Source organism: Periplaneta americana, chromosome 14 (assembly GCF_040183065.1).
Source record: "Periplaneta americana isolate PAMFEO1 chromosome 14, P.americana_PAMFEO1_priV1, whole genome shotgun sequence".
NCBI lineage: Eukaryota > Metazoa > Arthropoda > Insecta > Blattodea > Blattidae > Periplaneta > Periplaneta americana.
Window position 1 is genome coordinate 63,122,498 of NC_091130.1, and position 144,179 is coordinate 63,266,676.

Here is a 144,179-nt window from a genome sequence, read left to right on the forward strand (position 1 = left end):
TTACTTTATGTTTTTATATGTTCTTAGTTTCATCTTATATGCTGTTGTCCTAGGTCAGAAATACAGCGTAACGAATTAAACTTGAATACTATTCTCATAGCTGAGAATATGGGTAATAACAACAAAAATGTTAGGAAATCATTTCATAAAATATTAAGGTATTCAAAGATCATTTTTCTGTAGTAGTAGTAGTAGTAGTAGTAGTAGTAGTAGCAGCAGCAGAAGTAGTAGCAGCAGAAGTAGCAGTAGTAGTAGCAGCAGCAGTAGTAGTAGTAGTAGTAGTACAGTAGTACTAGTAGCAGTAGTAATTTAGTAGTAGTAGCAGAGTAACAAATATAAATGACACTCGGGAGGAAATTAAACGCAGAATAAATATGGGAAATGCGTGTTATTATTCGGTTGAGAAGCTCTTATCATCCAGTCTGCTGTCCAAAAATCTGAAAGTTAGAATTTATAAAACAGTTATATTACCGGTTCTTCTATATGGTTGTGAAACTTGGACTCTCACTCTGAGAGAGGAACATAGGTTAAGGGTGTTTGAGAATAAGGTGCTTAGGAAAATATTTGGGGCTAAGCGGGATGAAGTTACAGGAGAATGGAGAAAGTTACACAACACAAAATTGCACGCATTGTATTCTTCACCTGACATAATTAGGAACATTAAATCCAGACGTTTGAGATGGGCAGGGCATGTAGCACGTATGGGCGAATCCAGAAATGCATATAGAGTGTTAGTTGGGAGATCGGAGGGAAAAAGACCTTTAGAGAGGCCGAGACGTAGGTGGGAGGATAATATTAAATGGATTTGAGGAAGGTGGGGTATGATAATAGAGACTGGATTAATCTTGCACAGGATAGGGACCAATGGCGGGCTTATGTGAGGGCTGCAATGAACCTTCGGGTTCCTTAAGAGCCATTTGTAAGTAAGTAAGCAGTAGTAATTTAGTAGTAGTAGCAGTAGTAGTAACAGCAGCATTAGTAGTAGTAGTAGTAGTAGTACAGTAGTACTAGTAGCAGTAGTAATTTAGTAGTAGTAGCAGTAGTAGTAACAGCAGCATTAGTAGTAGTAGTACAGTAGTACTAGTAGCAGTAGTAATTTAGTAGTAGTAGCAGTAGTAGTAACAGCAGCATTAGTAATAATGTAGTAGTAATACAGCAGTAGTAGTAGTAGCAGTAGTAGTAAAAGCAGCATTAGTAGTAGTAGTACAGTAGTACTAGTAGCAGTAGTAGTAACAGCAGCATTAGTAGTAGTAGTAGTAGTAGTTTTAGTACAGTAGTAGTAATAGTAGCCGTAGTAGTAGTAGTAATGTAGTAGTACAGTAGTAGCCTAGTAGTGGCAGTAGTACAATAGTACTGTATAGCAGAAATAATAATACAGTAGTACAGTATAGCAGAAGTACTAATACAGTAGTAGTAGTAGCAGCAACAGCAGCAGCAGTAGTAGTAATTGTTTCAGTAGTAGTGCAGTAGTAACAGTAGTAGTAGCAGTACAGTAGTAGTAGTAGTAGTAGTACTAGTTGTTGTAGTAGTAGTAGTAGAAGTAGAAGTAAAAATACGCGTAATAGTAACGCCTAACAGTAGTAATGGTGGTATTAGTAGCAGTGTAACTAGGAGGCTTCGGGTCGATTCTCAACTCTGGCAAGGGATTTTTGGTTGATTAGGAATTATCACTGATATGTATGGCCTGGATATTTCTGTTACCCTTAGATTGGAGGAGTAATAGGGGGGGGGGGACTGAAGCACCCTGCCAAAAATCCGCTGCAAATATTCCCTTAAGGGGTAATCGGGGTACGCTCGCGATCCAATGTACAGCTGTCAAAAGAAAAAGTGGCCGCTCTCCTGGAACAAAGTTCCCTTCGGGTATCTTCGCTACAATTCGGAGACAGGCGATGTTACATGTTGTTGGACCACGTTGCCTGATATCTACAGTTATAATAGAAGTGTTCTGTGTGTTATTGATAGCATAATGGTAGCGTCCAGGCCTCTTGCCTCTTATTCATGAGGTCCTGCGTTCGACTACAACCACGTGCTTTTTATGTTCTTTTTTGTTCTGTTTTTGAGAGAGACAAACTATACATAATGGCTCCTTTCTCTTTTACGATTATTTTAGTAATTAACATCAGGTTCATTAATATATTATGCCATGACTTTATCATTATGATATTGTGGCTGCAAATGGAAAGAAAAAAGATTTTATTCTCAATAAAATATCTTTCGTGGCATAAACAAAACAAATTTACTGGCGTTGGCCTTAAAACATTCGAACAATTAAGCGTTCAAAAAACAAAACAAAAAGCCACAATTCAATATTTAGTCTATCTTCCTCTTATCTCGATCATCTTGCAGTCGAGCGGGCATGGAATTGACTAGTCTTTGCAAATAGCGACTGTTTTTAGACACGATATTCCAGGCATTCTGAACATACATACATAAGTATTCTGTCCATGGGCAGGTCTTTCATTGCAAACCCAGCAATCTCCAATCTTTCCTATTTTCTGCCTTCCTCTTAGTCTCCGCATATGATCCACATATCCTAATGTCGTCTATTATTCTTTTCAACCAGAGACCCAACCAGTTACTTTTTATCTTTCTAATCAGTTTCAGCATCATTCTTTCTTCACTCACTTTTTCAAACACAATTTTATTTCTTATTTTGTCTGTCCACTTCACACGCACCGTTCTTCTCCACATCCACATTTCAAATGCTTCAATTCGTTTCTCTTCATTTCGTCGTAATGTCCATGTTCCTTCCCCATACAATGCCATACTCCACACAAAGCACTTCACTAGTCTCTTCCTTAGTTCTTTTTCCAGAGGTCCGCAGAAGATCCTTCTTCTTCTATTTAAAGCTTCCTTTGTCCATGTTTGCAGTTTTTCTTGGGAAGGATAGGCCTAAATGCGGTAACATCCCGTTGCTTTCCGCATACCACTATCTCTTTCGGATCTTATTAAATTCCAGGGGACCCAAGCGTGGAGATGAGGAGAGTGGATTTGACTAATTGGGCCCTCCGGACTTCACCGAAAGTCACGGCAAGGGTTAAATATTAATTCTATCAGGATGTTTGACCCGATCAGAGACCGGGAAATCTCAATTAGCCTTTGCCCCCCGCATCCTGGACTAGCTTCTACGAATCATCAGAAAATCTTAGAGTGTGATTGGGCCAATTTTTCCGAAAATGTTTCCACACTTTTGCCCTCGTAGCTCAGCGGACGAACGTCGGAATTTAGATGTCAACGTCTCAGGTTCAATTCCTCATTACTCCTTTTCATTTTATTGTGGTTCAAGATAGTATAATAATACAAAAAGAAAAATTAATAGCAGTATTATGCAACTGGATTTTTCCAAACCTAATATTAAATTTATGTTATTTATATCGCTAAAGAACGATTACAATATAAATAAGTTGAATATTATTTATACAGTATCACTAAAGAACGATAACACAATATAAATGATAAATATCGGTTTGTTTAATTAATATAAGATATTATATAATACGTATTTAATTATCTAAATAAAATAACCTATTTTACAAAGAAAGATGGTTATTTGTGTTATAATAATTACCTACATAAAATACAGATTATTTATATTGCGAAAGAACAATAACAATATAAATAACTTGAATATTATTTTATAATGCTAATGAAGGAAAACAATATAAATGATAACTTGAATATTATGTATATCGCTAAAGAACGATAACAATATAAAAAAACGTGAATATTATTCCTATCGGAATTTCGCAGATTTATTACAGATGTATTTAAGAAATTGTACAAGAATAGTAATTAGTAACAGTGTCCTATTTATTATTCTTGGAGCCAAATTTGTAACTTTTAAAAGTGTGGTTACTATGTTGAAGTGTATGTGTTGCAACGGATGCTTGATTTGTTATGTATGTGAGTCAGTTATGGGATGCTTGATGTCGTCGCAATGTCGTAATTATAGTTTGATTGTGTTTGTGTGACTATTGTGTATTAATTTATGATGTATGGTACGGGAAGCTGCATATTTGTGTTATAGAAGTGTTACGTATGTGTGTTGTTAATGTTTTTGTATGTTTCAAATTGATAACTGATATTTGTTTTGCAATCGCAATGCCTAATTTACAGATTGTTTATGTTTTGTTTACATCGCGTAAGCTAATTTAATTTTCTTTTCCATTTCTCTTTATGCTTATCTTTTTTGTGTATAAAACTATAGCCCTAACATACATATGTAAAATTGGGCTAACCCCCATTGGAGATACTGTAGCTACAATAGTAATAATTATTATTCATATCGTTATAAAACGATAACAGAATACAAATGATGACTTGAATTTTATTCATATCTCTAAAGAACGATAACAAAATATAAATAACGTGATATCCATCAAGAACGATAACTGGATATAAATGATAATTTGAATATCATTTACATCGCTAAAGAACAATTAAAAAATAAAATGAAAACTTGAAGAAGGCGCGAACCCAGAACCTTTGAATCATTAAACAAGCACTCTACCGCTGGTCTGCGAGGAGCAGATATGGAACACTTTCATAGTTCCGGAACTGCTTGTACAAGCACATGCATCGTGTAACATCGCCGCGACCCGAAGGGGACTTTGAAAATATTCGCTGTTCACGAGTGCGGCCACTTTTTTTTTGACAGCTGTACATTCATCATCATCATCATCATCAATGATAATAAAGAACGTCAAATTCGGCTTCCAGTCGAGAATGAGTGCGCGAGCTGTTTATGCGAATATATTTATGTAACCTATTCCCTTATATAATGTGAAGTTTGGACCATTAAAGAACAAGCTAAAACACGCATAAAAAACAGTAGAGTCGAAATTAAAAAAAGGACCGAAATATAGTTGGCAGGATTAGATGTATAACAGTAGAGAGAAAATTAAATCTGACTGAATTTCAACCCAACACCAGACAAAATTGAAACGTAGAGAGAAAAAGAGATGCAACATGATGACAATTAGTACTACCAAATTTATTTGTGAAATACAGGCTAAAGTCTATTTCTACAGATAAATACATTCTACTTCAAATATATTACATTATTACAGAAAGGAGTAGATCAGAAACTTAGTACTGAGTATTGATTGCTACATAAAATACAAAATAAGTACATATTATTGATAATATAGCTTTCACCCGTTTTAGCAAGCTCGCGTTCGGGCGCGGTTCCTGTAAATAACTATTTTGTACTAAAGAAATAGCAAAGATTCAATAAAAATACAAAACCAATACAATTACTCCAAACAGGAATAATTACGAAGACTATTAAACTTTTACTACCTCATACTGCGTTTGACCAATAAAACTGTATGGAACGACGTGTTTCAACCAAACATGTCTGCTTATCCTACAATTTTTATCACCTCCCTAGCATTTGTTTCTATCACTTTCAATAGTTCTACCTTTAAAATGATTCACGTTTATTTCATCATCCTTAAGTAAAGCTTTTCTATCATTTATCTTCTTTATATTATTTAGGTTATGTTGTAGCTTCTGCTTTATGAGATTTTGGATAGCCACGTATCAGAGATTGTTTAATGAAATACGTTGATAACTGAAGTGGAATCCAACTGTTTTAATAAAAATTAAACAATCAACAAATCCTTCTTGACTAGTAATCGTCCACAGAGTTTAACGATGATTGTATAATTGGCAGATCTGCCAACAAGAGAACAGCTCATCACAATACACTACTGCCATCTAGCGGAATATTTTTAATGATGAGATGGTACAACAATACATTTTCAAGACAGTTGGAAGGCATAAGAGAACGAGCTGTTTTGTTCGCCACTACATAGCTGGCTTCCTTGCATTTTATGTGTGTCATTTTTCTCTTCATGACGATGATTTAAGGCTCATTTCAGTTCTTGGAATTTGATAACTCGTTTCATTACTACACTAGCACGTAATATTCAATCAGTTTCTCTATATTATTATTATTATTATTATTATTATTATTAGTATTATTATTATTATTATTATTATTATTATTAAATCAATAACTAGTAAGTAACGGATAATATTCATCAAAAGATTAAAAAAGAAATTAAAATGGAGATATGGCGTAGTAATTATTTTGTCGTTCAAGGGAAGATGTAGGCCTATATATTGAGGCGCGTATATAAGAATTATGGTAAGACTTGCTGATAAATAATAATAATAATAATAATAATAATAATAATAATAATAATAATAATACTGTAATACCAGTTATATGGCTGTGTATTCAGCATAATGTCACGTAATGTCCCTTCTATATACTACTACTAATTGAGCCGTTGAACAAAGCAACATATTACATTTTCTCCAACAAAACAGCAAATAAATTCCTCTTCCCACTCTGTACGAAACCTTCTGTCCCTGCTCGTAGACACAGAGGGTTTGTAGAGCGACATGGTACAGACACTGCTTACCTTTAGTACGTGAGCGAGATAGAGAGCAATGTACGGGATACTCCCGTTACCAGTATGAATATCTTTGATTACACTATGTAATCACGATACCCAGTTTGGTCACCGCAGGTGTACACATACAGGCGGATTGATGAAATGCCGGAAACGGCTTGTTATATAATCAGATATGTTAAGAATAGTATTTCTGTGAAAATCAAAAAATATTTTTAACAAATCATTAATTTCAATTCATAACTATAGGCCTACTTCGTCCCATAACGTTTGACAGGAGAAGTAAACATTGCCGGGAGATGAGGAGAGAAGTATAATTGACGGAAGTCTCATTCCACGCGTATCTTGAAGTTGGTTGGGATAGAACGTTTCAGACCCCCAAACTTCAAGACAAACGTGGAATGAGACCTCTGCCATTGGTTGAATAGCAATTTATATGTACTTCTTTTCTCATTTGCCGGCAATGTTTACATCTCCTGTCAGACATTGGAACGAAGTAGGCCTACAGAACAACAAGACAGTAATAGAAGTCACTTTCTTCTGACGTTCTGTTCATACTCTATAGTAACACTTCACAGTCAATTAAATTCCAGCTCCTTGACAGACAACATTAACAATAATTGCGCTTCATTGTGACGATGCAATACAATAGAGTGCAATGCTATAATACATCATTCACGAATACTCAATATGTTTGGATATTGATTGCATAAACGCCAATGCAGATTTTACTTTATGGCTTGGCGCAGCTCCAGAACGTTTTCAACATTTTGACATATATCAGATATAAAGAAGTCCAGCGCCACGTTTTCGCTCGCGGTCCAACAAGCTAAGAATGTCGTCGCCTGGAAGTGTGATGCTGCGGATTCCAGACAAAGAGTCTGGCGGAGGTGCGGAGCCCTGTGATGAAGCCCAGCTCGGATATCGGAATCAATGCGAAAAACTGTGCAATTATTGTATCTTTGAGGTCAACGTGCCAGATACGTCATGAAAGAGAAGTACTACCTGTGTAAGCCAGCCCTGGGTATAAATACAGTGGAGTCCCTCCGTTTTCTGTGCGTAAGGATCTGTTTTAATCCTATCGTAGAGATTCACTCTGGAGTTACCGTAATGATATATAGACTGTGTTCATGTAGACGAGCTACGCTTTCCCATGGTAGAAGAATTACCTAAATCGGTTAAGGTGATGCGCTACTGAAAAATGACAGTTTTTGAAGAAATTTCATGTTTTTTTTATTGTACTCTAAAAATATTTTACATACAAGCCATGCAAATATAATATATGTGAAATAAATCAAATTCTGATTTTTGAGTTCCAAAAAACGAAATTTTGAACATTACCCTTGCTTCATATGCTAAATTCCAATGCTCCATTACAACAACCTGTGTTTCAGCTATAATATGCACTATAAAAAACATAGAGCACTCTTGTTTTAGATTCCAAAAAACCGGTTTCCAAAAATAAACGTGTTATTTTCAAATTTTATTTTTTTAAAGAGTTAATTCTTGACTTAGATCATTGAAATTTTCCTGATTAATTCATAATCATGATCATAATATGCTGTTAAAATTTCAATACATTATCTCTTAAAATGTAGAAATTAGAAAATTCAGTAGCGCATCCCTTTAAGTATCTTCTGAGATTACGTCACACAAACACACACTCTTTACATATTAATATTGATAAATATTTATGTGCATATAGATTACAATGTTATCCATAGTGTTAATTGAGCATCTTCCGTTTGTTGTGCAAGACCGTCTTAAATAATTCAGAGACATTTGTTTTCACTTCATTGTATTAGTCTGATTGAGGTGGCACTGATACAAAATGCATTGTTATTGTAAAACTAATATACCTCGTTAAATATAAATCCTATCAAAATGTTGCATAGAATGAAATTTGCAGAAACATTTTTAAAATACATTTTTTGTAACGTAACAGTTTCTAAAAAAAAAAATCAATAATAAGCGCGATATTTCGATTTATTGACTTCAGATCTCTTTATAATCCCCTTTTAAAGAAAGTATTTTGAATGCCGTACAGCTTAAATTTTAAGTGGGATGCAACGTAATAATATACCAATTTTCATAGAAATCGGTTCGACCAGTATCGTATGAAAAGGTAACAAACATACAGACAGGCAGACAAACAGACAGACATTACTTACTTAATTACAAATGGCTTTTAAGGAACCCACAGGTTCATTGCCGCCCTCACATAAGCCCGCCATCGGTCCCTACCTTGTGCAATATTAATCCAGTCTCTATCATCATATCCCACCTCCTTCAAACCCATTTTAATATTATCCTCCCATCTACGTCTCGGCCTCCCCAAAGGTCTTTTTCCATCCGGCCTCCCAACTAACACTCTATATGCATTTCTGGATCCGCCCATACGTGCTACATGCCCTGCCCATCTCAAACGTCTGGATTTAATGTTCCTAATTATGTCAGGTGAAGAATACAATGCATGCAATTCTGCGTTGTGTAACTTTCTCCATTCTCCTGTAACTTCATCCCTTTTAGTCCCAAATATTTTCCTAAGAACCTTATTCTCAAAGACCCTTAATCCCTGTTCCTCTCTCAAAGTTAGAGTCCAAGTTTCACAATCATACAGAACAACCGGTAATATAACTGTTTTATAAATTCTAACTTTGAGATTTTTTGACAGCAGACTGGATGACAAAAGCTTCTCAACCGAATAATAACAGGCATTTCCCATATTTATTCCGAGTTTAATTTCCTCCCGAGTGTAATTTCTATTTGTTACTGTTGCACCAAGATATTTGAATTTTTCCACCTCTTCGAAAGATAAATCTCCTATTTTTATATTTTCATTTCGTAGAATATTCTGGTCACGAGACATAATCCTAGAGACAGACAGACATACAGACAAACAAAAATTTCAAACATGCGATTTTTGGTCTCAGGAGATCCAATTGGGCCTATATATGTTTTCACCGATTATTATTGCAAAAGGGAAAATTACCAGAAAAATTTCGGTTAAAGTTTTATTATTAGTATAGATTTCGTTTTGTTGTTATTAAAGTGGAATAAAGTCTTCCCTATTCACCACATTTTCTAGTGTTTGTTACAATGTTATATTTCACGCATGTTTCATATTGTCTCGTTTTATCTACTAAGCCACACCGGATTCAAATTCCAACATCGGATTGAATCCTTCTCAGTTTAAGTTCTACCTCTCTGTTCCCCTTCGGTGGCCTACCTCATGTACTGTGTCACAAAATACAGTGTGACAGTGGCACAATGTCCAACACTATGTACAGAGGTGCACTCATTATGAGTGACTAAGTGGCCGGAATCCGTTCTACCAATTCTCCACCACATGGTAATGCAGAATTCCTGCAGAGAAATATCATGTGTTCTTCGTTACATCACAGAAATAAAATAGATTAGATTAGATAGGATAAACTGGATTAGATAAGATAGATTTGATTAAATAGGACAGATACGATTAGACAGATTAGATTACATCAGATTTCACAGATAGATAGATAGATAGATAGATAGATAGATAGATAGATAGATAGATAGATAGATAGATAGATAGATAGATAGATAGATAGATAGATAGATAGATAGATAGATAGATAGATAGATAGATAGATAGGCAGCAGGCAGGCAGACAGACAGACAGACAGACAGACAGACAGATAGATAGATAGATAGATAGATAGATAGATAGATAGATAGATAGATAGATAGATAGATAGATAGATAGATAGATAGATAGATAGATAGGCAGCAGGCAGGCAGGCAGACAGACAGACAGACAGACAGACAGACAGACAGACAGACAGACAGACAGACAGATAGATAGATAGATAGATAGATAGATAGATAGATAGATAGATAGATAGATAGATAGATAGATAGATAGATAGATAGATAGATAGATAGATAGATAGATAGATAGGCAGGCAGGCAGACAGATAATGAAATGACACAGATACTAATTCAATAACACATAGGCTAAACTTAGTGTTTTCAAATGAAAACTCTTCGGTCTAACAGCTGTCGAGTTTAAATATCGCACACACATATACTGTAAGTAAACCTAGTGGACGTAACAAAAAGGAAACAATAAAAAGTGTTAAAGTAGGAAGAAAGTGATGAAATGAATGGGTTACAAATAAAAGGAATTATAAAAACAGAGCAAAAAGTAAACAGAAATGAAAAGAAAAACAAAGTGACAAGCACTGTAGTAAAGCAAATAGAAGCCAGTAAGGAACCTATGCGAAGAAGAAGAAAAAAACGAATCGTATAAAAAACGACTAGAATTATTATTTTCTTTTTATTGAAAAAAAATCGGGGAAGGAAAAAAAAAGAGGAGGAATGAATAAGAGAAAATAAAAGGAAAACTAACAGAAAGGAAGTGTGAAAGAAAACAAAGAAGAAATAGAAAAGAGACGAAAAGAAAAAAGAAAGCAAATAGCAGTGCTGTAGTACGGCAGGCAACGCGAGGCAGCTCACGACGTGGATTTCGTCCAGCAGCAGCTTGGTCCAGCCTCGCTTCAGAGAACGGCCTTGGATCTCGGCCGCTTGGCTGCTGCTGCCGCTGGAGGTTTTCAAGTCGGTCGTGGAGTCGGTTGGTACAGGTCTACGCAAATTTATAGCGAGCGTCAGGCAGGAGCGGAGATCAAGGCGAGGGCCACACTACATAGACTTTCAATATGCAGATGGATTTCGTGTGCTCAGAGATCAAGGTCAGGTTCGCACTGGCCTTCATCCCAACACATCACTCACTCACTCACTAACTTCGCAAGTGCAGATAACATTCATCATGCACTTTCAAGAGACTACAAATTGATAAACCTTAATAACGTTGTGTGAGAATTATTTTTCTCATGCTTTTATAAATTGTGTTAACTTTAGAATGTATCCAACGTCTAACGTAATGTTTATACAAGGTGGAAGTGATATAATAGCGCAGATTGAAGGGGACCATAGAATCCATTAAAATAAATCGAAAACGTATTATGTGTTTTGTAATGAAGTGGTTGGTTAATTAGAAAATTGCGCTGAAAGTTTGCACAGCTTGGCAACAGCGCTTCGCCGGCTCACCTACGAATACACATTCCAACTCAGGTCTGTATAGCAGTATTCCGTCCCTTAGACATTACAGTAGGTTGCCAGTCTTCGTAATGGCAGAAAAGAACGATGCGTATTAATATTTTTATTTAATTTGCAAGAAAAGCGTCCATTTTATTGAAAAACTGCAAACGGATAAACCTTTCTAATGATAACAGAATAAATCAGAATTGTACGGATAATACAGTTTTAACCATTGTTTTATTTTATTTTATTATACAGCATATATTTAAGTGATGTGTCTCAGAGAAACTTACAGCAGAGTCCGTATAGGCCAGTTACTATCCGATGCTTTTCCAATTCACTGCGGGCTAAAGTAGGGAGATGCACTATACATTCATTCATTTATAACTTCTTCATAAACAACACATTGCAAAGGAAAGGCGTACAATTTAAAATTAAATTTAGATATCAGTAACAAAATTTAGACACCAGTCATGGATATAATATTGTATAGCACACGAGAGTAAACAGATTTTTCACGGATAAAATTAATTTTATTCCCTTGTGCTATAAATTAAATATCTACTATTATGCCTTGTTACTGTAAAAACCGTTGTTGTAGATCAGTGTTTTCGGTATCTTGTAGGCTTGGAAAAGATTCGAAGGAAACGTAATATTTTTAGTAAATAGGAGCTTAACGGAATAATAAACTTAATTTTAATTTAATCGAATTATTATTCATTCACGAATTGATGTCACTCAATAAACTGATGGCATCCTAAAGAAAATTGGCGTGGATTGGAAAGAGAGAAGACTGTTCAGTAATCTTTATATGAAACAACGAATCAATGTCAGGATAGGAGAAGAAATGTCAGAAGGAACTGAAATTGGGAGAGGAGTACGTCAAGGATCCTTTATCACCTACCCTATTCAACATCTACTTGGAGGATTTTGTAAAGAACTTTTTTCAGAACATGGGAGGAGTGATAGTAGGAGGAAGAAGAATAAAGTGCATAGAATTTGCTGATGATATGGCGTTGTTAGCAGAAGAGGAAATGATACTAAAGAAAATGCTACTGGAGCTATATGACAACTGTGAGCAGTGTGGAATGAAGGTAAATGTAAATAAGACGAAAACCATGGTCATAGGAAGAAAAATGCAGGAGATAAATTTGCGAATTCTAAATGAGGCAGTAGAGCAAGTGGATAGGTTCAAATACTTGGGGTGTACTATAAGCAGTAACATGAGTTGCTGCCAGGAAGTCAAAAGGAGGATAGCAATGGCAAAGGAAGCTTTTAATAGAAAAAAGAGCATCTTCTGCGGACCTCTGGAGAAAGAACTAAGGAAGAGACTAGTGAAGTGCTTTGTATGGAGTGTGGCATTGTATGGGCCAGAAACATGGTCATTACGACGAAGTGAAGAGAAGCGAATAGAAGCATTTGAAATGTGGATATGGAGAATGGAACATGTGAAATGGACAGACAGAATAAGAAATGAATGAAGTTGTGTTGGAAAGAGTGGGTGAAGAAAGAATGATGCTGAAAGTGATCAGGAAGAAGAAAAGGAATTGATTGGGTCACTAGCTGAAAAGAAACTGCCTACTGAAGGATACATTGGAAGGAATGGTGAACGGAAGAAGAGTTCGGGGTAGAAGAAGATATCAGATGATATACGACATTAAGATATATGGATCATATGAGGAGACAAAGAGGAAGGCAGAAAATATGAAAGACTGGAGAAAGCTGAGTTTGCAGTGAAAGACCTGCCCTTGGGCAGAACACTAAATAATATAATAAAATAAATGCGGAGACTATTAAGAAAGATTTAGATTGTCTGTTAATGTTTATGATATTGGTGATTATGGCGGTGGTGAATCATGGTATATAAATTTCCTATCCGGCATTTGACTTTGTAACTAAATGAAATCACGAGAAACGCCAGATTGGCCTGGCACGGGGTATGAACCCGGGACTTCCCGAATGCGAGTCTAAACCTTACCGTCTATGACACCTCGCTCGGTAATACAGAACTATATAACGTTGTTGAAAGGCAAATTTAACAGCAATTGAATTTTAGAATTTTAATTTGTCTGAACCTATTAAGAACATAAAATATCTGTTACTGCATTTCGATGTATTTCTAGTCTCTTAACAATTTTCCTTATAAACTTTTGCTGTGAAACATATAGGGAAGATAATATTTCAGAAATAATTGATTTCTCATGTAAATCCACATGTCCACTACTTTGATTTCCACACCTATGAGCTCGTTGACAAAAGACAGCTCACTTAAATCAAGTGATATATTTCAAACCGCAGTTTTAACATAGCGATTTTAAAGCGAACTGGTACACTTTGTATCCCGCGTAGACAACTACGGTTAAACTCAAGGTCAACTCATTACCATGATCACAAGAGACCGCAGTTGGAGTCCACAACAGTCGCCAACAAGCCAGCTCTTATCCGTACGTAACGAGGCTTTATACACGTCCAGCGACACCAACAGAGAATTTAACATAAATCCGAACAACATAAGGTGATAAACGTTTTATGAGAGTTAGTAGAGGGAAAATATAACGATTCTTTGTGTGAGAAAAAGAGAGAAAGAGGGGAGAAAGGGACAGGGATTAAGAGAAGCAGGGTCAGAGTGAGACAGAGACTAGTACCTACAGACAGAGAATCTGACAACTTCAGTTTGAACCAATTTTAACGTAACGTTGTGCATGCATAGTTCCTTCAAGGTCATGCTCGTAAAGGAAAGACGAATACAGAAAGCTTCGCTTAGCACGACTTAAAGAAATATTGTAGGAACTTCAAACTCCCGATTACCTGCTTATTGAAGGGGAGACACTGCACTGATTTTAGTAAAAGAAACACGAATAATTCAAGGGAAATGCGTTAAAATCTAGGGAAATGCGTTAAAATCTTCCTTCAATCCCTAAAGGCTGCTCCACAATAAACCGGGAACGGAAACGACAACGAGAACGAAAACGGAAATATTGTTAAAATAAATGTAGGTATGTAAATGGGCGCATTCACAATTAATTTTCACGTTCCCGTTTCCGGGCTCCGGTAAGCTTCTCGTGAATTGCGAATGTTCACAATTAAATACGTTTCTTTTAACAATATTTACGTTCTCGTTCTCGTTTCCGTTCCCGGTTTATTGTGGACCAGCCGTAAGTCTCGTGCACAATTCAGAACTTAGTGTGCTTTTTCACTTACTGAGAATCTGACAACATGTCGGAAGCTGAATTTACCTACATCAGTCACGTCGATTTATCTATAGTAATGTCACAAGAGGTCTGAGATTTCCCAATCGGCAAATCTCAGACCTCGAGTGACATTCATTAGGACTATTTCGTGAATAAAATAAAAATGTAAATCATATATCCCTAAAAATCGTTCACAAAATGTTAATAATTATATATTTATCAATACTTAACCTACCCTACTCAGACAATATAAAGTTGAAATAGATGAATAACGACTACTGCAATAAAGAAATTAAATGTTATTCAGTAATGTCAATTGAGAAAAGCGAAATACAGGTTTAAAAATGATAATTACATGTACTGCGTTTTTCTCTTGTTATTGTAACAGAAATATGTTTTTCATTATCTGCTGAAATCATAATTTAATTTAAACATTTTCTAGTATAATTACAAATAACCTGTTTAATACATTAATTAAATGAACAATTGTTATGAGGGAGTGTCATTTTCTTTAGATACAATGGACATGGAATCAGAAGATGAAGATATAGATGTGGAAATGTTAATAATTGAGGGGCGTTTTCACAAAACTCGTTATCTACAAATCTTTTTTCTTTCAAGACAAATCTTTTCTAAAATACACAACTGTAGATACCGAGTTTTGAAAAATCTCTTTTATTTCAAGATAAATTTACTGATATACTTACCAACTTTAGCTTAATTCTGATAGTACCATTGGATTCTCCTGACCCAAAAACATAAGGATACGCTAAAACCTCAAAATCGAAAAAAATGTAGATAACTTAACGAGTTTTGTGAAAACGCCCCTCAATTGTATATTTATGAATACTTAACCTACTAAGACATTATGAAGTCGAAATAGATGAATAACGATTACTGAAATAAAGAAATTGAATGCTATTCAGTAATGCCAATTGAGAAAAGAGAAATACAGGTTTAAAAATGTTAATTACATGTACTGCGCTTTTCTTTTCTTATTCTAACAGAAATACGTGTTCATTAGCTGCTGAAATCATTTTAATTTAAACATTTTCTAGTATAATTACAGTAATTAAATGAACAATTGTTATGACGGATTGTCATTTTCTTCAGAAATAATGACCTGGAATTAGAAGATGAAGATGTAGATGTGGAAGTAGGATTTCGCACTTTATTAAATACAAAGAATTCATGCTCATCGATTAACGTGGGAACAGTTGGCAACACTGATTAAACAAAAAAACGACCATACGATAAATTGATAGTGATAAATCGAGCTGCAGAAACGATCGCGATGTATGACTGTGATTGGTTGAAATTCAAAATTTCATTACACTTCAGTGGCCGAAAATGGAATGACGTCATATAAACGAAATAATCATCTGTAACGATCCCAATGAGTAGGAGAGAGATTTTCTGAGCTAGCCCTACTAGGAGGTAGGAAGCCCTTGCCTTAAAGGAATTATAGTGCTTATCTTATTTTATCATTTCTTTCATTTTTACTTTCGCATCAGAGAAAATGTTGCGATGGTGTAAAAAAATGAATTTCGAGATTTTCGCAGAAATTCACCTTTTCAGAACCACCGATACCGAAAAATCATCATCATCATCATCATCATCATCATCATCATCATCATCATCATCATCATCATCATCATCATGGGTTCCTATCACCACGGCATGGCGCGTCCTCACATTGCGGATAGAAGACACGGCCTCCAGATATTGAGGGTACCTACAAATATATTGAATAAGCAGTCGCAGACAGCCGATAAGGGGTGGTCCTCCAGCTTGGGAGTTGGGCAAAGTGCTAACAACCCATCACCGTAAAAAAATAGCTTGTTATGCAACTCCAATATCAACCTCGGAAACGCAGAGTAAATATGGGAAATGCCTGTTATAATTATTCGGTTGAGAAGCTTTTGTCATCTAGTCTGCTGTCAAAAAATCTGAAAGTTAGAATTTATAAAACAGTTATATTACCGGTTCTTCTGCATGGTTATGAAACTTGGACTCTTACTTTGGGAGAGGAACAGAGGCTAAGAGTGTTCGCGAATAAGGTGCTTAGGAAAATATTTGGGGCTAAGAGAGATGAAGTTACAGAAGAATGGATAAAGTTACACAACGCAGAACTGTAGGCATTGTATTCTTCACCTGACATAAAATTAGGAATATTAAATCCAGACGTTTGAGATGGGCAGGGCATGTAGCTGGAAGGATAATATTAAAATTAATTTGAGAGAGGTGGGATATGATGGTAGAGACTGGATTAATCTTGCACAGGATAGGGACCAATGGCGGGTTATGTGAGGGCGGCAATGAACCTCCGGGTCCTCTAAAAGCCATTTGTAAGAAGTAAGTAAGGATCATTACTCGTATTATTGGTATTATTGTTTACTTATACGGCTGATTAAAGACTAACTCTAAGCCTCGAGATTGCATACATCTTCTAAGAGGAACCATAAACTTATTCAGAAACAAGAAAAGATTATGTTATCTTCATAGAAATTTCTGTTTCAATTGTTTCAACATTAATGGTATGGCAACTTCAGGTTGGGGCACCAATTATGTCGGATTCTGTTAGCTCCGTATGATAGAATGAAGATGAAGGTGATAGGCTTAATGACGGAGAAATGAACCCAGGGTCCGACGCCGAAAATTACCCAGCAACTTTGTTCAATGTAATCATAAAATAATGATTTTGCCTCTACAAATGCGAAGTGGCATTATTCAGTGTTATTATGAATATAATAGAGGCTGTTCCAGCGCACTGAGGACTCTAACTCAATTGAGATATAGGTCCTGCAATTGGTCGTCATTGTGGAAACTTGTAAGAAAAAATTGAAAATATTCCGCAAGGTTTTGTTCTATTCATTCCCTAGTAGAGAGGCTACTAATGATAGAGGAGAAAAATGCTTTTAAATTGTTTTATACTGTAATAAACCTCATTTTCTTTTAAATCGGTCAATTTATGAGTAGGACTAAGAATTGTATGCCGTTGCATTGCGCTTCAAACGCATCTGACTTAGGTACCAGTACGTAATTGCGTTGAGGTGGGAGGGTTCAGTGTGTTTCGTTCAGCAGTGAACTTCAGTTGATCGGTTACATTACGACCGAATACTGTTATTCGTAACAGGCAACATTCAACGTCCTGTAAAGAAGAATAATAGCAAGATGCCGAGGACGAAATTTGTGACTTGATTTCAAATGAGTAAAGTTGCAATAATGATACAGATTTTGAGATAAATAATGCTTGTGTAAAATATTTCAAATATATCCTCATTGTTTCTCCAGAAGTGAAACGAAGTTTCTCTAGATATAAGGCTGTGTTTTCTAGCAACAGGCAATCATTCTCCTTTTAAAATTTGAAAAGTGGTTTGTTATTCACTGCAACAATATATGAAATGAAAAATTATGTAAACCAAAAACGTAATACACTATCATATTAACATAGTGAAATAATAAGACTGATACTTGTAAATGTCATATTAGGTATATTTTCTACAGACAGAAAATAACATGTACCGGTAGTCAATGATATAGTGACGAAACTGAATACGAGTAGTTTGGAACACGAAACAGGAAAAAATGTAAAGCAAGATGAAAAAATACTGGATAAACATTATGGATATTTAGCGCTATGTAAAATTTGTGACAATTGCAAATGAGAAAATTCATAATAATGATATAGATTTTGAGATAACGCTTGTGTAAAATATTTCAAACATGTTCTAATTTTTTCTGCAGGAGTGGAACGAAGTTTTTCTATATGTAAGATTGTGTTTTCTAGCAACTGGTAATCATTCTCCTCTGATAATTTGGAAATGTGGTTTGTTATTCACTGCAACAATAAATGAAATGAAAAATCATGTAAAACAAAAACGTAATACACCATCATATTAACATAGTGAAGTAAAAAGGCTGATACTTGTCAATGTTATATTAGGTGTATTTTCTGCAGACAGAAAATAAAATGTCTTTAAAAATAGTGCAATTTTTCTTTAACAAAGAAAATTATGTCTTTAAATTTTTCTTTAGCAGATAGTTGTTTTTCGATGTCAAAGGAGTGGCTCTCAACCACCCAAATGCTGAGGACTAATTTACCGTGATGATAAGCATGAGTTCAAACGAACGAAAGACACTGCGTTAACTCACCCCAACTCTGAGACGTACTCAAAGTTAGAGGCGGACGAAGCGCATAGTTATGATTATATAGCGTCTGAATGAGATGAAGGCGATAATGCCAGCGAAATGAGTCCAGGATCCAGCGCCGAAAGTTACCCAGGACTTGCTCTTAATGGGTTGAGGGAAAACCCCGGAAAAAACCTCAACGAAGTAACTTATCTGAACCAGGATTCGAACCCGGGCCCTCTCATTTCATGTTCAGTAATCCTGACAGTTACTCCACAGCTTTTCATGAACAAGAAGTATGTTACTATTTTTCCAATAAACTTACTTTTTTAACAAATTTAGTGGATTTTCAAATCTTTCCTCACTTTGAATAGCCATATCCTATATTTAATCAGATTCCACTAAATTACATCTAATTGTAAGAATGAAAATTCAATAACCATTCGCGTGCCGACCATGGAGATACTATAGGATTGTGATCATGCGTGAGAATGCATTTTCACGTGGCCTGGATCCGTCACAATATGACAAACAACTAGTAGTAACCATGGAAACGGACACTGCTTTTGTGTCGTAAAAATATATATATAGGAAACACGTTGTCGGCAGTGTATATTCGATAAATGTCAGATTATCTAATCATTAAAGACATTATGGAATTGAATGTGAGGCTATATTACCCATCAGAAAGCATGCGATGTGGCTATGTTTACACAAATAATCTTTCTTATTCTCCTTTTCTTCACTATTTCTTTCTATGCAATAAATTTGGCATAAATTGAGAATTATTGAGTAATTTAATTTAGAGGTTAAAACCCACATCGTTTGTCAACTATTAAACAGTTAAAAGTTGTTTATTTTTAACACTAGAACTAAAAGTACAGCAGTTACGTTTAACACGCTTGCCAATAAAACGTCCACTTTTAATAGGATCATCAGGACTTCCTTTTAGGAATGGCTGTCAAAATAGTACACCGTGTCCTGCTTAGAGGGATCGAGAAATAAATGCTCACCATTTAAAATCGGTTGAAGATATTGTTTTGATTTACATCTGACAAGATGCAGAAACTATCCAAGTTTATGCACCAATGGTTTAAAAACAGTTGCATGTTCATGCGCATGCGCACTAACGTTTATCGTGGAAACAAGCTTGGAGCCATTCAGTAGAACATTCGGTCATTGGACCATTCTCTTTCATCGAGGCGACAATCAAAGGGAATGTGTATCTGGACATAATGCAGAACTTTTGTTTTGCAATTCATTATGATTAATTTTGAGAAAAGTCTATGATATGTAATACAAAATGTTTATTTTCAGTCAATGACTTAACTTTTTATATATGTGAGGTGTGAGTCCTTACTTACTGGCTTTTAAGGAACCCGTAGGTTCATTGCCGCCCTCACATAAGCCCGCCATTGGTCCCTATCCTGAGCAAGATTAATCCAGTCTCTATCATCATATCCTACCTCCCTCAAATCCATTTTAATATTATCTTCCCATCTACGTCTCGGCCTCCCCAAAGGTCTTTTTCCCTCCGGCCTCCCAACTAACACTCTATATGCATTTCTGGATTCGCCCATACGTGCTACATGTCCTGCCCATCTCAAACGTCTGGATTTAATGTTCCTAATTATGTCAGGTGAAGTATACAATACGTGCAGCTCTGCGTTGTGTAACTTTCTCTATTCTCCTGTAACTTCATCCCTCTTAGCCCCAAATATTTTCCTAATAACCTTATTTTCAAACACCCTTAATCTCCGTTCCTCTCTCAAAGTGAGAATCCAAGTTTCACAACCATACAGAACAACCGGTAATATAACTGTTTCATAAATGCGAGTCCTTACATTACATAATTTTAATATTGTATGAACGTTTTCGTCGGTTTCATACCAACATCATCAGATACAACATTTTATATAGCAATATCATCTCTTCGTTGTAGAGACATATGTACTTATTAGAGATGATATTGCTATTTAAAATGTTGTATCTGATGATGTTGGTATGAAACCGACGAAAACGTTCATACAATATTAAAATAATGTAATGTAAGGACTCGCACCTCACATATATAGAAAGTTAAGTCATTGACTGAAAATAAACATTTTGTATTATAGAACTTTTGTTGTTGATCAACTCCCCCAGCGGGTTTTCAGCAACAAGGAGAACCCTTCTCTGGCCACCTAGGTCACGCCCATTGACCTCTTTCTGGGGCTTTATGACGAATTCTGTGTACCAACGTGGTACAGTTGACACTTTGGAAAAACTAAGACAACGCATTATAAATGCAGCTGCGCTAATCACCCCACAAATGTTATGGAACACTTGGCAGAAGGTTGGTACCTTTTGGATGTCTTCAGGTTAGCTCAATGCGCACACATCGAGTTGCACTGAGCGTTCTCCGAACCTCTGAGAGTTTTTACACCAAGTTGTACAAAAAGTTATGTTATAAAACCATTATTTATACTCTAAATTAGTACTTATTTCTCGAGCCCTCTAAGCGGGACACGGTGTATTTTAATCTGATACCTAATCTACGCCTGCTAAAACTTAACTCTGTTATCCTATATAGGCTATTATTTTATGCTCGACCATGCCGAAATATAGTAATTATACACCTGGTAGCAGTCCTTTAATGCATGTCATTAAATTACACCCACTCATTAAAGTTCAGGTGTTTTCAACCAATGACAACTCAGCTTACAGGTGTTCAGCCAATAACGAGTCAGCTTTGTACCGTTATAAAACCGCAAGTATCGATTATTCTCGGATATGCAATCGAAAGAGAATTAGTGAAAAGTCACGGAGGCTGGGAATCCAATACTGTCGCAGAAGGTTATGTTCTGTTACTATAATAATTAGCGTTAATTGTAAATAATATTCAAATAAATTCAATTTGTCATCTCGTTTTTCAATGTCGAATTCACTAATCAAAGTTATACCAAGTTTAACGGGATTACACAAGGTCAATGACATTATTGTTCCTAAAAAAAAATCAATACTTTCGCGTCTGCGCACATCTCACAATTCACGACCTAGAACAAGGTCACTTTCGATCTTGTCAGATACAAATAAAATGTATACATCTGAATACTGTAATTTCAAGTTAGAAATAAGGTCGAGCATAAAAAGTCGTATGAAACTCGCCTATAATGGTAATTAAGAAGCTCGTATGAAAATTATGGAACTCGCTTGCGCTCGTTTCATAAACATCCATACTCGCTTCTTAATTACTATTATTATAGGCTCGTTGCATAATGTACTATTAATGTACCGAAGTATGTATGATATTTCCATGCAGATATTCTGCGTCATCATACGATGAAAGAGTAATGGAACGGAGAAAAATTCTCTCCGGCGCCCGGATTTGAATCCGGGTTTTCAGCTCTACGTGCTGATGCTTTATCCACTAAGCCACACCGGATACCCACCCCGATGTCGGACAGAATCGTCTCAGATGAAGTTCCAACTCTTGGATTCCCTCTAGTGGCCGCCCACTAGAGGCCGCCCGTTCCATTACTCTTTCATCGTCTGTTATCCTAGTTCATTCGACAAGTATTTCATTCGGTTACAAGACAAAAAGCTTAGTGACACGAACTTTGCATGTGTTTGAGACTGGGAGAGGGATGGAGACGGAAGAACAAACTAACTGGGGAGAGAGACACGGAGACACTATACCAGCTTTTCGAATTAATTATTCGATTCCTGGAAACAACTTAAAAGCTAATGCAATTTGAATTCCTCTTACAGAATGACAGATACTGTCGAGCAAGAAAATATTGGCGCTTTTTCAATCAAAAATATACAGTAAAACCTGAGTTGTACATAAATGAAGGTGAATGACTTAAATCACATACAAGTCACAAGTACGTATAGATTTCAATATAAAATCATTTTCGAATGACTAGGAGTTCATTTTACAGAACACAGAGACATATAAGTACTTGAAGATTATTTTAACTTGTCCAAATGTGTTTAGTAGCTTTTTCAAATGAGTTTTAATCAATTGAAAGTGATTAGGATTTTAATGTTTGATATAAAATGCATTGCATATTATATAGGGTGCGGCAGTGGGATATGACTTTTTATAGCCCTGTTGTGGGACCCTCAGGACGAATTAGAAGAAAAAACATATAGGCCTACTGGAAGTAATCTAGTACAATGCAATTTATTAATGTCTGATTACTTTCTAAAACTACATTTCGTAAGTAACCTCCATAGCAACAAATACATTCCTGCAATCTGCTATGGAAGTTCTGCATAACTCGTCCCAACAAAACAGATTCGATGACACTAATTTCGCTCCTTATGTTTTGTTTCAGCTGGATGATGGTGCGAGGCTTGTTGTGATAAACGCCCTACTTTTGAGGAAGCAATCAGCTGCAGTCAGGTCAGGAGATCTTGGCGGTCAGGCAATGTCTTCAAATTATGAAATTATTCATCCTGGAAAATGTTTCGCAGACAGTTCATTGAGCAGTGTGCGCTGTGGCGACATCTTGCTGGAACCATAATTCGCCATCAAAATTAATTTCATCAGGAATTTCAAACATTGTGAACATTTGTTGATACCGTTCTGAGTTTACGGTTACAGTACCAGTGATCGATTTCAACTCCAAATAAGCTTCTACTGCGAACACACGTTCTGCCGTAGACCATATTGTCTTTCACATCAATGAGAAATAATTGCATAGCTTCGGGATCACATTACCAACACTGCTGATTCCTTCACTCAAAACCGTTAGCAACGAGCGCGTTCTAAAAAACCGTCATATCCCACTGCCGCACCCTATATGTACCATAAAATTTTTCCTTCAATCATAATTCAGACTTTAAGATATCTTAAAAAATTATTAATTTCTATATTATACATAAGTTTGTTTATAACAAACCTCTTGCAATTTTAATTTTTGTTCTGTTGGGATTTGCCTGGACTTCTTTTTTAAGCCTAACTTTGTGTTCTAGCGAGTAGTTCTTTCTTTTACGTCACACATGATTTTTAGACAGATATTGAGCGACCTGCAACTATTTTCAAGTTTTTTGAATATGTCCTGTAAGAAAGAAGCTATCATGTAAAGACGGAGTATGCCGGTTCTGTGAGCTATGTGAGTTTGCTGTCTTATAGGTACGACTCTTCGAGCTTATTGATGTACAGAGGCAGCGGTCTTCACTATCACATGGCTTAATGTTCCTCATATCCCGCAGCTCACCTTGACTATTATAGGCAATTATTAAATTTATTCAAACTCACACCGCGCGATTTTTTTCTTTGCGGATTGTGAAAGACAAGGTTTACTTTCCCCCACTTCCTAATGATTTACATGAATTTAAATAACGCATCAGGTGAGCTATGACAAGTGTTAATGAAAATATGTTACATCGGGTGCGGGAAGAACTAGATTATCGTCTTGATAATATGTCATGTGACTCAAGGAGTTTTCAAATTAAACTTTAAGAATTACTTTATAAAACAGTGTTAACTCGTGTTTTGGTGTAGTTCCATCTACACACAATAATACAAAAGTTAGTATACACAGAAATATATACAGGATGAACCGTAAGTAATGTCATTAATTTCAGGTGGTTATTCTTTGAGTTATTTAACACAAAAAAGTTCAATACAATTTTGCTCGTTTTTGCTCCCTTTTCGAGATAAAAATTGTTTTATATTAACCATTTCATAGCGTGTTTTGGGAAAACCATTGATTTAATTCCCAATATTCTCAGTCAGTTAAAGAGAGCAGGGTATTTGGATAATAAATTATTGAAATAATTTTAATTTTGTCATTTAAATGTGCAGAAATTTGATCAGAACAAAGGTAATATTTTTAAATTCCTTTTCAGAAAGAATACTTTTTGAAAGAATATCATATGAATTTAGATCCAGGATTTGCATGGAAATGCATTTTTATTGATAGGTAATATTTAAAAAAAAAAAAACAATCATATGTCATTGCGTTTCAATCAAAGTATAATCCAGGGATGCAGAACTCTGCTACAATTGAAGCACGCGTCATACCTCGGAACACGTAACTCATCCCTTCCCTTCAACTCTCGCGTCATTGTACCGTAGAGGGAGAGGAAAAAAGAGAACAGTCTGTTATATACCTAACGTCACACAAACGCCATTGAAGGTTCCGGCTTTGTGGATGGAGTAACGACCTCTTTCCCCATGTTTCCATTCCTCTCTTCCCAGCTCTGCAATCCTGGTATAATCGAATAAGACCAATTTTATTTTGCATATTGTGCATATTTCAACAGTTTTAGTAAAAATACATATTTTAATTCCATATTGTATTTAATTGCCTTATTTACATTTATTTCACGTTTCCCACACATTTTACGATGAAAATTTAAAAAGCTCCTTGAACTGAGAGGAATAATTGCCACAAACATGCTTAAGGAATTCGTGACTCTTGGGGATGGCCAAACATTCCAATATGCTTGGTTGTTAATGCGCTTGGTTTGAGCGTTTTAGCATACATACATACATAAATACATATATACACACATACATGCATGCATGCGTATATACATACATACATACATACATACATACATACATACATACATACATACATACATACATACATACATACATAGGGGAGAGTCGAGTAGTATCGGACATCGGGTAGTATCGGACATCAGGTAGTATCGGACAGTGCGTTTCTTTCATCTACCACCATATGGTAGTACCTGAATGACATGGTTACGTTTCTCTATGCGACATCACAGAAACGTAACCATGTCAATCAGGTACTATCATCGTGTGGTAGATAAAAGAAACTCACTGTCCGATATTACCCGATGTCCGATACTACCCGACTCTCCCCTACATACATACAACGTACGTACATACATACATACATACATACATACATACATACATACATACATACATACATACATATATTACATACTAACTGAAAAAGACGTTCGTTCAGAAAAGAAAACGGTGAAAGAAACCTTTATAATTTATTGCCATTTAAACTATAGCAAAAGAAATTGCATAAACACAAAATAAATTATTTGTTATTTGTTATCAGGATTTCTTTAAAGTAAAAATATAGTTAGAATTTATATAAGACTCATTAAAAGTGTACTAAAGCGTTCTACAGTCAGCTAATTTTTTAATTGTTTGTGCGTATTTAGGTGCATATTGCTAAGGTTTTCAATGCATGTAAATTCTCGGTCTAATTATCATTAACCGTATCAAAAACTTTATGCAGATCAAAGAAAAATTCCTAAGCATTTGGTTCTACGTTGAATTCCTTAATTATCTTGCTGGTAAGTGCATCTTCCGTAGATATATTACTGTATTTTGGGAACCAAATTGATGTAAAAGTTTCCTCATTAAGAAGGAAAACGGTCATTCACTCCAAACCGACCGACCATCTGCAGCAAAGCTGAGAGAAGAACGGAACTCCTGACTGTCCTTCCTAAAACGATTCACGTAGAATGCCTAAGTGATGCGGGGCGCGTTTCCGAGATGAATAATGGGTTGCACCGCGGCCAGTGGGAGGTGAAGTTAATATCGAAGTCTGCTGTAATGAATGCATCGCAGCGTGCTGCAAGGTCGTTCCAAGAAGGGCGGCGAGACTGGAGCAGGCTGCTGTAAAACAGGAACGAGAGAGCCCCAATAAAAGGTACCGCGTGAGCTGCAGGACTATCTTCAATGTATCCAGGACACTGTGCAGTTTAGGCATTGTCCTCCAGGTGGAAAAGCTAAATCGATTGATTGGCAGCTATAAAGCTCGAATCTTCTGCACGTCAAGGAAAACGCACACCGACTGTTCGACTTCACAGTATTTAGGGAGGAAATAATATAACTGTGCAGTTATTAAGGGGTTAGTTACAGCTTACAGCAGTACAATGTTTGGAAATATTCAACATTTTTTTCCTCCATTACTGTAGTTTTTTAGTAGTTTATTTTACGACGCTTTATCAACATCTCAGGTTATTTAGCGTCTGAATGATATGAAGGTAATAATGTCGGTGAAATGAATCCGGGGTCCAGCACCGAAAGTTACCCAGCATTTGACCATATTGAGTTGAGGGAAAACCCCGGAAAAAACCTCAACCAGGTAACTTGCCCCGACCGGGATTCGAACCCGGGCCACCTGGTTTCGCGGCCAGACGCTGAAAGTTTTAAAAGTCATACATATCCCTTTAAATGATTGACCCCAAAAATTATGATGGCTCTCAATATCTTAATTTAATCAATTTGTTTCTTTTTCGTGTTACGTGCATCTCACAAATCACTCTAAGAAAACTCATTACATGTCATAATCACGACTGGAGAGTAAAAACTACATTTTCACAATCACACAATCAATATACTGTATTTCAATCAATATTGCCATTATTATTTTTTCAACAAATACTCGAAAGTACTTAGAGATCACACACATCGAGCAGGTATACCCTATTAGTTTCTCCTAACCAATGAAGTGAAGTATTTATATAATAAATAATTGCTTTTAACAATAAAATGGTTTACATAAATTAACTTTTCCTATTTCTCTTTTTGTTCCTAAAAAACCCTTCTCTTTGCAATTTGTTTATATATGTGCATGCATATTAAATAACTTAGTAATTAACTCTATTACATAGTCAGAAATTTAGTAACGCAAGTTATTGTAATAATTGCTGCCTTTATTCGATGTGCTGTACTTATATGCATGTACATCCCTGTTGTCTGCGTTACGACGCTACGTAGTGGATGCACTATGCGCTAGTGATCAAGGTCGAGCTCTTCTACCATGATTGGGAGCTAATATCATCTCATCCCTGGCTTAAAAAGACATGTGAACTGATCAATCCAAAAAATATATGTGAGGAAATATCTAAATTCTACAAAAGAATAATATATCATCATTTATTTTCAATTTAATTACTCTTCTATGAATTAAGTTAATGGTACTATGTTAGGCGCGAACGCACCTTGTTAACATTCATTACAGATTTCATGATCTGTCCCGGATTTATTCAGTCTGCTTGTGGCAAATCTACCTTGGTGACATTCGTGAATCCGTTGCTGAGAGAGGGGTCATCTTGCCCTGGCTTTCACAGAGCTAGGTCGCATGTCCAGACGAGTACATAATAAACCCCAGGAGTAGGAGACAAACCCTTAAATTTTAGTCACTGTAGATGACAGATGAATTCTGTGTTGGTGGAATGAAAAAGAAAAATGGGATACCCCAATAAAAACTCTCTGCAACATCATCTTTGTCCACCACATTTCATGCGAACAGAGTGGAGACTGAATCCTGAACACCAAGACATAACACCTGCGCACTATCGCTGAGCCACAAGCGTGTCCTATTAAAAGATGACTCCTTTACTCATCTTTCTTCTCCTCTTGAGTTTCAATTTCTCTCACAGTTGTAGTACAGTAGAAGTTTACATTAATATTCAGTATTGATAATGAAACTATGATGCAGAAAATAAACCACTATGAATTATTTCGTATATAAATAAAACGGAAGTTATAATTCAGCTGATATCTGCGCTGGAAAGTTTTTAAGAAGTATGAGAAAGGATGTTTCCGTAGTTTTGATTTATTTTTTGTTTCAAGGTCGAATTATTATATTTATATTTGCTACATAGTAACATATTTCCTTAAAAAAATGGTCTTATCTCTTGAAGGCACTGTACAGTTTCAAGGTAAAACTTTAACCTTTCCAAATTCTGGTGAGCATTCAATTAAGGTTCCAAGTAACACATAAAAATATAGCTACAGACTTGAACAAATAATTCTGTCAAAAGTACGAGAAGATAACATAAAAGACTGAAAATACGGTTGGTCATGAAATCCGTTGCCACCTGTGTCGGGCTACAGATTTTCAACTGGCCCTAGTGCTTTAAGTTTGTAAACTATATTATTATAAAACTTCATAGATTTTAATACTTGTAACATAAACATAGCCTTGAAGCTCTGTTTCAAATTGTTTCGGAACCAGATAGTCTAGAGTGAAATTTACTGTGAAAGTGGACCTATTATTTAATCCTGAAAACAGGTATACAAGAAAATTGATTCCGTAAATTGTGTTATAAATCTTACAACTACAGCCAAAATTAGTTTACCTCCTTTAAATACAAAAAGTGCCGCCTCTGCTATGCACAGAGCATAAAGATATTTCCAACTATATCTTCCAAGTCGCTTTCCTTATGCTGGGCGATTATTCAATAGAAACTGTAATGGGAAAACATAGCATTCCACAACGCTAGCGTCGGGAGTTCTATATTTAGTCCGACCCACAGCACTCAGGTGCATGATCAGTGGCCTACAGAGCACGGCGCGTCTAGACTCCGCTTCTCCGCCCCTGTTAGTACCTCCCTGCTTGGCAGTCGTCGTCTGGACCGAGTACGTAGAGTTCATTGAACTATTTGATTTCGTTAATGATGTGCCCTTTAACGTCTGTGCTAATAAAGTTGACAATCGATTATATGGAAGTTGACGGTTGTGAGCCAGTCATTCCTCATACTCGCTCTTCACTAGGAATGCGGCTACTATAATGCCCGTATTAGGGTTCATAGGATGCCTAACGTAGGGACTACACATTGTGTAAGCGTCGGGTATTACAAAATATGGGGCAATATGGTCACTCGTGTGATTGTGTGGATTTATTTCACATCAATAACCATGGAATTAAAATAAAATATAGCCTACATATTTCTTTACTGTCCATAAGTCACCCTCTGTGGTCTAGACTCTAGGGCAGTGGACGTCAGCACTCGCTGAAATGAGTAGAGTGCATGCAGAGTAAGGAAATATGCTCCGTCGTGCACAAGGGATAGTGAGACAGCATACCCGCCAGCACCCACGAATACACGCTAGGGCAATGTCTTGTCCGCGGGTAAGAGACGCTAGCCCGAGGGTGCAGTGTTCTGATGACCACTGCTATAAAGGATACTACGCTAGCCGTAGGATCTGAATTTCGTGAGTTCAAAACCAGCCGGTGGTGATGGATTTTAAAGGACGAATAATTTCATAAAATGCGGTTTTATCAGGGAAGAGTAAAGCTCGGATGACCGTAGCCCGTAGTGTGGATTTTTGGCACGTGAAAAACTACCACTAGCAAAATTTTGTTCACCACTTCTCGCTCACGTTGAATTTCGAAGCTGAAAAACCTCTGAAGTTGAAAGCGTTGCTAAATAAACTACCGTCACTACTACTACCACCACCACCACCACCATCACCACCACCACCACCACTATTATAGGTCTCGCAAGCAGGAATTACCGACGATAGGAATGCGAACGAAACAATTCGATAAGGAAGAGCGAGCGACAGGAAAGGTCACGAGATAACTTGAATGATATTCAAGGGTACAGTCAGAAGAGAAACGACATCGATAGAATCAGTCTTGCATTGTGATAGTTACATTACGGTTTTAGTTTCAGTTCCACTGCATGTGAATACGTGTCTTATTCCAAGTGCGTTTATTTTATTATGTATTGATGGAGCATTCCCCTCGCAGAGTATCATTATTTTATTCGTAAACTTAATGTTGTGCGTTTAATTCGCTTTGGATTTTTCTCTTGCTACGCTCTACATTTCCACAGGCGATGTCCCCATCTGTTCATCTTCTTGAAAGAGCCAGTACTTCCATCGGCCCTCATCTCTCGCTCCCTCGGCGTGCCTACATACATACGTCAAAACAGACAATAACGCCACCACTGTTTTTCGGAAATCATTCCTTGCGCGAGCTATACCACTACTATCGCCACCACCACCATGAACACCACAACCACCATCACTGATACTAGTACCTTTCCAGTAAGAAAGTTCAATGAGAAGGTATTGTGCTGCTGTAAAAAAAAAAAAACTAACGGCAGTGGTTCACTAGTGAAATGAGTCGGAGAGTTGGACGTAGAACTGGGTTTGTCAGCTAGGATCTCTGTAAAGTCTCGGACCGACAAGTAGCAACAGTGTTCACAAGCTGTAAAATCTCCATGGGCATCACTGGTACCTAGTGACCATCTTGACCCGTCTTTTGTTGTACAGTATCCGGATTCACTGTTTGAGTCGATGTAGACGGCTGCGGTGACACGTCTCACCATTCTACAGCCACAGAGTTCACGGAGATCGCATGTATCGACGCTCTCTTGCGCTCTCTTGCGCTCTCTTGCGCTCTCTCTGCCGTATCCTGCAATCCTCAGCGGTGGTCTTGGGCTTGTTTGGTTCATATTGGGATGCCCTTTTCTCCTGTTGCTCTCATCTCCACTTTAGTATTCTCTCAATCTTGAATTTCAAAGTATTTTGAAAGTTCACAGAATTTCAAGATAACTTTTTGAAACTTGAGTGTTCAATTTACCCCGATTTTTTTTTTCGATTTTATTTAGTCGATCTCGTCGCGCTCGATCGATCGATACCTTAAACGTTTGGATCGGTTGAAATCTTACGCTGTTAAGTTGCCGCGGTAACGCAGTTCTGAGGCAAGTTTCGCACCACCTGCCTTGCCGGCCTTAAGGGTCCGATCGTTTTCGTAATTATGTTTAAGGTAACGGAACTTCTTTTTCTACAAGGGGGTATAGGCTACTTTTCGTTTCGCTATATTTGTTCAAAAGTTCGGATTTTTAGGGGCAACGTTTATAGGGAAAAAGTGAAAAGGTGTTAAAATAAGACAAAAAGGGACAAAAAAATTATATTTCGCTCAACTATTTGGGAAAATGCTCTTTCTCATATCATATCTTATTGAAATCAATCGAAACCACGTACATCTCTATAATATAAGCTACATTCATTACTTAGATTACACAACAGTATCATTCTCCAGCGGAAATTGCATTGTGTAATAGTTCCATCAGCTTCAATGAAATCATGCTTCCATTCCTGAGCCAGGATAAAATATCGACATGACTTGTATTAAACTTACAACAAATTTAAATTCACTAACAGGAGACTACTACTTCCAGTGAAATTAAAAAATAAATCGTTTTAAACACACTGTTGCTTTACCGATTGATCTAGTGGAGGCAACATACTTAACGGTCAGCAAGTGAATTTTTTTTTACTGTTGCAAGTGTGCTTTGCCTTCAGTGCCATGTTCACTACCATGATACGTATTACAAATTGCAGTGCAATGATATTCAAAAGTAAATTCAATGATAAAATGTACTGTGCAAAATATTAAAAACAGCAGTAAAAGGGTAAAAAAAGAAGGGATTACAGACAGAACGAAGTAGAAAAGGAATAAAGGTTAAAAAAAGGGGGGGATGAAAAGGTGCTAGAAAATTATCTCTATTTTCATCTGGAGGGAACATGTCACACACTGAATTCTTTTAGAGAGCTCTAATTTACCCTACAAAAAGGGTGCGTGATTAAAAATCCTAACCCTGGTTATAAGCGATTCCAATGTAACAACGATCTAAGCGCAGTCCACCTCACACCAGCTGACTACTCTAAGGTTCGCTAAGTATCCAGGTTTCGAAAGGGAAATCCCGCTCATTCCTAGACCAGCCTAATCCGTGCGTTCCTAGTCGGCGATCGAGAAATGCTATGGTATGATAATGCAATAGAGGTCAGATGGAATCAAGTTGATGCCTAATGTGGAAAAATGAGAAGATTCCGAGCAAAACCTTATCCGCCACAAATGCCACTACGTATTTTTCAATGTAAAATTCCAGCCTTCAATGGGATTCGAAACCGGACCACTTACGTTACATCCTGATGGTCTAGATCACACAACAGCAGCAAAACTGACTGGAATAATATTTGTGCTGAAAAACTCCTCACATTTCATTCCATCAACATTCTAAATTTCACATCTCTCACCTACTCATTTTAAGCTTATATTACTTCATATCATACGAAATAATTAAAGTAAGAAGTACGAGAATTGGTGATCAAATAGAGATGGCCACCAATTACTTCTCTATGTGAAGTGCTCAAGCTCTGCCTCGACGTAAGTCAGAGTCGCCCTATTTCCAAGACCTATGAAAATGTTTCCTGTGATAGTAAGCGGATGCCCAGTGGCGAGACTCGAGAGAACAGGCATTGTACAGTCGAAGAATGTCTATATAATGAAACCCTATAATACAGGATAAGTTTAGTCATATCTCGTGAGCGGTAGGAAGCTTAGTCATGTTTTTGTATATCCGGTATTGAAAACCAAACCATAGATATTTCATTTATTTCATTCCTATCACTTAGGAATTCATGCATAATGAATGAAACATGATCTGAATGCGTCTCGTTCGTGGCCGCGTGGTCTAAGGCGTCAAGTTACGTAAAGAGCGCTGGTTAATGAGGAAGAAGTTTTCTCGTGAAGTTTCTGCTAGTATATGGGGCAATTGCCCACCTAGCATGGTTAAAAATAATATGGCGAGCTACATTAAGTATTGTAACTGGATATGATTTCGTACACCAGCTATAAAGGTTGGGAAAATTACCGTATTAAGCATACGTTATGGTCGTTGGGTGATCATTCACCTCGACTGAGGCATGTGAACGTGAGACCAGTATTAGCTGGTCGTTCGTAGACCTCGATTGGCTGTCGAACCATGAATAATAATAGTAATAATAATAATAATAATAATAATAATAATAATAATAATAATAATAATAATAATAATAATAATAAAACTTTTGTCATTTCCTTCTCAAGAAAAATTACTGTTTCAAAATTTAATTACTCTCTTAATAATATCAGCATAATTAGGAAAGACTGTATTAGAGACCTTGGAGTTCTACTTGATTCCAAATTACATTTTCATAATCATGTTCAACATATACAGGGTATTTCCGGGCTAGTGTTACAAACTTTCAGGAAGGGCACATGTATCAATTTTAGATAAGGAACCCTGGTCCGGAAATGACTGAGTCTAAAGTTACAAGCAAAAATAGTTGTGTAGAAATGAAATAATTTTATTCCTCTGTACACCTTATTTATGTGTATTTATATGTACATTTTACACATACTGTATTCATCTGCCGTTGTTTATGTTGTCTACTTACAGTATTCCATTCAGTGCGCTGTCTGAGGGGTGGGGACAGGAAACTACACTAAAGCAATGCAGATAGCGTAATGTGTAACGGACATGGTCGGTCCTGATATGCACGTCTGTAGACAGCAGTGTATGTGTACAAGTTGCAGTGTCCAGTCGATCAGTCCTAGTGAAATGGAGGAGTACACTAGAGCGGAATATGTAGACCTGATTTTCGAATACGGATGAGCCAATGGGAACAGTAGACAAGCTCACAGATTGCATCGGGTTCAAGTAGCCACGTAGGAGACATCCGGACCATACCATCTTACCACGACTGTTCCAAAGGTTAAGGGAAGGAGGGAACGTAGTGTCAAATTACAATTCCATTTCCACACAACTATTTTTGCTTATAACTTTCGACTCAGTCATTTCCGGACCAGGGTTCCTTATCTCAAATTCATACATGTCCCTTCCTCATCATCTCTTAAAGTTTGTAACACCAGCCCGGAAACATCCTGTATATAATTATTCCATAACAATGTTTGGACTTATAAGGTCTATAATTTATTCTTTTTCTTCTCCTGCTACTCTATTAGTTTCATACAATACAATAGTCAGATCCAGATTTGAATATGCATCTGTTGTTTGGAATTCTATTACTTCTACTGATTCGGTTAAATTGGAAAATATTCAAAGAATTTTTTTTTTTTTTTTTTTTTTTTTTTTTTTTTTTTTTTTTTTTTTCCTACCAACTTTCTCTGTTTTCAATTATGAAGTAACCTGTAATTATTTTGACTGTTCTAGTGTTTATGCCAGACGTCTTGATCTTGATTGCTTATTCTTTTTTAAGGCTATAAAGGCTGACATTCTTTGTGAATCCATCATAAGTAGTATCTCTACCTTCGGATTCCTTCTAAAGGATTAAGATTTCAAAACTTTTTATACCAGTAAGTCTAAATCTCTTTCACCGGCTGCCTGATGTAAAAAACTTGTCAATTTGTATGGTACGAAATTGGATCATTTTAATGTATAGTTTGAATATTTTATTGTTGTTGTTTTAATATTGGATTCCAATTCAACTCTAACACATGTTTTGTTATTATTGTTTCAATTGAGTTATTCCTCATTTTCACATCTATCCATGAACGTCTATTCATGTACATTTATTGCAGTTATTATCATTATTTGTAGTTATTATTATTCTTTTTTTAATTATTGTCGTTATTTGTAATTTTTGTCACTTGTGCTGAACAATTAATGGCCTCTGGCTGTTGTACAGCACATTAAATATTAGTAAATAAATAAATAAATAAATAAATCATCATCATCATCATCATCGTTTAAATGCGGAAGATATTTCGTCAGTTCTTGAGTATAGCTATACATATACACGCAACTTTTATAGTATCGTACATTGATACCAACTCTGTTTACAATCGACTCGCACTTTTATTGCAACTCCATCATAATATCAGTAATACCAGTTTCTATTTCACATACAAGCTTACGATCACTAGCATGTAGCTTATATTGTATCGTTTCTTCGGGCTGAATCTTTTTTCTTCTGACGCTTTCAAACCTAGTAAGCCACGAAATGCATTTCGCTCGTTTCTGTGCAGTACTAGCCGTTTTGTTTTTTGCTCATTACTACGGAAGTTTTCTTATGTTTCTAATAACATGCATGAGCGACACCTGTTGTCAAGTATTACGATATAAGGGTCCCTTGTGTTAAGATCGCATTGCAACTAAATTGACTTTCTTTCCACTTCTGACATAATACTTGAAACAATTCTATTTTTTCAATAGTCATACGAGTCGTTCTGTACATTGACTAGTATTGTATAATACCATTCAAAAGTCACATTAAACTTTAAACATCTGACTAACGTTAATACATCAATAATAATAATAATAATAATAATAATAATAATAATAATAATAATAATAATAATAATAATAATAATAAATTTTATTATTATTATTATTGTTATTATTATTATTATTCATAGTTTTCTGTCCAAAGGGCAAGTCTTTCATTGCAAACCCAGCATTCTCCAATCTTTTCTATTTTCTGCCTTCCTCTTGGTCTCACATATGATCCATATATCTTGATGTCGTTTATCATCTGATATTTTCTTCTGTCTATAACTTTTCTCCCGTTCACCATTCCTTCCAGTGCATCCTTCAGTCCGCAGCTTCTTTTCAGCCAGTGACCCAGCCAATTCCTTTTTTTCCCTTCTGATCAGTTTCAGTATTATTCTTACTGCACCCACTCTTTCTAGGACAGCTTCATTTCTTATTCTATCTGTTCATTTCACGCTCTCCATTCTTCTCCATAGCCACATTTCAAATGCTTCTAGTCACTTCACTTCGTCGTAATGTTCATTGATGATGATGGTATGATGATGATGATGATGATTATTATTATTATTATATATTGAGACAAAATATATAAATTACATCATTCAATTTGCACCAAAAGAACCTATTAAGATTCTTATTTTAGTTTACCTACAAATGGCAGTCTATAATATGATCTTAATTGTTATTGTTTTTGATGCTCTCTTATTTTACATTTCCCTGTGTTCTGTTTGTTTTTTTTTCTGTATTGATGTTCCGTTTCTCTTTGCTGAAGGTATTTTGTGCTGCGAAACATTGTGGGAATGTGTTGTGTAATATTTCGAAGTGTTTAAATGTTTCGCAAGTTTTAAAATTGATTACGATTATTTTATGTAAGCGTTACAAGTGTCATGTAAGCTTTTAGTACTTTCTCTAGCTGAATGCTAAGGGTGATTTAGTATATTCTCAAGTGTTCATTTATGTCGTATTTTTGCATTCGCGTTGTGAATCGTATGCATGTTGTGAGTTTTTGTATTTGTGTTACTGTTTTGTAACTATTATTATTTTGTAATTTTGTCATGTTCCTTTAATTTATTTGTATTGGCGTGTTATTTTGTATTTTGTTACTTTCTGTGTGTTATGTTTTGTATTTGTTATTGTTTTTGTGTAAATCGTATTTGTGCATTTTTGTACTGTGCCAACATTACCACAGGGTATCTGTCCAAGCTTACATGAATCTATACTAATAATAAATCTGTAGCCAAAATTGTTCTGGTAATTTTCGATTTTCCAAAAATAATTGGTGTTAACATGTATAATTAATCATCCTGGAACCGAAAAACGCTTTTTTGAAATTTTTGTTTGTATGTCTGTCTGTCTGTCTGTCTGAATGGATGTTTGTTACCTTTTCACGCGATAATGGCTGAACCGATGTATATGAAAATTGAAAAACAAATTAAGTTCGTTATAACTTAGATTTTAGGCTATATGGCATTCAAAATACTTCATTTAAAAGGGGGGTTATAAGGGGGCTTGAATTAAATAAATCGAGATATATCCCTTATTATTAATTTTCATGAAAAATGTTACATAACAAAAGTTTTTTTAAAGGTGATTTCCGATAACTTTTATTCTACGCAAAATTTTGATGGGACCAAATTGCACCAAAAACGGATGTTCTCTGAACCAAATGATCATATTTTAATTATTTGCATGCAATAACAATTAAGAAATATGTTAAAGGAATTATCATTGCACTAAATGAGTGGTCTCTGGACCAAAATGATCGCATTTTAATTATTTAAATACAATTTAAATTAAGTGACATATTAAACGATTTATCCTTCTATCAAACACGAATGTTCCCTGGACCAGATGTCCTATTTTAATTATGTAATTACTTTATATTTATTTCTAACAAGTGCAGCGGAGCGCACGGGTACAGCTAGTATAAATAAATAAATAAATAAATAAATAAATAAATAAATAAATAAATAAATAAATAAATAAATAAATAAATAACTATATAAATAACTATATAAATAAGTACGTAAATAAATAAGCAAATAAATAAATAAGTAGATAAATAAATAAATAAGTAGATAAGTAAATAAACAAACAAACAAATAAATAAATTCATCTAATTCATTCACAGAAAGGAAATAAAAATCGAGAAAATTTTGCGAATAAAAAGCCAGAGCTCGTAGATCTCAGTAAAATTGCAGGACCAATGAGTGGAGGTTGATGTCCATTAAATGTCGTGGAAATCAACATTATCGATGAGATATCAGCGAGTCCTCTAGGCTATAAAGCACCTCCCTATAAGGTATAAGGCATCCTTCCACCAAGATACCGGATTGTTTGCTAACTAACGGGTGCCAACATCACCTACATGTACCCTGACAATGTTCGATCCATTTTCCTCTCCCCTTGTCGAAGCCACATAAAACATTCCTGCTATGTCCAGCACGAACAAGCCTGATGAGCAGGTCGATCTGCTGATGAATCTATCGATAAGAAATAATTCATTTAGCTGCAACGGAATATAGGTGGTGATTAGACGCACTGCCAAAAACAGGTTCTCGGTTTTTTATGGCTGCAGCAGAAGGCAATGGGTCTAATAGGCTATAAGAAATAAAATCCTGAGTGAAGCGGTCAGAGAGTGCAATTGCCACTGGTCTAAGTTATCGAACATCATCTAGCTCCTGCTCATCATCTTGGGTTCGTTCTCTGCTCCTGCTGGTCTCTGTTGTTCGGCGAACTCACGACCCGGTCATTTGTTCATTCTACTGTTTTCATCTGCTCGAACAGGGCATAGCTGATGTACAGTACATCAAGTCAACTCAAGTACAGATAGAATTTTAAGAGCAATGCAGTTTCAGTTACAAAAAAAAAAAAAAAAAAAAAAAACATTCTTGTCATTAAATTCTTCCCAGATTTTTATGAGATTCGAACATTATAACAGAATTTTGCAAGCTTCTATGGATTTTTTGCACGATCATATTTTGATGTGTTTATGCGAGCCAAGTTCCGATTACCGACGGCAGGAGTCCGAACTACTGAGCTCGTTGCATGTTTCCTGTTTATAGCGATAGCAGCGACCTCATTTCCAATCGGTAATAAGAAATTGGTGGACCTATATTCCACCCACATTACTAGAAAATATGAAAAGGTTTTGTGGAACGGAAGTTCAATTTCTGTTGCCATCATACAGATCACATCAGATAAACTGAACAAAGTAAAAGAGTCCATTCCTATAAGCAGAGAAGTCCGTGCACGCACGCACACACACATATACATAACCTACTTGGGAGAGTTTATTATAATTCTTGGGAGGGTAGTAATATACTATGAGACATGGTATTCAGTTGTGCTTTGTCATGGACGCGAAACAGACGCGTGAACAACACATGCGCAAGTATTTAATACAATCTTAGCATTACTCACATACAGATGGATAAAAAAACAACATTTACGGGATACTCTCATGTCCTTTTATACAGTACATCAGTTAATTGTCTCTGGCTCAAAAGCAGTTCTTTATTAGTCCTTTTATTATCTATTAGCTCAGTGGTCTTCAGCACTCCCTGAAATGTGCAAAGGGTAAGCGGAGCCGTTCCGTGTGGCCCATCGTGCAGCAGGAAGAGGTAGAGAGCACACCCGCTAGCAGCTACGAATGCACCATAGTGCACTGTGTTTTCCGCGGGTAAGAGATGCCAGCCCCAGCGTGCTCTGTGCTGACGACCGCTGTATTAGCTATTGTTATTATTATTATTATTATTATTATTATTATTATTATTATTACCACTATCACCTTTACTTTTTAACTTTGCTCTAGAGTATGTCATTAGGAAAGTCCAGGATAACAGAGAGGGTTTGGAATTGAACGGGTTACATCAGCTGCTTGTCTATGCGGATGAAGTGAATATGTTAGGAGAAAATCCACAAACGATTAGGGAAAACACGGGAATTTTACTGGAAGCAAGTAAAGAGATAGGTTTGGAAGTAAATCCCGAAAAGACAAAGTATATGATTATGTCTCGTGACGAGAATATTGTACGAAATGGAAATATAAAAATTGGAAATTTATCTTTTGAAGAGGTGGAGAAGTTCAAATATCTTGGAGCAACAGTGACAAATATAAATAATACTCGGGAGGAAATTAAACACATAATAAATATGGGAAATGCCTATTATTATTATTCGGTTGAGAAGCTTTTATCATCCAGTCTGCTTTCAAAAAATCTGAAAGTTAGAATTTATAAAGCAGTTATATTACCGGTTGTTCTTTATGATTGTGAAACTTGGTCTCTCACTTTGAGAGAGGAATTATATGTTAAAGGTGTTTGAGAATAAGGTGCTTAGGAAAACATTTGGGGCTAAGAGGGATGCAGTTACAGGAGAATGGAGAAAGTTACACAACACAGAACTGCACGCATTGTATTCTTCACCTGACATAATTAGGAACATTAAATCGAGAAGTCTGAGATAGGCAGGGTATCTAGCACATATGGGCAAATCCAGAAATGCATATAGAGTGGTAGTTGGGAGGCCAGAGGGAAAAAGACCTTTAGGGAGGCTGAGACGTAGATGGGAAGATAATATTAAAATGGATTTGAGGGAGGTGGGATATGATGATAGAGAATGGATTAATCTTGCTCAGGATAGGGACCAATGGCGGGCTTATGTGAGGACGGCAATGAATCTCCGAGTTCCTTAAAAGCCAGTAAGTAAGTAAGTAAGTAAGTAAGTAAGTAAGTAAGTAAGTAAGTATTATTATTATTATTATTATTATTATTATTATTATTATTATTATTGGTTAGTCAACTTTCCGAAAACAGGTCTGAACCTCATAAGTGATACCAATAAGACATGACTCATTTGAAGCAACTAAGCCGGGAAAGTGGGGTAGAATGGTCTATTATTATTATTATTATTATTATTATTATTATTATTATTAGTATTATTAGTTGGTGTTGTTGAAAGAAGAATTGTGGAGAGCGTTGATAGAATGAAGAGTGAAAACCGGAAGAACCCAAAGAAAAACTCTGACAAATTTAGTTTTATCCACTCTACCATCCCCGAGATTTGAATTCTGGTTGACAATCGTCGTAAGCCAGCGCTCCACCAACTGAGGTACAAAGTTGTCCTTTTAATGCATATTGTTCAACTACACCTTGGTGTGGACTGACTATAAAGTATAAATGTTTCTCAAGAGGTCCTCTTTCTCTCTCACTGAATCACTCATTTGTGCTATGATGAAATACATAGTATCCTTCCTTGCAAAGTTCTTAACACATTTCTATTATTATGCTATGTTACAAGAACCTAATATGTGCAATTAGATTTAACATTAAGTTCCATATCGCAAGTTTTATTATAGTTTTAATTCACAGGATAACAATTGTTAATGTATATGTCAACAAATTCCAATTTCACGCCACTTTAAGGACATATTGACCACCGTTGCGTGCACACTGATGTGTATCGTAGTACAGATTGTAGATATTAAAGTTTTTGTGTACATAAAAATCAATTTCGTGCTTCATTAAAGACGATTTAAATTGGAGTGATTTCAATTTGTTGCATTGTCTCTCGACCCGACTCTATTCCTTGTATGCATACAAGGTTTGCCTATTATATTGCTGCATAAAACAAGTTTGCAATTACTATTATACAATACGTATTTATGGCTCACTAATATTTCTATGGAAAACGTCACTTTGTACGTTTGATAGCTACATTACAAATTACGGCTTGATAAAGTTGCGACAGGCTGTAAGGTAAGCAGAAAGTATGAATGATGATGCATTTTATATTTTTAATTGACCATTAGATGAATATAGAAATAGATAGAAAAAATACATATACTCTAAGAACAGATACCTCAAGAATCCCATGCCAGATTTTGAATTACTATTCTAAAGGGAGAGTATGAGGGTTGCCAACCTCCTAGATTTTAGTGGAAAATTCCTATTTTCATGTTTGTTTTCCTCTTTTTCTTCTCGTACAATTGCGGCAGGGTATTTTTCCCCAACATTAAACCAATATCAAAACTTTTATATTCTTGAAATGTTCAAATCTTAAGCTTAAAATTAATGGGAAATTAATTGGTTCAAATAGAAGCAACAATTTGAAAACGCTATTGCCGAGAGACAATATTACATTTTTAACTATTTATTAAAATTCTACCAAAATATGTTGAATTATTTAGAAAGCATTTTGCTTCAAAACTTATTCTGGTCATCCTTATTGCATTTTTATGGCATGAAATACGCGGCATAGGTGTTCAAGATTGTTGATTCTTATAAACTTTTTTGAAGTACAGTAAGTAAGTAAGTAGTTCAGGAAGTGACAGTATGAATACTCTGAGTAAAAAGTTCATATAAACATGTGTCCAATTTCCAATGGAGATAAGGTGTCTTAATGCTAACGTATAAGAAGTGTTACAAGTAGCAGAAGAAAAGGCAATTGACTTAATGGTTACATGTATTGCTTATTTAGGTCTATATAATATCAACACATTTCAACAGTTGAAAATGGTTTAAAATTAGACTACCGGCTTCAATACACTTTACCGCTCTGTTGATAACAGTTAAATATTCCTCTTCTGATCTCCTCTTATTATTTCTTTCATGAAGGTAACAGTATTCATAATGCAAGCGACCAATTCGTCCCTTGTGTATACTTCGTTTCTGTACACTTCACCCACAAAAATCGTCAAGAGTAAGGTCTGGGAACCTTGGTGGCTAATGCACTTGACCACAGCAGTCACATGTTATTCAATATGCTGAGTGCTTGTCATCTGTTTCAGACTTGCGCGCGCATCGAATCTGTATAGACTAACTACAAACAGCTGTTTCTCTACAGTCTACACCCATTATGAACAGGCTGCCCTCAGATGATCTCAGAAGAGCGACACGTACTATTCTTTTCTTTGTGCGTATCAATATTTCGTAGTCATTTGTAATTACTCATACCATTTGTAAGGCTTGTTATACGTAACATTAAAACAGATGTATTTCCACACCCACTGAAATTAGACCAATTTTGATATGAACTTTTTACTCAGAATAGTCCATACTACTACCCCCTAAATATTTACTATTCCTGCTGACTCACTCTGTATATTACAAATGTTTTACATTAAGATAGTACTTTATTCAGAACGAAATGTCAATTCAAAGGCAATGCCGATGACAGATAGGTGCAAGCAACAAAAGTTTATAATCCTCAGGAAATGTAAACGTTCCAAGAACTTTTTCTGTTTAATTGAAGTTTTTCATACAACATTGTAATCAATATTACTTTGAATTATCACGTCAATGATTGGTATAACATTAAACATATACATACACTGTAAGTATTTGAATTATTTTGCATAAGAATACATCTTATCTAATAACTTCAAATGAGCATCTTTTACCTGATAGTCAATGCAATTACTCTGAGTAGTTCAGTTTGCAAAGTGCTCCTGATAACACACATTGCATTGACAGATTCAGCTTCAAGTTTTTTTTCTTTTTTGACCTTGACATCAGTGACAATTGAAAAAATTTCAAAGGTTGGGTTTTCATATTTCCTATTTCCCACCACATTTCCTCAATTGGTAACTTTTTATTTTATCAGAAATGTAATTCTCATCTTTCTCCATTCAATTTCTACCTTCTCTACATCTCCACAACTTTCTTCGTTCTTTTTCCAGAAGTCAGCAGAAGATGATCCTTTTCTATTAAAAGCTTCCTTTGCCATTGCTCTCCTCCTTTTGACTTCCTGGCTGCAGCTCAGGTTACTGCTTACAGTACAACCCAAGAATTTGAAGCTGTCCACTTGGTCTACTGCCTCAATTAGAATTCGCAAGTTTACCTTCTTCATTTTTCTTCCAACAACCATGGTCTTCGTCTTATTTGCATTTATCTTCATCCCATACTTCTCACAGATTCATTTAGCTCCAGTAGCATATCCCTTAGTATCGTCTCCTCTTCTGCTCTGCGTTATTCGAAAATTTTAATTGGCGATATGGATATAATTTTCAGTGTCCCCGTCCGTTACTAAGAAGTAACATCTCAATTTGGCGGCACGTATTTCTGACAGAGAATTTTATTTTAAAATGTCCGTTATTTAGAACTGTCCGTTAGGAGAGGTTTTACTGGTAATGTACTTACTTCCTTTATTTCACACTTCATTACTAACTACTTAGCAATCTCTCTAGCCCCCAACAGTAGGCCTATGTACCTATTTTCAAGTTCTGCCACAACTGCATTTTCGCGTGCAACAGGTTGCGAACATTGCTGAAGTCTGAACTCAATGGCCCACTAAGGAATTTTGCGTGTCACAACAACCTAGCAAAACATTTCTATTATCGACTCTCTGCTTCGACCAGGACGAGTCCAATACAGTTCACTTAATGGAAAGTTTGTCTTTTCCTGGGCGAATGTGGGATAAGCAATTTAAAGCAGACTACGACCTCGTCCAAACAAATGCCTCAAGTTTCACTTCGAACTAGCCTTTTTTTTATTCATCAGACGTCCAATTGGAAATAAGAGTACAATCAGAAAACGGATCATGTTATTGAAACTAAAAGACATCAATATTTTCTTTCTGACGTATTAATGGAATTGAAAACTTTTGTTGAGTGCTTCATTATGACAGGGTTTAATAATAATAATAATAATAATAATAATAATAATAATAATAATAATAATAATAGTAATAATAGTAAGTCCATAATTGCACTTATTTTTAAGAAGGGGGACAAGACTAACTGTGTAACTTTCGAGAAATATAATTTTTCCTGACGTCGTACAAAATGGTGTCCAATATTCTTTTGAGAAGATTAACTCCGTACGTAAATGAAAATATTGGGGATCATCAGTGCGGTTTTAGGCGTAATAGTTCAACTATTGATCAAATTTTTTTTATTCGACAGACATTGGAGAAAAAATGGGAGTATATCAGTTATTCAGAGATTTCAAAAAGGCATATGACTCGGTCAAGAGAGAAGTTCGATTAATTAAAATGTGTCTCAGTGAAACTTACAGCAGAATCCGTATAGGCCAGTTTCTATCTGATGCTTTACCAATTCACTGCGAGCTAAAGCAAGGAGATGCACTGTCACCTTCACTTTTTAACTTCGCTCTAAAATATGCCATTAGGAAAGTTCTGGATAACAGACAGGGTTTGGAATTGAACGGTTTACATCAGCTTCTTGTCTATGTGGATGATGTGAATATGTTAGGAGAAAATCCACAAACAATTAGGGGAAACACGGAAATTTTACTTGAAGCAAGTAAAGCAATTGGTTTGGAAGTAATCCCGAAAAGACAAAGTATATGATTATGTCTCGTGACCGGAATATGGTACGAAATGTAAACATAAAAATTGCAGATTTATCCTTCCAAGAGGTGGACAAATTAATGTATCTTGAAGCAACAGTAACAAATATAATTGACACTCGTGATGAAATTAAACGCAAAATAAATGTGGGAAATGCCTGTTATTACTCGGTTACGAAGCTTTTCTTATCTGCTCTGCCATCAGAAAATGTGAAAGTTAGAATTTATAAAACAGTTATATTACTGGTTGTTCTGTCGGTTGTGAAACTTGGACTCTCACTTTGAGAGAGGAACAGAGATTAAGGGTGTTTGAGAATAAGGTTCTTAGGAAATATTTGGCGCTAAGACGGATGAAGTTACAGGAGAATGGAGAAAGTTACACAACGCAGAATTGCACGCATTGTATTCTTCATCTAACATAATTAGGAACATTAAATCCAGACGTTTGAGATGGGCAGGGCATGTAGCACGTATGGATGAATACAGAAATGCATATAGAGTGTTAGTTGGGAGACTGGAGGGAAAAGACCTTTGGGAAGGCCAAGACGTAGATGGAAGGATAATATTAAAATGAATTTGAGGGAGGTGGGATATGATGACAGAGACTGGATTAATCTTGCTCAGGATAGGGACCGATGGCGGGCTTATGTGATGGCGGCAATGAACCTGCGGGTTCCTTAAAAGCCATTTGTAAGCAAGTAAATAATAATAATAATAATTATAATAATAATAATAATAATAATAATAATAATACATTTAATCTGGCAGAGCTAAGGCCAGAAGGCCTTCTCTTCCGTCCAGCCAGACTCTATTGAATACAATAAACTTACAGTAATAATTACATTAATATCTAAACCGTACAACAGTAACTTGAAAATGATTAAGAATCGCATGCAGCATAAAAGATATTCTACGTCAGTTTGAAGGCTAGATCCGCCCCGGTTATACATGCCTGGTCTAGATAGTTTGAAATGTTTTCAGTTTAATTGTTTTAAAGTGTTTTATGTGTCTTTGTATCGAATTCTCACGTTCACCTGCTTTATTATTACTCACTTACAAATGATTTACAGTGACCCGGAGGTTCATTGCCGCCCTCACATAAGCCCACCGTCGGTCCCTATCCTGATCAAGATTAATCCAGTCTCTATCATCATATCCCACCTCCCTCAAATCCATTTTAATATTATCTTTCCATCTACGTCTCGGTCTCCCCAAAGGTCTTTTCCCCTGAGGTCTTCCAACTAATACTCTATATATATTTTTGGATTCACCACACGTGCTACATGCCTTGTCCATCTAAAACGTCTGGATTTAATCTTCCTAAATATGTTAAATGTAAAACATAATATGTGCAGTTCTGCATTGTGTAACTTTCTCCATTCTCCTGTAACTTCATTCTTATTAGTCCCAAATATTTTTCTAAGCACCTTATTCTCAAACACTCTTAACCTCTGTTCCTCAAAGTGAGAGTCCAAGTTTCACAATGATACAGAACAGCCGGTAATATAATTGTTTTATAAATTATAAATTTAAGCTTTTCTTTTTCGAGAGCAGACCGGATGATAAAAGTTTCTCAACTGAATAATAACGGGCATTTCCCATATTTACTCTGCGTTTAGTGTCATTTAGGCCTATATTTTTTGCTGTTGCTCCAAGGTACTTGAACTTTTCTAACTTTTGAAAGGATAAATTTCCAACTTTTATATTTGCATTTCGTACTATGTTCTGGTCACGAGACATAACATTATACTTTGTGTTTTTGAAGTTTACTTCCAAACCTATCTCCTTACTTAGTTCAAGTAAAATTCTCGTGTTTTCCCTAATCGTTTTGTGGATTTTCTCCTAACATACTCACGTCATCCTCATGAACAAGCAGCAGATGTAACCTCTTCAATTTAAAACCCTCTCTGTTTCCTGAACTTTCCTAATGTGCTTTAGTATTATTATTATTATTGTTGTTGTTCTTGTTGTTATTATTATTATTATTATTATTATTATTATTATTATTATTATTGGTGTTGTTGTTGCTGTTGTTGTTGTTGATGAGAAGAGGTTTTACAAGCATAATAATATTGAGTTTACAATGTTGAATCAATCTTTTCCATAATATGAGTTTGTGTTCTGTAGTGATTGTGTTCTGTTGCAGGGTTTTTTGGTGTGTCATGTCCTGAAACGTAACATACCCAGTTGTGTCAAGAAGCTAGACATACATATCTAGCCTAACAGAGTAGGAGTCTCCTCACTTTATACGTCTTTGCTCTAACGATGAAACTGTATGTAGTTCCGGAACGTTGGTCGTGTTGAGTTCCAGGACACGGTGGAGTAGGCCTACCCAAGAGTCTACTCCTCAGTCTTAGTGATTTTACCAGATACTCAGTCCGAATGTTGATTATGTATATGTTGTCAAAGTATAATTCTCCTCTTTATGGCATTTCTTGTACAATCTTTTAATGTGAAATATCTGTACTCGACCAACAATGGCTTCCAGGTTATAATGTCCATAATAAAATGTCCACAAGAAAATGTCCATAAACTAAATAGTCCAACATTTAAAGTCCTACATACAATATGTCCATGGAGTAAAAAAGCCCAACTTCTATGTGGTACACCATATTATAAAGCCCATCATACGAAATCAATATTCTTTGAACTTTTCACAGTGCATGGGATTGTTTGAGGTTTTTATATTTTCTTCAGTATATTGCCTAACTGCAAATAAGACAAACTATTTACCGCACTACCTATATCTAATGAGATAAAAAATATTCAGCACATTTAAATCTCATTTGTAATCCTACCTATACAATGTGTGATTTTAAAATCACCAATATGAATGCTTGTCGACTGGCATTCCATTAGGCAATAGTAAGTGGTTGTGTTTTCCACTTGAATCAAGCAATATGGAGAAATGTATTCAATAGGGGTCTGAGGGCACAATATTTGGATATTGAGAACCCTGAAGTATGAAACCAAATACAGGAAATTATGGGACTGCCGTTTATTCCGCTGAATGACTTGCAATTTGTTTGGGATTTATTAAATGAAATATTTATGGACGATATCTTGGACTTAGCATCTTACCACAGTCTACTATATACAGTCGCGAAGCTCAATATGTAGTAAAAATGCAAACATGAATAGTTGCCCACCACTAGGATCGCTACTATCGTCTCATCATCGCAGATCTCTCTCCTAGCAGCCGACAAAATATGTTATACTTTCGTTGTCGTGTTATTTTGGAAAAATTAACACCTTCCTTCCATTATTGAAATATTAAATGCATAAAGTTAATTTATTATTTTAATGAAGTATATTAAATTTCACCATAAACTTGAAGATACCTGCAAGAAATAGGTTAATATTATTTTTGTTTGTGCAAAACGAACTGAAATTTACTATAATCGCTTCACTCATTCAAGATTATAGCGATAATTAACTATGAAACCAATAAATATTAATTGGCATTTCCCTTTACAACAATAATAATGGAAATATGAATTAATGGATTAACTTATGTACTGTACCGGTACTTGTAGTGTAGGCTTACGTAGTTGAGGTTAAGCAATAATAATCACACCAGAATTGGAAATAAATCGTGATTAATAAATTTTATTGTAACACACTTTTTCTACGTCTCTAATAAGGTAACAAATAAAAATAACAACAAAATTAACAGCTATAATTAACAACATATCCTTTGAAAAAAAATAGGCCTAAGCAATTATAATCTCACCGGAATTGAAAATAAAACGTGATCAATAAATTTGATTAAAACAAACTTAATTTTTCTACGTCTCTAGTAAAATAGTATTATTCCAATTATTGTATTTTAGCCATTAACATTTTCATTACAACCAATAACGAACATTTCACAAGCATCAATGTGAAATACGCAACGAGCTAGCACTCGATGGAAATACGATTCAGTCCAAAGTCGACCGTGGACAGTCTATTGTTTCTAGTTGCTAACCGCTTGGAGCGCTTTATCACGAGATTTGCAAAAAATCACCTCAAGCTTCGCGACTGTATATAGTAGACTGTGATCTTACATTGAAATTACATATATTACTGTCTTCCGGCAAGAAAGAGAAGGCGAGCAGTTGCCCATGGATTTTCTCCTGAGACATGGAACGTCTATGAATTAATAATTAATGGCAGACAGCGTACGAATAATGTGGTTGAAGGATTCCACTCTCAATTCCAACAACTTGTGGTAGCACATCACGTGAACATTAGGAGATTCATTAGCAATTTGCAACAACAGCAAGCGGAAGCAGAACATTTAGTAACCAGGTTCTTGGTGAGCATACAAATATTAAGCGGCCAGTAAATAAACGGTATATCAATATCAAACGAGAATTTTCAACACTGTTAGTAATTACCATGATTACAAAGATAGGAATGAATTTTTTCGATATCTTAGAGTGATATCATACCATTTGAAATTATATAGTGACCCTCAAGATGAACAATAGATGTATCTTTTGTATTAAATATTTAATATGTATAACATAATTGAAATGACAATAAATTTCTCGGCACATTCTTTGCAGTTTTCCTTTTCGGACATTTTAGGGAAATTGACGAATTTATTTGTGGACATTTTAGAACGTAGGACATTTTTAAGAAGAGGACTTGCTGACAGTGGACCTTTTCAGGTAAGGACATTTTTATGGCATGGACGAATTTTCTGTATGGACATTTCTAAACGTTGGACATCTTCGTAGAGAGGACCTATTGGAAAGTGGACCGTATCTCACTTAATCCTACAATGAGAAAAATTTGTAGCATTTTGACATGTAAGATTTACTCTAACGTCACTTCTGGTACCACGTTAACAGAACTGTAAGATGAACTTTGTGCCCACGTGGTCCGTTTCGCTCCATTCTCTATTTAATGTGCCTCTTCCTGTCTCACGTGGTAGCTACAAGGTTATATTTATTGTTTGCTTTCCCCTTCAAAATTCTCGTTAAGTTCGGTAACGGTAAAAAGCAAAGTAACAGAAGTGGTCAACAGACTTGGAATTCACAAGGATTCTTCCTCACAGGTCCAAATTCCCTTGTAAGAACGAGTGATCGTGTATCTTTCAATTATTTCTCCACCTATTTTTCTTTCTTTCATTACATCATTGCATCAACCCACACGGTCCGTCGTTCAATTATGTAATAAAATTATTGGATAGGATGTACTTATCATGCCCGTGGTAGTATTTAACCCTTAAACCCATCCTTAGCTAACCGAAAAATTACGTACTGTGCTAAACATCAAGCTATTTCACGCAATTCAGCGACTTTTTAGTTTCTATCATAGCAGAAGCATTTTTAAACAATGGTGTCATATGAACGTTTCGTATTATACTAAGCTTATCGTACTTTCACTCATGTCCTTGTAACTTCAGTATCTCATAAATTACAGGTATTTCCTACACATTTTTTGGTGTAACCTAGTTTTAACAAGCTGTACTAATAACAATAATTATATACAAAACTTCCCTCATCTGTATTTAAATTCGCGTATTGCATTAAATACATAAGCAAGGTCCTCCTCTTCTGCATTACAATTATGCATTTTGTAGTGTTTGGACACAGTAATGTAGTTGCTAATTGATATGGACATTAACAAAGGTATTTTGCATATCCTTTTCTTAAATTACGGTTACATAGAATTAAGGAGTGACCGAAATTCATTAAATATTTCCTGAGGAAACCGACCTCAATAGATTAAGATCTGTTGTTTCTTACAAGTTGTTTCTTCTCTATAACTCACTGAGTAACGGTAGTGAAATTGTCACATAACAAGCCAGAGATGAAAGTAAAGAAAATGAGGCTATTAACTCAAATGCTTTCCAGAATGAATACAGCGACAAGTTTTTATTAATTAGAATTGAACCAACATTGTGCTTTCAATGGATTATAGTAATACACTAAGGTCTTGATAGTCTTTGACTTCGTTATAAGCAAAAACGAAAGCCGTTATCATGAAAAAGATTGTGTAGTTTGATGAAATAGTTATTCCTTGTTTGGTAATAAAACGTTTAGCTGATCCTACAAGTATATTGTGTGTTTCTTTAAAGAAATTACGTCGAATAAAGAATTCAGTTTTGATAAAATTGGCTATGGCTACCGGACGGTGACAAATTTTTGAAAGGGTTGTTGGCAAGGAAATTTATGTGAATACATACATACATACATACATACATACATACATACATACATACATACATACATACATACATACATACATACACGTTCTGCCCATGGCCAGGTCCTTTACTGCAAACTCAGCATTCTCCAATCTTTCCTATTTTCTGCCTTCCTCTTAGACTTCGCACATGATCCACATATCCTAATATCGTCTAACATCTGATATCTTCTTCTGCCTCGAATTCTTCTCTCGTTCACCATTCCTTCCAGTGTATTCTTCAGTAGGCAGTTTCTTCTCAGCCAGTGACCCAACCAATTCCTTTTTCTCTTTCCGATCAGTTTCAGCATCATTCTTTCTTCACCCACTCTTTCCAACACAATTTCACTTCTTATTCTGTCCACTTCACACGCTCCATTCTTCTCTATATCCACATTTCAAATGCTTCTATTCATTTCTCTTCATTTCGTCGTATTGTCCAGGTTTCTGCTCCATAGAATGCCACACTCCATAGAAAGCACTTCTCTAGTTTCTTCCTCAGTTGTTCTTCCAGAGATTCGCAGATGATGTTCTTTTTTTCTATTAAAAGCTTCTTTGGTCATTGCTACCCTTCTTTTGACTTCCTGGCAGCAGCTCATGTTACTGCTTATAGTACATCCCAAGTATTTGAAGCTGTTCACTTGTTCTATTGCCTCATTTAGAATTCGCAAGTTTACCCTCTTTACTTTTCTTGGGTCAACCATGGCCTTCGTCTTGTGGATATGGTGGATAAATTGAGTGATCATTATTCTTCGTACGCCACCATAAATATTGGGTTGCATAATTTAAGAGAGAAAGAACGGAGACCAGAAATGAATATCGTGTTGGAAGACCTAATTCTGTGGCCGCTCCAGAAAATTTCGATGAGATGCATACTGTTATGCTTTAACATTATGTCAAAGACTTTGAACTTTTCCTGTGAACGAGTTTTCCATATCGTACATCACGATTTGTGTATGAGAAAATGATCTGTTAAATGGATCCCTAAGTGTCTGAACGCTGATCAGAAACAACTCAGAGTGACAATTTTCATGTCGTTTTGCCATCGTTTTGAAGTGGATTCTTCTAATTTTTAGGACCGTATTGTAGCTATGGGTGAAACATGGCTCCGTCATTACGATCCACAAACAAAATAACAATCAACACAATGTAAATACTCTGGTTCTTTCATCCAAAGAGATTTGACTTCAAAAACTGGCAGAAAAGGTTCTCTTATCAGTTATTTTTTGGAGAAGGAGGGACAAGTACGGAATAGTTATCACTGACTACTTTGAAGAATTTCATTTTATATGGTTTCTCCGATAAGCAAGTTGTAATACTATATTAAATGAAATTACTAAACGCTAGTCAAGCTAAACTACTCAATTCTTTTGTGAATACAAAAGTGAAAATACTCAAAACCAACGCCAACATTTGGTTTAATACACAATGCCTAACAAATAGAGTCACACCAAAATACGCTATGATAAAGAACAAGCACTATTCATATCCAGGCCGGAAATCTAACATGCAATACCAACAATTACGTGTGCGTAATGAAATTAAGTTCTTACACAGAAAGAAAGAATACCTAAATAAGAAACTATACGACATACACTTACAATTGGCAACTTACTTCAATCAAACCTGGAACCTAACGGAGAAAATTAGTAACATAATGAAACTTAAATATGAAACACTAAAATGCCCTGATAAGTAGTCAATCACAACAGCAAACCAATAATAATAGTACAACGCAAGACAACAAAATAATAAATTTAACAAACCTCCAATTAAATAATCAAGAAATAGACATACTTAAAAATGGTTACAAACACAACTTCCCCCCCAAGCAACATAAGATAATAATGTAACACACATATAGGTTTTAATCGTTAGTAATAATTGAGTGTTTTAATTATCAATATAAAAAAGTGTTTTACATGTTATGTCCAAATCATCAAGGGTACACATTATATGTCTCACTTACACAGTTCATGTGCATCTATTTGAAAATGTAATTAGGCAAACTTTCATACATTTGAAAATGGCACATTAGTGCCGAAAACGTTCATGTTATAATCAATTTATATAAAATTAGATAAGTACAGACGGCCCATGTTAATTTAATATAGCATTACTTTGAAGAAGATAGAACTGCGACGGGAGCGTATTATTTTCCATTCTTGAATAGTTTTGGGGAGAAAACTGTCAGCAGTAATCTCACTAGAAGTTTTCATTTATCAAAACTCGAGTGGGATTTAATTGACTGTTACACGATTAGAAGAAAGTATATAAAGGTTAGAAGAAATAAAGTACTCTAATACATTAAAATATTAATTGAATTACTAAAATTCTATTTCACTAATATTAGCTTCACCAAAACGTTTGGATTGAGACGCCATTTTCAGTTGACTATGCGAGAAATAAATGACGATCGCAAAGAATGTTTTATAGTACCGTACAGAATTTGCATTTTGAAATGTTGGTAAACTAAGAAACAAATGCTAGAGAAGTGATAAAAACAAATGCTAGGGAACTGATAAAAATAAACAAATGTTATGGAAGCGATAAAATTGTAACGATAAACAGCCATGATTGGTTGAAAGACGTCCTTTCGCACCGTTTTATTGCTCATAAGTAGTATGACGTAGTAAAATCATAGTAAAATCTCGAAAATTGTGCTCTCCTTACAAGGCAATGCACGCGCACAAGAGTTCTTGTTTGCGTTCCATAAAATTGATAAAGTTCTCTTTGAATTGACTGAGCTTCACCTATATTCAGACGATTTAGCCTACTCTCAAAATATCACCTATTTCCGAAACTAAAAACATAAAAGGAAAGAAGTTTTCGTCCAATGATACAGTAATAAGCATTTTGGAAGAATGATTTACAGACCTAGGCAAACAATTTTTAAAGGCATTGTTTTATGATTGTTTTATGGGTTTAAACTATGATTATGTTGAATAAATAAAATATCACTGATGAACTGTTAAGTTATTTGAATAAATAATAACTACTCCACTGTGTTAACATTATAAATTTTGGTGTTATGTCACCTGATTGACTAGTTTCGATGTTATTTGCATCATCCTCTGAATCCCAGTCAGTTTCAGCGCAATCTTCTGGTTTCTTATTGTGGTGGGGTGTGTTCATGATTGTATCGAAAAGGGGGTGTGTTCTGAAATTCAGTTGAGTGTTCAGGATGTGTTGTGGGTGTTTTTGTGTGTGTTTGTAAATTTCATATCGTTCAAGAGCAGCAGTTCTCAACCAATAGTATTTAATACGCGTACCACTGGTAGTATGCGAGCCAATGCTTATATAACAGATCACATATATAACAGATTACTCATTCCTATGTCAAAATCGGTAGCACCTTGAAGAGAACAACAGCCAGGATCGCCACCGGTCCGCCGTAAACGAACACGAGATGGCAATACAGTCGCTAATGCAATTCAAATGGGAGTTATGACGTGACTCCTTATGTAACAACTAGATGGCAGCATAATAAACCTGACAAAAATTGTTACCGTCAAAGCCTATGAGGCCGAACAATCTATATATATATATATATATATATATATATATATATATATATATAATGATCTAGGGTGGTACTTAATATTTTAAATAAAAATTTGAATTATCATAAATATAAAAATACACTATCTACCAGAAAGTAATTGGGCATGTTTTTTTACCCCTTTAGAACCTCGTGGTACCACCTCTTGTTGCTATAACAGCAGCCACACCGTCAGGCATGTTCTCCACTAGTTTGTGTAGGATATCCACTGGAATGCGTCGCTATTCCTCTTGCAATATGGCACTCAGTTGGACAATGGAAGTTGGACGAATTTCCCGAAACCTCAATCGCCGCGCCGGTCCAATTCGTCTCAAAGATGCTCAATGTGATTGAGACCAGGACTCTGTGCAGGCCAGTCCAACCGGTGAATATTGTTGTCTGCATACCACTGCATAGTAGCCACCGAAACATGGCATCTAGCACGTAAAATCCTGGGTGCCCAATTACTTTTTGGTAGATAGTGTATATAGAGGCTGTCTGTAAATTTTATGGAACACTCCATTGAATACATTCAAACAATAACTGTTTCTTAATTAAACATTTTTAAATAGAGCATCAGTTATTTACATTGGAGTACAGTAACATTTATTCTGATCCTGGGACGTTTTGCCATAATACATTTGGTTAGTGGTACAGCAAATTTTCTAAGTTAAAATAGTGGTACGCCATTAAAAGAAGGTTGAGAACCACTGTTCCAGAGTGTCAAGTTTCTGTTTTTTGGCTTGGTGTGTAGTATTTTAATGTCAGTTTCTATGTTGCTGTAGTTATGGTTGGGTTAGTGATGTATTCTGCTAGTCAATCAGGTAACATAACACCAAAATTCATAGTGTTAACACAGTGAAGCAATAATTATTTATTCAAATAACTTAACAGTTCACCATTGATTATATAAGAGTTAAAAGAGTGCATACAAGAATGAAGAATTTAGGTACAGTAACTTTTTCCATGTCAAGCTGAGAACTTAACAATATCTCCTCGTGTTTTGTAGGATACACCTTAAAATTACAATCACTGCATTACTACTCGAATCATTTAACGAGAACGCAGTGCATATAATGCTCAGTTATCTTCCAAAATGATAAAGACAACTTCTGAGAATGTAACATGGACCTTCAAAGCGTAAATTCAGTCTTTTACCTCCGTCAGATTTATGTTGTTGTAGGTCGCGAGAATCTCGTAATGTACTTAAGTTTCCGCGTTGTTAAAACTGAAATCAATATTAAATTACTGGAGCCATTCCGACGAGGTTAACTGAGTTACTCGCGCTTGAATTAACATTTTTGTGAACAGAGTTACGCCACTTTATTGCTTTCCCTCTACCTGCACGAGCAAGTGAAGGAATAGTGTAAATGTTAACGTCGGAATTTCATTTCAGACTACTTTATTACTAAGCCTCAGATTCTTAAGTTCGAATCTTTTTATTCCTATTTGCATGTTTTAAACTCAAAATTTGTAATTTATTTTACGATTGACGTTCTCGTGAACAAGATATCAGAATTTGGTAGTATTCAAGATAATGTTGCTTCTTGGGATAATTTTGGAGTACAACTTACTTCGAAACTATTTTGGATTGTCGAACTGCTGATGCGGAACTGTATTTTCAATGACTGCGTCGTTTTGCATAATCGTTAACCGTCTTTAGTCAACAGATAGCTTCTTACCGGCATGACAAAGCTTCAGCCTATGGATCATGTTTGATACAAACCAAGATGCAACAACCGAGAACTGTATTCTCAACAAATGGATATTGTATAATATGGTTCACACCGAGTTAGTTGGTTCAGATGGTAACGTTTGAGACTCGCATTCAGGAGGTCCCGGGTTCAAACCACGTGATCGACCAATCTGACTAAGATTTTTCATGGTTTCCCTCAGTTACAAAGGGAAATGCAGGATCGGAAATTTACATATCATGATTCATCGTTGTCTCACTAATATCATAAATATATAATAAACATTAATCAAAATCTGAAATTAGTTACATAAACACAAGCCATTTACAACACACAATAGAAACAGGAACTCAACAATAGTAACAGCCTACTGCTATGTCCACATGTTCTAAACACACGATATGACCACAGATGTTAAACTTAACAAAATAAAAGACATTCTTAAATGAATATTATATTCTTTTCCGGTAACTTTTGAATTTACTTAAGTTAAGTTGACATTTTTAATTTCTTTCTTTTTCGTCCTGTCATCTGGTGTATAACCAATAGAAGGGTGAACACGAAAATTGTTGGATACATAATTTATAATATAAGATACTGGAAGTCACAGAATATGACACCACTTCCCAATGTATAATTTACTTTATCCCAATTCGTAAATCCTTGTATTTCTCATGTCGATATGTACGAGGACTGGTTTTTTATAACCTCCGATCTTGCCGGTAAACAGCCAATAGAGTGGTAGAATGCCGGGATGCTCGGAGGATGACTGCGCATTTCCCCCACTATTACTTCTGCCACTTCCAACGTCATTACGCCATTTTGAGCTGAGTTGCAGGCACGTAAACATGGCCACTACGATTGATTCTCCCGCCAAGTGCGAGTTTCGTAGTGTATTTCGATTTCTTCAAGCAGAAAGGAATAGTGCAGCGAAAATTCATCCAAGAATGAGCTGTGTATACTGTGAAAACTTTATGAGTGATGGTATTGTGCGTGAATAGTTTAGAGAATTTAAAGAACGCCGAACCGATGTTCACGATGAAGAGGGACAAGTAAGCAAGTCTGTCGTTCGAGAAAAACGAAGGTTTACCATAAGTGCGTTGTGTGGAATTTCCTGAAGTTTCAACATCATCTGTTTACACGATCGTAATAGAACACCTAGGCTACAAAAATTGTGCGCTCGATGGGTTCCAAAGATGTTGTCTGATGAAAACTGAATGGCAACAGCGCTGACGTTCCTCACATGGTATGAGGTTGAAGGTGAATATTTTTTTAAATCAATTGTGACTGGAGATGAGACCTGAATTCAATATGTCATCTTCGAAACAAAACAATCACAGCAATGGATGCACTCAAACTTTCCAAACAAATCTCCAACAACAGGAAAGTTATGGCTACCGTGTTTTGGGATCAAAAAGTTGTGTTGTTTATTGAGTTTCTGGAACCGGAGACTACGATCAATGCAGCTGTTTATTGTCAGACTTTACGGCGATTGCTGAGAGCCAGTCAAAACAAAATAAGAGGCATGCTGACTTTTGGAGCTCTTCTGATTCATGACAAGCCCGCCCTCACAGTGCTGATGTAACCCAACAGTATCTTCAGCAATTTCGATGGAAAGTGTTTCAACACCCGGCCTATACCCTCGACTTAGCGCCTACCATCTTCCACTTCTTCACTGAATTGAAAAAGTGGCTGAGAGGGCAGGTTCCAGACTGAGGAGCTTCAAAACAACGTTAAGGCCCATCTCAATTCACTGCTGGCAACTTTCTATGAAGAGGGGATTGGAAAGCTAGTCCACAAATACGACAAATGCCTCAATCTTAATGGTGATTATGCCGAAAATTAACCATGTTTGTACATAACTTTTGATAATAAATTCATTTTGTTATTTACACTTGTCTTTTTTTATGGACCATCGGAAGTTGAAAAGAAAACAGCCCTTGTAATATAGCCCTATGTATTCCTTTGTTTTATAATTATATGTACTCTCTGTTCCCCTTCCTTTATAGTGCAATACTCTCTTGGCTGTGTTTTCATTATTATACAGCCTTACTTTGTTCATACCTGAGCGTCGCTTTCCTTCTTTTCAGGAAGGTTGGCGTGTTTAACTTTCTTGAATTAGTTGAACCAAATTGCAGTGTTATTGCCCAATTGCATCGTTGGTTAAGGCATGTAAGCAGAATATTACGTATGTAGTAAAACTCATGTACACAGTTCGTGAACAACGGCATGGCAAGAAATTAAGTGAAGAGAACTGGTTAAAGAAAAATGTAGAAGCCACTGGGACCATTCAACACGTGCGAGTAGATGTTATAAAGAGAATCTGTTCAATAACTATTGAATATATTGGTAAAACATCGCTCTATTATCTGTTCAAGTGAGCCGGGTTCAGTTATTTCCCACGGATAAGTTAAATATTTGATACGAAACGGTGAAAGCGAAGATTTCGATTTTCCAAATTATATTAGTTTTCAAATACTGTACCACCACTACACTGCATTAAATTTAAATAACCAGTATCACTATAAAATATCATCGTTCCTTGAAATTTCTGATGCCGACACCACTGCACAGCGACAAAATATAGGCTGAAATGTGGGGTCTATGTATTTGATTTATTACTTAAGATGAACACAAATTTAAAGAAATAAAGATGTACTGCATATGACCTAATTAATTAATTAATGGGGAACAACGCAAACAGAGACAAATAAAGATGCAGAAAATATAGCGAAATTGGCTACTTTTTAAGCTCAACGCAGTTTCGTAAAAACAAATATGAAATAATACACACTTCAAAATTGATAATCTATCTCAGAGGCGGGAAAAATGTAAGAAGTAGTTGCTGCAGCCTGCATGACAACCAAAAATACAGCACGAGGGTTCAGAATGACAAGGTTCTGTCTAGTGTTTAGTAAATTTTACAGAAGAACATTTTAAAAGTTTGGTTGCTAATAAAATCAATGCAGAAAAGAACCTTTTCAAACTAACTTTATCACGACATATAATTGAGATATCAATATAATAATATTATGTTGATATCTCAATTATTATAATTTATATGGTAGGTAGCTGTAAAGTAACAGAATTTAATGCAACGAAAATCTCAATTTTGCTTATAATTGTCAGATATAACCTTGTCATTCTGAGACCGCGAGCACTGATATCTACGGTTGGTTTTGTTGTTGTTTTTTTTTTTTTTAAGATAGAGGTTAGCATGACTTCACGGCGATCACAGAGTTTCTTTTATGTTGCAACACACATTTTGCCCGCCTGTGCTACCTGAACTAAACACAGATGCATAGAAATAAAGACTGAATGAATATATCAAAATTGACCATTTATTTGGGCTTAACACACATGTAGAAAAATTATAGGAGTAAATACATGTAGTTAAGGTCATCTATTTGAGTTCAACACAGACGAGGAGAAATAAAGTTGGAGTGAATACATAGAAACTGGCCATTTACTTCAACTCTACGCAGAACCAGACAAAGATGAAATCGAAATTCACCATTTATTTGATCTCAACGCAGAAGCAGACAAATAAATATGGAATTAGTATCGGTGTACCGATACATTGAAATTAACCATCTATTTCAAATCAACAATAAAGAGGCGAAATAAAGATGAAATGAGTACATCAAAATTGCCATCTAATTCTGAGCTCAGGACAGATGCAGAGAAATAAGGATAGAATTAGTACATAGACATTGATCGTTTATTTGTTTCGAGAGCTCTGTGAGCTGGCGCATTGTCGTCATGGATTTGGATGTGGACGTGAGGATCATTTGAACCTCTCCAAATGACATGTTGACGATGTCAGCAATTTCTCTGATGGTGATGCGTCGATCATCATGCACAATTTGTCGAATTTTTTCGACATTATCGACAGTGTTGCACGTGTGTGGTCAACGTCCTCCAGCGATATTCTGCCATTTCTGAAACGCGAATGCCACTCATAAAACCTCGTCCGACTCACTGCTTCATTCCCGTAGGTTTGCTTCAACATTCCATGGGTTTTGGTTGCCGATTTCCCGAAGAATTTGATGTTGTCTCTTCTCACCGTTTCGAGTCTACCGTGATTTCGCAAATGCGCTGATGCAAGTGCTAACAAAAACCTTATGTAACACAGGCTTCAATGAAGACAGCGCTTTGAAAGTTTGTGTCGCGTCTCTTCAAGGTCGTCTAGCGTCACTGCTGCGCGCGCGTATCAATCACATAATCCCTTCTCCCACAACAGACACAGTCTCGAAATTTAATGATCACATCTCGTATAACACTTTGGCAATCCCCAGGTTAAAAACGTAACATGTGGAACAGAACAATCAACAGATGGCCACCGTCGATTGAGAACGACTGCTAGATGGAAGTACAGTTGCTCCATACAATTGAAATGAGAGTTATAACGTGCCTTCTTATGCAGTAGCTAGATGACAGAATAGTGAAAATGATAAAATTTGTTGCCGTCAAAGTCTATAAGGCTGAATAATCTGTTATATGAGTCATTCTACGTGAAATGGAACACTTAAAAAACACTACGTTTTTGTAAAAAGTTCAAACTTGTTTTACACATTTCCTACGTCAAAGGAAGTAACCTCACGGTGTTAATTTTGATGTAACATAACTTCTTACAAAATTATTCGCAGTCACATTTATAGACATTGGCCGGTTACGGTGTTCTACAAACACATGTGTCTCCGAATCTGTAAATTATACAGGTTTAATTCATAGCTCATTTTAAAGCTTGAAATATGAGCTTTCAAACTATATGATTTCAAATGTAATTGAAGTTAGATAACTGAATTTAACATGATTTTAACACTAATTCAGGAAATATTAAGTTAACCTAATATGTTAAAAATGTGTGAAAAATGCTAGCATATTTGTTGATATATGTTCTAATGGTTACTCAAGTTTAAAAGTGGGGTTTCTTTTACAAGTATGTGAAATAAATGTTTGTAAAATAGGTCTTAATTTCACTTTTATATTGACATATTTACTACTTACTTATTTACTGGCTTTTAAGGAACCCGGAGGTTCATTGCCGCCCTCACATAAGCCCGCCATAGATCCTTATCCTGAGCAAGATTAATCCAGTCTCTACCATCATATACCACCTCCCTCAAATTCATTTTAATATTATCTTCCCATCTACGTCTCGGCCTCCCCAAAAGTCTTTTTCCCTCTGGCCTCCCAACTAACACTCTATATGCATTTCTGGATTCGCCCATACGTGCTACATTCCCTGCCCATCACTTTTATATTGATAGAGACGGTAATTCTCTACGATGAATATAACCGGAGATAAACTTAGTTTTAAGTGAAGAGATGCGCGAAATGTTGATAAATTTGATAATTAATAATGACTGAAATATATTTTTCTCTGACAAACAAAACTATGCATGCCTTATATTTTATCCATTAGAATACACTGATAGAGTTTGAGAAACATCAGAGACCCGATGGTAAATTATCACCTGATTTTGTTCGATTTGACATGGATTGACTCATATACGATGGTTTAGTGCACACGTGTGTTAAGTACATATTCCGGTCAAATTGAGTTAAGTAAAAAATCGCAGTCCTGTGAGGTGTATCTTTACTGTGCACAAATGTGGGAAGTGAATACTAAGAGTTTCCTGTTTTATGTTTACTTTTTGAGAATAGATGTTAACTGAAGTGTAATTAAATATTTAAAATTAAAACTTGTTTTCCCCAAAATTAAGAAATTAGCACTTACAACTTGTGTGCACTAAGCCATTGTGATCTGGGCTTTTACCTTAAAAGCAATTATACCGGCGACATATTGACGCATAAAACAAGCGACTGTCTCTCCGATATAGTATACCCCGTTTCTTTTCTTCCGTGTATGGTGTGGAGAGACATCGAAGTTTCAACCGAATTTTCACGAAACGGATAAAAAATTCAAGGAAATAAACGAAAGAGGTAAACAAGGCAACAATGAGTTAAAATACGTTGAAGTGACAAATTCCATCTGAAACGGATCATTTTTATCAAACCTCTGAACTGCCGCTGCTAATAGTGACAATTTCGAATATTATATCCTTGCATTTACGTTCTTCTGTTTCGGAGAATTCTTGATCTGAAAGCCTGTCAAGCGCAATACTTCGCTTCTCAGAGTGGCCGCGATCATGTCACGGAACGTGGAGCCGGCCGTGCCGATAGTGGTCAGTGGAAACGATACGATGACATGCAATCCGAACATTTAAAGTCTAAATCCACGTGATGCAATATTTTTGTTAGGCTGTACTTCGGCGAGCAGGGTGGCCTCGCACTTGCGTGTCTAGTTTGTAATCAGGATATCCAGGGTTCATGTCGTGAGGTCACATATTCGTCATTCTATGTACGGTATTACATTATAATCCAGAATGTTCCTATCCGATCTTCTTTCTCTCACTGACACATCTGCCGTTCAATCTTTTACGCCAAAATGGCTTTGCTGTGTACCGCATTTTTCTTGAAGTCAATAAACCTATTTTTCTAACAAATACCATTAGAATTGTTCTATAATTACTAGGGCGCGGATTTTGAAGACGTAAAAATTAAAAATGACAGTGAATATATACGAGTATATATATATATATACTCGTATATATTCACTGTATATATATATATGTATATATAATTAGTTGTGTGTTAGAATATGTAAGGTAAACGTCTGGTTTACACTTCTTTGGAATTCAGGGAGTCTTTGCTCAACACATGGCATTTCAAATGAAAAGAACGTTTCTTGTGTAAACCACCCCACAGATTTCGGAGTCGATGTTCACCAGGCGTAACAAAGTACCTAGTGATAACGAGGATTCTACCTGAGATAGAGGGAATGTTTGCTAAGCTTGAACTATACTACGTTGCAATACTAACTTTTAGGTCTTCAAATTCCGAGCCTTAATAATTGCATAATGATTTTATGTACGTACTTTGAAAGTATTTAAACTTATTTCATTAGAAGTTTACAAGGAATTGCAATACCAAACAAGGATAGTCTGCAGTGATGTCAAATTCCAGAAATGTTCCTTCCAAGAGGAAATTTTTAATATCTGTAGGAAGAGAGAACATTGTACTTATAGGGAATGTTCAAATTTCAACAAGAGGACAAAATAATTTACTTTGTTATTTTTTTGTCGGTTTAACCTTCCTTTTCTCCGTCTTACACGCCACTGCGGGTAGGGATGGGAGAATCACTGAATCACACCCTAACAGCTCAAAAGTTTGGGCCTTTCTGGTAATGTAATTAGCATAGCACAGGGCAAACGCAGAGACATCAAAGGACAATCACAAGATAACTGACAAATACCCAGTCCTGTGGACAGAAGATAAATTTCTTCCATTTCCCACGCCGGGAATCGGACCTCGGTTCGTTTGGACGGTTACCGCACGCCGCGTTATCCACATAGCTACAGCGGCGAACTTCTTGCTACGTACTAATTTTTTTTAAATATATTTTTAAACATAACGGGTTACATCAGCTTCTCGTCTAAGCGGATGACGTGAATATGTTAGGAGAAAATCCACGAAAGATTAGGGAAAACACGGAAATTTTACTTGAAGCAAATAAAGCGATAGGTTTGAAACAGAACCCCGAAAAGACAAAGTATATGATTATGTCTCGTGACCAGAATATTGTACGAAATGGAAATATAGAAATTGGAGATTTATCCTTCGAAGGTGTGAAAAAATTCAAATATCTTGGAACAACAGAACAAATATAAATTACGCTCGAGAGGAAATTAAACGCAGAATAAATATGGGAAATGCCTATTATTATTCGGTTGAGAAGCTTTTGCTATCTACTCTGCTGTCAAAAAATTTGAAAGTTAGAATTTATAAAACAGTTATATTACCGGTTGTTCTGTATGGTTTGAAACTTGGACTTTCACTTTGAGGAACAGAGATTAAGGGTGTTTGAGAATAAGATGCTTAGGAAAATATTTGGGGCTAAGAGAGATGAAGTTACAGGAGAATAGAGAAAGTTACACAAAGCTGAACTACACGCTTTGTATTCTTCACCTGACATAATTAGGAACATTAAATCCAGACGTTTGAGATGGGCAGAGCACGTAGCACGTATGGGAGAATCCAGAAATGCATATAGAGTGTTGGTTGGGATGCCGCAGGGAAAAACGACCTTTCGGGAGGTCAAGTCGTAGATTGGAGGGTAATATTAAAATGGATTTGAGGGAGGTGAGATATGATGATAGAGACTGGATTAATCTTGCACAGGATAGGGACCGATGGCGGATTTATGTAAGGGCGGCAATGAACCTGCGGATTCCTTAAAAGTCATTTGTAAGTAAGTATAATTTCACAAACGCTGTTATCAATGTGTTTTTTCCTACAATTTAAATATGAAAGCTACAATCAATGTATTTAAGAATTAAATCTCGTATACGTACACAGAGTTCTAGATTAGTTCGTTAGACGACTCAGTGATGACGGATGACGTAAAAAGAAAGATTTTTCGTATGTGACAATAGTTCGGATAGAGACGCCTATATGTAGTCTAAATAAACATGCTTGGTCCGTGCGTTTTGTTTACAAACATTAACTGCCAGGAAGAACGCTCTCTACCTCCTAGCTAAAACATCAGTGGATGGACAATGCAGCTCTAGTTAATGTTATTGATATCCATTTCATACCATTTCACCATTTCGCTTCGTAGTAGTATACCCGATCGAACGAGACCACATTTATTTCAATCGTGATATTAGTCACGAAGTTACGTACAGTGTCGGAATGGATCATCCTGCAAACGTAACATCACCGTTTCCGTCCTGGCACCCATGTACTGTATCGGTCTGATTTTAAAGACGCAGTCGCACCAAAAAAAGATAGGCCTACAGGGCAAATTTCTTACAATACGACAAGCCTGACAAACGTCTTAATATAGACGCTTTAGCAATAAGTAATTGTTACTGGATTACAGTGTTTATTACCAAGTCACTCGGAATGGCACTGCAATGCAGTGGTGACTCGTGATATTTTTTGTATGTAGGATATGAGATTGATGACTGATGGCTAGACAGCGGAAAAAGGCAAATAAAAGTCATATTTACGGTTTAAAAGTACTGTACGCATAGACTATGGCATGAGGTGTGCATGCATCCCAAGTATAGCTACAACACGGTACCGTCCGCAGAGAGCACCACGTGAGCATCGAAAACAACTGCCACTCTGCGTTCTCAGCCAGTGCTCGTCCGTACGTGAACAGAGACCACTGAGATGCGTAAACATATTCTTCATTTGTGTTCGGTGAAGTGATCATAATGCCGAAGACGATGTTAAAAACATAGGACGTATTCTTTAAAACAAGAATATGGTGTCTACATTTTTAGTAGTGATACTGGTGAAACAATTAAATGTGGATTATGTAGGCCTATGTGTGCATTAAGAAAGATAACAAAACAATCGATAGAACATCAATGTAATACACAGAAACATATGAAAAATGTTGTTCGTATGTTAGAAGAAAATAAGGGTTCAAGTTCAAATTCCGCCTCAAATATGAAATATGACTTTTGCCAGGATTTGTGTCGAATGATGATGTTGCAATATTCCATTCAACATGTTGAACAATCCTCACTTTAAAGGGTTTATAGAAAAGTACACAAAATATCAGGCAGCTTCTGAATCATCGATTCGAAAACAGTTCATACCTACACGCGCCTCTAGTATGCCTACTGTGCTTACGTAAACAACAACCCTCTGACGAGATAAACTACTCGCGTTGTAGTTACCTTCACATCCGAATGACTTTTTTCCACTGTCTACTGATGACCAAGAGAGACAATAATAATAATAATAATAATAATAATAATAATAATAATAATAATAATAATAATAATAATAATAATAATAGAGCATACACAATTAATTTCTTCCTACAGTTAAATTCTTCTAAATGATCAAATACAACTTGAGATATTCTTTTGGCAGTCCTGTTAATTCTTGTGTTTTATTATAGCTTATTTGATTTATTTTCACGTAATTTTTGGTTTTTATTCATTTTATTTTTTATATTATATAATTTTAAATTATTTATTATTTCGTTTATTCTCATCTTTTAAAATGACCAATAAACTGCATTTAAGGAGGCTGAAAGGGTAGGTACTTGAAAATTAGTATTGTAGTCTCTGACAGGGTCTCCACCACCCAGAAAGAAGGGTCGTAGTATTAGAATATACGGTCACATCCTCAAACGCGGTTAAAGTTAAGCCATACCCCACCCTCCGCACACTCCCCTGTCCATAACTTCAGTGCTAGAAAAAAAATTGCTGTAAGATATTAGGATGATTCCTTGGAAAGTATTTCTAAGGTCTGAGATGTGCAGTGGCGACAACTCACGACAGAATGTGGAAGTTTGAAGAAAATTATTACGTCGGGATGCATTAAAAATAAAAATCTGCAATTAAAATGTTTTCTATTCTCAGAGGCACAAAATTAAACTGTAGGATCATCCTCATATCCTTCATGGAGGAATCGCTACTGCAGCAATGTGAAAGTTGTAAATAAATCAAAAGTGCAATAATTCGGGCAGCGAATCCAGACACTCTGGTGAAAGGTTACGGACATACGTGACTAATCTATTAAGATTTCATATGCTCAAGGGGATAAAGTGTAGAAACGAGGATTGAATTCGTTACTCTTTGTTTTGCAAAGTTCTAAGAGTGTAGCCTCACAAGAAGAAGAGAGAGAAGGTCGGGGAGAAGAGAAAAACAAGAGCAATACATAACCGAGCGCCAAAAATGTGCAGTCGGACTGCAGGCACGCACGCGATGGTAGTATAAAACAGGCCCCACAACATTTCTACTGCACCAGCAGCAAAAAAGAGAAATATCCCGTCAAGTGATGCCGGCTGGCCGGCAAGTCTTGTTCATTTGCCGCCAGAGGCTCACACAGGATTGAAAGAAATAATTGGACATAGCCGCGCCAGCGCTAATGACAGCCCAAAGAGATGCAGAGGACAGTGAGCACACAGATGAATCAAGACTTGTACTTACGAGCCGTAAATAACAATGCCCAAAGACGCCCGCCGCGCCGCCTTGGTTTAAATGGATTTCAAGTCTAAGTTCTTGAGCTTAGTATCTCATCAATTCCCTCAATTATTTCCATCGATCAAGCTGAGAAGGCGAGACGTCCGATTTGCGTTGCGAAAGTTCTTGGTTCAAACTGCCAAATTTTCTAACGAAGACGTAGCACTGAGCGTTGCCTACAGAACCACTGTTGTTTAGCCAACTGTCCGAAGACAGGTCTGAACCTCATAAGTGACACCAATACGGCATCATTCATGAGGAAACTAAGCCAGGAGATAATATGGTGTACCCGATTTTTTCACGAAGATTCATTTATGTATTTTAATCCGAAATTTAATGACACTATATCAACTGCGAGATGAATCCGAGGTTTCACCATGAGGCTCATAAAGGTACACATACTAAATATTTTAATACTAATGATGTCCAAGGATCAGAAGATAGCGGAAGGCCAATGATTAATCATACAGCGTCCTACCGGAAGGACAAGATGTCCTCATCGCCTACCAAGTTCAAGTGATATGTAGGATTTCCAGTCCTGCCGAGAGAAGGTTCACGTAGACCACTGACAAGAGCGTTTCTTTCTCTATTAGCGCAAAAAAAAAATAATAAGTTGGTACGACATATTTTTGCTGCGATATGGTGAATTCTTTCAGTAACAGTGCGCGAGTTTTCGCTAAAGCAATTCTCTTTGATGTACATGAAAATAACACTTGGAGTAAGTCTGTTTTTGGTGATACTGTACATGGTCTGAAAGAGTTTGTGAATGAATTGTATTGAAGGTACGTGGGAAACTTGTTAAAGTAAAATGGAATATTGATAACAGAATAACGTGGATTCGTGCCTCAGACATAACTAACATAGCCAACAATGGCACTTCTTCTAACTCCAATAATTCTTCAAATTCTGACAAGAAACAATAAAAATCCAGAGAAAATGTATTGTTTGCTCCAGAATCAGAAAGAAAAGCTAGTTACTTTTGTGTTGCTTGTGGCCCAAGAGCAGTTATGTTTAGTCCCCAAACTAAAAGTGACTGGTTTGCATTTCACATTCAGAATGGAATTCCTGCATAATTCATGAAAGTTAGTATTCATTGGACTTAGTTAAATCATATAAATGACATTTTTAAATTATTACCGGTACTTTCCAATTTCTTTAAATAATCTCGAGTAATATCTGGCTAGTATTCTATTTCACAATCAAGTATTATAAACAATATGTTTAAAAAATAAAATAAGAAAATGTTTGATTCGCACATGTGTGTACATTATTTACTTTCCTAATACGTTTTGAATAAAATTTTATTTAGTCAGTTATCATCCTAATGTTACATATAAAACTAATGTAAATTGTATTGAAAGTAATAAATAGAATTATTAATTTACTACTTTTCTCTTTCTATTTACAAAGTCAATAAAACTGATGTAAACTGTATTGAAAATAATAAATAGAATAAATTAATAAACAAACAAAACAAAAAACAAAATAAATAATACGTCCTTCTGACAGGACAACAGGGTACTATCGGCAGGACTCATAACGTATGTAGGCCTACTGCCGATAGGACGTTACAGAAATACGTCCTGCTAGGTCAGCATATGGAAAATATTGTTTAAGAATCTGTCCTACCGGAAGGAAAAATTGCTATGTACAAAAGTCCTTCTGGAAGCGCTTCGGGAAGGGCATGATTTTGTACGATTAACCATTAAGGCTCTCCTCCTTTAAACACATTTTTCTTGTTAATATCAATGTCAATGGGGAAATGAGAGGAGAAAATTTGCGAAAATGCGTCTTGCAAGTGGATTTGGAGCTAATAAAACTGAATATATGACTTCCAAGCCTGTTAGCCACTTGTCCCACTCCAATTTTCGACGTTGCACTGAAGGAACTCAAGAGAATTTTGAAGAAGGTAAGTCGAAAATGGACGTAACCTAACAGCTACTGAAAGCGGGGAGGGGGGGGCGGAGTGAGAATCATGATAGAACAGCAACAGGGCAGTATCGCCGAATATGTTAAAAGCTTGCACATCGAGTGGGAAGCCTCAGTCCTTGCAAGAGAAGGGATCAGAGCTCTTACACTGTGCGAGTGACAGTCGAGTAAACTCGTCCCAAGTACCGAAGACAACATGTGTATAGTACGTCCGCTCAAATGAGAGCCACTTGGAACGTGCGATTGGACACACTTACCGCAGGGAGCAAGTAGGCACGCGACTCTGAACAGGCCCCATGTAAACAACGCTGCGTTGCCATCTCTCCCTTCTGAAAACTGAAGTGAATCTTCGTGTGCGTCTTGCAAATAGAGAACTAAAACACGAATATCTCCTATTCATAGTCCGTTGAGTCACCATTTAAATCAATTACACAAGATTCCAGCTTTTTAAGGAGCGATAATCACTTTCTTCTGCCTTTATATGTTCGATATACCCGTACTTTACCCAGTGATTTTTATTATTAATGTCATCCATCTGTTTTTTTCCGGGGTTTTCCCTCAACCCAATACGAGCAAGTGCTGGGTAACTTTCGGTGCTGGACCCCGGATTCATTTCACCGGCATTATCACCTTCATATTATTCAGACGCTAAATAACCTAGATGTTGATACAGCGTCGTAAAATAACTCAATAAAATAAAAGTCATCCATCACATTCACTATTAAATCACGTACTTCTTCAACAGATTTATTTCCCAATGTATTTTCTGACCGGATATTTCTCTTCATTTCCGACCAAACGAATTCTATGGCTTTGAGACAACAATGGTGGGGGGAGGGGCAGTCGTAGTACAACATTTTGATGATAGTTCGTCAATTACATACATCTTTTTTCTATGCTGGCTACGTTTTATCTCTTGTAGCAGATGAACTTTGTTGTTGGGTCTGGCGTGGGCAACGGGATGTTATTTTCACGTATAAATGTTTTAATGACATCTATTGTTGATCTAGTGGTAGATAGGGGATTCACAATACGGGAATGGTATGGGACATTATCCATAATGATGATGATGCATTGAGAAGTTTATTTAACGTTGGAGCTATTTTATTTTGATAAAACTCATACACGGTTCATTGTAGTAGCCTAAGTCCGTTACGAAACCATCGATTTTACGAAATTCTTCTTTCATATTTCGATCGACGTTTTCTTTTGTTGATTTACCTTTTAGAGAGATAATTCTGTTTATTGTTGAGCGAGACACTTCTGTAGCAGCACTGGTATTTTCAGTGGTGTACGGCACTTACCTGCACAGTCTTTGAAATACGTATAAATATTAATAATAATTAACACAGTTCTTGTACAATCTTACCACGTTCTAATGGCAATTGTGTGGGATTGCGTCTACGACTATTGTTATTATCCGTTTCCCAAGGACGTCACATTATAAATACAATCACAATGTATGGAACACAAAAACCACAATATACACTTACGATCTTCTGCCTTGTTCTCAGCTAACTGTATTATACTTGCGTGCTCGTCTGAAACCAAATACTATATGAACTTGATCTCGGAGCACCGACTTAGATCTGTCAACAGCGCTGGCGTACCAACAACCAGCCGCGTGCTTCAAGACTGAAACACCTGACGCCTCCCGCTCAAGGTAGGTGCAAGTGGCTATCATTTGAGCGGACGTACTATAACCAAGACTCCTATTCCGAAGACTTTAATTTGGAAAAATGCCGAAATTTGTGTGAGGAAATATATAGGTCCATGGCCTGTTTCTTTTAAGGTTAATATCGATCTTTGTCTTAACGCCTTAGGAAATCCAGGAAAAACCACAGGCAGGATGAGTAGTCTCAATTTACGAGACAAGCGAATTCCGTCTGAGGTGACTTTAATAAAATATAATTCGGTCGACCTTGAGTGCATGTTGTTGGGAAGGTGTGAGTTCTTAATAGTTCGAATTCTATTTCACCACGAGTATACTGGGTATTTCTGGCATAAGATGAGCTGGGGATAGACTTAATCCTGAGCCCCCGTCAGGAAATAAAGTTGTTTCCTGCTTCACAGTTTGCTCCCGATGCTTATTCCGGATCGCCAGAGATCTAGTTGGCTTCGTCAGCATAAATAGGGTAAGGGGATGAGTATCAATAGGGGTGGATGTCGGTCCTACGTACTTGCCATATTTACTCTCGAAGAAAACTATTGAAAGTTCAGAATAAAAATTTTGCACATCCATAGTTTCACTCTCTTTACCTTTGCTGAGAATGTTTCTTTTAATTAGCTTAAATAATTTTAATACTAAAATCTATCGTGTGAAGAATACAACTAAGCATTTTAAGTACTAATTTCATATCTGAATAAATATTTACATTATATTAATGGAAGCTCATTCACATATATTATATGTACAGTATGTGCTACAGTACTTAGGAGAAGAATTTGAGAGCTGTAACTTAAACCATTTTTGTTTCTAAAAATATTAAGTAAAAATGTGATGTACAATTTCTTATGGTACGAAGATTGGCAAATAAATATAAAAGAAAGAAAAGAAAGCCTAAAATAAAAAAATATAGAATTAATATCACTGGGACATGTTATGGAAAAATTTTTTGTGAGAATTTCGGCGCTGTTTGAAATGTTTAAATATGCAAATGAAAGGGCAGATTATGCGTACTAACTAGTAGGGTAGAGATCAAAATCCATAAACGACACAGCATCATGCTACTCATGTTTACGCGATAACTGGAATAGGATTACAGCACACACACCCACCCTAAAAGTTCATCGGATCACATTCATTTTGCGCGGCGGTCGACTCATAACTGTACTACGTATTACGAATAACAACGCTCTTTGTGCGATCCCGTAGTGATAAGACAACATTCTCCTACTACGGATTCATGACACGGCGCACAGTGTGCAATTTTTCCAAATCTAGGTGGACAAAAATCAAATTTCGTCTTCTATAGTTAGGCATAGGTGAATATTAATCCATGTTCCTTAACATTTGGAGAATGCTATGGGGAATAACTTTTACTGTTTTATCAGCGGCAAGTTATTTTTTGAAGGGTATATTGTTTCCAACATTTCTCGCTTCAGTTCCATTGTAGACAGAGAGGCTTACTATGCGGGTCAAAACGAGCCAATTGTTAGTGATTTATCGTGTTGTGAGACATGGAATCTGTTCAGATAGGTACGTTCTTACTAATGTACCTTCAATTTCAAGTCTGTAAAGTATTTTTCTTCGCACAGTACAGTTTAAATATTACAGTGGAAAAAATATATATATATTTTTAAAGTTTTTCAAATATGATGTAAGTTTTAGTATAGCCGGACATGTCCGGTTACAACAATTACCATTTAATACAGCATCATTTAGAGCAGCGTTTCTCAAACTATGGTCCGCGGACCACCTCTGGTCCTCGAGTTCTGTCCTTGTGGTCCTTCAAAAAAGACAGAAGAAAAAATAAAATTCAAACGAATTGCATATCACACTATAACTGAAAATCTCAGACTTTGGAAATTACACATGACAATCGCCTTTCACTTTTTATCCCAGTACTAATATTATGAAAATTCTTACCCTACTCGTCTACCCACTTCCCACTCTACTCTCAACAACAAAAGAAGGATTTAAAGCACTATGAATGTGGCGTTTCTCGCCATCTTTTCCCTGCACATCTGGCGCCGAGCCTGTAACCCAGCTAGGGACCACCCGAATTCATAACAGAGGACTAAAGTACCGAACCTTTTTATATATTGATGACTTTCTTAATAGTTTTGCCGACACCCAGTCTGCACATTGAAATGGGCACGTACTGTACGTCGTACACCAATAATAGAACATGCCAAATTGGATCTTTACTTGTTGAAAATCGGGCATGTTTCTGCATTAATTTTTTTATTTGTCTTTCCAGATGAGGATATAAAAAATGTTAGACTCCGCATATTTTAAAATCCGACAAGTTTACTTTTACACTTGCGTGCTTCGTCTCTAAGTGCCGTTTCAATTTCGCAGGTTTCATAAACTCGCTTGAAAGCTCTTCGTAACAAACAACGCACCGAGGTTTTGATTCACTCTCATTGCCACACCAAGTAAATCCAAGTTCCAAATAACGTTCGTCATATTTACGAAAGTATTTTTTTCTTAGAATAGCTACTAGTAGGACTAGATATTTCTTTAATGGCACTATAATTAATATATTTCTTCACACACAGCTAATTTTAAAGTTTGCGCGTTCTTGCACATTTATCAGTAATTAATTTTTTTCAGTGGTGGGGCATACGTTATCGAAGAGGCAGCTGTCCCACGTTTGGCTCAACAGCAGAAAAAATCATGGAATAAGGAAGTTTCTAATCACTGTGTAAGTGTTTTAGACCTGCAAAATATTATTCCCATGACATCGAACATCAGGTTAAAAATATACTGGACACATTTTTATTTAACCTTAACAAACATACCGTGGATCAGAAAACAAATCTAGTAGCTGGACAACATCAATAACTTCTCTGCATTCTAACGGATTGTTATGAAACTTTGTACAGGCCTTACAGGCGACACACATTGTTTGTGTACAAACTCTGATTACGTTTGCACAAGAAAAACGACCCCTTTATAGCGGGTGTATTTAGACAAAATGTAATAACTTCTCTCCTACCTAACAATTTTTTTTTTTTGAAAAATTGTACGAAAGTTAGAGGTAAAATATATTTTTGTCTACAAAGTCTGATTATGTTTCTATGAGAGCAATTGCCCATTTAGGAGTGGTGTATTTAGACAAAATTAATAACACCTCTCAAACTTTGTACATACAATTAGCCTCAGGTATCATACAGTGTAATCAGAGTTTTTTACACAAAACATATAAGATACTACCTTTAATTCCTGTACAAAGTTTCATAAAAATCTATTACGTAGGAGGGAAGTTAATTTTTTGTAAATATACCTCCTACAAATGGGTAGTTCCTCTTATGGAACCGTAAATATAGTTTGTACCTGTAACTTTTGTACAATGTTTAATTACAATCTGTTAGATGGGAGAGAAGTTATTAATTTTGTCTGAAATTACCTCCTGTAACAAACGTAACTAGAGTCTGTACACAAAAAATATGTGCTACCTATAAGGTCTGTACAAAGTTTCATAACAATCTGTTAAAATGCAGAGAAGTTATTAATTTTGCCCAGCTAGATTTGCGTTTTTGCACACTGTGCGGAGGTCGACTCACACCTGAATTCACATTGCTATCTCTGCGATAACCATACATCACTCTGTCATCTAGTGATTTGGATGCCATACGAGTATGTCTCATGATATCATCGTTTAACTTTGAAAACAAAAATAGTTGCCATCAATTATGTCCCAACCCTTGTATTTCAATGGGCACGCGTCTTACTATAAAGACAATTTTAAGACCTAAAAACTCGTAAAAATACAAATCAATGTATTTGAAAATTGTAAAAAAATTTTAATTTGTAAAGCCAAAAACCGAAAATATGCTTCTTCATTATCTACACTACTCAGTTGTCTTAAGATCCACTCTGAAAATATGGTACGGTGATGGAATTATAGCAATTTAAGAAGATTTTATAAAATCCAAGCGCGGTCGAGTGCTCAATGGACATCCTGGAGTAGCTGTACAAACAACACGCGGCGGTGCATGAGTCAAGACTGGTTTACAGCACAGTAAGCTCACGCTCGGATCAAGGTCAGACTTCCAAGTATCAAATTATTCACTCTCTCCCCCTCCTACTACTTCACATATATCAGGCTCTCATGAACCTGTAACGTCTCCAAAGTCCTTCCGTCCTTAAACGTTTTCGAGGTCCGTAAATATGTTTGTGTGTGATACCAAGAAAATCAAGAAGAAACAAAACGCTCAACTTACATTTCCAAACCTTTAAAATATTTTAGGAAAGCTTTTGAGAAGATTAACCATAGACTACTTCTGAACAAATTATATGTTATAGGAGTTACAAATATTCCTCTTAATTTATCCCAATCATACTTAACACTTAATTACTTACAAATGGCTTTTAAGGAACCCGCAGGTTCATTGCCGCCCTCACATAAGTCCGCCATCGTTCCCTATCCTGTGCAAGATTAATCCACTCTCTATCATCATATCTCACCTTCCTCAAATCCATTTTAATATTATCCTCCCATCTACGTCTCGGCCTCCCGAAAGGTCTTTTTCCCTCCGGCCTCCCAACTATCACTCTATATGCATTTCTGGATTCGCCCATACGTACTACATACCTTGCCCATCTCAAACATCTCGATTTAATGTTCCTAATTATGTCAGGTGAAGAATACAATGCGTGCAGTTCTATGTTGTGTAACTTTCTCCTTTCTCTATTCTCCTGTAACTTCATCTCTATTAGCCCCAAATATTTTTCTAAGAACCTTATTCTCAAACACCCTTAATCTCTGTTCCTCTCTCAAAGTGAGAGTCCAAGTTTCACAACCATACAGAACAACCGGTAATATAACTGTTTTATAAATTCTAACTTTCAGATTCTTTGACAGCAGACTAGATGACAAAAGCTTCTCAGCCGAATAATAACACGCATTTCCCATATTTATTCTGCGTTTAATTTCCTCCCGAGTATCATTTATATTTGTTACTGTTGCTCCAAGATACTTGAATTTTTCCACCTCTTCGAAGGATAAATCTCCAATTTTTATGTTTCCATTTCGTACAATATTCTGGTCACGAGACATTATCATGTACTTTGTCTTTTCGGGATTTACTTCCAAATCTATCGCTTTACTTGCTTCAGTAAAATTTCCATGTTTTCCCTAATCATTTGTGGATTTTTGCCTAACATATTCACGTCATCCGCATAGACAAGAAGCTGATGTAGCCCGTTCAATTCCAAACCCTGTCTGTTATCCTGAACTTTCCTAATAACATATTCTAGAGTGAAGTTAAAAAGTAAAGGTGATAGTGCATCTTCTTGCTTTAGCCCACAGTGAATTGGAAAAGCATCATATAGAAACTGGCCTATACGCACTCTGCAGTAAGTTTCTGAGACACATTCCCTAAACACAAGAAATCAGGTAATCAAAATTGATGATAATTTTAGTGAAAACTTAAATATTGATATAGGTATTGCCTCAGGGAACAAATTTAGACCCTATTTAAGATTTATTAAACATTGATTTGAAAATACTTAATGGCTCCTCCTATTCTTACGCTCATGATTTTCAGTGGTTTAACTTTGAGAATGCTTTAGAAATATGTTAATAGAGGTATACATTTGATTTAAAATGGCTTTATGCTAATTTACTATCTATAAATGTAACTGAAACTAGTTTAGAACCTTTTTGCTTAACATTTAGATTGCAACAATTAAAATCACTTTCGCATTTAAAATTAATAATCCATAACTCAAATTGTAGACACTCTACGACTTATAAATGCCCCTGCCTGATAAAGTCTGTAGCCTCTATGTGAAATGCTTGGGAATTATTGGTGATCACCACTTGAAATGAAATAAACATAACTGCAAAAGCGCTTACCTGTCGATCCGGTGTTTTTCTCGGGCGCGTGTTCGATTCCCGCTTGGGCTGATTACCTGGTTGGGTTTTTTTCCGAGGTTTCCCCAATCGTAAGGCGAATTCCAGGTAATCTATAGCGAATTCCCGGCCTCATCTCGCTATCACCAATATCATCGACGCAAAATAACAGCTCACATATTATATATATACTAGTTCAGTATTATCATCGATCTAATTATATTTCTTGTCATATGTAGCACTAATATTTTGTAGAGCGCTAGTTTCTCAATGTTAGTGCGTTTATATGGTTAAAAAGTAGCTGGACAGACCATTTCAATTTAGTAGCAACCCCACTTACAGTTGTTATGCTCCATTATTATTATTATTATTATTATTATTATTATTATTATTATTATTATTATTATTACGTACCGAACTAGGTTCTACCTTTCGTAGCGTACTGACTTAAGCATTTAGGGTTAGAGTTTGAAGACTGAAACTCTAGGACAGTCGTGGCGAAAATGTGACTCGCGAGCACATTGTGGCTCGCAATGATAGCTGTCCATTTCTCTTGCTTCCTACCTTCCCCAACCCTCACCCTCTCACTCACTGGAGTCAAACTCCGTTCCATTTGTATTTGTCTCTGACCTGCGAGTGGCGTATCGTCGCAATGTCTCTCTCGAAACCATGTACCTCTACAAAATCTAAAGTTTCAAGTAGGATGGGAAGACGCATTTTTTTTGCTGCCAATGTGATGAGAATATTAAATGAATGATTTGTTCACTAAGTATTACGAGGAAAACGGTTGTATAACACAAAACGGCATTATACTGCAGGTTACTCATGAAACATTAAAAGGTAAAATATTATTATTATTATTATTATTATTATTATATTATTATTATTATTATTATTATCTCTGTACGTCGATCCTTTTTCAGCAGATGTACGAATAATGCGGTTAGATCTTCAATTTAAACGCACACATTTACATTGTGATGTTAAATGAAAGCTAGATGTAAAGACTTGACCAAATTAATGTTGAACTTTTCAAATCTTTGCCAAAAAATAAATATCCGAAGCTTCGTTCTTTCGCTTGCTCTGTTGAAGCCATGTTCGCTACAACTTGCGTTTGTGAAAAATTATTTTAACCAATGAAAATAGTAAAAACCAAATTTAGATCACTACTGACAGACAAATACCTTCGTGATCACCTACGACTGGCAGTAAGTGACATAATTCCTGATTTTGAAACTCTGTCGCAGAGACATTCTGAAGATAGTTAATTTTAGGTTGTGATAATGTGTCCTATGTTTTCTTATTCATTTCTTTCTTCGTTACAGTTACTAAACATTAATTTGTATAACTCTATAGCCCTACTGTATAAAATTATATTTAAGTGCTTGACGTAAGGAAAATGAAAATCCGTTAATAAGTCAGACAGTTGCTTCACTTCCCCTTCGGGTGTCCGCCTCCCTCCATAGGTGTATGCACGTTGTAGGTTACACAGTGGCTCGGCGCACGATCACATTTTCGCCACGGCTGCTCTAGGATATACTAACCGATAACTTTCCTAACTTGTTTGTGAACGAAAATGCGCTGCCTGCTGATAACAGTGAATATAGATATATATGCATCTCATCTGTTATACAAATGCATTATTTTATTCAATTTCGCAGATTTTTAATTTTCAATTTTGGCCAGGAATTTTAGAATACTTTTATCTTGTGATACGCTAGATAACCGTAGCAGTTGATAAAGCGTCGTAGAATAAACCAAGTAAAACAACTTCTGCGCTTATCGTAGTTTCAAAACTCTCGTCCAAATGGTACGGTTGAGGAACAGGAGGCTGCATGGTACACAATCCCTGATGTGGAGGTTTCAAGATTTCTGAGTTGTGTTACTCCTATTAGAAAGCAAACCCATCATTACCCACAGGCAAGCGGATAGTACGACAACTTAAAAGCGACCACAGGGTAACATTTCCGAGCCACTGGAAGACTGACCTTGATCTTAACATTAGCGTACTCCCGCTGTCCTTAGTGAACTCGTTCATGAACCTGTATTTTAAGTCGACAAAGCGCTGAAGCAAATTCGACACAAGCAGGCTGTAAGGCTGCCGTTTGCTTGCGTGAGTTTTCGGGCATGCAGACATCCGAAGGCACACATTCGGACGTTGGAGCAAACGATCATCCGAGATCTAATTCAGCGTTAATCGTTGCATGTTACCGCGATAACTCACAAAGAAGTGCCACAACGGCACGCGAAAGGTATAAAGGTATACCGGCTGTGTTAACTGTCACACGTACGATAATAATGTTCTTTGGATTGATTTTTCCATTCCACTGACATATTTTATTCTGTTCTAGTTCAGGGTAGTTTGTTATGGCAACACTGATAACAATTACAGTCAATTCCGGTTATAGTGAACCTCTGCGGACCAGCATATTTCGTTCACTATAACCGAGGTTCACTAAAACCGAAGTGTCTATTTTTAAATACTATTGACGTTGCTACACATAGCCTACAGTATTAATGTCCGCTTGGGATAGACATCGTTCAGTATCACTAATAATGTTTTTTTTTTCTTTCAACATAAACACTTTACGCTTTGACATCTTGATGTTCACAATTCTAAACTTTAATTTAATCTGGCCATATAGACAGTACGCACTGACCATCTTCGCACCTCCTCTCACTAATTAGTAAGGTATGCTTACTGTGTACTCAGCCTTGGAATTTCCTCGGGTTCATGTTTGATAACCAACTGCAATCTTTCTTGTCCAAGAGAGCTGTGTCCTTAACAGGATTCTGTAACAATTAACTTAATCTTCTACGCGTAATGTGCACAATTCTCCTATTATTTTAATCCGTCTTGTACTTACTCTTTGGTAATCACTCTACTCCCTTTCACAAAAGAAAACACTTTCCCTTCCTATTCTTCTAATAACCTCTTTTAAAAGAGTCAGAATTGATCCTTCCTTTGTACACTATTCTTTTTAATATGTTTCAAGCTGTCCAGGAAGCTGAACAAATCCTTTCTGTCGTTCAATGCACTTAAGGAGTAGCAGGTTTCAAATTTTGTTCTAAACATACTCTCGAAAGTTTATATGAGAAAAGGTTTTCGCAAATTACCATTTTGGTCATTTTAAAATTACAACATTTTCTTGAAAGTTATAGTTGTTAGGTTCAGTATATCCGATGTGAAGGTTCACTATAAAAGGAAATATAAATTTACTTGTTAATTATGTGGTCAGGACCAAAGATTTAGGTTCACTATAGCCGAATGTTCACTACAACTGACTTCACTATATCCAGAGTTGACTGTATATAGTAAAATTTGGTTATAACCTGGAATATTGTGCTATAAGCGAGTGTCGTAACCAAGGGTATAGTGCAGGCCTATTATCAGTAGTAGAGTTGAACAACGATCGAGAAATCAGGACTAACAACGCCCGTAAAGCCGATATAACCCCCACGACATTGACTGCTTATGAGTGTATCAAACAAAGAGTTTGTAATATATAACTAGAGACACCAACGGCGCTAGTTTCGCGTACAACATTGAACCGCTGTTCGGCCGCCATTAAAGGGAGTTGATGCTTCGCCGGGAGTGCGAGCAGTTCATGTTTATTGACGAATACGAATAAATATAAGTACACTTGAAGGGAAATAATAAGAAAATGGTCAAATACTGCTTGCAAATAATTGTTCGAACATAGCTACTATTGTAGGATGCTCAGGAAGGCATACATATCTTAATATTTGAAAGAATGTTCCAAATGCAGTTCCTCCTTTGAATGTGTTTACAGATTGTCGGAATATTTCTTGGATAAAGTTTTTCCAGAAACACATTAATCAGGTTTATAAGGTTGGTTTCAACAATGTATGTAAGGATTAGGTGCCATCACATTACAGTGGATGATAATAGCAGAGTGCATAAGAAAATCCTCAGACTATATCTGTCTAAATCTGTTTTGTTTCACAATAAATGAATTAATCATGTAATTTCCGTTTTGTAAAGTATGTACTTCTAGTTTTTGGTTGTATTATATGCAAAGAAATTAGTGAAAATATAACTGATGGCCTACTTAGGCCTATTATTGCCACTACTACTAGGTCTATTATTACCACTACTACTAACTAGGTCTCACTACTACTAGGCCTACTAATTCCACCAAAACTTGGCCTACTATTACCACTACTACTAGGCCTATTATTACCACTACTACTAGGCCTATTATTACCACTAATACTAGGCCTACTATTACCATTACTACTAGGCCTACTATTACTACAAAAACTAGGACTACTACTACTACTACTACTACTACTACTACTACTACTACTAATACTAGGCCTACTATTACCACCACTACTAGGCCTACTATTACCACCACTACTAGGCCTATTATTACCACTAGTACTAGGCCTACTATTGCTACAAAAACTAGACCTACTACTACCACTACTACTACACCTACTATTACCACTACTAAGTTACTAGGTCTATTATTACCACGATTACTAGGCCTATTATTACCACTATTCCTAGGCATATTATTACCACTATTCCTAGGCCTACTATTGCCAATACTACTAGGCCTACTATTACCAATACTACTAGGCCTACTATTACCACTACTACTACGCCTAGTAATATTACCAAAACCAGGCCTCCTATTACCATTAATAATAGGCCTATTACCATTACTACTAGGCCTATTATTACCATCACTACTAGATCTATTATTACCACTACTACTTGGTCTATTATTACCACTACTACTAGGCCTACTATTACCACTACTACTAGGCCTACTATTACCGCTACTAATTGTATTAAAAAGTCTGTACTGACCTCAAACCTGGTGGTCATTAACTACACAATGAATAGATTGTTTTATGATAAAATTTATTCTCATTATATTTTAAATCAGTTTCCAGAATTTTTATGATCTCATATTTCACCACTAAATATTTTCAAAGCACCATATACCTTCCTCTTTCTTTGCATGAAAGGACTGAAATATAGATCATTTTAAATATTACAGTAAATATCCATTATTGTGTCCTTAAAACAATACTAGTAATACTGAAAATTAATGTTGACATTGCCATTATTCAATATTTCACATACTTAACCCGAGTGTATATGGGTGATTTAATTTATTTTTTAGAATATCGCCAAAGATGAATCATTGTAATACTTTAATAAATATAGCGCTCCTCTGCATTCATGTTTATTTCATCAAGACTCATCCTTTGTAAAAGATGTTTAAAACAGTGTCTATCACCAGGCTACATCAATGTATTATGGTACTGTTTTCGAATTTAGCGCCGCAAACACTCCCTTTAATGGCGGATTCTAGCCGATTCAATTTGTGACATTTTTCTTGCCTGCCACTCATGGGTATGTGTCTCTAGTAAGTATTACAAACTCTTTGGTATCAAACTATCAAGACTTCAGGAGTTGTCAACTCTCGAACGTCAAGCAGCCTTGAATCGTCACAGTTGTTTATAAAAGACTGAACTTTTATCTACTTTGGGAACTGTTATATATGTATAAACAATCAAGTAGCCTATTTGAAACATCATCTCTAACTTTCAGTGTATAATAATCCGTTCCCCAGTCGTTATTTAATTACTAGCCCTTTATTAAAAGGCTAGAAATTTTTTTCGTATGTTTGAGATCAAGTGTGCAATCTCAAGTAACAAAATACTAACGCTTTACTTAACGTTATGTTTTATGTTTCTTAGAAATGTAAATTTATTTATATATATATATATATATATATATATATATATATATATATATATATATATATAAAACCATAGGTAATATCTGATACTAGAACCAGAACATTTTAATAACTATGATACTGTGTTTTGTCTTTTTGTACCAATTAAACATCACTAATGTTATTTATTTCAATTATGTATGTTATTCAAAGTTACGAAATCTTTCCACGTCGACCAAATGCTACTCGAGAATGATGAGCGAGACTCGAAGTGCACGAGAGTTACGAGACGAAACTCGAAAGACAAACGCAACGAACACAGCGAGCGAGAGCGGCAATTAGTTTTGTTCATCCCTAATCAGTAGATTTCGAATTTTAGGGCAACTATTTTCAATTATAAACAGTTGTTTTACACTTCTCTGATTGTGACATATCGATACTATCGTTTAGTGCTGCTTATGATTAGGTTTTTCTCCGGAGCGGTTGTTTGTGCGCTTTCAATCGGAGACCTCCGGGTACCTCCGATTGATGCCGCGCGGGTTGCATATGTGCTGCGGCGCAGGCATACATTTTCCGTTGAGCATTCCTTTAATCGGATCAGGTAGTGATTCGAGTCCGCTGACGTCCGCGTATCTTTTATATAATTTGTAATTTTTTGTAGTTTATTTTCTCTTTTTATTTACCTCTCTCTCTCTTTCTTTCTTCGGCTCTTCTTTTTTTTCTTGTTTTGCTTGAAGTACTAAGTTAGCTGACAGATTTTTTCTAGTTTAGAAATTCATAATATATGTGGAAAAGCGTATTAGTTTAAGTAAATGATCAAATTAATAACATTAAAATTAACTAAAACTAACGCAGAAGTAAAGCTTTTCAGTAGCTAATGTAAACATTTACAATTTTCCTGGAAACACTTGTTTATTCAGAAACAGTTTTTGTCAATTATTATTCTAATCGGTTTATTTAACGTAAAATATATTAAGGGAGTTTCAGAATGGAACAAAAGAGACGTGTGGTATCAATGGATTAAAGTTTACTATCCAAAATAATTTATTCAGATTCTTCACCGGACAGGATTGTGATCATTGTGTTAAAGGGTGTCAGTATTTGAACTGTCTCCTCTAAAACGCGTCACTCTTCCTCTGTAATAAAAATATAAGCTGATATCAACTTAAGGATAATCGTGATTATATTATTACCACATGTTTCTTTAGTTTCAGAATGAAAGTCAATATTTTAATCTAACATTAAAATATAATTCAAGTTACCTTTTAAATATTCCATATAAGTTATGTATGTTTTTATTGCCTCGAAAGTTGCGTTTTATAGAAATTTCAATTTTTTTTTTTTTTCTAGACTGTGGACCTTTGGAACAATAGCACAATATGCTGGATCAATCTTAGAGGGTCCTTTTTTTGCTGAAATTCTTCTGTTTTTTCAGTTTTTCATTGGCACTGTTACTGTCTACACACTAAACCACGAAATTATTCATTAGAACTTTTATATATAAATCAAAGTAAACACGTTTTTTAAAAGAGTTCAAAAGTGTTTTGAACAGTTAAATTTACTTATTTGAAAAAAGTGACGATTGCCGAAAAGTGAGAGAGAAATTCACCCATATCTGGAGTCTTATAAATTCCTACTTTCACGGTAAATTTCAAGATATGGTTACCACAGCCTAGATGGCAAAAATTTATTTTTTTTTTAACGGCAACAACCATATTTGGGGCATTGTCTGTGACAATGGCAGAAACTCTGTTGTTTAGTCCCCATGAATTAATGACTTGAATTCAACCAGCAATTTTGTCGGCTGTTTGACTTCCCTTGATGATAGATAAGTCCAAAGAACAGAAGTTATTTGGTCACCTGTCACGTAGTGGCCTGTTACTGTTACGTATCCATCTTACCTGTTGGAGGACCAACAGTTTTATAAGTCATTTAATTCCATTCGCAGTTCATTCTGAATGCTGTCGTATAAGTCGCCTAAAATAACTTGCAATATTCACGTAAAAGTAGATACCAATTGAAAAAAGCAACTAAGAACGTTGGTTAGTTAAATTATGATGAATAGTTTTTTATGTTTTCTGCACACTATCACAATGTTTTTATCAATGTAAACCACGTGCTCTATTTACTTACATGAGAAAAAGTGTTACGAATATCTTGGGTTTAAACCCTTGACGAGATATTTAAATCCGGCATCTTCGACGACGCTGAGTGGTTGCATATCATTGGACATAAACAATTTAACTTTTTCAGCACTGTTCGATAGTTGTGCTGAGTGTTCGAGCTGTTGTCCAACATAATTGTCGGCGCTTTCTTCAAGTTCGCGATTGTGCGATCGCTTCAAATGGTCTAACAAATTCGAAGTCCCACTACTCTTAGAATAAATTCGCCCACAAAGTTCACAGCTTGCGACTTTATTATTATCCTCAGCTAAATTAAAGAATTTCCATGCGACGGATATCCAATTTGGTGCCATTTTATTCCACTCCAATTACCGTCAGTCCGTACGCGCCGGTCTTCCTTGAGCTCTACGTCCTCCAACTTCGCTTCGCTCCGAACCACCGCATCCCTCCGTATGTCCCCTGTTCCACCTACGGTAGTACCGGAGATCACCGGTGGAGAGCTTTGTTCGTAATCGCCGATTCCTCCGCGGTAGTAGTCACTCCGATGAGCACTGCTATCGTTTAGGTTCATTAAGACTAAAGTGAACTAGTGTGTTGAAGACACACCCAACTTTTTGAGTGTTGAGGTGTGTGAATCAAGTCATGGACGGGGAAAGTAAAGATCTCTATAAATAACTATAAATGATTGGAATGACCTACCTGCAGCGGTCTTTGAGGGCTATCCTTCCTTAAGGAGATTCAAGAATAACTTAAAAAGTTGTGTATAAAGTGCAAATTAAAATTAAGGTGACATTTAACATTTAATTTTTTAAGGGGACATGTATTTATTTAGCCTGACGAGTTACCTCCTTGGTTTGAATTGTAAATTGTTTAAAAATAGCGTGTAAGAGGGCCTTAGACTAGAAATGTTTAGCTTAAATATAGTTCTGTTTATAAGTATGCGTAAGGGTGTAATTATTTGACTTATTTGAACTGTTGTATCAGTGAAGCAAGGTGAGTCAGTGAAGTTATGGTTTTACAGTGCAGTGAATAGTTCCGATCAGTGATAATTTATAGTGTCAATGAAATGTGTTCTATAGTGTCAGTGAAATGTGTTCTAAAGTGTCAGTGAAATGCGTCATAGTGCCACTACAGTGAGTGAGATGAGAGTAAAGTGAAAGACTATTGAAACATATGTCGGACCCATACATATGTAGGTTGTATTGCAAAATTAGGTATTTTATGTTTTATTATTAATTGTAATTATTGTGTTAAATTGTATTGTGTATTCTTATTGTATTGTGTATTGTATAATTGTATTCTGTATTGTAAATTTTATTGTGTATTGTTTATGATTATATTGTGTATTGTTTATCATTTTATTGTGTATTGTTTATATTGTGTATACCACTGCCACCGGATGCTTGCCCACTTGCAGTGTAAATAAATACATACAGGCCATACATACATCTCCTCGATGAAACTGAAATGAAAAATTTAAATAAGTTAAGCCATGCTCCATCCCCCCCCCCTCAAACTCTGCTTGTGTAAATAGTTCTTTATGAGCTCACAAAATTGAAACTGATGGACAAAAGACAAACGTTGGAAGTGGACAATTTGGAGAAAATTATTGTTATGTAGCCTATTGCAAAGCAAATCATGAATGAAAATGTTTTAATTTTGGATTTTGTAACTTGCAGTCATTAGATTTTCAGTAAATATTTTAATGTTAAACAATTCATAATATTTGTATTATTATTATTTTGTGATTTAGTAATGTAATCTCAATAAAAGCTTCAATTCAATGGTTATAGTTTTCATAGATTATCTATCCTACATTAGAGTACAATGTTCCTAAATAGAAAGACATATTCATGGGTCTCGTGTATTTTAAGCGTCTATTTTATTATTTTACTAGAGTATTTTTTTTTTCATTTAGAGCTCATTTTATGGGCCTAGACATATATTTTTAGTGTCTTAAAATAGAAAGTCTAATAATCATCAGTCATGGGACATGGGAATCAGTTTTGACCATTAGATTAGGTCTATATTACATTTCTTACATTTTTTCTCTACGATAACAACCCTATATTTAAATTTTTGTATATTGATCAGCTCTCACTACGAAAAGAGGACCACTAACGCGTACATTGCTACTTCTTGTAGATTAAACCAATTAAGCAGCGCTTCATCCTGTACATTCTGGCTTTCTTAATCGCTTTATTCTCGACCAATTAGGCCTACGTCCAAACGAAGTAGCAATTTTGCTTATTTGTCCAAATCGTCTGAACTGTAGAATTACTTACTTACTGGCTTTTAAGGAACCTGCAGGTTCATTGACGCCCTCACACAAGCCCGCCATCAGTCCCTGTCCTGTGCAAGATTAATCCACTCTCTATCATCATATCCCACCTCCCTCAAATCCATTTTAATATTATCCTCCCATTTACGTCTCGGCCTCCCCAAAGGTCTTTTTCCTTCCGGTCTCCCAACTAACACTCTATATGCATTTCTGGATTCGCCCATACGTGCTACATGCCCTGCCCATCTCAAACGTCTGGATTTAATGTTCCTAATTATGTCAAGTGAAGAATACAATGCGTGCAGTTCTGCGTTGTGTAACTTTCTCCATTCTCCTGTAACTTCATCCCACTTAGCCCCAAATATTTTCCTAAGAACCTTATTCTCAAACACCCTTAATCTCTGTTCCTCTCTCAAAGTGAGAGTCCAAGTTTCACAACCATATAGAACAACCGGTAATATAACTGTTTTACAAATTCTAACTTTCAGATTTTTTGACAGCAGACTAGATGACAAAAGCTTCTCAGCCGAATAATAACACGCATTTCCCATATTTATTCTGCGTTTAATTTCCTCCCGAGTGTCATTTATATTTGTTACTGTTGCTCCAAGATATTTGAATTTTTTCACCTCTTCGAAGGATAAATCTCCAATTTTTATGTTTCCATTTCGTACAATGTCACGAGACATAATCATATACTTTGTCTTTTCGGGATTTACTTCCAAATCTATTCCTTTACTTGCTTCAAGTAAAATTTCCGTGTTTTCCCTAATCGTTTGTGGATTTTCATCTAACATATTCACGTCACCCGCATAGGTAACTAGCTGTAGAATAATCCGACGAAATTCACGACATACATCAGACTTGTTTCTTCCATTTTCTATTTCTCGTATCACTTTCACTTTTCATTCGGCACTGAACACCTTCCTTTTTGTAGTCATGTTGTCTCTTTACAAGCCTGCTGTAACTGAACTGTACAGCATGTCAGTGCGAACTAAAGAGAATGTGGGTGGAACGAGGGAACTTCCCTGGACGACCAGATACTATGTCTCAAGGACAAGTATGTGTTGAAATCTTGAAATAGTCTGGTTCTTGGAAAATTGCATTGGAAATGAAGAATGGGAATTCCGTTACACAGACCTACAAGGTCTATTTAAGTCGTATGAAGCAAGACAGAAATATATGTGCCTTATGACCTTAGGGGGGCAAAGGCTAATTGGGATTTCCCGGTTTTTGATCAGGTCAAAAACCCTGATAGAACTGATACTTAACCCATGCGGTGAACTTCGGTGAAGTCCGGAGGGCTTAATTAGTCAAATCCACTCTCCTTAACTCCACGCTGGGGTCCCCTGGGATCTTTTAAGATGCGAAAGAGAGAGTGGTGTGCGGAAAGCAACGGGAAGCTACCGCATTTATCTTTCCCAAGAAAAATTGCAAACATGGCATGATGGGTCTTTCCACAGTAAAAGATTCCGGTTTGTAGACAGAATAAGAAACGTAGTTATGTTGGAAAGAGTTGATGAAGAAAGAATGATGCTCAAACTGATCAGAAAGAGGAAAAGGAATTGGTTGGGTTGCTGGTTGAGAAGAAACTGTCTTCTGGGAGGAATGGTGAACGGGAGAAGAATTCGGAGCAGAAGAAAATATCAGATGATTGACGATATTAAGATAAATGGATCATATGAGAAGACAAAGAGGAAGGCAGAAAATAGAAAAAAAACTGTAGAATGCTGGGTCGGTGAAAGACCTGTCCTTTGGCAGAACACTATGAATGAATGAATATGACTTTATGGCACCACAATCTGATGCTATAAACGAATGTCGATATAAATTCAACTATTTTATATAATAAGAATTTATTTCAAATATAGCCTACAAGAATTTTTCCAGCAGTGATATTAAGGTAAGCAGTAAGGGTACCCATTTAAACGTCAAAAAGGCGCGTCGGGGACATGGTTTTATAGAATGAGATGACGTGATTAGCACCGTGCTCCGATAACGTTTTCACAGTAACCCGCTACTCAATTTGACAGAAGACTGAGTGGTCCCTTGGGGCAGTCCTGCAAGTTTGACAACAAGAAAAATTCTGTCATAACACGAGATTGAACCTAGGATCTTCCAGTGGTGGCCATTGTGGTGATAGTGGCTGTGATAGTTGTGGTGGTAGTGATGGTGCTTGCGGATGTGACAGTAATAATATTGTTAAAGGTGGCGATGTTGATTGTGATGACGATGGTTATTGTGGTTGAGACGGTGGTAGTGATGATGCCTGCGGTTGTAATGGTGGTGGTTGTGGTGATGGTGGTTGTAGTGATAGTGGAAGTTGTGAGTATAGGTTTGATTTTTGTGGTTGTAGGGTTGTTGGTTTCGGTTGTCGTCGTCAAAGTGGTAATTGTGGTTGTTGTGGTAATATTGGTTGTGATGGTGGCTGTAGTTCTAATGGATAGTTGTGGTCCTGATGATGATTTTAGTTGCACTTGTAGTTGTGATGGTAGTAGTTGCAGTAATGTGGTTATGATGGTGGTAGTGGTTGTAGTAATAGTATTAGTTGTGATAGTTGTGCTTATGGGAATGATGGTTTTGGTTGTGATAGTGATAGTAGTGTTATGGTGATTATGGTTGTGGTAATGTTGGTGTGATGATGGTCATGGTTATAATGATAGTGCTAGTTGTAGTTGGTGTTCGTGATAGTTGTAGTTGTGGTTGTGATTATGGCAATTGTAGTGATGGTGTTATTATGATGATGGTTTTGGCTGTAGTTGTGAAAGTGGTTGTGGTTATAATGGTGGTGGTTGTTGTGATGATAGTTGTGATATATGTCATGGTAGTTGTGGTCATTATAGTTTCAGTTGCGATGGTAGTGGTTGTGGCCATAGTGATTGTGGTTTTAATTAATTGTTTAACATGTGAAGATACGAAAAGAGCTTGATGCGAGATGTCTATGAGTAAATAAAGATGATACGAGATCATTACGTAAGGAGTCAAAAGGAGAACAACAGCCCTATTTTATCGTGTTATCAGAAAAATGACACTACTAATCAGAGTACTCCGTCTTGGATTAGATCCAAAGACCTTCGCGACGTGACTCATGCAGATATCTCGCTCGACTCGCTTTTGTGTTTCTAACGCTACTTTTATTTTCATAGCGGCTACTGGTATAACTTGGAGACCGAGTACAGTAACTTTATATCGGTTATACTGTATGTATTTATTATACACTATGCGACCTGAAGGTGCCTCGTGTATAACCAGCAAGGATTCTCGAGAGCAGGAAGGTTGAACTTCTGTTCTTTCGTAACGCCGGCACTAGAAAGCATGACTGGTCAGCATGAAGCTCCAATGCTTAAGAAAACTAATTCAAAAGGTGACAGGAAATTTGAAGAAACCTTTATGATTGCGTGTAACGTCTATGAAGAAATTACAGTGATGGAATTACGATAAATGCAGTTTCTAACAAAAGTTAAGGCACATCTGCTGGTTTAAAGCACAGCATTAATTTTGGCCCTCGGTTGTATAATTCTGTAGCTAAATTACAATCAGAATTTCTAATACAGTAACATCTCGTTAATCCGGACCCCGATAAGCCTGACTTCGCTTAATCCGGACAGGCAAGCAAAAACAAAGGGCCGTATTGACATTCTTAGCACGGGCTTCCGGTGGATGATCAGCGAACTAAAGTTTTTTGTATTTTTAAACCAGTGTTAGCGATACTATATGATATGAATCCTGTACAAGTAACCAGTCGATAGCAGGGGCCAGTTTAGCACGCTCGTAGCGCGAGCTAGCAAAATGTCTAGGAATACCACCCTAAGAGTTTGGAAAAATTAAAATACCTTGTTTTAAAACTTACTTTTATACATCGGAACTATGGAATTACAATATTACACCTATACGTATTAAAATAAAGAAAATCCATCAAGTTTGCATTAAAGTAATTGAACTATACAAACAAATATTATTATCGATTACACATTTTACTACACTGTATAGTGTAGTTAGGCCTATGTTCTTTAAATACACCATAATAAACATGTTTTTTTTTATTATAAACTGAGTTCTAATGCACTTTCTACTGTTCTTTCAGGTTATTTCAGTTAATCCGAACTTTCGTTAAACCGATCAACTTATCCCCCAATTAGTCCGGATTAACGAGGTTTCACTGTATATAACCCACTAAACTATAACTTAATAAGAGAATTAAGAACGTGTGAATGTCTTCAATTTGATTAAGTAAATGTATATGTTTATAAATCAATAATCAACTTATATAATATTTGTATTCTCTAATTTCGGATTTTTTATAAAAATATATAGCCCATATACAGAGTGATTCATAAGCCACTGTACAAACTTCGTGGGTATAATGTAGAGCTAAAAATAAGAGTAAAATGTTATATAGCACTTTTTCTGAAATTGGTTTATTTCGGAGTTATGCAGCAGAGTAAGGATCACAAGTGCAACACAAACAAAACAAAATTAATTCCTTCCAGAGTTCAGCTAAACAAAGGGATCACAAATTCAACACAAACAACGTAAGTACATTTACCCCAAAACATGTTCAAAATGACGTCCATGAAGGTGAAGACAGTGACGTGATCGTCGTCGTACTGCTCTTGGAATGTTGCAGACCTCGTTCAACTCATTCCGCACAGTTTCACAGCCATTTCTAATTCGCTGCTGTAGTTCTACGTTCGGAATTTCAGTATCATAAACGAGCGTCTTGAGACGGCTCAGAAGGTAAAAGTCCAGAGGGTTAAGGTGTGGTGATCTGGCTGGCCAAGCAACTGGTCATGCAAGACCTACCCACTTATCGGAATATGCAACTTTGAGATACGTCCTTGCCTCACGACTGAAATAAGTAGGGGCAATATCGTGCTTAAATCATAAGGTGTTTCGTGTATCGAGAGGGACAGCTTCATGAAGCAGACCACCCAATTCATGTTCCAAAAACTGTCGGTGCACTCGGCCAGTCAGGCGCGGTGGCAGAACATGCGGTCTGATTAACTGATTGTCCACCATATTGGCTCATGTTTTAATACATTTACTTAGTTACTTACTTACTTTCTTACAAATGGCTTTCAAGAAACCCGCAGGTTCATTGCCGTCCTCACATAAGCCCGCTATCGGTCTCTATCCTGTTCAGGATTAATCCAGGTTCTATCATCATATCACACCTCCCTCAAATCCATTTTGATATTATCCTCCCATTTACGTCTCGGCCACCTCAAAGGTCTTCTTTCCTCCGGTCTCCCAACTAACACTCTACATGCATTTCTGGATTCGCCCATACGTGCTACATGCCCTGACCATCTCAAACGTCTGGATTTAATGTTCCTAATTATGTTAGGTGAAGAAAACAATGCGTGCAGTTCTGCGTTGTGTAACTTTCTCAATTATCCTCTCAGCCCCAAATATTTTCCTAAGAACCTTATTCTCAAACATCCTTACTCTCTGTTCCTCTCTCAAAGTGAGAGTCCAAGTTTCACAACCATACAGAACAACCGGTAATATAACTGCTGTTTTATAAATTCTAACTTTCAGATTTTTTGACAGTAGACTAGATGAAAGAGTAATGGAACGGAGAAAAATTCTCTCCGGCGCCGGGATTTGAACCCGGGTTTTCAGCTCTACGTGCTGATGCTTTATCCACTAAGCCACACCGGATACAACTCCGACGCCGGTTAGAATCGTATCAGATTAAGCTCCAACTCTTGGGTTCCCTCTAGTGGCCGCCCTCTGCACTACGTCATAGATGTCTATGAACGCAGGACCGAAGTCCACACATGTGCTGAGGTGCACTCGATATGAGTGACTAGTTGGCCGGGATCCGACGGAATAAGCGCCGTCTTAAATCACGAAGTGATTTACGCATATCATATATATTGTTTTAATGTACCGAAGTACATATGATATTTCCATGCAGATATTCTGCGTCATCATACGATGAAAGAGTAATGGAACGGAGAGAAACTAGATGACAAAAGCTTCTCAACCGAATAATAACACGCATTTCCCATATTTATTCTGCGTTTAATTTCCTCCCGAGTTTCATTTATATTTGTTACTGTTGCTCCAAGATGTTTGAATTTTTCCACCTCTTCGAAGGATAAATCTCCAATTTTTATGTTTCCATTTCGTACAATATTCTGGTCACGAGACATAATCATATACTTTGTCTTTTTGGGATTTACTTCCAAACCTATCTCTTTATTTGCTTCAAGTAAAATTCCCGTGTTTTGCCTAATCCTTTGTGGATTTTCTCCTAACATATTCACGTCATCTGCATAGACAAGAAGCTGATGTAACCCGTTCAATTCCAAATCCTATCTGTTATCCTGAACTTTCCTAATGGCATATTCTAGAGTGAAGTTAAAAAGTAAAGGTGATAGTGCATCTTCTTGCTTTAGCCCACAGTGAATTGGAAAAGCATCAGATAGAAACTGGCGTATACGGACTCTGCTGTAAGTTTCACTGAGACACATTTTAATTAATGAAATTAGTTTCTTGAGAATACCAAATTCAATAAGAATATTATATAAAACTTCTCTCTTAACTGAATCATATGTCTTTTTGAAATGTATGAATAACTAATGTACTGTACCCTTATACTCCCATTTTTTGTACAATATCTGTCGAATAAAAAAAAGCTAATACATTATTCGTCATAATTCTGGAGTAAAGCAAATTCAGAAAAAGTGCTATATATCATTTTTTTCTTGTTTTTACTTCTACATTGCCCCCTATGAGTTTGTACAGTGACTTATGAATCAGTCTGTATATATATATATATATATATATATATATATATATATATATATATATATATATATATATATTCATCTATTCATAGTTTCCTGCCCAAGAGCAGGTCTTTCACTGCAAACTCAGCATTCTCCAATCTTTTCTATTTTCTGTCTTCCTCTTAGTCCATCTACTACGTTCATTTTTTCATGAAGTTCCCTAATTTATTGATATACATAATTGTGAAAAATTTTCCGTATGTTAATGTGATTTTATTGTAGCTTTTATTTTAGGTTAGTGCCTAGTTCATTTCTGTATTCCTCTTCTACTAAAATCATTTCTGAACTGCAACCGAACACGAGCATTGCTCATTCGGTCCTCAAAATTTTAAACATTATTATGTCCTTGCTTTAGGACATTGTATAATGTACGTATATATGTAAATATATATATATATATATATATATATATATATTCATCTTTCATTTATATTCATAATAATTTACATAATTATAAAATGAGGACACAAATGCATGCAATCAATACAAGAAATAATTCAAATATCCATATACGATATTGTAGGCTCGACTCAAGTTTGAACACATGTTCTATTAATGGAAATGTAATGAATTGCTTGTATCAGTTAGAAATCTGCCAGATAGAATTTTTAAGCGGGTTAGACATGAATGGCTAATTGTAAGAACCTTCTATAATATTAATGAATTCATTGAGTGTGAGATTTTTTTAATATATGACTGACGATATCATTTTCAGTTTCTCATGTACTGATCTCTTGCAAATAAATGAATATTATTATTATTATTATTATTATTATTATTATTATTATTATTATTAAATTAAAAAGAAACCCGCCGATGAACAGATCAATTTTTGTAGTCGCAGAATGGGTACTGGTTACCCAGAACTGAAAAGGGAAGAAGAAGAAGAAGAAGAAGAAGAAAAAGAAGAAGAAGGAGAAGAAGAAGGAGAAGAAAAAGAAGAAGGAGACAGTCAATTTTTGCTCACGAACAGTGAGGGGCAGGAATTTTATTAGAAGAACACTTGAACTTTCAATCGGTACTTCTGCATTAATCTAATTTCACAACTCTTTCATATTTTACAAAACTTATACTAGTTTGCATGATATAGTAAAGAGTCGATTTGGATGTGTAAATTTGTTCACTCAAAGGGCCTCAAAAATTACAGCGGGAGGCCCCCGAAGTTACCGATATGCTATTCGCTGTCATCTATGCTTTCCCCCCGAGAAAAAAATGAATTAAAGACCGACTGAAACAACACACGGCACGACAGTGATGGAAGGAAAAGTGTATGACCAGGGCGGGATTCGACCTCAAGACTGTGGTTATGACGTAACGATAAAGCTGCCCAATAGATGTCGCATATATGGAACCTAGCAATAGAAGATTCATAATTAAATAAAATTAATTAGTTATAAATCATGTAAGCAATCATTTTATTAATCTGAACAGCGTAGTATGTATCCTTGGTTAAAGAAGAGAGAAGAGTGCAGTCGCTAGAAGTTTGTTGGTGACCTCTAGCTAGAAGCAAGCCCAGTTTTTGTGGTACCTCGCAGTCAAGAACGAAGTGGAGGCAAAGACTAGGGAACAAGAGTTGGGTCTGGGACGTCGGAGACGAAGAAAGGAGGGGGGGGGGGTGGTTCTGTAAAAATAAAAATAGAGAAGTGCGAGAGAGAGATGGAGAATAAAAAGAAGAATAACAAGAAGAAAAAAAAAAAAGAAAAATAGGAGCTCCTCACTCTCTCATGGACCAACTCAGATCAGAAGAACACCCCAAGGGCTCTTTACGTAGCAGACAGACAGTCTGTTCCTATTGGCCAGTCTCCTCCAGTTTGCTTCGACACTGTTGCGATTAGAGAAGGTGTCTTCTTACATTCCACACTCAGTTGGCCATGCTTTTGTGATCGGAAGCTAGATTCATCATTTTACGACAGAACCAACTATTTCCGACACTGCCAACACGTCTAAAAAGAAAACGCCATGAAAATGCAATGAGCTGAGAGATTTCGAGGAGAGTTCACGTCAATGAAAATTGTTGAAGGTAAAAGAACTTGGGAGACAGAAATTAGAAAGGCAAAACTGGAAAGAAAATTTAATTGGCGTGCTGTGGTCTCAATTGAAAGATAATACGCTATTTCTATAAAATCGATGAACGGTTTTTTAGTGTCGTCTCGAAACGAACCGCAGACAGAGAAACAAAGAACTTAAATTTAATGACATTTCTTTGCAGTCATACATTTGCATTCATTCCCTAATTATAATAAAAATATCATTATTCAGAATCTTACTAGCTACGCGATTTCAAAACACTCACAAATATGTTCAGTTATTGAATATAATATTTCGGAATTATAATTTATTTCTTTCAAGTGTTAAAAGTTGTGTAATCAAGATGTACATGAATATAATAGTCTTCTGTCCGCTTGTAATTAGAGTGCTTGCCTCTGTACTCAGGTTCCCGTCGGTTGGAGTTTTCCTAACACAAAATCTACACTATCTCGTAAGCGAATCATTTTCGGACCCATAGGAATTGAGGTTCTGGCTGTTATCTACATACACTATCTACCAAAAAGTAATTGGGCACTGTTTTTGCCCCTTTAGAACCTCTTGTTGCTATAACAGCAGCCACCCTGTCAGGCATGCTCTCCACTAGTTTGTGTAGTATATCCACTGGAAAGCGTAGCCATTCCTCTTGCAACATGGCATTCAGTTGGACAATGGAAGTTGGCCCCATGTTTCGGCGGCTACTATGCAATGATATGCAGACAATAATGTTCACCGGTTGGACTGGCCTGCACAGAGTCCTGATCTCAATCCCATTGAACACCTTTGGGACGAATTGGACCGGCGATTGAGGTCTCGGAAGATGCGGCCAACTTCCATTGTCCAACTCTTGCAAGAAGAATGGCGACGCATTCCAGTGGATATCCTACACAAACTAGTGGAGAGCATGCCTGACAGGGTATTAATAGCTGCTGTTATAACAACAAGACGTAGTACCACGAGGTTCTAAAGGGGCAAAAACAGTGCCTAGTTACTTTTTGGTAGGTAGTGTATTTAGTTAGTAATGAAAGTTACACCTAATACAAACCATGGAAGCCCACAAGATAGCAGGAGTTAAATACATTGGTTGCAATGAGAATGTCATTCCTACGTGCTTGCCGTCTTTACCCACAGGGAAATACTCCTGATCTAATTTCGATTAAAGGATGCGGGACCCAGTGGTCTACTGTGAGGCCGGAATACTTATATAAATGAAAAATATCCATAAAAATCATCGAAAATCGATCCAGCAACCTCTCGGCTTACAGAGTGACACTACCATGAGTCCTTTATATACAGTAATATTTAATGTTAGTAGTCTGTAGTGTGTAGAATTACCGATACTGCGCTACATATCAGTGACAGCAAGCTGTCTGTGCAACCGGAGTTTGAGAGAGGCTCGGTCGAGAGCCGGGTTACCGCATTGTGATTTTTTTAAATATTTTCACCCAATATCAAGGAGATTTAAACTCTCAATTTGAGAGAGGAACAGAGGTTAAGGTTCTTTGAGAATAAGTTGCTTAAGTTATATTCTTCACCTGACATAATTAGGAACATTAAATCCAGACGTTTGAGATGGACAGGGCATGTAGCACTTATGGGCGAATTCAAAACTGCATTTTGAGTGATAGTTGGAATAAATTGTAAATTATGTTTTATTTAACGACGCTCGCAACTGCCGAGATTATATCAGCGTCATCAGTGTGCCGGAATTTTGTCCCGCAGGAATTCTTTATATGCCAGTAAATCTACAGACATGAGCCTGTCGCATTTAAGCACATTTAAATTCCATCGACGTCGGCCGGGGTCGAACCCACAATCTCGGGCATAGAAGGCCAACACTATACCGACTGCACCACTCAGGCCGACTAGTTGGAAGATCTGAGGGGAAAAAACCTTTGGGGAGGCTGAGGGGTGGATAATATTAAAATTGATTTGAGAGAGGTGTGATATGATACTAGGGACTGGATTAATCTTACTCAGGATAGGGACCGATGGCGGGCTTATGCGAGGGCGGCAATGAACCTCCGGGGAAGTATCAAGAATGTCTATTTTTTCTTCAATTTTACTATGAAAGTCACGCCCTTTTGTCACCCGGCCTACTTTTCTTCTTTACCTTTTCTGGATACGACGTTTGACTAATCCGTTCATGGCTACAAGAATGGGGCGTAATCTCTCACTCTCGAGATGTGCTAATTTGCATAACACAGTATATTATTATTATTATTATTATTATTATTATTATTATTATTATTATTATTATTATTAAATGTTCTCAATTGAGGCGCTCCCTGGAATAAAAACTTAATGTACATTACGTCGTTTTTTCGTTATTAGTATGATTATATTGGATCCTCAATAACACATGTCCCTCCTGACAAAATATTACTTTACTTTCAACAAATACAGCGCCCTCTAGAAAAAATTTTTAATGTTCTGAGCAATGCTGTTATGCCATATTTAAAATGTTTGTTGCCCTGTATCTCACATTCAAGATTTTGTAGTTAAGTTTTTGTTCCATAGGACGCCTCAATTCTTGTGTAAACCTTACTGAAGATCAAGACAGTGCAACGCATTTCAAAAGAAAATACAATCCTAAAGGCTGGGCCACAATAAACCGGGAGCGGAAACGATAACGAGAACGAGAACGGAAATATTGTTAAAATAAATGTATTTGAATGTGAGCATTCATAATTAACTATTGTGAATGCTCACATTTAAATACATTTTATGCTCGACCATGCCGAAATGTAGTAATTATACACCTAGTAGCAGACCTTTAATGCATGTCATTAATGTACACCTACTCATTAAAGGTCAGGTCTTTCAGCCAATGACGACTCAGGTTACAACTGTTCAGCCAATGACAGGTCAGCTTTCTACCGTTATAAAACCGCAAGTATCGATTATTCTCGGATATGCAATCGAAAGAGAATTAGCGAAAAGTCACGGAGGCTGGAAATCCAATACTGTCGCAGAAGGTTATGTTCTGTTACTATAATAATTAGCGTTAATTGTAAATAATATTCAAATAAATTCAATTTGTCATCTCGTTTTTCAATGTCTAATTTAATTTTAATGTTATCTCTGTAGGTTCTTATGGCCTAGCAAGGTCAATGTGAACATCTGTTCCTCGGAAAAAATCAATACTTTCGCGTCTGCGCACATCTAACAACATACGGGACATTGGCCAAGGTCAGATACAAAGAAAATTAATAATATCAAGTTAGAAATATGGTCGAGCATAAAAAGTCGTATGAAACTCGCCTATAATGGTAATTAAGAAGCTCGTATGAAAATTATGAAACTCGCTTGCGCTCGTTTCATAAATATCCATACTCGCTTCTTAATTACCTTCATTATAGGCTCGTTGCATAATGTACTATTAACATTTTTCCGTTCTTGTTCTCGTTGTCGTTTCCGTTCCCGGTTTATTGTGAATCTGCCTTAATCCTAAATGCAACAGCGCATAGAGGGCCAAGGCCGACCAACCGACTGCTGGCCTCGCGTTCACATTCTTTAACAGAGGTGAACGATCATCCAACCAGTAGGGGATATTGCGTGGTTACCATTAGCCTATATCCCCAACCGTTATAGCTGGTTCGCGGAACTGTATTTCGCTACCTAACATAGTTACTAAAATTCATCATGATTCTGGGTGGGCACCGATTCCATACACTAACCAAAATTTCATGAGAAAATTTCTTCCCCATAAGGGCTCGAGCCAGCGCGCATTCCGTAACATGAGTCCAGGCATGATGCCTGAGCCTTAGACCACGACGCTACGGTGCGAGGAAATACAATATAATGATTAAATTAACACGTGGTAATTGCGTGCCTTTTATACGGCACTCGGATACATTTCAAAAGGTCATAAGCTTACGTGTCGCAAGTTAAATAATTTTTTACGAAACATATTTCAAGTACTGAAGCTCAATGAAGAGAATGCTACAAAAGCGAAACAAGAGACTGTGACTTCTGAATGCACATAAAACAATTCATACTGCAATCCAATGAATCGATTGCTACTGGTTCTTTATATTTCCGATCACCGATCAGTTGTTATTTTGAAAGCTTTAGCTACCTCAGCTCATAGAAAACTCAGCAGTAAGATAAAAATACGCTATCTACAAAACTTCTGAAGAACAAGCATAAACATTTAAGAGAATGCTTAGGAGTTTCTGAACTCTACAAGTTCTCTACCTCCTCCCCTCCTCAAATCCACGTATGCAGAGACGTAATTCGCGTTAGTGATCCGGAGAAATTCTATGGCAGTCTTGAACTCCGTCCCAGACATACAGTATTATTTAACAACGGGTGTTCCGTTGACAAGTTACTCCGCTATGATCGGTTATGAAAAATCAATGATACCGGCAAGCAGTCAGTCAGATCCTGGTAAGAAAATGAACAATCGCACCGCTCCGGTTGCGACCACGGAGAGCAATATAATTGAATAAAAATTAACAGTGATGTAGGAAATATATACCACTTGTCAAATGAATGGCTTACACCACTGAGACGTAAGCTACAGGTATTAGTGTGTAATTAATCTGATTGCAAAATCCTTCCATGTCCAAGTTTCATCGACCTCCGTCTTCAAGGTCTTCCCAGAAATCAAAATCACATAACATAAGGCCGAGGACAATAAATTGTCAGGTAAACTGTAAGAATGTTTGGTGGAAAATCGTCAGGCAAGTCAGAGAATTGAACTGTAAGTCTAAGCATCTTTCGTGGAAAGTCGTCAGGTAAGTCAAATAAATAAATAAATAAATAAATTGTAAGGCTCTTTGCTTATTAGAGGAGAAAAATTCGCTCCGGCGCCTGGGATCGAACCCGAGTTCTTGGTTCTACGTACCAAGTGCTCTAACCACTTAGCTACGCCGAAGTTCAATCCACAGCACCGGATCGAATCCCCCTCCTCAGGCCACAAAGAGAGAGGGTTTCGATCCGGTGCTGTGGATTGAACTTCGGCGCAGCTCAGTGATTAGAGCACTTGGTACGTAGAACCAAGGACCCAGGTTCGATTCCAGGCGCTGAAGCGAATTTTTCTCTCTTAATAATCATTATTACCAAAACAGATATATTCTGTAGGACCAAAAATTAAATTTATGTAAAGCTCTTTGCTGAAAAGTCGTCAGGCAAGTCACAGAATTCAACCAAAATAACTTTGCTTGAAAGTTATCCGATAAATAAACGAGATAAACCAAAAGTTCTTCAATGGACAGCTCTCAGTAAATGAATGAGACAAACCAAAGAATCTTTGGTTGGATGTCACCAACTAAATAAAGGAGACAAACCGAAAGATCTTCTGTTCGAAGTCAACAGCTAAATAAATAAAAAAAAAAAGAACAAACGATCCTCTGTTAAGTCATCAGCTTAGTAAACAACATAAACCAAAGGATCTTCGGTTGAAAGTCATCAGGTAAATAAATAAAATAAACCATATTAATTTTGGTGGAAGTTAGTCAGCTAAATAAATGACATGAACCCATGCAACTTAAATGGAAAATTTTCAGATAAATGAATGAGACAATCGAATGATTATTTTATAAAAAGTATTCAGATAAATGAATGAAATATACCGAAGTATCTTTGATGGAAAGTCGTCTAGTAAATGAATGACAAAAGCAAAGGATCTTAGATGGAAAGAGCCGTCAAATAAATGAATGCGAGAAACCAAAGAAGCATTGTCAGGTATGAATGAGATAAACCGAAGCATCTTCAGTTGAAAGTCATCAGCTAAATAAATAAAGTAAACCAAATAAATTTGGTGGAAATTCGACAGCTAAACAAAAGATATGAATCAATGCATCTTAAAGGGGAAATTGTTAGATAAATGAATAAGATGATCGAATGATCTTCGACAGAAAATTTTCAGGTAAATTAATTAAATATACCGAAGAACCTTAGATGGAAAGTCGTCTAATAAATTAATGACAAAACCAAAGGGTCTTAGATGGAAAAAACCATCAAATAAATGAATGCGACAAACCAAAGCAGCATTGTCAGATAAAGTAAACCGAAGTACGAGAGTGTTCAGCTAAATAAAATGTTGAATAAATGAAATGATTTTTGTGGAAACTCGTCAGATAAAGATATGAGATGAACTAAACTATCTTAGTTCGAATATCGTCAGATTAATGAGTCAAAGACAGAAAGTCGTTAAGCATGTAAGGTGAACAGAAGGGTGTTACATGGAAAGTTGTCAGGAAAGTGAAAGAATCAAAATGATCCTTTATCGAAATTTGCCAATAACTGAACGAGATATAGCCTACTAAATGACCTTTGGTGGAAAGATGTCAGGCATATTAAGTGGATAAACTTCAAAGATTTTGGTGAAGGATCATGGAATAACCAAGTGACCCAAATCAACTGCAACGAATGTTGGTGAATTTTATTCCCTAGCTCCTAGATAAAAAAGTGACTAGGTAAGGTACCTGATGTCAGATTTAACTGGTCATAGAGCATTGTGTTTTGATTAAGATCTGCATTCTTCTACTTCTACAGTACTATATGCTAGATTAGTTAGTTTCATTTTAAATCTCATAGAATGTATGCGGTTCGAAGTGAAACTATTGTGACATCTAAAAAATATTAACTTCGAAATTTGCAAAGAAATATAAGCTTACTCCATATCCGATATCACAAGAAAAAAATCATTTACAACATGCCTCTTGTATGTACGTGTAAATGTAGTAATTTATATTAAATTATTAGACGGATTTTGTACATATTTAGTACAAAAAGTAATAGATTAATATTAATAGTTTTATTATAATGAGATGTAATAAAATTCAGTCAGGTATATATTATTTCATTTATCCTCTCGAAGACAAAATAAAGAACAAAATCGTACTGTTTTTAGAAATAAATTATTGTGTATTTTAGTTAAATTTGATTAATTTCCCTGTATAATATTACCCTTCACTATGACAAATAGTTCACAGTTTCAAAGATTAAGAAAATGTTGGCATGGATGAAATTTCTCAAATAAAGGAGTTTCGTGATCCAAGGATTTGATTCTATAATATTCTTTTCGTTGGTATTTATATATTGTTGTTTTTATCAATGCCGTAATTATATATTTGTTCAACATGTGAAATAATTAGGAGATTTTTCTACGAATCAAAGATAGAAATATTACTAGATAGAGTATTCCTGACGAGTCATTGCGTACGAGCATGATCCCTAGGCACAGATGAAATAAAACCTGGAAACCTTGACCATAAGAGGCAGGCATTCAGTCAATATTTGGAAGAAACACTTTTCGAAAAAGATATTCTCTGCAGCGCCGTTTGATTTGTAACCGTTGTCTCTAACCCAGACTATCCTATTTAAAGATCTATTCCTAAATGACATTCCTACAGACAACCTTAAAATAGGATATTAGATTTCTCCTTCTTCCTTGGCTTTACAAGTTTTCGTGTAAGTTTCTAATAATTCATTCGAGACATTCCTGTCTCAAGAGATATGTTTCCAGCTTATCACTCTTGAAATATTTAATCTTCACATACTTAATCTAATGATGTAGATATCTGTATTTCCTAGGATGTATAGCTGCTGGTACCCACAATAACATATATTTCACTGATCTTGTTCTTATTAATGACCAACCAATTAATTCTTCGAGTTTTAATATATCCTATTATGATATCTGCTCCTTGAAATATATTATCCCAGTCAGTGTTATTTCGTGATATCCTTACATTAGATCTTACTTGTATAGATCCATTTATTTTTCACAGTATCTGCCTTAAAGAATGCGGAGTTTTTCTTTGTCTTTTTCAGTCGGAGTCGATGATTCAGAACTTCATGCAGCTACCGATTTCATATTATGAAAGTAAGATGTCTTCAATTTTATAACATTATTAGGAATTGCTATTTTAGTTATTTTAAATTTGTACACTGCACACTATTTCATTTTCTTATTCTTCCATCAGTTTTAAATTTTACTTTCATTATTTAAATATCACATGTATCACATGTGTCCATTGTGTACAGTTCTTCTTAATATATTAAAAAATGGTTAAAATGGACAACGTTTGAAACAAAAAGGATATTTTTCACATTTTACTCTTTGTAGACGACTAAGCGGTGGTCTCAGATCAGAAAATGAATAACAGAAAACAATTTTTAAATTTAATAATATAAAGATTTTAACAGAAAAATATCCTAACAGAAAATATTGGCTAAGGATAGATTATGGCTAAAATAATAACAGGATATAGTGATTTTTTTGTATCACTAGCGTTTTGTAGGTTTGCAATGATATTTGGGGAAGCCTGTAGTTATTATTGTATGTTGTGAGTTTATGACAATCGTTGACTGCACAAAATGGAGGTAACTGAGTTGTGAGATTCCGCTCCCTTGTGTAAAAAGATTGCAATCTCATTATTAAAAAATTCTTGGATTGTCCTGAGATCATGCCCAACTTTTAAATTATTTGTGCCGAGAAAAGAATAGAAAGTGTGCATTAGCAAATTCTAGGGCGAAGCAGAATTTCACAGAACAAGTATCTGTTACATTTTATAAATATTAAGTTTAGTTAATTTTATACACTATTCCTGTAGCCCTTGAGATTTTATTAGAACTCTTTCCAATTCAGGATATATATTAATTTTTAAACGTAAATGAAGCATACGGTATATCTATTCTATTTTTATGCAGCTGATAGTAATATAACTTCGAAAATTATTGGTTTATTAAATCTTATAAGCGAATACATTTTATATTACTCGACCGAGGCCAATAGAGTCCTGCAGCCCGGAGCCGTGGCGCTACTGCTCCTGCGTTCCTAATACGTCCGCGGCTCCACCCGCCTCGATCGAGTAATGCAGGCATGTCAATTGATGCCCACAGGAGCAAGCGCGCGCTTTAGAGAACAGGAGAGCCTGAGCGCTTTACAGCGGAAAGGAAAGAGACAGACGAAAGAGGTGGTATATGCCGCTTGGTCGAGCTATATTCAGGAATGACCAGCACTGATTCAATAGATAAAGGGAAGAGAACTTATTAAAACTGTATCCATGTTAATTTTTAGACTTGCCTGAGAAGTATAAGTGCATTATAAGAATGTAAGTTTTAATTTTAATGCTCATTTTTCACAAGTTTCATTTTTTTATTCAAAAGAAATATTTTCTAAACTTTTCGTATAGAAAAGTGAAATTTTCAGGTATAGGCCTATTTATTTAGTAGCCTTACAGAATGTTTTCGTAATTCTAATATACTGTATATACGTATTACTGAAGATAGTGTATTGAAAATTTTGAAAATATTCGCATGGAAATTGTTTGTAAGGAAATGAATTAACACAGCAACTACTGTTACATCATAAGCAAAATATACGTGTCCATGTGTTGTAAAAATGTCAGCTCTATAGCTTCAGCAGATTTCGAGAAAATAATTTAGTATTCTGATGATAAGAAGTTGCTCACAAATATCACCTTAAAAGCATAATGCGATAAGAGTTTTGTTATGTAATATTAGTTACACTTAAAACAGATACAGCACCTAGGTAACTTTGCTTTGTACTGTAATAGTCTACTGTTTTGATTAGTTTATTGATTACTTTTGTAAGGCTAAAGATACCATCAATATAAATTCCAACTTATCATGTCATACTCAATCTCTTTCTTTGGAATATCACTTTCTTTATGAATAATGTGTTTCATCCACTTAAAACAGTATAATATTAAACTACTATGGAATTTAAGTGAATATTCCTTCTTAATTCTCTATTATGTTATTAAGATTTAAAACACAAGTGCAATATTAAGAAATCAGTGTTGGTACTTTTGTTTTACAGACAATATAGATAATATTAAAGAGAAAGAAGCCATATAAAAATAACGACATAAAATTTCACGTTCCGTTTGAAGTTTGTGCACCACTGTTTTCTTAATCGAACAGGTTGCTTATTCTTATACACAACCCTTCCTCTTTCCATACTTAGCCCGCGCACGACGTCAAGGTCAGAAAAATGCGCTTGCTTTGACATCACTGGAGTAATGTAAAGAAACGTTTCGATCGGAGACATAAATATGCAAAGGAAAATCAGGCCGTGTCTCAAAGCTCAAGTCCGTACCACATACTAATGACTAGCAATTGGGTCTAGGAGATTTGGACATGTATGCTTGAAACACGGGCTATTTTTCTAAACATCATTACATCACGGTGCAGCACTGAATCAAGAAACCAGTGTCCTAATGCAATTTCATTACGACCTATGTGGAAAAGATAAGGGCGTAAAATATTACAGTATTTTTGGAAATTTAGAAAAGGTATTAATAATGTCAATGTTGAAAGTTAACGTGTTATTCTACACTGTACTTCAAACGCATCTTCAGAATTATCTCCCGTTTGATCTAATTAGTTGGTTTCTTTCGAGATTTTCCCCGTGAGTTATTGTGTGTGTGTGTGTGTGTGCGCAGTGTTTTTGTAATGAAAATACAGTGAGTTACAGAGCCAGTTCAGTGAGTTATAGTGGCCGTGTAATGAGTTAGATTCACAATGAACGTGAGTTATAGTGAATGGTCGGTGCGTTGTTGTGTAAGTGCAGTGAGTTATAGTATAGTGTGTGCAGTGTTTTTGTAGTAAAAGTGCAGTGAGCTACAGAGCCAATTCAGTGAGTTATAGTGGCCGAGTAATGAGTTAGATTTACAGTGAACGTGAGTTATAGTGAATGGTCAGTGCGTAGTTGTATAAGTGCAGTGAGTTATAGTATAGTGTGTGCAGTGTTTTTGTAGTAAAAGTGCAGTGAGCTACAGAGCCAATTCAGTGAGTTATAGTGGCCGAGTAATGAGTTAGATTTACAGTGAACGTGAGTTATAGTGAATGGTCAGTGCGTAGTTGTATAAGTGCAGTGAGTTATAGTATAGTGTGTGCAGTGTTTTTGTAGTAAAAGTGCAGTGAGCTACAGAGCCAATTCAGTGAGTTATAGTGGCCGAGTAATGAGTTAGATTTACAGTGAACGTGAGTTATAGTGAATGGTCAGTGCGTAGTTGTATAAGTGCAGTGAGTTATAGTATAGTGTGTGCAGTGTTTTTGTAGTAAAAGTGCAGTGAGCTACAGAGCCAATTCAGTGAGTTATAGTGGCCGAGTAATGAGTTAGATTTACAATGAACGTGAGTTATAGTGAATGGTCAGTGCGTAGTTGTATAAGTGCAGTGAGTTATAGTATAGTGTGTGCAGTGTTTTTGTAGTAAAAGTGCAGTGAGCTACAGAGTCAATTTAGTGAGTTATAGTGGCCGAGTAATGAGTTAGATTTACAATGAACGTGAGTTATAGTGAATGGTCAGTGCATAGTTGTGTAAGTGCAGTGAGTTATAGTATATGTGCAGTGAAAGTGCAGTGAGCTACAGAGCCAATTCAGTGAGTTATAGTAACCGAGTAATGAGTTAGATTCACAATGAACTTGAGTTATAGTGCAGTGATTTATAGTGTGTGTGTGTGTGCAGTGTTTTTTTAGTGAAAGTGCAGTGAGCTACAGAGCCAATTCAGTGAGTTATAGTGAATGGTCAGTGTGTTGTTGTGTAAGTGCAGTGAGTTATACTGTGTGTGCAGTGTTTTTTTTTTAGTAAAAGTGCAGTGAACTATAGAGCCAAATAATGAGCGCAGTTAATATGTAGTGATTAGTGAATTTTAGAGGGGTGTTGAATATGTTACTAGTGAAGAGTATACATAGTAATAAGACATATTTTATAGACTTTTAATTGTATATTTTCTTGTTCTTTCTTTTATTTGCTGTCCTTGACTTGCTTTGTTTATATTCCTACTCGGTATTTCTTCAGTCTTTTCTGTCATTAGCCTATGTCTTTGCTTTATGTATCGTCATTTTTATTGTAAACTACTACAGAGTGAAAACCCATCATTCATTCATTCATTCATTCATTCATTCATTCATTCATTCATTCATTCATTCTTCGGAGTGATGACTAAACATACATACAATGAATGTTCTATAATCCCATGGCTTTGTGACATAAAAAGTCATAGAGGACTATTCTGGTATTTACTTATTTTTCGTAGCCTATTATTTGCCAAATAAAAACTCAGTTTTTTATTAAATGTGACTTATTTTATGTAAATCACTGTAGCATGAATTCAGTCGTAGGTACTAAATACATTTAAAGACCCAGACTTATTGCTCTTTATAAATGAAAAACATAAATTTTGAAAATATATTCAAAATATTATTTTTTTTCACCCCCTAAGTCTTTTGTATGTAGAGTTTCTTTATAAAATTAAAAACAGGGAAGCTACAAGCAATGTTCCATACTCTTTACTCACCTTGTATAGTTGGTATAATGAAAAAGTGAGAACTACAAAATCCCAATTAAAACATAAAGGCCTTTTGTACAGATTCGAACGAATGAGCGTGTTATAGAACTGGTATCGTGACTTCTCTAAGCAAAATAGTCTGTATTCAAAACACATCTACTCATAAACGACAGTGGAATAAAAAGACTAGCAAAACTTCAAAAAAACAGAACATATAAACAAACTGGGGGAGTACCAGCTGACGTCATTCAATAATCAAGATTCTGAGTGTATTCTGGTGGGGCTAACACGCTAGCAATGGGGGTACTAGGTTTTCAGGTTCAAGCCAGATGTTGTGCATTAATAAATAATGTCCATTTAATAAAAATAAACTAAATCACACACATAGACACACACACACACACCTGTTTCACCACGTGCTGTAGTGTAGTGTCAGCTATGGCTATAATCCACTTCCTATGGCAAGTAGTAAACAGTTAATAGAGAAACAAGAATAGTAAAAAATATATACACACACTGCAAAGAAAGGAACAAGACAAATGTAAAAAAAAAGAATCAGGGAAATGAAGAAAGGGGAAAAAAAGATAGAATGAAATACAAAAAAAGTCGAAACCCGTAGTGACTCGCCACGCATGCGCTTGTAGACCGCTCCTCCGCGCGAGTATATTATCAGACGGAAGTTGGCGCATCTCTCTTTTCTTTTGTTTATTTTTTTACTTCACACATTCACAAGAGAGACTGGATGATTGGTCAATATGTGGCACGGGTACCGCCTCTGGCTGTATAACACGAACTTGCAATTCTGAATTCCTCATATAGTTTAATATAAACGTTTTGTTTTTAAAACAACTTGAGGATTTTGTATTCTATTTGTGAAATGGAAAGGGATTTATGGGACGGGCTATGCTAAACTAAACAAGTTAACAGCTCATTCTTGTTTATTTAAAGAAGACGTACTCACTACAAGCGGACCCCAGTCATTTTACATCTGGAGTAACGGGTTGCTATAGAAATAAGAAAATTGTGTTTCAAGCAGGAACATGTGTTTAAAAAAAGACAACTTCTAAAGCCTAGCCGAAGCTCAGTTGGCTAGCTAACGGCAAATCACAAAAGTGACGGGGGATTCACAGCAGGGTCAGGCGCAGGAACGGGGGGGGGGGCATTTTTTTCATAAAGTAGTTAGTAATAAACTATTTAATAAACCGTTTATTAATTATAATATCACGATTTCAAATAGTGTATTTACCTTCGGCAGTGTGTATCACATTGAAATATTTCACCACAGTAAAACCTGTGTTATACGTAACCCAGTTATATATAGGTCTGGTTTGTACATAATTATGCACAGTTTCTGGCAAAATTACATTTAATTACATATAAATTAATTCTGAATTGTACGTAATTGAATTGCAAATTATTCGCTTCTAGTAATTTTGTAATAATTTCTAAAAATCGAGTTTGAACATTGTACGTATTTTTGTTCGCTTTGATACGTAATAAAGTTTCATTTTAATTCCACAAAATTTTCTTTTTGTTCAGTTTATTTATGCAAGCTTTAACATCTATGGTTATATCGCGTGTTTAGGATCTGTGGGTATACCAGTAGGCCGTGGTTACTATTGTTGAGTTCCTGTTTCTATTGTGTGTTGTAAATGGCTTGTGTTCATGTAACTGATTTTCGATTTTCATTAATGTTTATGATATTGGTGATTGAAGCGTCAATGAATCATGGCATTTATTTAATTTATTTATTTATTTATTTATTTATTTATTTATTTATTTATTTCATCCATCTTTGTTCACGTCATGGCGGATTAGATGTGCTGTAGTTCTTAATACGCCATCACTCCCCATATAATTATTACAAAAAATAATACTTATTGAACCTATAAATATCATCCATTTACAATAATAATAATAATAATAATAATAATAATAATAATAATAATAATAATAATAATAATAATAATAAGTATAGCCCGTGTAGAGTAGTGGCGATATTTTACTACTTAATTAACTTATTATTCCCAGCACATGAATTTTACCAGCAATCGAAAAGTACTGGGAATAAATTTGAATAAGGAACAAAAAAAAAAAGTTTCCTTCCCAGGCAGGATTCAAACCACGAAAGTCTTAGGCCGTATTCATAGACATTTTTAGCGCGGGCTTTCGGTGGATTATCAACGTTTTTCGTATTCATAAACCAGTGTTAGAGATAGGATATGATTTGAATTCTGTACTAGTAACCAGTGGATAGCCGGGGCTAGCTTAGTACGCTCGTAGCGCGTGCTGCGAAATGTCTATGAATACCACCCTTAGTTACCAGTCTATCGTGCTTTTGAGTGAACAAGGTTCTGAAATCAGCTACAAGGGTCGTCCGGTTTTTTTTTTTTTGCCACTACTGTATTTGAAACTCTTACTTTAACTTTTTCATTTCTATACTCAATCTCTTAAAATTATTCTGTTAACTTCATTGACTACTTTTCATAGTTTCCTATCGTGTCCGATTACTCAACACTTATAATTCCACATCCGTTAGAGTTTTGACTTTCTCTTCTCATCTAATTTTAACTGTAAAAAGAAATTTTCCTAATTTATGCAGATTGCTGGCGTTTAGGGAACCATTCATTTTTTATAAGTTACTACAGCGCTTATTTGTAGAATTTTTTTTATCAGCCGATTCTCAAATCATTCCTTGCCTGACACTTTAACCCAATATGCATTGCGTCTTCCGCTAGTCCACATAAAGAATATTTTTCCTTCTCTACGTTCCCTCTTTTATTCTTGAGTCTCCAGATACCTAATCTCCACCATGCCATTCCTGTTCTCTCTTCCCTTGAATTTAGTCTGATATATTCTTCCTGTTCCCAAAACTGTTTAACCTCCCTATAGTATTTTAGTGATCCTAGGTCTTTAATATTACTAAAAATATCTTGCCTCAAAATTTCGTTTGCCCTCACTTTTACTTTTCTTCCAATAGTTTTCGTGTTTATAGACCCTAGTTCTCTCCATAGCCAATTTAGACCTAATCTGTTTATTTCTAGATTCATGGTAGGCCTACGTACATTTCTAATCCGACATTTGCCTTTGAGACTCAGGGAAACCATGAAAAACCTCAGTCAGATTGGTCGACAACGAGGTATGAACCCGGAACCTCCCGAATGCGAGTCCCAAACGCTGCGGTCTGAACCAAATCGCTCGGTTTCACATGATTTGTCTTATGACTCTGAATATATTTTAATTTTTCCACAAATCTCAAGGACAGCTGAGAGTTACGGGGAACATGTAGGCAGTGTGACAGTGAAGATCTGAAGGTTACGGGACATATCGATAAGACAGCAATCTGACACAGGCCAGGCGAATACAGAGCCGGCATACTCCACTTCCATATGCTAGCTTATTTTCTTTCTCACAGCACATGTTTCAAATATTTGAAAATAGTTGCAGGTCACTCAGTATCTATCTAGCAATCATGTGTGACAGTAAAAGGATAAAGTGAGATTTATAATATAAATTAAGGTAAATGCCAACAAAACAAGAACTCAATTTGCAAGAGGTTTGTAATAAACATTTATAATTAAAAATCAACTTATTAAGATATCTTGGAGTCTGATTTCGTGATTGAATAAACGATTTCATAGTAAATGTACCGGTACGTAGTGCATTTATATTAAACATTAAAATTCTAGTCATTTTATATTGCTTAAAACACATCTGAACAAGTTAAAAGAATTCTTCAGTGCGCCCAGCTTTCTGTGTACTGTTAAACTGATTCTTAGTCATTCGAAGTTATCTTATATTCAAGTCTTATTTATTCTTAGTTATGGGTTGTGTGTAATTTAAGTCTTTCCCCTTCAGTTGCGTACAGCCCATGTTTCACTGTATTTCACTGACTCGCTGATTTCTTCTCAAAAGAAGAGGGGAGGGTTAAACCACCAAACCCCTCCGCCCTTATGCACGACCTTGATTCACATAATTACGAAAAATTAAGTGAATACGTATTTGTGTTATTGTTTTCTACTTGTTATTTTTAACATATTGTGAAAACCATAGCCTATATGTGATCTCATACCTATATCCAAAACTAAATCAAATTTATTTTCAATAGACTGTGAAATAACTATTTCTTTATAACAAGATGTCTTCAATACTTACAAAACTTATACTTTGTAAAGCATTACTAGACTATTATGATATAATTCTTGTAAAGTTTTTAGCGTTGCATAATAGTATATTACGATACAAGATTGGGAAGTGCCTTTTACAAAACCGAGGAAAAGATTGAAAAACGAGCCGAGTGAGTTTTCAATTTCCAAGATTTTGTAATGCACTTCAAAAATATGTATTATACTGTATTTTTGCACGATAGTATATTTTGAAAATAACATTATTAAAAATTTTTATATACAGTTTCTACGTACGTTAGGCTATGAACAGCTGACTGATTCTAAGCAAGAAGTTTGTCATAGGTGTCGGTAGATGGCAGGAGTGGTTTTAATTACAACTCCAGAGTAGTTACTTGTAATAGTTCAACATATTTATCTAGGATGGCAACACTGAATTCAGTAAAATTAACTTCCAATAATGGCGGCCGTTTGCTGTAACGACGAAAAAAACACACTATAATGCAAAAATTGTATATAGTATACCCGTATTTTCGGTCTATCTCCTGACACACAAATAAACTCTTCCATTTTCAGTTGGCTCCCCTTTATCATATGAACTCGTCCAGTATCTTCATCCGGTTGTATGCAGAAAACGCTTGCAAGTGGATTACACAACACTCGACAGATGGCAGCATGCGTATGCTTTAGAAAGTTGTGCTTGTAGCTGTCACTTGTTGAACTTCATGTTACGTTAAAAATGTTGTTCTCCTGGTGATACTGAGATATTTCATGTAAGAGATTTTCTGTTTCCTTTATCAATCGAATTACTCGTAGAATTATGTAAGCTCACCGATATTCGCAGCTGTCACTGTTCAAATTGCCATTCAAGAAAACTGTTTTATTATTAATGCTGCACTTGCTGGTCTACTCAGTGTTACTTCCGATTAATTCGCGGATTCAAACGTGATCAATTTCGGTAGATGTTAGATATTAATTAAATCTGTAGTATGGCTTTATCCAATAAAGAAGTAAAGATGGAAGTCCTGTGTCGTAGATAAACGGTACCTGAAAAGGCCCTGTTCCTGACAGAGTACCCCAGGCAAAATTCGACACCCATTTCTCGCCTATATTGAATTACAATGCTGAATAATTTTTGGAGTTGAATGTGCCTTTAAATGAAATACCATTACTATTAATGCTGTATTATTATTATTATTATTATTATTATTATTATTATTATTATTATTATTACTATTATTATTATTATTATTATTTTATTTTGTGGCTTTACGAAATCTGAATTCACAAGTTTCAATAAACCAAGATGGCAGTGAATTATATTTACTATATCTGCTTACTGAATATGACCCATAAGTTTTGTGAAGAATCTTCGAACACTGTTTCACACGTCATTCAACAGCATTATCATGAATTTGTTGTTACTGCTGTATGGACATGAAAAACTTCCTAAATGTTAGTGGAATTACACCTGTTGTTATGTCTATTGGAATGATTTGCACATCAGTTATCTTCCGAAGTTGTGTAATTTCAATTACTGAATCATCATATTTTGATATTTTAGTCGTGTATGCAGATTGTAAATTTAATGTGTCTGGAATTGTTACACCTGTCAGAAATACCTATGTTTTTTCCAACTTTGTCCAGAACTGTAACATCTGGTTATTATATGGAACTGTTCACCTATCAACGTGCATCTATCACTTTCTCTCTATGCTGAATCATTTATTATTATTATTATTATTATTATTATTATTATTATTATCACACTAATCAACAACGTGTTACTAATAATAGCAAATTACATGTACTTAATACCGAAAAAATCATATACTAAAAAAAAGTTACTGAGCTGTTAAAAATGAGTAGTTCGTGAACTTTCACTGTCCAATATTTATATAATTTTACCAAACTTGAGGCATATATTAATTAGACTAAGATTTTATATAACAAATTTAAACCATGAGTATTATTACTTCAGGTATATTATACTATTTGCAGATGACACAAGTATTATAATTACAGAAAACAACTTTGCCACATTCAAATATAAAACAGAAACAATTCTCCTTAAAATTTATGATTGATTTACAGCCAATAAATTAGTATTAAACATTAATAAAACTAACATAATTCAATTTAAAACCACTTCAAATTTAATCTCTGAAACATTAGACACAACTATCAACAATATACCACTAGTAGAAACATCAACAACCAAATTTCTTGGTTTGCATATTAATAACACAATAAATTGGAAAAATCATATCAAAGAAATAACCCCCAAACTTAGCTCAGCATGCTTCGCAATTAGGTCGTAACAACAATTTCTAAACAGCAGTATCTTAAAAATTATTTCGCCTATTTTCATTCCATTATGTCCTACGGAATAATATTTTGGGGAAATTCTGCAGATAGTAAAAATATATTCTTCTTACAAAAAAGAGCCATTAGAATAATAGTTGGGGCAAAGGCTAGAGAATCGTGCAGATTATTAAAAAAATTAGAGATTCTAACCTTAACAAATCAGTACATATACTCTTTAATAAATTTGCTCTTATGCAATAAAGTAAATTTTCCAACTAATTCAGCCATACATACTATAGTATAAACACCCGCAAAAAGAATAATTTCCATATGCCATCATCAAATTTATCATGCTATCAAAGGGGAGTACGTTACATGGCGATAAAAATTTTCAATAGCCTTCCTGAAGATATTCAGAATCACAACCAAAACCCTACATTATTTAAGGTAAAACTAAGAAATTACTTAATATCTCACACTTTCTATTCTGTAGATGAATTCTTGACATTTCACAATACTCTGTAAATATTTTAATACTATTAAATGGTAAAACGTATTGTATTGTATAATATGTTATTGTTATTAAGGTATTAATTCTGTACATATTTCATATTTGAATTTTTATAATTATGTTAAATGTGGGAATTTGACATGCTCTTTATCCTATGCTATAAAGCAAATGTAAGAATATTATGGAACGAATAAATCAATCTACCTACTACCTACCTACCTATATTATTTTAATTCACACACAAAAAAAAAGACGGGTAAAAATTTAATATTTCTGCAAATAGTAAACCAAGAGGTTTAGAACTACAGATGTGAACTAATGCTATACATGTTATAAGATAATGTAATTAACGCCATCAGATGTTGAAAGTAAAATTTCCCGATGGTTGTATAAGCCAATACTACACAGCTCACATTTTAGGAAGAAATTATATTACAGAGGAACCCCGATGTATACTTTCCTGCGTGTCGTGCTTGCACCGGCTTGGAGCGTGTTTCGTTACTGCCGGCAAATAAAGACTTAGCAACTTACTTACTTACTGGCTTTTAAGGAACCCGGAGGTTCATTGCCGCCCTCACATAAGCCCGCCATTGGTCCCTATCCTGAGCAAGATTAATCCAGTCTCTACCATCTAATCCCACCTCCCTCAAATCCATTTTAATATCTTCCCACCTACGTCTCGGCCTCCCCAAAGGTCTTTTTTTTCCTCCGGCCTCCCAAATAACACTCTATATGCATTTCTGGATTCGCCCATACGTGCTACATGTCCTGCCCATCTCAAACGTCTGGATTTTATGTTCCTAATTATGTCAGGAGAAGAATACAATGCGTGCAGCTCTGCGTTGTGTAACTTTCTCCATTCTCCAGTAACTTCATCCCTCTTAACCCCAAATATTTTCCTAAGAACCTTATTCTCAAACACCTTTAATCTCTGTTCCTCTCTCAAAGTGAAAGTCCAAGTTTCACAACCATACAGAACAACCGGTAATATAACTGTTTTATAAATTCTAACTTTCAGATTTTTTGACAGAAGACTAGATGACAAAAGCTTCTCAACCGAATAATAACACGCATTTCCCATATTTATTCTGCGTTTAATTTCCTCCCGAGTGTCATTTATATTTGTTACTGATTGTTAGGTTTCGTAACAAGCTGTTTTTACGGTGATGGGTTGTTAGCCCTCAACTACAGAATAAAGTAAGTCCACGAATTAAAATTATTACTAGAAATACGTGTAAACAGGTGCATTACTCAGCATTTATTTCAGATACTATTGAAAACGACATCCTTCCGCAGTAATACATGCCCCACATCGTTTAAACAAATTATTTGCCGCTTTCTGTAATCCCGCTTCGATAAAGTCTGTATTTCACGTGTTACCAATCGATTACTTAATAGACAAGCAACAGTCACACATACGTTCCGGTACAATTCTCAGAAGCAATTACAGAAACTGCTGGAATGTTTTGTAGAAGTGGCTTCCCATGCTGCGATCGGGAGAGCAGGAAGTAGCCGGCGACGGAATGATGCGAAGTTTCCTTATAAAATGAGAGCACTATAAAAAGGACGTACTTATGGTCCCATACGCATTTGTTTGAAGTAGCCACATACACGGGGTCAAATAAGTGACCCGAAAGTACAAGATATTATGAATTTATGTAATAGACAAAAATATAACTTATACGAGATATAAGTATGGGATAATTAGACGGACGTATGTAACTACTATCGTTCTGTGGTTAATTTTGTGGCACTTGAGTTCGGATCTACACATTCGTCTTATAATCCATCTTCCATCTCTGAGTAAATATAATTTTGGAATTTCCTTTACTTTACTAATAAATCTTTCATTTTGATAAGTTACCTTTCAGTAATAGGCTATGTTGAATCGTTTTGTGACTTCTCTCGAAGATTTTGACTAATTTCCTGACATTATTTGCCTTTTTGAAATAACTGACCACAAAGCTACCCCGTTTCGCTGTTGTATGAGTATGCAATGTACAGAGTGAACACGAAGTCCCATTACCCCTATGAATACCTCAAATATAGGTATACACTATTGAACCTAAATGTTTCACATCTGCTGGTCTAAAGCATAGCATTAAGTTTGGCCCTCGGTTGTATAATTCTGTAGTTAAATTACACCCAGAACTTCTAACATGTAACGCACTAACATATAACAAGAACATTAGAAACATGTTAATGTCTTCAATTGGATTAAATAAATTTGTAGCCTATGTGTATGAATTAATCAGCCTATATTATATTTGTATTCTTTATTTTGGAATATACATTTTTTTCATAAATTGTCCTACTTTATTCACGTACGATATTATTCTTCTCTATGTTAATATTATATAATTTCACTGCAGCTATAATTTTAATTTTAGTTCCTATTTTATTTTCTATATTCCTCTTATATTAATGTATTATATTATATAATTTCACTTTAGCTGTAATTTTGATTTTAGTTCCTATTTTATTTTATTTTGTATTCATTTATAGGCCTATTAATAGCTCATTCGGTCCTCAGATTTTGTTAATATTACTATATCTTCTTTTTTATATCGATTGTATTATTTTATTTCTATTTATATTGTTGTAATTATATTCTGTATTCTGTATATTTACATCCTCTGTCGGCGATGCCACAGAGAGCCAGAAACACTTGCCCATGTCCTGGGCTCTTGTCCGCACTGTGAAGTACTCCGTAACTCACGACGCCATAGAATTCGTTCGATGATAACCTAACACTTCAGATCAATAAATTTTCAAGTGTTCGAAGAAGTTCACGGACTGGCAGACAATGGCAGTACAAGAAGAATAGACATGATTGCCATCCCGCCAAATAACAACAATGGCTACATCATCGATCCCACCGTTAGATTTGAAAAACAAAAGAGCCAACCTGAAGATGTAAATAGGGAAAAAACGATATATATATATATATATATATATATATATATATATATGTACGTACCGTTCCATATTTCATGGACAAATACGGTCTACAACAAATTGAAGTAATAGGCCTTATGGTTGGAGCGCGCGGAACTATTCCCGGTTTCTTTTTCCAGACCTGGCAACGTTTCGGCCTACAGAGGAAGGCAATTGATGACATCGTTCTTGCAGCTCTGAGAGGATCCATATTTACACTCCGCAACCATCTCTACCGTCAACAGTGATCTTCAAATAATTAATTAGTACCTACTTATTTATTCAGTCATGTCTTGTCATTGTTGTAAGACTCCGTTATATTATGTATATTATTTATACTTTCAACTCCCTATTGCACAATATGCTCTGTCTTTGTGGCAGCCTGTTAATACAGGGCGCTGTTATCGTTTAGATAAATAAATAAAATAAAAAATAATAACAATAAAATATAATTTCGGTCATAATGCAGACACACAACCACTTTACACTAACTGTGTGTCCTAAGTGTCCGAAGGGTCAGTATGCCCCCCATAATTCTACTCACACAAAATAATGCGTCCCCAGGTTCGGTATGCCATTCGCCCCAGCATTCCTGGTGTAATCTGTTGGAAAGGGCGTCGCACGTCAATTCATCAATGGTATCGTACCGTTCCTATGCAATAAAGCTCTTGATGGAACTCCATAGCGCATTGTCATAGGTCCTGAGGTGAGGGCTGCGAGGTGGACAGTCGGAGAAGCTAGTAAGATGGGTGATCCACGACCAATCCAGCGTTGTGAAAATCTGTGACAATGCGCTGTGGAGTTCCATCAAGAGCTTTGTCTCACAGGAACGCTACGACACCATTGATGAATTAAAGGACGCCGTGCGACGCGCTTTCCAACAGATTACACCAGCAATGCTGAGGCGAGTGTCACACCGAGCCTGGCGACGCATTATTTTGTGTGAGGAGAATGATGGTGAACATACTGAACCTCTGGACACACAATTAGTGTAAAATGGATATATGTCTACATTATGGCTGAAATTACGTAAATAATGTGTATATTTGAGGTATTTATAGGGGGTAATGGAACTTTGTGCCCACCCTGTAGTGTTTGAGATAGAAACTTTGAATTCAATTAAATGTGTCTAAGACAGCTAAACAAAAATATACAATACACAACAAATAGATTAAGTCAATATAAAAACATAGTTTAGATAAGCTATAAAAAATTGTACATTTAAAATGAAATAAAATAATCCAATTTACAAGCATAAACAATTCATCAGTTGTGTAGAAGGGATGAGTATGTAGAAATTTGGTTAATTCTTTTCTAAATCTTTTCTCATGGTCCTTCAAAGCTTTAAGATAATTAGGCAGTGCACTGAAGATTGTAATACATGAATAGCGAACTCTTTTTTTATAACAGCTTAGACTAACAGAGGATAGATGAAGATCTGATTTATATCTTGTATTAAATTATGAATGTCTTGATTAGTACTAAATGTATCTTGGTTTTTAATGTACAACATCATTAGGAAAAGAATGTATTCACAAGGTAAGATCAAGATTTCTAAATTTTGGAAAATATTTTTACATGATATCCTTTTATGGACACCAGCTATTATTCTTATAGCTTTCTTTTGTAAAACAAAAATGTGTTTACCTTCAGACGAATTACCCCAGAATATAGTCCATATTTCATTGCAGAGTGAAAATATGCAAATTATGGCATTTTAAGTAATTTATATCACCAATTAACAGATAAGGATCTTAATGCATAACAAGCAGAGCTCAGTTTAGGACTAATACATTCTATGTGCGTTTTCCAGTTCAAGTGATTATCCAACTCTAAACCAAGAAACTTTGTGCTTATAGATTCTTTGATCCTGTCTAGAACTCGCGTTACGGAATGTGTGCTGATTCGAGTCCTCATGGGGGAAGAAATTTTCTCATAAAATTTCTGCCAGAGTATGGGACCGGTGACCATCTATCATCGTGTTGCACTTGGGGAGCTAAGATAGCTAGCGAAATCCGGTTGCGAAAGCCAGCTATAATGGCTGGGGAGATCATCGTGCTAACCACACGATACCTCAATTCTGGTTGGTTGATCGTCCACCTCCGATTCGGCATTTGAACGTGAGGCCAGCAGCCGGATAGTCGGTCTGGGCCCTTCAAGGGCTGTGACGGCACGGATTATTTAGTTTAATTAAAATGTTTATTGCGTCATTTATACTGCGAGCTTCTCTATTTCGATCTAAAATTCATTTTGCTTCTCTACTGATTTATTCACATAATTCTTTATGTCACTTAAGCACAATACATTTAATAGACTGTTTCAATCAGAATAATATTAAAATTAAGACTACAATATACCATTTACTTCATATTTATTAACTGACTAGATTATCAATTTATATTTCATTTATGTATGTATAATAAACTGTTTGAATTATAGGTAAAGCGTGACTTGATTTGTTGCCATGCAATTGAGAATGTCGACAGTCACATTTCCTCATTTTAAATGTTTATATAGCGTAAAATTACGTCAAATAAGCTAACATACATTGAAAAACATAATTACGGTTGACTGACTCAAAACTAAACGTACCATGGAATCGATTACGTATCCCTCCTACTACCACCTGATTGTTTGTATCATTTCCATGGTTTCACTACACTAAATCGAATAGTGATGTAATGATCTCATTAAAAACTTTTCGAATTTCTTTAACTGGTATTTTGAACGGCTGTGATATCTATTTATTATTATTATTATTATTATTATTATTATTATTATTGCGTTGTTTGCCGGGGCTACAAATTCAGTAAAATTATAAATTCCTCTCTTTTTTATATTTGTCTTATATTAAACAATAGAAGTCATCAAAAGATCTACATAGAACTGCCAAGTAGATAAGAAGCCTTTTTCTTCTATTCCCTGAAGTAAGGCAATACACTTTCCATTTCAAGAAATTGTGTCCTTCCACCTCGTTAATGAACAGCCAATATTTCTCTTCATTCAGGTGCATAATGCACTAAAATGTGCTCATGCCAATTTTAGGTTTCTTATTTTACCCTTTAGGGCAGGCCTAACTCGATTGCGTCACTACAGACCACCCCTTAACTCCCCACCCCATCTTCCCCGGCTGAGACAGTAATGTTTTGGTACGAGCAGACGGGAAGGTCAGTGACGAATTGTATCAGGCGAGCATCACAGCTTTTACGAACTTCCGGTTCGCAGTGATCGCCTAAAATCCACTACTAATGCACAGAGCCTTACTGTGTGTTTGTTTTTAAAGCGATGCAAGCGAAAAGGACATGGGAGGGAGTTTCTCCGTCCCTTTCACTTCCTCTCTTACGTCCAGGACTGTTTTAGGACCTTAAGTTTAATTGTCATTTATGGTACAAGAAGGTAAAGCAGGGTTTTATTCAAGAGTGGAAAGTTAATCCATGAGAAATAGCCGAGGCTAATAATTTCTACGAGAGAATAAAATCAATGTAGGCCTACTCTATTTTATGCAATACTGGTAACTAAACCAAAGATTCTGAGAAAATTTAAATTTTAAATTGTGGGCCTATTCTTGGTTATGTGTTGATTGTGACGAAGTGATAAAAAATGTTCGAGTCAATATTATTGTTGGTAATTTGTTGGTTGTCAAGGAGAGAGTGATTTAAAAAAAATATATATAGTAAAACTTTTAATTCACTGCTAAGGATGAAGATATTGTTCAGATTGCCAAGGACGATGAAATAAAGAGTAGTTTAGATATCAGTCATGTACAGATATTTTAACGTTTAAATGCGAACCCTTTCGGAAAAAGTGTCAGTTCCACTTCTGTAATACTTACGCGCACCTTGTTCCTTGGCGGGAGTGCGCCTATGCAACTCACAACATTATTATTGCTCCTTAGCGGCAGCAGGTCGATGCAAACAGTAACATATTATTGAAAAAATAAATGAAGTTTGAATATCATCGTATAATATGTAATACATTCTAGATACAGAGTCATTGAATTATCTTCTGACCAGAGCTGCGTCGGAAACTGCCTCAGCCGATAAGGCAACGCCTACGGCCGGACAGGTAAGTGGGCGGCCGGAGTTAACTGGTTTGACCTCTCACGCGACACAGTATTGTTTGAACAGTGAAAGCAACTACATGTGTACAGAATAAAATGGCAAATATAGACCTAATTATTATATTCCACATTGGATTTTTACTTATGATTCGTATGTCCGTACAGAATAGTATTTCAAGAGAAATTCCCAGGTGATAGAGTCCCAAGTCGTGATTACAATTCATAAATTAGTTAATAGATTAATAAGAACAGTACTAAGAAAAGTGATTAGTAATTTCCTATGCAGATACCAGAAATGGGTGGAAAATCGAGGCAGGCAGTTCCAGCATCTCCTTGCGTGACATGGCTAAGTACGTAACTTTTAAAGTTCATTAGACTTTATTAGGCAGTCACTCTAGCATAACACGTAACCGCTGAACCACGGACTCATGTATTGCCCGGCCGGCGGGAAGCGATAGCTTATCGGCCGGCACAATCCCTGCCGCAACTCTGGTCAAACTATAATTGGATGACCCAGTATTACTAGTGGCTTGAGCAGCGAATGCTGCATTTATTTTCTTGCACTGGTTCTGATATTCATTGAAAGTTAAAGTTCTTTGTTTTATGATTATGTTGAGGTAATTCTCATCAAGCAGTGACCTACGACTATTTGATATCATACAACTACTTATATGTTCCACGCAATTACAGAATCCTCTGCCATCTTTCCAGTTCATCTCTTACATCCTGATTCCGTTTCTTAGCCTATTCAATTACATCTACGACAAACTGCAAAAACTAAAAATTCTTGCAGCTCATTATGCAGCGTGAAAGAATTTTACCCTTAACTTAACCATTTATATTACAGAAGACATAATTTGTATTAATTACGTTTATTTCATGAATTTCTCGCAATATCTTATAAGATGCGCTCGCAGAAAATTGGTCTGCATTAGAGATGACCAACGATCGAGAAAGCAAGACTAACAGCGCCCGCAAAGCCGAAAACCCGCACGACAATGTTGTATACGTCGTGTCGTTGACGCAAAGACTGCTTGTGTTTCGAGGCGTCGAGATAGATCACTCCCGAAGTCCCGAACGTCAAGCAGCCTTGAATCGCCACAGTTGTTTATAACTGACTGAACTTTTATCTACTTTGGCAACTGTTATATAGCCTATGTATAAACAATCAAGTAGCCTATTGAAACATCATCTCTACCTTTCAGTGTATAATAATCCCTTCCCCAGTCTTCATTTAATGCCCTTATTAAAAGGCTAGGAATTTTCTTTTCATATGTTTGAGATCAAGTGTGCAATCTCAAGTAAAAATATATTAAAGTTATGTTTCATGTTTCTTAGAAATGCAAATTTATTTGAGAATTGTTTTTTTTTTTTTTTTTTTTTTTTTTTCAATATCATATAATAGAACCAGAACATTTTGATAACTAAGATATTGTTTTGTTTTGTCTTTTTATCTCATTTAAACATTTATGTTATTTATTTCAATGATGTATGTTATTCAAAGTTACAAAATCTTTCCACGCCGACCAAATGCTATTTCGAGAATGATGAGCGAGACTCGAAGCGCACGAGAATGACGAGACGAGACTCGAAAGACAAATGCAACGAACACAGCGAGCGAGAGCGGCAGTTAGTTTCGTTCGTCTCAAGTCTGCATTTCAAGTAAGAGAAATGAAGATGAAAAGGAAGATCAAAATTAGGGTCGTATCTCGACGATCTATCCTATTGGCAATAGGAAATTGAAAATGAAGTTTTTTTCGATATCAATGTAATATGTATGTAACGTATTTCTAATCATGTATATCAATTAAGTACTGTTTAAATACCCTGGTATATATTTATAAATTTAAGGGTTAACCGAACCTAAAAACATTTACTTGAGATTCCTTTCTGAAAGGTATAAGTTCACAACATTTTTTTGCAAATAGGATTTTTAAAATAATAATATTATTTAAGGCACATTGCAGGTGTTACTTTAGGACGCAAACACATGGTCACGTTCTGTGTTTTTAATCTTGAGCACCATCGTTCTTGATTAGGCTCTGCTTTTTTATCTCGCCGTGATACATTAGGCAATCTTAAGTGGTCACGCCTCATCTAATAATTTTCACCAAGCATTAGAGTCTAAAATTGTAGCTTCGGGCAACTATGTTATAAAGACAAACTGGAACATTCGATATAGTAGTTTTATTTGATTATTCATAACAATAATTCACTTTGGAATAGAGGTACCATTTTACTAACTTGCATTATTCTTAATTTCGTCTTGATATTTTTTAAGATGGACCGGCTGTTGTAACAGTGGTTTGCAAACGTACTCCAAAATTTATGTTAAAACTTTCTAATATTTGAGAGACAGATTTATAAAGCTTCAGCGAATAACGGTCAGAATAATTATATAACAAATGTTGTATTATTTCAAAGTGTAAACAAAAGAAAATTAATAAAATTCTATTTAAATGTACAAAATGTGTCAGATAGCTGAAAAAAATTAATAAAAATATTACCAAGACACTTCACACTTCAGCTGCGATATAATGGAAAACATATCAATGAGACCATGAGATCTTTGTTAGTATATGAACCATATTTATATCCTATACTTGTGGCAAATCAATACGGAGTGTCCCAGATTGATGTATATACCCTTTGAGATACTATTTCACAGCAAATAAATGAGATAGAAATACGATTTTTGTGGTTTATGTTTCAGAAGGCAGTGGAAAGCATGGAAACATTTTCATCTGTTTATAAACAAAAATGGCGGTTTAATTATAGTTCGATGAACGTAAGTGGATACTGAAATGTTATTGGAAAGTGGAGAATGTTGTTGAGGTTCAACGACGTTGGAGGATTGAATTTGGAACACAACCACTAACAAGATTAACTATCACAAGAATTCGAGACAAGTTTGAAGTCGACAGAACGGTGCAAGATGCGTTGAAAGGGCGGTGCGCATGCAGGATTTCGCACAATCCCCAAAGAAGTCAACGAGGCAATGACCTCGAGAGAGCAAATCCAGTGTTCATCGAATTTTGCGAGCTCAAAAATGGAAACCTTACATTCTGAGACTTGTCCGCGCACTAAATGAGGACGATCCAGATAGGCGACTGGAATTTTGTAGTGGTTCTTGAACATGTGTGATGAATGGGAAGATTTTCAACACTTAACTGTTTCGTCAGATGAAGCCACATTTAAACTTAATGGCACAATTGTATGTACTGGGCTAACTAAAACCTACACATCTTTCAAGAAAAGACCGTCAATATTCCAGGAGTAACAGTATGGTGTGGTCTGTCTTCCAGAGGAATAATTGGGCCGTACTTCTTCGAAGGGACTGTCACGGGTGATAAATACCTGCAAATGTTGGAAACCACGATTCCACGTCTTAATGACTTCATTGAGAATGAAAATAGGTTTTACTTTCAACAACACGGGGCTCCAGCTCACTTTCATATCAATGTGAGGAATTTTCTCGATCGCACACTCAGAGATGAATAGGACGAAGAGGAAGTGCTGCGGAGTTTCCGTTTCGATTTCCGGATTTAACCCCTCCAGACTTCTACCTATGGGGAGCTCTAAAGGACACAGTGTACGCCACAAAACCACAAACACTGGAGGAACTGAGAGTTTAGATAATTGTATATAGGCTACATTATAAGATATTACTTCTTTTAATTTTTATACGTCATCTCAACTTTCAAATAGTTTAATTTAATTAATTACACAATTAATGCAGTTTCCTATCAACATTTTTTAACACTTTAGTACATTTATACGTAGAAGATATAACATAATTTTTATGTCAGAAATTAATTACATTTTATATTCGTTTTAATCTTTTTAATTCACAAAATATATTGTAAAATATTGTAATTTTAAGATAATTTAATTTTTAAATTCTTTTTACAATTTTTAAAATTTTAACATTTGATGAATAACTATTAAAGTTATTAATTGCAATTGTTTTCGTTGCAGTCGATGTAAATTATTATCACTGAAGATGGAGAAGCTTTCTCCGAAACATGTATGATTAAGAAGCTTAACAGACTTATAAAGTGCTCATACAACTGTAGTATATCTCCTTTAATCTTAATGTATTTTTATTAATTAATACATTTTTAATCTAGAGGTATTTAATTAAGTTTAAGAGAAAAAATTAACCGAACTTTAGCGATTTAGAGTCATTTTAAAATGGCAGCACTGGATATTAACATTGCGATTCCTTATAAACACAAGGTGAGGCATGGGATTTTACCTATTTTTAAGTTGGTATCAGAGGTTAACCACAACAATATATATGACGCTATCGTTATTGTTGCATTGGTAGATGCTTTAGCTTTAATATGCAATATGACTAATTTGAGTATTCAGGATCGTGTGTTCCCAGTTGATAGTTACACGAAACATGAGAGTGTGGTGCATGTGCAGCGGTCATTTCGACGATTTGGAGATAACCCAGGCAGAAGACCAGTTCCATCTCGTACAACAATTCTCTCATGGGTGGATAAGTGGAGAGAATCAGGTTCAGTGCGCAATGTAAAAAGAACTGGACCAATGAAAACTGTACGCCCTCCTGAAAATATTAACTGCATTACAGGAAAGTGTAACTCGTTCAGCACCAAGACACGCACTCACTCTAAACTTATCGAATCGCAGCATACTGCATCTTGACCTTTCGTTTCATCCCTACAAAATGCAAGTTGTTCAACAACTAAATGCTAACGACAAATTTAATTGCTTACATTTTTGTCGACAAATGCAGGAGTTAATTCAATAAGATCCGTTGCTACTAGATGTACTACTGATGTCTGATAAGGCTAATTTCCATATTTCTGGGTTGAAAATGATAATCTTGTAATATGCATAAATAAATGTTTCGTTCTTTTGGAAGAAAATTATTTCACTTTTTGAACAGGTAGGCCTAGTTCTCCCGACGGGAGAAAGGGCTTACAACTCAGACCGTTGAGGAGACGGGAGAGGGGGCTTACCAGTACCACTCAGACCGTTGAGAGGGGAAATGTGGGAGGGCTGTTGGCGTAGAAGGATGGTGGGAACTGGTCGCCAAGGTGTTAGCGGTTAGGCCGGTGCGACGTAGGTGAAATCGGTGGGCATGCAACTCATCCCAGGAGGCGCACAATAGACCTCAGGTCGCGGTGTATAGGATGTTCCCCTCTCGTTCTCATAGAGATAAAAACAAGATAAAAACAGGTAGTCTCCCATGCCCCACCCTGTCCTAAGACATCAAGTATTGGGTTAGCCAGAGAGAGGAAAGGTTCGGAAAACCTCTAACATTGTTAAGTAGCAAATTTGTATGAAAGTAATAATAATATTATAATGTTCATGAAAATAGAATTTATTTCGGTATGGACCAATTTCAAAACATTGAGATACGATCGCAATTTTTCCTCTCTATCATTAATAGCCTGTCTTTTTTTGGGAATTAGCAGCATTTAAAAGAAAATCTTGGAGAGTATCTTCACACTTTTAGAAGCTATCACAAGAACGACAAATTGCACGGCCCATACCTCAATTCATTTAGAGTTCTGTGTCATCTCAGTGCGTTGAAAACAATGGCTAATTTAACTCAGGTTTGTAGTGGGAAAAAAAAAACCGTCATTTTCTGGTAGCCTATGAATTCGCAAAATAACATACAGTGACTCAGTAAATAATAGCTTCAATTGCTGTTTATTTCATTAGCCATAGCAAGAATAGTGAAACGGGTCCGATGCCCTTCCAAGTCACTAAAATTACTGCAAATAACTACATTAAATTTTGTTTCTTTTATGCCCTTAGAAAGTGTACAGGTAATAGGCGGAGGATCTCTCTAAACGATGTATAAGTAATTTGAGGGAGGTGGGATATGATGGTATGGACTGGATTGATCTTGGTCAGGATAAGGACCGATGGCGGGCTTGTGTGAGAACGGCAATGAACATCCGGGTTCCTTAAAAGTCATTTTTAGTAATAGAGATGAACAACGATCGAGAAAGCAAGACTAACAGCGCCCGCAAAGTCGACAACCCCCAAGACAATGTTCTATACGTCGTCGCTTCGTTGACGTAAAGACTACTTGTGAATGTTTCGAGACGCCGAGATTGATCACTCCCGAAGTCCCGAACGTCAAGCAGCGTTGAATCGCCACAGTTGTTTGTAACTGACTGAAATGTTATCTACTTTGGCAACTGTTATATAGCCTATGTATAAACAATCGAGTAGCCTATTTGAAACATCATCTATACCTTTCAATGTATAATAATCCGTTCCCCAATCATTATTTAATTACTAGGCCCTTATTAAAAGGCTAGAAATTTTCTTTGCATATGTTTGAGATCAAGTGTGCAGTTTCAAGTAAAAAGATATTAACATTATGTTTTATGTTTCTTAGAAATGCAAATTTATCTGAGAATTGTTTCTTTTCTATTTATATGATCACAGGTAATATCATATAATAGAACTGGAACATTCTGATAACTAAGATACTGTTATGTTTTGTTTTTTGTCTCATTTAAACATTTATAATGTTATTTATTTCAATTATATGTTATTCAAAGTTAGGAAATCTTTCCACGCCGACCAAATGCTATTTCGAGAATGATGAGCGAGACTCGAAGCGCACGAGAATGACGAGACGAGACTCGAAAAACAAATGCAACGAACACAGCGAGCGAGTAAGTAAGTAAGAATAAGTAATTAATGTGCATATTTATCAAAACTGAAATAAAACCTTGTGGTGGAATAAGTTACATATATGACATCTTCTGGCCATTGCATCTACAATTATGGCGATGATAACATCTGCTGTTGTCATCAGCATCTAACCTAGTATAATCGTAGTAACGACATTTTTCAATGAAATATGGATAGCTATTCTTTAGTAAATTTAAACGTAACAAAATGATTTTTGCAACAAAATGAATTAAAAAAATTAATGAGAAAATTTGAAATGCTCCTTCACTTCCTTTCCGAAGATGACAACACTCATTTCGTATCATATCGATAATAGAATTTGTTCGACCAAACTTCAAGTCAGCTTTTTTTAAGCGAAAACCGCGGGAACAAGAAAACAACTACTTCAAAAAATGGAAACTTCATTGAATATTCACCACATAATTGCAATATATTATGAACATTAATTATGCAGAAAACAAAAAGTAACAAATAAACCTCCTTCTTCTTACTTAATTCGACACCATACCCTAGTGAAAGAGTTGAAACAAAAATTTCTATGAAAATAAAATAGTTTTCCCTGACTTTTGATAAGCGCAGAAGACATCAAAAAGACAAGTTTAGAAACCACCTGACATTCGACAATGAAGACAAATTTCTTTAATTAATACTCGATAATGAGGGCACTACAAGCTTACTTAGATCTGAGTTCGACGGGATTTCTCTACTGTTCGTAACCTACAATATACTATTGTATCCTATATAATTAATATGCATAAACAATATTTGCAATGATTAACGTGTTACCTCAAACACACACACGTTGCTTACAAAAAAGAGAAATGATAATGACGTAATGCTGTTGCTATGTTGTAGGCAACCTGTTGGTCTCCGAAGTATGTTTTGCTACATACTCAACGCAAAGAAAATTGCAACACACAGCTCTTCTTTTTTGTTCCTCGCCATAACTAACCTTTTGTTAAAATTTAATAGATGTCAAGATCATAGGCCTATTTTAACTAACTACAGTTTTACAGAAGGTCTTCTAACATTACATAAAATCACCTACAAGCATACGTACTTCATTGCAAAGTGGATAACGGCTCGATTTCCTTTAAAATGATTCTCGGAAAACTTTATTCTATAAATACCTATTACAGTATAGTTTTGCTCAGTTATCACAAACTCGAGAGTGCTAGCTTCACAACGTTTCATATCTTTACATAGAATTATGTGTGGGTGCTGAGAACAAGGGAAATACAACGAGAACAAGGATACGACAAGGAGACCAATGGGACAACAAGGAGAATAAAGGGAATACAAGGGGAAGAAGAAGAATACAAGAAGAACAAGGGGAATACAAGAAGAACAAGGGGAATACAAGGATAACAAAAGAAATACAAGGATAACAAGAGGAATACAAGGATAACAAGAGGAATACAAGGATGACAAGAGGAATACAAGGATGACAAGAGGAATACAAGGATGACAAGAGGAATACAAGGATGACAAGAGGAATACAAGGATGACAAGAGGAATACAAGGATGACAAGAGAAATACAAGGATGACAAGAGGAATACAAGGATAACAAGAGGAATACAAGGATGACAAGAGGAATACAAGGATGACAAGAGGATACAAGGATAACAAGAGGAATACAAGGATGACAAGAGAAATACAAGGATGACAAGAGGAATACAAGGATAACAAGAGAAATACAAGGATGACAAGAGGAATACAAGGATAAGAGGAATACAAGGATAACAAGAGGAATACAAGGATAACAAGAGGAATACAAGGATAACAAGAGAAATATAAGAAAAGGGAAAATAAAAGGAGAATATAGGGAATGCAAGGACAAGGAAAATAAGGGTAACATAAGGAGAACAATGTGAATACAAAGAGAATAGATGAATACAAGGAGAACAGGTTGAATACAAGAAGAACAAGTCGAATACAAGGATAATAAGAGAAATATAAGGAAAGGGGAAATAAAATGAGATCATAGAGAATGCAAGGACAAGGGAAATAAATGAAAGACGAGGGGAAAGCAAGGGGACCAAGAGGAATGGAAGGAAAAGAAAGTAAAAGGAGAACAAGGGGAATAAAATAAGGACAAAGGGAATACAAGAAGAATAATGAAAAGAAAAGGAGAATAATGAAAATAATATCAGAATAATAAGACAAGGAGAACAAAGTTGGTTACATTTCTATGTGACAGTGAATTCCAAAATTACCCTCCTTCCATAACTATTGAAGAGAAAAACATAGTTTTACGTCAAAAATCATGATTTCGTGTCCTGTTTTAACCTCAAATGGAAGTAACAGTTTCCTTGGTCTTCACATTAGCCTAGTAAGAGTATATACGAAGTTGGGCGTTTATGAATTTAACGAGGATGATGATTCGGAAGTGTTGTGCAAACTTCTTTAAATCACTCAGAGGGCCTAGTTAACCAGAAAAGCGTAGATCATCATGCAGGATGATACTTTACACATACCAATATGTACCTCTTATTAGCATATGATATTTCATGTTGTTAGTGTCTATTCCTTTAATTTAAGAATAAGCAAAATAACTCCACATAGAACATCCAATCTTCCAATCTGATCGGTAGAAAGGATATTACACGCTTATGTAACAAAGTGATGCTGTATGTTCGATGAAATTACGACATCCAAAATGGCACTGTCGTCATTGTCGAACTCCATCGTGAAGAATTTTGAAGCATGTATTCACCTTTGATCAACAGAAAGTGTGCACTCCATCATCAATAAGATTCACGCAGGCGAAAATCTAGAAAGAACTAATCGGGATAAATGTGACCTCTCGTCCAGTATACAGCACTGATATTATGCCATCTAACTGCCATTTGTTCATGGAAACATTTCTACAAGACGGCAAAAAGTTCAAATAGTTGCCGAAAATATTTCGCCCTCAAATTTGAATTCTGGCTGAATTATTAGTAAAAGTCGTTGAAAATAATTCATTTTATTTTTCAGAATGACTCTTTCTTGGTGTTTTTGTTTTCATTGTAAAATGAAGCGAACAATTAAAAACTTTAATTGTCCTTTGAAATACAAAATCATTAAGACTCAGACGAAGAAAACACGTTTGCCTATTACTCATTTATGTTCCAAGTAGTATCCAATATAATGATCATGAACGGCCTCCACCAATTTTCAATCTAACATAATTCATTCCCTACCTGTTCCCGCCCCGCCCACCTCCATTTCAACCACCACAAATTTAATAATTTTGAGATTCTCATTACTATGCAAGTTTTCTCCTTTCCTCGTAAACTTAAATCTTCTTCGGTACTCTGATTTCAGGAATTATTATTCTTCCTTCAGGGAGAGAGATGCTCCTTTACATTCCCACGATGAAAACTGACAGTTTTATGGCCTCTTTACAAAATAAATTTTAGGTTTCTCGGAATACGTTGAAGATATGACAAAATAATGTGTACTATGTAAACATTTTAAGACTGTTTGCTGTATTCACATTATCATCATCATCATCATCATCATCATCATCATCATAATCGCCACTTTCATCATCTTAAATTAATTCTTTCCAGCACTCTCTCCCTTTTCAACAAGGTATGCATACGGACACTAAACAAAACTTAGGAACTACTTCAAGCTCACTATGATATCAAAGAAAATATAACTTCCTCACGGCATGATGTACTGTGACAGAAGGCTGAATACACAATAAAGTACAATGTTAGGATTTTTTACTCGGTTCTTTAACGACAATATAACAAGTACTAGGTTATCTAGCGTCGATGGAATGTTAATAGCAAGATGGTATTTGGCGAGATGAGGCCGAGGATTCGCCTTGGGATTACCAGACATTTGCCTTAAGTTTGGGAAATCTCGGGGAAAATCCAAGCTTGGATCGAACCCAACTCCGATCGCAGCTCTGGATCAGCAGACAAACGCGCTAGCGTCTGAGCTATGAAGATGGCTACGATTCTAATAATGTAAATGTTTATCCCTGCAGAGTATATTGAACTCGGGGGCGATAGGTTTCTTATCTCAGCTTTAAATCTCGTAATACACATATTCAACGGCTAAGATGCGTAGTTTCAACATAGAGTGGAATTTACAGCAATGAGTATCCCACCTAGAATATGAATGTTTGCCATTGTGAATCTGACCTCTTGTATTGCTGACGTCACATGAAGCGAGTTTTGGTATGTCCGACTATAGTCAGTTGAAAAAGTCCAAGGAAATATCTACATATCAACGTCGATTGGAGTATGAAAAATGTTGTAATCGTAGATAGAACACACAGATATACAGAAAATGAGGTACAAAGACAGACAAACAATCCATCCATCCTCCCACAGCGTACATACATACATACATACATACATACATACATACATACATACATACATACATACATACATAAGCCCTACATACTTGTTCATTTTATATAATTCTGTTGGTTGTGATTATGGTGATATTTGTGGTGAAGATAGTGATATGTGGTGGTGGTGGTGGTAGTGGTGGTGATGATGAAAGTGAAGGTTGTGTTACTGCTGCTGATAACGACTACGACAACGATGAAGAAGATGGTTACTATGATGATGATGATGATGATGATGATGATGATGATGATGATGATGATGATGATGGTGGATAGATAGATGGTGATGTTAGACGTATGAAAACTATGCTAATGATTCGGGGAACACAGCATCATAGAACAGTTAAAAAAACACTACCAGAGGTGAGCATATAGGCCTACCAAGACTCAGTGGCGAAGCTCTTAAGAGGCTTTTGAGGTTTAACCTACCCAAAAAAATTGACTTATTATACCTAGTAACTTATCAATAAGTTCGTAGTAACGATGTATCATAAAGCAACTTTGAACGGTGGGCATGCATTGTTAGCAATAAATATGTGCCCAGCTAAAACACCAAATATTGACATGAAAACTCTCAATAACGTATACAGATCGCTGATAAAATCCAAAATGTTGTATGGTATTGAGATATGGAGGCACTATAATAATATCTGGGAGATATAATACAAGATAAATATTGTAAACGAGTTTTACAACTTCCCAATTCGACGCCAGGAGAACAGCAATGTTGGAATGTGGTAGGTGCACCAGTAGGGGAGAAATTATGATAAGAATAGCAAAATTTTGGTTTATAATTTAAAAAATGGAAGAAAACGAGATCGTTAAGATTTGTTACAGATATTTGGTAACAAATGGCAATAAAATAAATTGGGGTAGCACAAGATTGGTCTGGGACAACTGCGAAGAGAAATTCATGAAAGTGAAAATAATGTTTTGAATATTATAGGTAATACAAAGGTGTAACGATACAGAAAACCAACAAATGTTTAGTACATGAATGACAAAACATCACTACAAAATTACAGGAAAGTTAAAAGTGTATGGGGTCAAGAACCATATATAACGATTTGTGATAGAAATGTTAGAATTAGTTTTGCATGGATTAGGTTGGGAGTGTGGAAATTGAAAGGTTTTAGGGGTAAGTAATATATAGAAAATAATAGATGTATATTATGTGGCGAAATAGAAACTATAACGCATATATTGTTAACATATTGTGTCAAGACAGATTGGAGTGAACGCAGTTTTATGAAAAGAGAGTGGCTAAATTTTAGTAACGAAATTGTTTTAGGCAAAATATCTAGAATTACAAATGAACAAATAATAAAATCCTTAGGAATATAATTTTTGAAAGTAAGAGAAAAACGATAAGTTAAAATACGTGTAAAATAAATTTTAAAATGTGTGTGCATATAATGTAACAAGGCCTGCATGTATATATAAAAATTGTGTGTTGATGTGAGGGACAGCAGGCATGGCTGCGACATTGACTTGTAAGCTTAATGCGGGACCGGGGAGGGGGTATCGGTTCGCTACATCTCCGTTCTAATCGAGGCTAGCCTTGTAGTCTACCGTCACAATAATACGTTGCGCTATATTGGTATTCCATGAATGGGCTGTGTTGTTGAGCGTAAGTTTAATCAAAAGTGTATACATGTGTGCGTTACATATTAATTTTGTGTAAAATGGCTCATACTGAGAGAACATTAAGATCGTTATTATTTATTTGTAGAATTGAAAGAGAAACCGTTTTAGTTGAACGTATCGCCACTACATTTACATATTAAAATAGCGGATGGAGGAAAACAAAAAAGAAATTTTCAATTTTCGTGGTAAGAAATATCCTTGGCTAACAGGGTGCTCTGAGACAAATAAGTTATATTGTTATATTTGTATTATATTTGGGGATGAAAATGAGTGGTCATCATCTTCTTGTGGGGTCTGTGTTACAAAAAATATTTTTATAGAAAAGCCGAGAAACATCTGCTGTATAAAAAGATACAAGGTAAGCAGATTTTTTTTCAGTCTACCCAGTATTTACACCTTAGCTTCGCCACTGCTAAGACTGAACAATTATTATTGAGCAATCTAACTCTTAACAGTGATAATTATATACGAAGGGAACACAAGAGCAAGGCATGTTTAGTCTATAGTACTCTGCTTAGTACAGAACAAATGTAATAATGGAGTCGGTGGGTGAGGTGAGTCGAACCCAACAGCCGCGCGAGTGACAACCTTGATAGCAAGTTGAAATTCGAACCGCAACTTCTGTTAAGTTCATGCTAAGCCCAAGGCAGCACATGTCAAGAGAACTCAGCAGTTTTACAAGTAGCAAAAGCCAAAATGCAATACGACGGACACTAAACTTGTCCTTGTGCTGATTGGTTAATCTGTTAATTAACGACGCTGTATCAACTACTGGGTTATTTAGCGTCGAAGAATTGATGGAAATGGTGATAGCAAGATGGTATTTGGCAAGTTAAGTCGAGTCCGAGGATTCTCCAAGAATTGCCGGACATTCATCTTAGAGTTGGGGAAAACCAGTCAGTACGTAATCAGTCAAAACGGAAATCGAACCCACGCCTGAAAGAAGCACCGAATCAGCAGACAAACGCGCCTACCACCTGAGCTACGACGTTGGCTTTCTAGGTGGTCTAGCGGTTAACATGATTGTTACTATACCAAACATTTGCGGGTTAAAACCCAAAAGAGGGCAATAAAAAACGCTGGCATAGTTTTCTTAACAATAAAGTAGTGCACGGACTCTCTTATCAGATATTTATTTCTTTAGACGGGATTCGAAGAACATTATCATCATATTATCCGTAACAGATAATAGTTCTAAAAAGAACAATTGTTCCGGTCTACAAAATTTTCCTTCCATATCTTCAGAAGGCGTCCTAATGATCTTTCTTCTCCTGCTTGTCCAGAAGCTGTGAATTGGCAATCCCACTAGTGGACTACCTTCTTCTTGCTAGCAACCAGTCGGAGAGAAACATTATTGCTTACAAGTCTACAAATAGATTTAACCGGACGGATTCGAACATAAAACCGTTAATTCCACGTGCTGTAGTAGTAGTAGTAGTAGTAATAGTAGTAGTAGTAGTAGTAGTAGTAGTAGTAGTAGTAGTAGTAGTAGTAGTAGTAGTAGTAGTCTTCGCCAGGAAACAGCGTCCATTCAAGTAACTACCGTCGACCTTTTACTGTTATAGATTGAATTCAGCTGCAGAGCAAATAGTGTGCACATTCCTCCCGGTTCGGGCGTGGGAAGGTTTTGTGTCGTTTAGTATGGACAGATACTACAGGCTGAAGGGAAGTCAAGGTTAGAACATTAGTATACAGCTCATTTCCATTCAGTGCTGTTCAGTTTAGTTCGTGGCAATGCAGTACACAATGGAGCAGCGAATTTTCATTTATGATTTATTTTAGTCGTACAAAATGGCTCGTGCTATATTTTCTACGGCAATATCTTGGCGTTCAAGAATATTCTTATTCAATAATTCAGAATTTCGAAAGAAATAAAGTCACAGATACCAGCTAATTTTTAAATTTAAAAAAAAGCATATACATCGCGTTCTAGCTGAAGAAAAATTGGATAACATAGACTATAGGCTATGACTGTCTCCTATGATACAGTTAAGGAAGCTCAACAGGCTGATGTCTCCAAGACATCAGCTTGGAAAGCGAAAAGAAATTGTTAAAAGTAAATTCTTGTGAGACAGTCGTTCATATACGGATCATGTGCCTAGTGTTCAATTCTATCGATCTAGACGAAATTCAGCACGTGTCTAGGCATCATTTAAAAATGTGAAATGTGCATTAGAGAGGATTAGAGAGGTAATCCAATAAATTAAATCTTTAATGTAATGTGTAACTTGTGAGATTTTATTTCCGAAAGATGACACACTGACTCACAGCTAAGCGGACATGTAACTTTTCGAATGACACTGTACTAAACAAAACCTGTTTCCAGGCGTACAACCGTTAGTAGAGTTATAGTGATAGTTATAGTGATAGTTTATTTATTTTACTGGGTTATTTTACGACGCTATATCAACATCTAGGTTATTTAGCGTCTGAATGATATGAAGGTGATAATGCCGGTGAAATGAGTCCGGAGTCCAGCACCGAAAGTTACCCAACATTTGCTCGTATTGAGTTGAGGGAAAACCCCGGAAAAAACCTCAACCAGGTAACTTGCCCCGACCGGGATTCGAACCCGGACCACCTGGTTTCGCGGCCAGACGCGCTGACCGTTACTCCACAGGTGTGGACGATAGTGGTAGTGGTAGTAGTAGTAGTAGTAGTAGTAGTAGTAGTAGTAGTAGTAATAATATTGGTAGCAGTAGTAGTAGTAACAGCAGTAATATTTTATTTAACAACGTTTTGAACTACAGAGGTTATTTAGAGTTAAAATTCGACTTGAGCGAGAAATGGTCGTCATATTTTGACTGTAGCTCTCTATCAGGGACAGAGTTCTTGTACAAGGCATATATCTACAATACGGGACCCACATCATCAACCAGCATTACTGTACAAATGCGTGAGCAAAGGGCACGACTTCAATTATTGCTTGAAATTTCGCTGTCTTGTTTGTTTGTTTGTTTGTTTGCTTGTTTGTTTGTTTGCTTGTTTGTTTGTTTGTTTGCTTGTTTGTTTATATTTTTGTGCTGGAAGACAGCCATAGGCCAATAAAAGTCCAGCACAATGACACAATTAATACGATAAAATGAACAACTATGGTACACATTAAATAATTGAGGTAACAACAAAATGAAGAACATAGATTACAATGATTAATGCACAAGAATTAATACTATTATATTTCATAGAAAGGAGTTGATTCTTACAAAAGTATATTCAATTTGTGTAGAAAGATTATGCAAATAATATTAGTAATGACACTGCCATATTCTAATACTTCTATCCATTGAATGGATCGAAATCGCCTACATGTATGTTAGCATTTTTAATACATCTGGAGACTGGGCGAGAAAGATTTAGAATTTCCAATATAGAAGAATTTGTGATGTCTCATGTCCTTCGTAGGAATACGAAGGCTGACATGTTTAAGAAAGATTGACAGTTAATGTCACTTTTAAGGACCTTACATAAGAATAAGTAATCGAGATCATGACGTCTAGCATACAAGCTTCGACAATAATAATAATAATAATAATAATAATAATAATAATAATAATAATAATAATGTTTGTTGTTTAGTCAACTGTCTGAAGACAGATCTGAACCTCATGATACCAATAAGGCATCACTCATGAGGCAATTTAGGATAGGGCACCCAGTTCCTTTCCCCCTCCATTATATAGACCTACATCACTGACTGGTAACATATTACACTAATAATAATAATAATAATAATAATAATAATAATAATAATAATAATAATAATAAGAAGAAGAAGACATTGGTTATTGCGATTAACAATAAAGTTAAATCTCATTAATTTTGTTTCGATTTCAACGCTTGTCTTCAAAGTGTCGCAGTAAATACTGCAAGGAAATCATTCTCTCTTTAGTTTTTCACTCGCTGTCAGACAGAAAACTGAAATGCGTCAACACCGAAAGAAGTAGATCAAGCCATGACCGATTTCACGCTTTGTTTCCTGGTTTTTTACTTTCAGAAGTCAAACCGCAGTCGCACAAGATCGCAGGTCACAGCTCTATTCTTTCAAGAATGACAATAAAAAAGACTGAAAAGTTATACGTACACGTAACTATGCCACGGTTCAGTCATGGCCATTGCAAATTCGTGATAGCAATATGGCAATAACTGTCTAGATTGACAATTTTAAGCTATTTTTAAGTAAGAGATTAGCATGTCCTTCTCAGGTTTCGCAAACTACAAATTTTTTAAATCACATTCTGCCTATACTTTAAAACAAATAGCGAATTGGCCTCGGATGTGGTACGAGAAATAAAAGTCTCATGTATTTACATTGTGAATGAGTTTCGTCTTTCGATTGATAAAAGTTAAGCTACTGCCAGTAATTAATTTCATGACAAGACAGTCCGTGGAGGTCCAAGATCGTCCAACGACTGATGGCTTCACGTACTTGTCTTAGCAGAAGTTAATAATAATCCAATCAGTATGAGGGTATTTACTTTGGCTCCGTAAATGCGTCACGATGATCGGTCCCATACATTGGCCCGAATTTTGTGGCAAAATTTATTTGTCCATTAGGATCAAACCAGCGTTCATCGCTAGTCATATAGGCCTACGTTAGAACATGCGGCTACGGCGCAGTACTGTCACTAGGATGTAACCATTTTACCATACAAGGTAGACATTTATAAAAACGACGAAAATAAATATTAATTAAGAAAATTAATAGTATAAGTGGTATAAGAACTATAAAGAGACTGTCAAAATATGTATGAAACAAAAGTTAAGATTTAAAATGGACATTACATGGATTGAAACTAGAATGATCACAGAAAAAGATACAAGTACGTATATTAAAAGCAGAATAATTGAGCTTTTAAAACCTGTACTGGAGTTTAGAAGAAACGACGGACTAAGAAATGAAAATAAAGATCAAAATTTATTAGAGTAAATAAGAAATTGATAAATTGTTAATCACTGAAATCGGACCAATTTCGAGTACAGTAGTTTACATTTAATGTAAATAAAACATCAAGCGGCTGAGACTGGATGGTCCACCTGTCAGCGACGGATTCATGAACACTACCTAGGCCATCTGTGGAACTTCGACAATCGTCGCATATATAGGGAGCACAATAGGCCAAAGCGTGCATAAGTAAAGCCCCTAACCCAAGTCAAGTCAAAGACATTGATGAATGTATACATGCATCCAAATATATACACACATATACACACCACCCGTATTTGTAAATAAAATCTTTCTCCCCTTCAATAGGGTGACCACTTCTCTGGTAAGTTTAACCCTACTAAAAATAATACAACTTTATTATTACCAAATCTCAATATATTTATATTTAGTATTACAAAATTAAGGTACCGGTAACTAAAATGTATCGTGTACATATCCTCCAGTACAATGGTTATGTTGCAAACATGTAAATAAGAAAGTTTAACATTATTATATGGCCTTATATTGAATAGTGAACATAATTTGTCTTTACTTGGCGTTACTTTTAAACTTAAAACTATATTTCTCATTAGGTCTACTTTAACGACATTTTAGTAGGTTTTCGGTCAACCTTTGCTAGATATTCTGCAAATTGCTGACATGTCATTTTAAAACTCATTGCAATGCATAGTTCTGCTTTAACTAAGTTTGCACTCAATTTATTGCTCTCGTCTGTCCACAAATTGGACATCAGAGAAAATGCGCTTTCAACGTAAGTATTTTTAAGTGGTAGCCTATAGACATTATCTTCAACACAAATTTAAGAACTTGGGGTAAATTGGAGATTTGAAATATTTTCGCCCATATTTAGGCCTAATTTAAAGACATATCATTAAAAATTGTCATCATATTTACTCAAAACTTCATTTTTCATTCAAAAGAGCAATTTCATGATAAAGACTGCCTTCATCTACATTTACTCGACAAGAATTCTTAGCTTGAACAATTTCGTTCACTGAAATCGAAAGTATGAATTTTGATCTAAGATTTTAACTCCATTAAACAATTGAAATTTACTTACTTACTTCCAAAGAACCCGGAGGTTCATTTCCGCCCTCACGTAAGCCCGTCATTGGTCCCTATCCTGAGAAAATTTAATTCAGTCCCTAGCATCATATCCCACCTCCCTCAAATCCATTTTAATATTATTCTCCCATCTACGTCTCGGGCTCCCCAACGGTCTTCTTCCCCCCCTCAGGTTTTCCAGCTAACAATCTGGATTCACCCATACGTGCTAAATTCCCTGCCCACCTCAAACGTCTGGATTTAATGTTCCTAATTATGACAGGTGAAGAATACAATGCGTGCAGTTCTGTGTTGTGTAACTTTCTCCATCCTCCTGTAACTTCATCCCTCTTAGCCCCAAAATATTTTCCTAAGCCCTTTATTCTCGAACATCCTTAATCTCTGTTCCTCTCTCAAAGTGCAAGTCCAAGTTTCACAACTATACAGAACAACCGGTAATATAACTGTATTACAAATTCTTTCAGTCTTTTTAAAGCAAACTGGGTGACAAAAGCTTCGCAACCGAATAATGACAGGCATTTACCAAATTTTATTTTTAGTTGGTAATTTAAGGACGCTCTATCAATTATTAAATTATTTAGCGTCGATGGGATTGGTGATAGCAAAATGGTATTTGACGAGATGAGAATTCGCCACAGACTACCTGACATTTGCCTTATGGTTGGGGAAAACCCCGGAAAAAATCCAAACAGGTAATCAGCCCAAGGGGGAATCGAATCCTTGACCGAGTGTAAGTCCGGATCGGAAGGCAAGCGCCTTAGCAGACTGAGCTACGTCGGTAGCCTCATATTTATTTTGAATTTTATTTCCTCTCGAGTGTCATTTATATTTGTTACTGTTGCTCCAAGGTATTTGAATTTTTCCACCTTGTCGAAGGATAAATTTCCAATCTTTATATTTCCATTTCGTACTATGTTCTGGTCACGAAACATAATCATATACTTTTTTTTCGGGATTTACTTCCAAACCTATCTCAGTACTTGCCATTCCCATGTTTCCCATGTTTTACCAAATAGTTTGTGGATTTTCTCCTAACATATTCAGAACATCCGCATAAACCCGTTCAACCACAAGCCCTCTCTGTTTTCCTGGACTCTCTTAATAACATATTCTAGAGCAGCGGTGACCAATGCGGGTGTCGTGATTACATCGTGTAATCATAGACATTCAAACGGGTCGAGGAGTTTCCTGTACATTGCTGCGTTTCATTCACGTACTGAAGACAAGCAGTGGCGGTATCACGTCGCTCTACAAACTCTGTCTCTACAAGCAGTAAAAGGTGGTTTCGTAAAGAATGAGGAGAACTTTTTTGTTCTGTCGGACAAAATGTAATATGTTTACTTGCTCAACGGTTCAATTAGGAGCATATAGAAACGTTAATTGCCAAGCTGAATAATGTATGATTTATTATTATTATTATTATTATTATTATTATTATTATTATTATTATTATTATTGACCACTAAGTATGTGTCTCTATAATTCTTTTGTACGTACATGAATATTGATATTTTTAGATCCTCTCCCCAGAAGGATAAAATTATTAGTTTTTATCTCAATTTTAATCTTCTTAATCTTTAGATGAGGTAACTATTTATTAGTTATTCATTTCATAATAATATTGTTGGAAAAACTGATTCAATATTATGTTCCAACGAATTGTTGAACGCCAGGAATTTACATGTCTTAAATCATAGCCAGGAAGAGAAAGATGAGATAAATAAATGTAAGGAAGTCAGCTACCTAATGGGGTTTCAAATATCTCGTGCTCTAAAGCCTTTTAATAGAACAGAATTTCTCAAAAGTAATGATTAAAATAGCTTACATAACTTCTCAATAAGAAGTTTTTAATTTAAAAAAACTACGAGTTTCTAGGCCAAGTATTGAGAGAAGATTTAGAAAATTCCTGATTATATTCGAGAGGAAGGTTAAAAAAAGAAGCAAGAAAAATCGTATAGGCCTATTATTCACTGGCTCTTTATGACAGCAGTGACATTACTGATACAGCAAAGCTTGAAATTTTTATCCACGGGATTGATCAAGATGTTAGTAAAGGAACCCCCACTGGTTGTAGTTTTCATGCCAACTACCTTTCCTCCGTCTCCTTGCTTCATAGGCTGTTTTTCGCATGTCATCACTAGGGAGCGGATTTTTATGTGCTAAAAAAATTTAAATATATTTATTTTTTGTGTGCTAAAAAGTACGAAAATATTTGCTAAAAATAAAAAAAATACTTTTTTTTTTAAATAAGACAAAAATACCTTAATTAGCTTCAAAAAAAAAATGTTACTAGGTACTCACCAACCACACTTGAGTGCTAGTAGTTGGCCGAGAATTGCAGTGAACAACAAAGGTCATCTCCAAATTCTCCATCACAAATGCATGCCGATTATCTCTCAACAACGACTTATACTATGAAAACGATCTTTTCACATCACAGGACATCAGACGTGCATATTTAAAGAGAGGAATGTCACAAACACCGTCAATTTCACCTACAGGCACACCCTCCAATACTTGAGCAGCTTTACACATTTTTTTATATCCACTGTTTTTCCCCAAACACATTCTGGAATTTGTCCCTTAGTACTTGTACTTCTGAACCTGGTAGCGAGTCTAGTTTAATTTTCACGGCACACACCTCCCTGTTTCAGACAACAGGTTTTTGGATGTTTCGAGTTATTTTATGGTGTCACACAAAAAGCTTACATTTGCTAATAGGAAAGCCATATCGTTTTTTAAACAACCATCTTTCAGTATATCTTGAAGGATATCGATTGACGAAGCCCGATAACAGGGAATCACAACAAGACGTATTGTCTTACTTGATAGACACGAGCGAGAGGCGAGAGATTTGTTTAAATTAAATAATGTTCATACCCGAGCTCTTATCTGTTGTGTTTCACGTGGAATGAAATCATCTTCAGCAACAACAAACATTTCTAATTATGTGTTGCAAGATCTCTCCTCCTTGTCCATGTTAATTTATTCTCTAATAATAACATTGATATTCTGCCTAGCAGTTCTCAGAACTTGGGGCGATACTATTACGAAAATGGATCACGGATACACCACACAGCGCTTAGAAAGACGAATCAACCAAGAATTCTTAAAACAGATAACGTACTTATGAGTGATATAATTGATATAGTTTTAAAATATTTAAAAGTTCTTGTAAAAAAATTATTTAAGTAAAAAAAAAACTCCAAGATGTATGTGTTTATAATAGATTTCCTGAAAATACGTATTTACATAATTTTTTTTATGAAAATATGTGTTTTTATGTGAAATAAAATTCGGGTTTTAAAGTTGAAACTTCATGTTCGGAATTTTTAACTTTGTTAATTGTGTTTTATCACACGCAAAAATAATATTTAATTACATAGGAATTCGCTCCTTAGTCATCACTGTAGCTCGAGTTTTGGTCACCGCTGTTCTAGAGCAAAGTTAAA